This window comes from Lethenteron reissneri, chromosome 26 (genome assembly GCF_015708825.2).
Source record: "Lethenteron reissneri isolate LAM-NWPU_2019-01 chromosome 26, ASM1570882v1, whole genome shotgun sequence".
Taxonomy (NCBI): domain Eukaryota; kingdom Metazoa; phylum Chordata; class Hyperoartia; order Petromyzontiformes; family Petromyzontidae; genus Lethenteron; species Lethenteron reissneri.
Genome location: NC_083804.1, coordinates 17,932,315 through 18,056,580, shown reverse-complemented (window position 1 = coordinate 18,056,580; position 124,266 = coordinate 17,932,315). Strand labels below are relative to the sequence as shown.

Below are 124,266 nucleotides of genomic sequence, written 5' to 3'. Positions count from 1 at the left end.
GTAGCGGAGTCCCTGCACTGTAAATACAAGCAACCAAAACAACTCAAGACACATTCTTCCATAAAACTGTCCTTAACGGAAACAAAGGGGAAAATGTGTAAGGGGTATAACATAAATGTGAAAAATTTATAAGCAAGTAATTGCCCTTCATCTTTGCTATGAAGAAGGCCCAATTGCCTGAAACCTCACCTCTCTCTATACTGTATACTATATAGTATTTCCGCTTCGGGCCACAGTGTTATTGACGACTTTTATTTGTGCTTGTGAACCACTGCCAACTCTGTGTCACGTGCTTTTGTAATAAATAAAGCGACATATGCCTTTGCCACAGTGAACATACTCTGTGTTAGTTATTACAACCCATGGGAATGGTGATTCTTCATGTTCATGCTGGTAGTCCTGATATTTATATTAATCCTACAAAAGCCACATTGCTTATATGTTGACCACAGCTATCTAGCACATCATGCACAATAATGTGATAATGATGATGATTTACTTACTGTGCTTAGTCAAGCCACTGCTGGATGATGGCCTTCTCACGGGATGGAAGTCATGGGAGGCTGCTTGGCCGTTCTTCGGCACACTGGCTCGTGCAGGCTTGGAGAAGATGAGCCCAGGAATGGTTCAGATGTCACGCACTATTAACGTGAGCTGTGGTCAGGAATCGAACTCTAGGTTGGCCGTGTTCATGGCGCAGTGCGCTAAACCACTACATCGCCGTCATTGTAATTGGATGTGCACTGCGCTGACTGCCGACCTTAGACGCCTTATATAACAGCATTCAATCAATTTTCCATTTGCATTTAACTGTTGTGCTAACTTGCCTGCTCTACCAACGGTGTTAGTTGTGCCACTAAGAGTACCAGTGAAGCAAACACCATAACTCATGGCCATACAGATGGGTGCTGCACGGAGTTTGCTTGAGATGTGTGTGTGAATGGAATGTGACTCTGCATGTCATGTGATGGCTTAGTCCCTCTGGTGGCAATACACGTGACTGAGTGCATGCATACATGCACACGAAGAATAGAGGAGGTGCCATTAATCCCATATACACTGTGATGGGTAGAGCGGTACATGGTGTATGGCCCTGAACACCTGAGTTCGATACCAGACCAGGTGACTCGTGATATATTATTGGCTGAGACTTTGCCCAGACTTCAGCTTGGCAGTATGGGTCCTTCATCTGATCACGGTGTCACTCAATGAGAGTCAGCAGAAAGAAACAAGAGCTCACGCTCATGCCTTGAGTGAAGTCACATCAGTTCCACGAGAAAAACGGCTCCATTGAGAGACAAGCAGCTGCATCTATGATGGTCTCGCAACGAAACAACCCATCTTTCCCATTCGCACGAGCTGATCTCATCACTCGTGACTCAGTCATTGCAGCACATGGGTTTCTTCCCGGAAGTGTTTCAAGCCAAGCTCGAGCTCCTCTTTGATGTTGGGGGCCCCAGTAAAGATGTTTTACGGGGAGTTCCGTCACAGTGATGTACTGCTAAGGAGAGTGAACTTGAACATGGGACCTTTTTTTCCAGCAAAAAAGTATGAAAACATAAGAATAGGTTTTACCCTTTCTAGCAATACACAAGTGTTAAGATAGAAACCTTCCTTGATAAATGTTTTTATTTGCTGTTTCAACATATTAACACATGTTTTATTGACAGAAATGGTAAAAAGTATTCTTATTTTTTAAATCCTTTATATTAAGTTCGCGTGCTTGCTTGCTTGCTTGCGTGCTTGCTTGCTTGCGTGCTTGCGTGCTTGCTTGCTTGCTTAGGACCGTGCAAATCTTTCGGTCGTTTTTTAACCCACTTCCCGTAATCCAATCGAGCTGACATTTTCCACACAGAATCGTTGTGCCAGACAATTATTGTTCGTGAAAAAAAATTCCCAAAATTTTACACTTTTTAGGCAAAAGAAAATTATTTTACATATATTCAAATAGAACGCATTCATGGCTTTGGCTGAACGTCAGAGTGTAAGAGCCCAGAGCGTAACCCCTCCACAGGCCGTGGCGGAGTAGCGCAGTTGGTAGCGCCCTTGCTTCCCATGCCAAAGGTCGCGGGATAGATCCCCGCGTCCTCCACAGGCGAAAATATTTTTAAATACTTTATATTAAGTTCGCTTGCTTGCTTAGGACCGTGCAAATCTTTCGCTCGTTCTTTAACCCACTTCCCGTGATCCAATCGAGCTGACATTTTCCACACATACTCGTTGTGTGTGACAATTAATTTTCGTGAAAAAAAAAATCCCAAATCTTACACTGTTTAGGGAAAACAAATTAAATATTTAATTACCAATTGCTTAATGGTGGCAGACAATCATCGGACCCATAGGTGGCAGCCATCTCAAGCCAGAGGACGAGAGGACTTTAGCCACCACGCATATAGAGGATTTATAGTGAAAAACTTTGTTTTTACGGGTTTACTTGTTCAGAGTGAACTTGGGTTAGGCCAAAGGAACGTTTGATGTTGCACGGCCCAGCCCAACACCCCTCGAGCGTCCGCCCTGGCTTAAGTCTGTGTTATTGATCATTACAGTTAAGAAGGGTCATTACCCGAAATGTCATTCTATAGTTTTTTTTCCTTTTAAGGCAATGTTATTACGAATTTTTAAAAAATGATTCCCATTAGAGTATTATTTTTTATGGCGCGTATATTTTTTCGTCACACCAAGCCACATCACTTGTGTGGCAGCTGGGTTGCCAGTAATATAAACAGTATCACAGTACTTCATATTACGATACGAATTTATATTTACGATAACAATTACACAGTAAAAAAAATTCTGCAAATTACCTTCAAAACTAATTTGCAGTATATGACATTACCGTATGTGAAAGTGTCTTTAGTATTATTAATGGCAGCGTTGTAAATAAGGTACCATATAAAAACAACTATATCACTTAGTACATACTTCTAATAATTTCTGGGAAAATATACATTTGGTGGCAGTCAATTACCAAATGGTCAAAATACACATTTGACTTGATCAAATTGCAATAAAAAATACAAAACTAGCAAATTATCATACATTGGTTTTATTAGCACTGAACTGTAAAAGTGCATTGCACAAATACACAGAAGGACATTTTAAACTATAAAAAAAAGTATTAAACAGTAGAGAAACAAAATGAAAATAAACTTTTTTTTTAAACTTCTGGTTTTCAGTGTTAACTGTGGGGGTGGGGGAGGCTACAGGCAACCCTGGTAGCACGCGCCACCGGTGTTTAGTCGCAGGCAACGTTATTCAGCACTTCGCTGAACTGCCTCCACCTGTTTCGGAGTTGAATGCAACTGTAAAAGTCTAAATAAGACGGTAATTAGTTCAATTAAGTAATCAGGAGATCAGTTGAAACGAAAATCCAACACACACGGTAGTCCTCAAGACCATGCAGAGTGAAACTCCTGGTCTATAAATAATAATACAATCTATTAAAATTAACTTTAATCATTAATGTTTGGCATATCCTCCATTTTCATATTTTTCACGGTCGAAGTATAAAAAAAAATTTGAATTTCACGATTTGAAATATAAAAAATCTTAAAATTCACTGTTTTGTCATAAAACATGCATATATACGAGTGAACCTAGTTTTCAATGTATACCTACATATACGAACACATACAAATATATCCCGTATATCCTTTAACAGCTCTTGGGACAAGTGCTGTCAGCGCGGCACACGAGAAGGGGGCACAGCACTCGAACGCCTTTGTTTCCCCAGTGGCAATGTTTACACGCCGCACCAAGTACTAATTTAAGGCTGAGTCAACCTAGGGGAGACCCAGGACCGGCTTGCCGGGTTCGTAGCGCAGCGCGCTAACCGCGACACCACCGCTCTCCACCACACATACAAAGACCCCCCGTATAGACTTAAGAGACTGTTGGGGCAAGTGTCGTTAGTGAGCACCTAGGAAGGCACGGTACGGCACACGAGGGCGTGGATGACCAGCATCACTCCCCACACATGAAGATGCACACACACACACGCGCGCGAGCGAATTCAAGCACACGCACACACCCACTTACGCTCATGCCCCCTTTTTCACACTTGCCTACTTATCCTCGGTCCCCCACTTCAGCACAAACACACCCTTACACGCACTTCCACTTTCATAAACGTCCACACTTATCGCCCCCCCCCCCTCCACCGCCGCCCCCCACTTAACACACTCTCTCACAACACACACACGAAGACGCGTAATCCATCTCACGCCATCCTACTTGCGCGCACGCACGCGCACGCGGTCAGCGTTGATTGGGGACGGTGGGTGAGGAGGGGTGGGAGAGTCCCGTCACCGTTGAGTTGACCCGGCGGCGAGCACTGAGACCCGTGCCCACCACCACGGCGCGCTCACTCGGCGCGGAGCAGCACGCTCGCCACACACGCGCCAGCTGAGCGGTCGGGGTGGTGATGGGCCGCGTGTGATGGATGGGTCGGGTGCGTGGCAGTGCCGGTGAGTGTCGGTGAGTGGCAGTGCCAGTGAGTGGCAGTGAGTGGCAGTGCCGGTGAGTGTCGGTGAGTGGTAGTGCCGGTGAGTGGCGGTGAGTGACAGTGGCAGTGAGTGGCAGTGGAAGTGAGTGGCGGTGAGTGGCAGTGCCGGTGAGTGGCAGTGAGTGGCAGTGAGTGCCGGTGAGTGGCAGTGGAAGTGAGTGGCAGTGGAAGTGAGTGGCGGTGAGTGGCAGTGGCAGTGAGTGGCAGTGCCGGTGAGTGGCAGTGAGTGGCATTAAGTGGCAGTGCCAGTGGGGTGCGATTTGCCGAGTGCATGGCGAGGAGTGCGTGAGGAGGTCGCGAGGTAGCGGTGGCCGCAGCGGTGAGCGCTGCGCTGCGACCCCGGTCAACAGCAGTGTCGGTTATCTGAACCGGTCCCGGACCTCCCCGAGTTCGATTCTGGTGCGATATGTAAACGTCGCCGCTGGGTCGACAAAAAAGTGGCCGGGCGTGGTGCTGGTCACCCACCCCCTCGTGTGCCGTGCAGGCCGTCACAGGTGCTCGTGGACGACGCTTAGCCCAGAAGTCTGTTAGGGCTCCACGGGGGACCTTGTGTGAGTGCGGTGTGAGTACTGCTGTGTGAGGAGTGCTGTGTGAGGAGGAGTGCTGTGTGCGTGCTGTGTGCACGCATCGCGTCGCGCCGGGATGCGCGGCAAGAGTTGGGTTCTCCCGCAAGTCCGGGAGCTGCACACGAATGACAACAACAAGGTGAGGTGGACAATATCACGTCGCACGCCTCACATCATACCCCTCACCCCACACACATCACTCCCCGCGTGAACCTGCACTTCTCTCGATCTACTCATCGGCGTGGATCTATGACCTCGGTGATGAAGCGACTGGGCTCTCTGTGAGTTTTGGCTTTGCCATCACCTCGGTTTCCTGTCCTCCAGATGATATTTACAACACTTTTGTCCATCGGAGTCTCCGTGAACCTCTGTTCATTTTTAAATCCTTTATATTAAGTTCGCTTGCTTGCTTAGGACCGTGCAAAATTTTCGGTCGTTTTTTAACCCACTTCCCGTGATCCAATCGAGCTGACATTTTGCACACAGACTCGTTGTGCGTGACAATGCATTTTCGTGAAAAAAATTTTTTCAAAAATTTTACACTGTTTGGGGATTAAAAAAAAAAAAAAATGTAATTACCAATTGTTTAATGCTGCCAGACAATCATCTGACCCATAGGTGGCAGCCATCTCAAGCCAGAGGACGAGAGGACTCTAACCGCCCCGATGCCACGCATATAAAGGATTTATAGTGAAAAACTTTGTTTTTACGGGTTAATTTTTTTCCTTCAACTTATACCAGACATCGACAGTTTCTCCAGGGTTTCCCCATGACTTCCCAGATATGTGTCCAACACAACCTCGTTTCCATCTCTCGTATTACGGTGTACGATGTGGCCGTAATGGCACCAATATTGTGCCGTTACTTTCGTGGGGTTTTTTCGCTGTCCACTGGATACTACGTGACGGTCTTCTCCAGAGCCAGAGCTCACAGGCTGTTTGTCTTCCATTGACAACCCGAGTTTAAAATCTCACATCGCAGACTGCAAACAAATACCACGCACATTGCACGCACTGTATGTTGAACTAATTTCGCACCGTACGTAGCCAACCGCGCTAATCGGAGGTGCGGGGGAAGGACAACAAACTAAACACAAAAAGCAGTTCTAAAGAAACGAGCTTTGAATCTTGATTTAAAGGTGCATAGCTCCAGTGACGCCCTAATATCGAAAGGAAGAGCGTTCCAGACGGCCGCAGAAGCGCATCTGAAATTGCGCGATGCGATGACCGGCTTAGTTCAACGGTTAGCCAGGAGCCGCTGCGAGGATGACCGGAGTTCGCATGATGGTTTATGCTCCTTGACGATATCAGCAAGGGTCAGCACGCCTCTGATGACAGCACAGCTACACTAACCAACACGTGTCTTTTGCCAATATCTTATTCTATTATTGCGTATGATGGCAGCAATATGTTCAGGATACAAATGCCAAAGTCGACGTTTGCAAGGCTTCAGGAGAAGGTTGGTGTAGTTTTGCTGTTCCCCCGTCTGTTGAAGGAGCGTAGATGACACTGTTTTACTATTTGGTCCGTAGCCCTTTTAACTGTTGTTCAATTTTGGTAAAGCGTTAATAACTCTTGCAGATTACAACTTTGATCGTGCTGTTTTTGTCCCGGACGCTTAACGTTTTAGGGCCCTTTAAGCATGTGCTCAGCTATTGTGTTAAAAAAAGTCACAAAGTAATCATGAGCGTCGTTGTGGAAATGTATAAATTAAAAAAACACACAAGCAATGTCTCCTTGAGAAATCCGTCTCTCCACATAAAAGTAAATCTTACACAACCCAACGGCCCTATGACCTGGGCGTACATACTTTTATCAGCATTGATTCACTATAAATAAAAAAGCCTCAAAGCACACATCATACACCTCCAAATCCTGACCCACACTCTGCACAAAACAAAGATAAACAACCCACGTATGAATGTTGAACTTTTTTCGCACCGTACGTAGTCAACCGTGCTAATCGGAGGTATAGCCTTTACAGACTGTTGCGGAAAGTGCTGTTAGCGAGCTCCTATAAAGGTCGGTTCGGCACACGACGGGATGGGTGGCCAGTACCACGCCCGGCCGCCTTTGTTTCCCCAGTGTCGATGTTTACACACCGCACCACGTACTAATTTGAGTCTGAGTCGACCTAGGGGAGGCGCAGGGCCAGTTTAGATAGTCGCTGGTGTTGGCCATGAGCGGGAATCGAACTAGAGTCGCTGGATTAATAGACTGTTGGGGAAAGTGTTGCTAGCGAGCACCTCCACACACACACCTTACGTGTTCCGCACGTCACGCATCGCTCACCGCACTCTACCCCACGCCGCCACGTCTCGCGTCACCCCAGTGTGGTGGCTCAGGTATTAACGCACTGCACTGTGTATCCAGCCACAATGAAAATCAACACTTTCGTCAATAACACTGCTTTATGAAGCGGAAAAAATATAGACGAAAAGAGCGAGGTTTTGGGCAAATGGCCCTTCTTCATAGCACATGGCCACATCAGTTCGATTCGAGGGAATGGTAAACATCAGTGTCGGAGTGACCATAAAAATATAAAACAATAAAAAAAATATTATATTGTTTCCCTTCTACGTGACTTTACCGAAAGAACCAAGAATATTAATCCCTGCTGTCACGAAAGATTTAAATAAATAAAAAGATGATGTGGTTCTGTAATTTGTCTTTATGCCACTTTTACTGGTTTAATTATATGCATACCTTTGTAATCCACGTAAAAGCTTACAACATAAAACAAATTACTTTTACGTGAGTGTAAAAAAAAAAATCACAATTGGAGGTAATTGCACCCTACCAAGAGCATGTTCACCTGAGTAATTATTGATATACCGTATAAACCGTTATAGAGATGAAGTCTTGTTATATATGAAACCGACTGAAATACAGTATCAACATCAAGTCATATGATCACAAATAAGTAGGGCCCATCGGAAAGCCTTATTAAATTCGTCTTAGTTCTGGATTTTAAAACCAGGGATAAACGCAGACATTCTTGGGTGAACCGGTGGGAGAACATTCCGGGGTTAGGGGCATTTACGAGTGAACGAGCCTGCTCACAGTTGCGTTGATTGAACTCACAGACGCTTCATAGCAGATGCAGATGATGAGAATGCACACATGGCAAATTAAATAATACTAATGTCGTTTTATATCGGGTCATTCATGCGAATAGCATCACATAAAACTGTACATTCATTATATATGAGGATCAAATCACATATACAGCCACTGCCAAACAAATGAAAGCCCTGCTACCAAGCAAAATAAAAAATGAATAAACAAAAAAAGAAATGGCACCAAAAAAAAGAGCAAAAGCAACCAAAAATGTATCACAACAAATAAATGAGTCCATGAGGTCACATCTCAGACCACAATCCCCACTTCCCAACCAAGCCAGGAGGCCTTCACAGGAGGGGTAGTGGAGTGCCAAAAAGTTCTGATTAATTTAGACCAATCGGTCAAATGTCCAAAATGTGATCACCTAGTTTTCAGCATAAACATGTCTTTAGTTCAGATTGTAATAATATGATGAAGTTGATTTGTGAGATGTGGAGTGGGAGGGTATCCCAGACTTTAGGGGTTGCGCATGAGAAAGCTCATCCACCAATGGTTTTACGTTTTATTTGTGTGGTGGAGAGGATTCCTAGCGAGAGAAGATGAACGGAGATCCTGGAGAGGGGATTAAACTGAAATCGGAGGGGAAAGATAGTCATGGGCCAGCACGTGAAGAATGTTGCAATCTTGAAGGTGATTCTGGACTGGAGGGTTCGTAACATGGGTATAATATGTTGACGCTTACGAGTATGATGAATGAATACTCTTACAGCTGTGTTTAGAACATACTGCACACGTTGGAAGAGAGACAAAGGAAGGCCAAATAACAGAGAATGGCAGCAGTCTCGTCTGGAAGTGACAAATGCACGTATTGTTGTTTCTGCAGCCATGTCGGAGAGAAAGTTGCGGATACGAGAAATGTTGCGAACATGAAAGTAAGCGGTCTTGCACGTATAGGAAATGTGAGAAGAAAAGGAGAGGTTAGAGTCAAGAATGAAACCCCAGATTTCGTGTCTGTTGACGAATATAGAGATCAGAGTCAAGCAGATAGACAGTAGATTGTTGTAACGTAATATATTTTCCCAACTTAGTGAATTTCAGTTTAAGCGTTATTTAGTTCAAGAAAATTTGCTGGGAGCCAGTCAGAAACTGCAATAAGACAGGAAGACAAAGTAGACAGTGGATTTAAATACAGTACCAACGCAAATATCAACGCCAACCCCACGATTAATATGCTTACCACCACTTATACCACCACCACAAATACTTACCACGACCACCACCACTAATACTATAGAGATGGTGTGATACCTGAACCTACCCTGGACCTCCCCTAAGTCAACTCAGCCACGAATACATACCAACTGTGGCGTTTTAAGGCCAGCACTGTGGAGAGAAAGGAGGGCGGCAAGCAGTGGCGGCTCCTGCAAAATCTCTCAGGGGGGGCAAATGTCTGGATGATTGATAAGGATAAGGTCCATCCATGCAATGGATAAATTAACATCTTAAGCATGTAAAGGCAACTTCACTTCTTTAATATTAATGAAAAATAAAGTGACTCTTACAATACATCTTGTTTGTTTCTATACTCACTATTAATACAATCCACTCAAGTTTCTTATATTAAAGATTCCACTAGGTGGCGACAAATTTTATTGTTGGATGAAACGTGCTTACGTATGATGACGTAAGCACGTTAATGCGAGCCCTCCCGGAAGCCATAGAGAATGCATTGCAGCGCCCGCCGTTCGAAAAAAAACATCTTTGAATGTAAGTCTATGGGGCCACTCGGGGCGATTCTCAGCCAGAGTGAAATCGCCCAAAAAGAGGCGGTACTCCACAGAACGTAGCATGACGCTGATTGGACTATATCCAGAGGCATAGTAACGGCTAGCGTGACTCTGTGGTTGAATGACTTTGGTGGTGCGTCGCCCAATCGCCCTAATGAAGAAACCACCCCTGGCGGCAAGCCCTGGTTCTGGCCTAACCATCCCCTCATACTCTGGTGCCGGCCTTAACAGATTCTCACCAACAGCAGTTATCCCAGTGGCCTGTCACAAGCTTCGCGGGGAGACCTTTGTCTTTGGTAGCACAGTAATTCGTGGTGTGATCCTGCGTGCATGTGGTGTGGCGAGAAGACAGATTTCTGCAATCCTGCATTCGAACCCAGTCCGACTGAGGGAGATAACGAGACACCCGATGCCACTCCAGGTAAGACAACTCACTCGAGCACTGATGAGGACCAATCACACAGAGCGATCCCTTTATTAACATACCAAGCATTCAATCGTGTTTTTCACAACTCTGCATCTCAAACAATATATACCGTGCCTGCACTGGGTTACGATTGGCTGAATGGGACATTTGACCAAATAGGACATTTAACTGAATATGACAACCGTTGCTTACTCGCTCCTTTATCTGCAAGAGCTATATTGCTCTTTTTTTCAGAAGCGACCTGGTCATGACAACTGATAGCTCAACGAATTGGGCTTAACGTGTAGAAATGTATATCAGCCAAATACCCTAAACAAATGTTGATTCTAAATGTGGAGGGGGAAACAGGAGGACCCAGAGAAAACCCACGCGACCACGGGGAGAACATGCAATCTGTACATATACAACAGGCGTCAGAGTCAGGATCGAAACCAAGATCTCCATAACAAGCGAGGGAGTTAACATCTCACCACCACGGCGGCCCAAGAAGACCTTTGCTTGCAGTAGCAGAAAGTAACTGAGCGCACGAAATTTAGAGACGCAGTGTTGCCAAGTTGAACACATGCCCCTCTAAAACCCAATCCAGCGCGGCTAATAAGCTCGCAGTGATGGATTTAAAATAAATTAACCCGTAAAAACAAAGTTTTTCACTATAAATCCTTTATATGCGTGGCATCGGGGTGGCTAGAGTCCTCTCGTCCTCTGGCTTGAGATGGCTGCCACCTATGGGTCAGATGATTGTCTGGCAGCATTAAACAATTGGTAATTAAATATGTATTTATTTTTTCCTAAACAGTGTACAATTTTGGAAAAAATGTTTCACGAAAATGCATTGTCACGCACAACGAGTCTGTGTGCAAAATGTCAGCTCGATTGGATTACGGGAAGTGGGTTAAAAAACGACCGAAAGATTTGCACGATCCTAAGCAAGCAAGCGAACTTAATATAAAGGATTTAAAACAAGGTTTGTGGGCTATTTGTAAGTGGCAGGACCTCGCGGCGCGACCGCGGGCCTGCACACTCTCGACTCCGAGAGGCATCGAGAGCCCGCAGAGCTGTGAGGCGCATTGACTCAGAAACACGAAGTACTGTAATAGAATTGCTGAACACGTTAAACTGTTCACATGAGACTATCCGAATTCTGGTGAATATTCTCTGAAAATATTCATTAGCGCTCAGTGATGCGGAACTGTTTGGAAGAAACATTACATTTTTATTATCGTTTCAAACTAAGGTGTCTTCTGCTGTGCTGATTCTTTCCTTTATCTTACATCCTTTGCCAATTTTTGATAGCGAACACAATGAACAGGAACGTTGTTAAAGGCTTAGATAGAGCGCGTGCTGATTTTGTGACGTGACTCTCAGGTATTGTAGGATGTAACCAACAAAGAACATGACACCTAACACAAATGTGCGGTTTGTACTCAAGCATCAATGCAATGCTGAAGTGCGGGACAGGGTGGTGTATGTGGGATGTAGTCTATATGTGCAGTACCTATTGCGCTGTGTAAATGTCAGCACTGGTGAGACAAAGGCGGCCGGGAGTGGTATAGGGCACCCACCCCCTCCATAGGTGCTCGCTAACAGTACATCACTTTTCGATTTAAAGCTTTCGTGACTGCAGGGATTCATCTTCTTGGTTATTTCGGTAAAGTAACGTTGAAGGGAAATAATAAAATAATAAAAATAAAACATAATAAAATAATTCTCACGACGTTTCGGCCACAACGCAAGCAGCCGTCCTCAGGTGAAGACCAGTACTTGCCAAAACTGTTAAAGGCTATACGGGGGATCTTTGTCTGTGTGTGCGTGCGTGCAGGCGTGCGGCAGAGTGTATGGAGCGGCGTGTGCAGCGTGCGCAGGCTGCTGCAGGGAGTGGCGTTTGTGCTGGGAGCCGCTGCTCTTGCATCAGCAGCAGCGATCACCACCCACACCCTGCGTGAGTCCACCCCTCCTCCATAGCATCCTCAACACAACCACGCCACCACTCACAGCACACCCCAACACCACCCACACCCTGCGTGAGTCCACCCCTCCTCCATAGCATCCTCAACACAACCACGCCACCACTCACAGCACACCCCAACACCACCCACACCCTGCGTGAGTCCACCTCTCCATAGCATCCTCAACACAACCACGCCACCACTCACAGCACACACCAACACCACCCACCCCCACCGTGAGTCCACCTCTCCATAGCATCCTCAACACAACCACGCCACCACTCACAGCACACCACAACACCACCCACACCCACCGTGAGTCAACCCCTTCATAATATTTCCCATCACAAAGAACCCTCCCCGCGTAGCCTTTCACAGACTGTTGGGGAAAGTGCCATTTGGTGAGCACATATTCAGGTCGGCACAGCGCACGAGGGCGTGGTGTTCTCAATTCTAGTGAGTTGGAGGTCTCAACCTGGTTACCAGTGATTGCGTAAAAACCCGTCATATTGCATTTGGTTTTGTACCTAATCAGGCTAAATTCCAGCTCTGATAATTAAACAAAACATCAATTTGGCTATCATGTGACGAACGTTAATTGTTAGCAGACCGAGTGGGAAAGTGCGGCCCTCTATTGTGTGGAACAGAGGTCACTTGTATGGATTTCCGAAGTAGTTCTTTGATATCTGCTTCTGGGGACCGTTCTCTGACACGAGGGGTGGCACTACTCTGCCAGCATCCCGAACGGGTTCTCCGTCACATGACGTGACGTCAACAGCCAAATCGGAATCAAGTTTGGAGAAAAAATAAATTTTAAAAGCGAGACTACAATGTGCATTGGCAAGGACCTGCACGTGCGTGCACCGGCATGGCATGTGCAGTGGTAGCCAGTGCATCGACATCAGCTAGGGGGGGGGGGGGGGTGTGGTGCTGGTGATGCACTTGGCTGCCTGTCGTCAAGCACTGTGTAGGTAACTAGGGTTGGTGAAACACACAAAATCTTGCAAAACTCCCTTCCCGTGGGCGTCAATGTGCCATACTCTGGCTCGCCAAGAGAAGGCAGCAATGAAAGTGGGCTAATAGCCATCTGTTTCCATCCGTGCGGGGATAGCGTATTGCTTACTCACGCGCGTGTGTTTTCTCTGGACGCTGTTGTTTCCTCCCACGTGTTTCTACTCTCGTCATTATTCGGCAGAAAACATCACAAAATCAAAACCCAATGCTGGACCCTCCTGAAAAGGAGTCCTCCCACTCAGTGTGGCCTTTCCTGGACAAATAAGTCACGAAGTAAAACGTGAATAAGTGAATGTGTGTCCAATGCTCACGTGTGAATGTGTGTGCGGCGTGAAACACAGTGTCCCAGTCGTCTCGGCCGTGGAACAACGCCACGAATGCGCCAAGCCCAGGTACTGCCGATCTCTTTCCGCTGCTTCAACAAAACCCTCAACAGCTTTGTGTGTACTAATAGGGGGTTTCCCCTCTTTTCTGGCAACACAACTGACACCTTTTGCAAGGAATCATGCTTACATTAACCACAATACTTACAGCCAAATGCAAACAAAAAACTATACTCTGATCATTTATGCATTGTCTTTGAAACTGATTGGTCCACACCAGAGACAGCTTTCTTTAGAGCCTAGTCTCATATGGTGTTCGACCAGATGACGCATTTTGGCTGTCTCTGGTGTGGACCAATCAGTTTCAAAGACAATGCATACATTATCAGAGTATTGTTTTTTGTTTGCATTTGACTGCAAGTATTGTGGTTGTTGTAAGCATGATTCCTTGCAAAAGGTGTCAGTTTTGTTGCCAGAAAAAAAGGGGGAAAACCCTATTAGTATATTTTGGTACTGGCAAAGGAGGTCCCATGATGTGATGTAGCTTTGTGTGTCTGCTGCTTCCCCCTGGCTCCTCAACGCCGCACCACCTCCTCTATGGACCTCTCTTCACCCCCCCCCCCCCCCCCGCCAGGCAACCTTACATCTTCATGCTGTCACATTGAACAGGAACCTTCGCTCACTAGTTTCCACTCCTCACTCAAAATTCACTTATTTTCCCTAGCTCACCCCACGACCCCTTTAACCCCCCCCCCCCACCTCATAACTACCACCATTCCTTTTCCCTCTTCATATTTTCATTCCCCATTCATTCAATCCATTCGTCACCATCGACTGTCATCAATTTCGCTTTCACCGAATTCACGCATCACAGATGTGCCCGTTGCTTCCTCTCATCTGTTTTATCCACCGCGTCTCCACCCTTACATTCATATGTACCAGTTTTTTATTCATCTGTAAAGCGCCTTCGGTTAAGGCGCTATATAAATGACGTTCATATAAGATGAGAATATACTTGCTCCTACGTTAGCAGTGGTGCACAAGGGAACGTAACAAAAAAAGACTCAACAAATTCGTCAATAACACTGTGACCTAAAAATGAAAAGTATGTGATAGATGACGTTTTGAGCAATGGTCCATCTTTATAGCACACAAATACTTATTGATCACCTCTTCCCCCGGCGTGTCCACTGTCATTTGTGAGCCGATCTCCCCCCGATCTCCATGCCTTCATATCCTTCCCCTTTCCACCTGTCACTCGTCTCTGCTCATTGTGTAAGTCTCTACTCGTAGTCTCCTCTTTAAACCTCCTCCTCTTCCTTTGCGCTGCCTCCTACCTCAACAATATCGTGCCCATGCCTCAAACTCCTCCTTCATTGGCTACCACATTCTGATAAGCTCCCCCCCTCCCCCCTCAACTCGCATTTAAGGGATTACATCTTGAATCCTTGCCTTACTTGATGCAGCAAATCTGGCTGTGACGGTCCCACCTGATGACGGAGACTTGTGTTGCCTCCGAAACGTCGTGATTTTTTTGTTTTTTATTGTTTTATTTTTATTAATTTTTATTTTATTTTTTACCTACGTGACTTTACCGAAAGAACTAAGAGTATAAAAAAACTCCTCCTGCTCCGTGTGATTCTCTCTCTCTCCTCCTCCTCCTGCTCTTCCCTCTCCTTGGTCTCTACTCGTCTGGTTTCACTGCTCCCACTCATGGCCCCCCCCCCCACCTTGCTCTGTCTCTCATGCTTGTTCCACCTGCTCTTTCTCACTCCGATTCCTCGCTGTACGTTCATCTCCCACCATCTACTTCTGCACCTCTTCACTTTCCCGCAATGCGTGAAGACAGAGGAGACTTTGCTCACTCGCGTAGCCGGACCGTTAAATTGTGCCCATGCAACAAAAAAATACAGGATAAGAAAACAGCCATTTGCTGGGAATTGAACTCAGAGAGTCGGGTTCATATTGTGGTGCGTGAATCGCTGCACCTTTCCTAGCACAGGACCGACCTGCCTGGAGAAGAAAAGTACAGGACGGTGCAGTCCTCTGTGAGAGCAGGAGACGCTCCTGTGCTATCTTGAAGAGGCAGCAGCGCAAATCTACCAAGGAAAGACATGTGGCTGCACCTCAGGGCTCTACATCCTCCCTGACCTGTCCAGTGTGCCACAGAGAACTCCGGGCTCGGATTGGCCTCTTCAGCCATCATCAAAACCCAACAAAATGACAAACGTGCCATGGTCATCATCAACTTTGATGGACGAACAAGAGAAAAAAAAAACTCTCCTCAAGAGTTTATTGCCGACCTTAATTGGATCGCAGCAACACGTGAATTATATTTGTCAATGACGAGAAACCCCATCATGGTGACCGAAGACAAGAGGGCCGCAATGTCATTCTTCAGAAACAGCTGATGTGTGTTTTTTGTAATGCGCAGAGGCCGAGTGCTCTCTGTACACGTGCTTTGTGCGTTGAGTGAAGCACAAAGCGATGCACGCAGTCGAGCGACGCGTGCGTGCGCCAAGGCTGTAGCCATGGAGTCAACATTGGGGGGGACCAAATCTTCCAGGGAGTCTGGGAGCCCCCCTCCCAACCCCCCCAGAAAAAAATATAAATTAGGAAACGAATTTCTGCTATTTCCTGCCTAAAATATTTATTAAAAAATCACTAACACATTGGATTGACTTTTGATTATTTTTGTTACAATAATGTCTAATAGTGTATTGTATTCCATTGCTCTGCTTTTTCTTTTTTTTACCTTTTCTTGTGTCATTGTATGTAATGGCAGAGATTAGGGATTCATAAAGTACAACCGTAACCACAATCATATATCTTCTTGGTTCTTTCGGTAAAGTCACGTAGAAGGGAAGTGACTTTACTGAAAGAACCAAGAAGATGAATCCCTACAGTCACGAAAGCTTTAAATCGAAAAACACAATCATATAACCAGAAATCTATTTTATAGCAATATATTGAGGGGGGGACATTTTGAGCATATTTGAATATTGGGGGGGGGGGGGGGGGATGTGTGGCGGGGGGGGTGTGTGGCGGGGGGGATGTGTCCCCTCTCCCCCCAATATATATTATAATTACGGCCTTGGCGTGTGCTCACTCGCTTTCTGCGACGTGCGTGGTGCGTGTGCTCAGACTCGCAGGTGATAGGCGGCACCACCACCGCGTCAACGTCTCTCCCGGGCCTCACGCTCGGCCCTCCCCATCCAGGTGCGTCCGTGCCACTGATGTTAGCCGTGGTTTGTGGCCACACAACGGGCGGTGTGAGCCACCACTCTTGGCGATGCAGCCGTCGCTGAGCTCTCACCTGTAGGACATATGGAGAGTGATACCCCGGCGTTACGTCGGGGGATGCGTTCTTAAAAGGTGCGGCGACGAAATATTTCAAGGACGTGAATCAAAGCGATTTAGGGGCTCGTGGGTGGAGGCGAAGGCTGCGAGGCGTCGGATTCGAGGAAGGACGGATGCTATCAGCGACGTCAGTGCGGGTCGAGGCGACACAAATAAGGATGCGTATTAATAAAGTGACGACGTATTTGCGAAACAACGTTAAATGGGAGTACATACATCGCAGCAGCAGCAGCAGCATCACAAGATAATTAAGTTTCACCCAAAAAAAAATAGGGTACTTTTCGTCCACTCCTCTTTACTGTCAAACTTTCTCAAACTAATAATTCAGGTTAAATTTGAAACGCCCTCGTTTGATTAGTCCGACAGAGTTTTGTGTCCAGGGGTAAGGACCCGTGAGGCCTGAAGTTTGCCCAGCTGTGAAACAGATTTGGTAAATCCCTCGGCAAGTGCCGAGGTTTGCCTGCACAAGTGGCTTCCACCATCTGCATTTTCAAAAGCCTCCCCCCCCCCCGTTCTCGCCGACAACATCGAGAGCTCTTTCTGCTTTCCCGCTCGGCCGTAAGAGACCGGCTCGCGAGGCTGAGGGCCCGGTGCGCACTGGAGTGCCGTGAGTGTCGTGGAAACAGTCCTCAACAGTGGGCCCTGTGTACGCGCGCGCACTCACGTGCGTGTGTGTGTGTGCAAAGGTGCTCGCTAAAAATGTAACTCCACTCCCCCCAGCAGTCTATCCGAGCTAAATGGTTGACATTCGACTCTCACAACGCAAGCAGCCGTCCTCGGGTGAAGAACAGGTCTGTCCGGAAAGACAGCGTCTGTTGTCTTGTTGACGCTGTCTTTCCGACAGACATGTTTTTCACCTGAGGACGGCTGCTTGCGTTGTGGCCGAAACGTCGTGAGAATTGTATTTTATTATGTTTTATTATTTTATTACTTCCCTTCTACGTGACTTTACCGAAAGAACCAAGAAGATGAATCCCTGCAGTCACGAAAGCTTTAAATCTAAATTCGACTCTTCGTGTGCGAACCCATGGAGTGGCGGTGCGGTGGTTCGCAAACTAAACAAAGAACCTTGCAACCCTGACTCTTTAAATAACTCAAAATAAGCATTGAGCGTCGTTGTGGTGAATATTAATCAAATAACCAGGCAACACTTCTCCTTAGTATGTCCGTCTCTCCACGTAAATAAAATAAAAGTATTCCACAACCCATCAGCCACACAGCCTTTCAGCGTCATTGATGCAGGACAAGCAACACTGAACCCGTTTCAACACACCGTGTCTCATCAGCAGTCAGACACGCTTGAATCAATAACGGTGAACTGCTGATCTTACAGGCAAAATGGTTCGTAGTTTGACTCTTTAAATAGCGTGTGTGATTTGAGGCCGTTGTTGGACATGTGACTTTGAAGTGAAAAACAATTCGTGCAAAATCTTTCTCCATATTTTGTTAAATTAAAGATTACAACCCGAGCTATGGCTAACATCAGTGATGAACGATATCTGAACCAGTCCTGCCACCTCCCCCTCTCCACCAACCTGCAATGCCAAGCGTGATAAAGTATGATCCATCTCCATGACTGACACTGCACGCACATGTAGGTTTTTATCTAGCAGTAGATTTACAAACAGCTATCCATTCTTAATTACTGTATTAATATCAACACCTGAACCAGACTGTGTAGAGCATGGTCACCCTAAGCCAAGTTGTTCGGCAGCAAGAGTAAGATACTCTCTGCAGACAAATATTGAGTGCAAGCTTATAGGTGGCCAAAACCAGGCCCTACACCCAAAATAATTATTTGAATGGCCCGGCACGACCCGGGTCTGATTTTTAATTTGCCGTGGAAATGTAGCATTAGGGCCACGTGTGACTCATACGTGGCTTTTATCCCAGCAGGATTTTATTGAAGCAAGGTGTAAGGCTTTTGTGCTGAGCCCAAGCACCTATCACCTATACCCCAGCAGAGTAGTCGTTTGGTGTGCAGGAAGTGAGACTGCACCAGGGCCTACGATGCCAGAGTGGCCCTAAGCTCCAGGTGATGGAGAGAGGGAATGTTGACAAAGATCCACCGTGTAGCCTTAACAGACTGTTGAGGTAAGTGCTGTTAGCGAGCACCTATGAAGGCCGGCACGGCACACGAGAGGGTGGGTGGACAGTACCACGCCCGGCCGCCTTTGTCTCCCCAGTGGCGATGTTTTTACACACCGCACCAGGTACTTATTTAAGGCTGAGTCGACCTAGGGGAGGGCCCATGACCGGTTCAGATAATCGTCACTGATGTTGGCCAGGAGCGGGAATCGAACCCCGGGTCGCCAGGTTCGTAGCGCGGCGCGCGGACCACTGCGCTACCGCTCCCCATAAATGTGCCAACGTTGGTCCAACAGTTGGCCCCACGTTGGCATGCTGACTGGGCAGGGCCCATGCCAACCACTATTACAAACCCTGCCCACTACAGACGAGATGGGTTATCCTCGCAGTGCGCACACTTGAGTGGCATTTAAACATCGAGAAATTCCTGAGAGCTGAGCTCAAATAGGAGGCGCGGGGCGTGTTGCGGCGGCGACGGCTGCGTGCGTAACCGCGAGTGTGCGCCGCCCGAGTGCTCTGCGCGTGAGGAGGGAGCTGGGGTTGATGTTGAGGGTGCGATTATTGCCGCGAGTGTCGTCGAGTGCGGAGGGAATGTGGGCCGTGCGATACGCTCTCCAACACACCGGTGTGCTGTACTAGTAACGGATTGCCATCTGTTTACGTGACGAAACTTACTAATTGGCTGCGTCAGGTGGTGGTGGATTTAACGACACATTTATATATTTACGCGATCTAACCCCCCAAAAAAACCGTATTATGGATGATATTGGTCATATTGGTCGTGTTAAATGTCTGCTGTGCTGTGTTCTGTGCGGTGTGCCGTCATGCGGCGAGCCGTGCATGGCACGCTGCCGTGCGGTGTGCTGCTTGCGTGGTGCGGTGCGTCGCGTTGCTACGGTGCGGTGTGCGCACAGCGCTTTGCGGAGGCGAGCTGCGGGGCCTGTTCGGATCGTTCCACACCCCGGGCTACGCGGAGGGGGCGCGCTACCCGCGCGCGGTGCGCTGCGAGTGGCGCGTGCAGGTGCCGGCACACCTGCACGTGGCGCTGCGCTTCTGGGGACGCTTTGCCGTGGAGGGGGCCCCGCCGTGTCTACACGACGCGCTCACGCTCACCGACGCCGCCACACAGACGCCCATCACACGGTGCCCGCGCACGCCACTCACAACGCACGGTGCCCACGCAATGCCCACGCATGCCACAAGGTACTCTCACATATTGTTAGGTTTTTCGGTAAAGTCACGTAGGTAAAAACATTAAAATTAATAAAAGTAAAATAAAAAAAATAAAAAAAATCACGACGTTTCGGAGGCAACACAAGCTTCCGTCTTCAGGTGGAACCGTCACAGCCACGACAGCTGTATCAAGTAAATGAGAGATTGCAGGAGCTACCACTCCGTTTATATAATGGTTGGAGAGGGGGGGGGGGGGTAAGGGCCAAGTGCAGCACACTTTTTATTAATATGGTAAGGTGAGGCTTAAGAGGGTGAGCCTTTGTTATGGAGAGGTACGGTTTGTGACTCAAACTGTGACAAGGAGACAACCACTAAACATGGTAAACCTGTAATACTCTCACATACCCATAACGTGGTACTTGCAGATACCCATTGCATGGCACTCACGCACACACCGCGTGATACATTTTGCACTTTATGTATCCATTGCTGGATGAAGGCCTCCACATACCTTGTCAGTCGCCAGGGTGGGGTGTTGTGTTACCACGCTTCAGGTATGTTCAAGTGAGGGACCCAAGACCGTTTTATAAATCACTCGCTCCTGGCGCTTGCTGTGGCCAGGAATCACACTCGGGTCGTCTAACTGGGAAGTGTGGTGCAGTACCAGCCGCTGTGCCACCTTTCCCTCCAGCCGTGGTTTGGCTGCTGCGGAGTTCTTCCACAGGTGCAGTTTAACGTGACAGTGGCAGGGCCTTGGCTGAGCCTTTTAACTTTGTCGTTGAGCCGTCGTGCCAACTCAAGTGCAGCGCGTCGTGGAGTCAGCTCGTGTGCTCGTGTGTTGGGTGCTGATTTCTTCGTCGCAAGACGGCGTGAGATCGTGACCCCCTGGGTCTCTTCCCCTCACCCCCCCCCCCCCCCCCAATATTATAATATGCTGAAAATGTCCCTCCCAATATATCGCTATGAAATAGATTTCTGTTTATATTATTGTGGTTATGGTTGTACTTTATTAATCCCCAATCTCTGCCATTACATACAATGAAACAAGACAATGTTAAAAAGAAAAAAACAGGGCAATGTAATACAATACACTATTAGACATTATTGTAAAAAAAAACAAAATCCATCCTATGTGTTAATGCATTTTTTTTTTATATTTTAGGCAGGAAACTTGTTTTCAAATTAACATTTTTTTCTGGGGGGGGGGGGGACCCCCAAACCCTCTGGAAGATTTGGTCCCCCCCAATGTTGACTCCATGGCCACGGCCTTGGTGCAGCGTGTGGTTTCGTGCGCCATAGGCTCGTCGAGTCGCGCACGGCGTCTGACGCGTCGTTTGTCCATGTGCGCCGCGCGTGCAGGCTGTGTGGGGGGCGGGCCCCCCCAACGCTGCACACGCACACGCACTCGCTCCTCGCAGTGTTCACCTCCGACTCCAGTGTGGAGGAGGCAGGGTTCAACGTGACGTACCACGCACACCACCCGGACACGCGTACGTCCCATGCACCACCATCACACTCATACCCAGAACACGATTGGGTTCTACTTGGACATCTTATTTTATACTTTTGTTTTATAATGCACAGTGTTGCCTTGATTGGACCGCGCAGTCTCTCTGAGTGTTTCTCAACTCCACCTCTCGTGACCCCCATCTCACCCCGCCACAGTACAGCTTTGCCTGATTACCAACCAGCAGGTGCATGCAGTGTACTCAGCGATTTTCATTTGCATAAACAATAAAAGATGGTTGTTTACGAAAGACAGCCGGCCGGGGTGTCACAGGGACTGGCGTTGAGACAGCCTGGTAGATATCATTAACTTGAGGCCAAGGCGTGCTCCGATTGTGTGCTTCCAAGGCACTGTTTCAAGGTGTGCAAAGTACGGGAAGATTAGGGAACTGTCATGAACAAAAGTCTGTTGGACCCGCAGATTTTTTTTTTATCGGTGCAAGCCGTCTTTCGGTGTGCCATCCCACCGGAGAAAGTCAGCAGTGGTTGTCATATAAATAAAGTGGCACCCACTATAAGAATGGGAAATTTCCCCCACTGGCCCAGGGCTCACAACAGATATGAGCACCGTCATAAATGTAGGAAGACATTTTGACTTGGATGATGTCTTCAAAAATGATTGATTAGTTCACTGCTGGATGAAGTTCTCCCCAAACTGCCACCATAACAATCCACCTAGCAGCTGTACACGAGCTGATGTCATCGTTCTATCTCTTTGGTGGACATCTTCTGAAATATACTGGTATATTTAAAATATATTTCTGTGCTTTTTGTTTTCATAAACACCGACGATTGCCCTTTGTTTTATTCTGTCATATAAATATTTCCAGCATCATCAGGGATCCGAGAATGACAGGAACCCCATGAACTCGGAACGTTGGGCCAACATTGGCACAACATTGGTCCCACGGTTCAATCCACATGGCAACGCTGGGGCAGTTGTTGCATGTTTACTGGGTAGGTGTTCGCTTATAGCACTTGCACCAACAGTTTGTTAAAGGCTATACGGGGGTTCTTTGTATTTGTGCTGCTGCTAGTGGAGTGCGCGCAGGATGAATGGGCGTGCGACGTGGGACGTTGTCTCCTGCCGCAGTTCGTGTGCGACGGCGTCACAGACTGCGTGGACAGGAGCGACGAGGAGAGCTGCAACGGCACCTTCCAGCTCGGTGACGGCAGCCACAACAACCACAACGATCCACGGCGAACACAACGATCTGTAGCAACCACAACAATCCACATCAACCACGGCAACCGCAGATGTTCTAATGTGGTATTGGCGTGCGGTTTGTGTATCGTGCACGCGGTGTGTGTGGTGCGTACCGTGTGTGCAGGTTGTGGAGGGGTGCTCACAGACTCTGAAGGCACCATCACGTCGCCTCTCTACCCAGAACCATACCCCCCGTTACAGGTGCCGGGTGTGAGTGGCGTGCGCACGGGGTACGGTGTGCGAGGTGGGAAGAGAGGGGGAGCTCTCTCTGGAATTCCGCACTCTGTCTCATTTGTGTTGGTTGTCCAGTCTCTTTCATTTCATTACGGTGGGCGGCAGGGTGGCGCAGTGGTAACGTACGTGCCTCACGGCAATAATCACCTGGGTTCGATTTCCAACTCGGTGCTCCTTCCTGTGTGGTGTTTGTATGTCCCCTGCCTGTTCTGCGTGGTTATCCTCTGGGTTCTCCAGTTCCCTCCCACAATAGCCATGAAAAAACGTACAATGTAACTCGTATTGGCCAAACATCCAAATGCTGAAAAAATGCCTGCGTATTACTCAATTGGAATTATACAGAGCAAACATCGGCGCCTACCGGCAGACCAATGCCGATTTGCAGGCCAGGTTCTATTCTTGCGTATGGTGGCAATATGTTCAGGAGCTCAATGACAATGTCGGGGTCTGCCAGTCACGAGAGGGCTTCATGAAAGAGTTTGTGTAGTTTTGCTATTCCTCCATTGAAAGAGCGCATACTACAGAGGTTTAATATATGGTCCATAGTTTGGGTGGCATGGCCACAGTCGCACTACTGTGGCTTGTCTTTAAATGTCTTGCCACCATGTGCCCACCGGGAGAACTGCCACTAGGATTAGGGGATGCCCTTTCAAACGTGATTATGTAGAGCACTACGAGAAGCCGTGTCAGAGGGCGCCATGTTAAACACACATCACGATCGTGATGATTATAATTGTTAATCGATGGATGGCCACGCCCGCGGGGCACGTGGCGCAGGTGTGCGTGTGGCGTGTCGTGGTGCCCGAGGGGCTGGTGGTGGAGCTGCACGTGGAGGAGTTCCACCTGGAGCCCCACCCCCTGTGCCTGTACGATCACCTCGACGTGCTCGACTCACCACCGGCACGCACGCTCATTGGCCGGTAGGTGTGCGTGTGTGTGTGCATGCACATGATCATGGGGCACATGATCATGGGACACATTCGAAGCGAAGTTGTCAGAGGAGAAGGTGGCGTCGATAGCGTAATGGATTAGAGGAAACAGGCTATTTGTTTTTTTTATGTTTTTATATATTTCCTTGTAAGGCCACATTGTTATTGACGAATGTGTTGAGTTGTTGTTTATAATTGTGCACAACTGCCGACACTCACAAAAATAATTTGTTCGAAGTTGGTCAAGTGTAACGGATGAGCGAGGAGTACCCTGTGAAGAACGGGCAGAGAACTGAAGTTGCTGGTGGAAGAGCAGGGGGGAAGCCGAAACAGAGATGAACGATACCACCAGAAGAGAGAGATAAATGTGGAGTAAATGTGGCAGTTGTTAAATTAAAGAGAATAGAAGAGGACGAGAAAAATTGTTCATGGGCCAGAGCAGAAATCGGTATCACCAAAGGTGGCACAACTTTATCAAGTACCCATTTATTTGGTTTATAAGAGTGAATTATTTAATAACTCACTCATTTCAAGTGACTATCACATAATTCACTGTTATCAGGACATCACAGAAATACCCATATTGATATTTACAATAACGATTGAGCATGGGTACACGTTGACCTTTCAAACTTTTAACCGTGTATTGCCCCCTGATATCCACCATAACACCTGTGGGGCGTGGTGATGACCTAGTCAACCACTATCCAAACTCAATCCTGCTTAGTGTCCAAAATCTGATGAGATCTGGAGAATTCTGGGTGATGTGGTAATAGGTCATTTTTTGTACATACCACTGTATTCGTGAGTTTGTCTGTGTGCGCGTCTGTCCACGTGTTTGTGCGAATGTGCATGCAGGTTTTGTGGGTCCCATGTCCCACCTCCTCTGATCTCCTCTGGTAACGAGCTGCTGGTCAGTTTCGTGTCCGATGAAGAGACGACGGCACCTGGATTCAGGGCAACCTACATCGCCGTCAACCAATCAGAGCGTGCGACACTCACACGAATGCAAGCGCACGAATGCAAGCGCACGAATTCAAGCACACGAATGCAAGCACACGAATGCAAGCGCACGAATGCAAGCGCACGAATGCAAGCGCGCGAATGCAAGCGCGCGAATGCAAGCGCGCGAATGCAAGCGCGCGAATGCAAGCGCGCGAATGCAAGCGCGCGAATGCAAGCGCACGAATGCAAGCGCACGAATGCAAGCGCACGAATGCAAGCGCACGAATGCAAGCGCACGAATGCAAGCGCAGCGAATGCAAGCGCGCGAATGCAAGCGCGCGAATGCAAGCGCGCGAATGCAAGCGCGCGAATGCAAGCGCGCGAATGCAAGCGCACGAATGCAAGCGCACGAATGCAAGCGCACGAATGCAAGCGCACGAATGCAAGCGCACGAATGCAAGCGCACGAATGCAAGCGCGCGAATGCAAGCGCGCGAATGCAAGCGCGCGAATGCAAGCGCGCGAATGCAAGCGCGCGAATGCAAGCGCGCGAATGCAAGCGCGCGAATGCAAGCGCACGAATGCAAGCGCACGAATGCAAGCACACGAATGCAAGCGCACGAAGCGCACGAATGCAAGCGCACGAATGCAAGCGCACGAATGCAAGCGCACGAATGCAAGCACGCTTACACAGCGGGGTTCATGCGGTGGTGCAGTCGCGCAGCAGTTTGCACACTGTTCAATTCCTGACCACAGCTAACACCAGTGGTGATATCTGAACTGGTTACGTGCCACTCCTAGTTTAATCCAGCCTTATATGAGAACCTGGTTTGGTATGCAAACATCAGCACACAGGGGATCTCTGTGTTTGTCTTTGTGTGTGTGTGTGCAGGTGGGTGTGCGGAGGGTGAATTCAAGTGCTTTGCCCCAGTGGCATGCATTCCCATGGAGTGGGTGTGCGACGGTTGGTTTGACTGCGTGGACGGAAGTGATGAGAGAAACTGCACTGGATTGGACATCACACAAACCAACAACAGTGGTAAGACTCGCCACCAGCACAGACACACTAGCATGGTGAGCACCAGCACACGCTAACATTGACAATACCGTCACACACTACCATGGATGGACAGCACCAGCACAATACCATGGACAGCACGTAACCGTAATTTCATCACCGAATCACACAGAATACACCCAATCTCGGCAGCGAAGCAGCATTGAGCCTGGGTAGTGATTGGATGGACATCTGTTGACATATCACTGGACATCTGTGAAAACGAGATTCATTGGTCATCGGATTCCTCCAGTCTGAATAAAGATTCTGATTCTGATGGGCGACCACCATGCATGAAGCAAGTGTTGTAGGCTGCTGTGGGGCTATGTTGTAGGAAGCAAAGAGGAGTGCTCTCTGCCACGTCTCTGCTCCATGCCTTCGCCAATCCACACTGACCAGCGTGGTGAAGTATGGTCAAATAACCCAGGTGACTTGGGGAGGCTTTCATTCAGCAGTGGACCGATTGCGGCTAATGACGGTGGTGATGGCGGTGGTAGTGTTCCATTTGGCATTGCGGAGTGTATGGTGGTGTGCACCGTGCAACGCAGTGAGTGTGCATGCTGAGCCACTGGGTGGGGTGGCGTGCAGGCTGTAACGGCGTGCTTTGCTGTGGTGGCCACAGATGTGGAGTGTGAAGGTGTGCGAGTGGAGATGTGTAGCGGACTCAGCTACAACCTCACGTCGTTTCCCAACGTCCTGCTCTCGCTGCCCGACCAAGACACAGCGGATGCTCTGCTGCAGCATTACAAGGTGCGCTGTGCTGAATGCCACAACAAGCACTGCGTTCAGTTGTGTTTGTTTTGTTTAACCAAGTGAGAACTCAAGAGACAAGGATACGTCTCATTTTGCACGAGTGACCTGGGGTAACCGAAATGTATGTATGCATGTAGAACTTTTTTCTCACCGTACGTAGCCGACCGTGCTAACCAGCGGTGCGGGGGAAGAACAACTAAACACAAAAAGCAGTTCTAAAGAAATGAATGTTTAATCTACATGATTTAAAAGTGCATAGCTCCAGTGGCTTCCTAATATCGGAAGGAAGAGCATTCCAGACAGCTGCAAAATAAAAATGACATGAGAAATCAATTACTGCACAAACACACGTCAATATTAAATTGAGTTACATTTGCTGTAACGTCTGTTGGCTCAGTTAAATTACCGTACTTGTAAAATATTCATAGCAAAAATAAATTCGAGAAAAGTGTCACAGAATTAATGTAATAGTTGTGCTATTTCATGATCATGGCTGCTGCTGCTGATGAATGATGATGAATGGCACTGGGAAACCCAGCTATGTCCCTTAAACTGGGGCTGCGACTGGGCTACCACACATCTGAGCCATGTTAAATAATTGGCTTATTAAAGTTGAGATTCAAGTTAGTTCAAGTGTGGTGGCTTATCTCCAAGACCAGTTTACAATGCCCGGTTGTCTGGTAGTTCAGTCCGAGGGTGTGTGTTGCCTCAGGCTCAGTGATCTTCTGTTGCCAATAATGCGTCTCCAAAACACGGGCAGCACATTTCTCACAAAGTCATAACGCACCACTCCCAAGCCAAACACCTCGCGTGTGCGTTGTGTGACCTTGACTTCAATTGGGCCGATGACCAAATCACCTTCGGGAGAGTTGACCTTGGATAGTGCCTGGCTTGGCAACAACCATCCATAGCACAGGTTGTTGATGGCTGCTACAGGGCATCGCTGTGAGCAGCAGAGGGGAGTGCATCAAGATCCATCGTTGTACTGTACTATGCCCCCACATCTATGTTCCCTACCTTCACCAACCCGCACTGACCAGCATGGTGAAGTATGTTCACATAGCCCCCCCACGACTCGCACAGTGTGGGGAGATCCATATCCGGGACAGGCAATCAGGGCTGTGCGTTTTCAGTTTCATTTATTTGGTATAGCCCTGTGAGCCATTCGGCTCTTGAATCGGGTGCAACCGCAACAAACAAAAACACAAAAACATGAACATCTTAAAGTGACTATGTGACTGCATCGTGCACGACGTGGAGTCTCCTTGCGTTGCGTGCCGGCTGCAGGTGCTGACGGAGCTGGCGTGTTACCCTCACCTGCGCTTCTTGGTGTGCGCCGTGCTGGTGCCGGGCTGCGTTCCGGGAGAGGGCGTGCGGCCCCCGTGCCGCGAGGTGTGCGCCGAGGCGTTAGACGCCTGTGCCGATGCGATGCGAACTCTCAGCTTACCCTGGCCAATCAGTTGCGAGCTCTATCCCGAGGCCGCCCAGGGTGGCTGCACCCTGCCCTGACATTTGACCGCGCGACCTCTCAACCAGAACTCGAGAAATACGATGGTGAACCTAACTCAGATTCCAGAGGAGCACACGACCAATATACAACCATGCCTAGAGTAATCTGAATCCATGTCCCCAAGCGCAAATTACGAAGGGCTCGATATGTATGTTGCCAAGAATGTGCTTTTTTTTTTAAAGCTATCGAATTTCTGGGAGGGTCAACCGGAACACATGGTGAGTTGGCCATCACTCGTGTCAACCCTGCCCACGATTGCACACTCAACCCCTAAACCCCATTCACAGAGCAGTGAGTGGCTTCTTGCTCCTGATATTGGCCCCGCCCACTGCCAATTGGCCTCACCCACCCTGTGCCCGCACAAGGAGTCGAACACGAATGCATGAAAGACATTGTAAGTGGGATAAAAATGCTGATCTTCACAACATTTTCAGAACACTGGGACAGCCATCCTGAACACTGGGACTGAACAGGACATTTGATAGCTTTGTCAGAATTTTGGCTGAAATGTGTCGACGTCTTTATCACCAGCAATGGGGAAACTATTGAATATTATTCATTTTTGGTGGTGTTTTAAAATAATAATAATAATAGTGAAGCTAGCTTGCACTCGACTGCGGACTTGTGTCATGAGGGTTGATCCATGCTGTCTTTGTGTTGTAAGTGATGCTGCAGAGCATTCGTGTTCTCAGAACCAACCCAGTTGTAATCAGATCTGTGCCAAATATGTGAAAAATATAGGTAAGATAATTCATTGCAGGTTAGCAATGTTTTGATAAAATCTTTCAGAACATCATATTTTCCACGCTCTTTTCAGAATAGTACCGTGGGGCTGGTGTTTATTTTTGTTTTTATCAAAGCAATTAGTGCACAGTTAATAATAAAACCAATTATTTGGCAATGCTGCTGCGTTGGCAGTGGTGGACCAGCACAATGAAGAACAAAACTCCACACATTCGTCATAAACACCGTGACCTTAAAATAAAAAAAATATATAAAAGAGGTGACGTTTTGGGCAATGGCCCTTCTGGCAAGCAGAAGCAGAATCATAATATTTAGACTGGAGGAGGAATCTGACGAGCTATGAAGCTCTTTTTCACAAATGTCCAGTAGGGGCGAGTCAGAAAGTTACAACAAACAAACAATACAAAAATGATAGCAGTGCACAATACAAAACAAGTAAACCCGTAAAAACAAAATTTTTCACTATAAATCCTTTATATGCGTGGCATCGGGGCGGCTAGAGTCCTCTCGTCCTCTGGCTTGAGATGGCTGCCACCTATGGGTCAGATGATTGTCTGGCAGCATTAAAAATAGGTAATTAAATATTAATTTAGTTTTCCCTAAACAGTGTAAAATGTAGGAATTTTCAGGAAAATGCATTGTCACGCACAACGAGTCTGTGTGCAAAATGTCAGCTCGATTGGATCACGGGAAGTGGGTTAAAACACGACCGAAAGATTTGCACGGTCCTAAGCAAGCAAGCGAACTTAATATAATGGATTAAAAAAGGTAAGCAAGTCATTGAATATAAATACATAGATACAAAAATAAAATTACTGTATAGTAGTCGGATTTTTTCAACACAATGCAAGAGTGGACAAAGCATTAAATCCCATTTCTGGGGCCAACACAGGGGCTGCTTCATTTTTACGTGCTGTGAAGACGGGCTATTGCCCGAAACGTCGCCGATTATATATATTTAAGACCACAGCGTTGTTGACGATTCTATTGAGATAATACGAAACATGGGCATAAATGCATTTCATCGTATGCTGTCCACTTTGATAAGGGCTATATTTGTAAGCGCTTTGGTTAACGTGTTGATGTCACTAACACACACTGGTATCGGTTGTCTGAACTACAATCTCATATCTGCCTTAATTTGAGAGGAGCATTGTGTCAAAAAGTAGTGAAATATTATTGCTGAGGTTTGTTTTTTAATCAGATGTAACTGGTTTGATTGCTGATGTGCTGGCAGACATTACTTTCACATAGCGAATGGTATTTTTTAGAGTGTGAATTTGCATTTATATTTTTTATATCACCTTTTCAAGTTTACTGTGCGTACAGTGCTATCGTAATTTCACCGCTGTTTTCCACTAGTCATGAGTTTTCTATATGATGCACACTGCTTCAACTATAGCGATGAGTTGTGGATTTAAAATTTCTGGAATTTCTGGAATTATTAAGGACGATTTAGGATATATTTTTTCCAGATTTTCGGAACACTTACATTTCATTCATATGTAACGTGTCTTTGTGTTAACAGGGTACGCTTTGATGTCACACCGCATCTTAGCACATTGCTGGCTGTGATGTCACAAGCTGTGCTGTCATAGAGCACAGAGCATGCTGCGATGTCATAAAGCACAAAGGACGATGTGATGTCTCAGCGTGACGCACTCTGCGATGTAACAGACAACTCATGCTGTGATGTTACAGACAACATCCTGTGATGCCACAGAGGACAGATCATAATGTGGTGTCACAGAGCAGATTGCAAGCTGACGATATCACGGTGCATATAACGTTTTGTGATGTCACAGAGCAATCTGAGAAGCACAAAAGCACTGAGCACGGTGTATAGTCACAGTACATCAATAATTCTGTGATGTCAGGTTTTCCATTAACTATGTTATTCAAATCAATTTGCCGTTTATTCGAATAAAAGCGACGTAGAAAATCAGCTCAGATGAAAATGCGCTCTGCTCTGTACACCCTTTGTAACGAACGTGTCCTGCTCGTGCACATGATCAACACGTTTCAGTCATTCAATAAATCGTTTTGACCACTTATGCATTTCCGACGCAGTCTTATGCTTTTTAAAATTCAGAATAAGCTATATATGAGCATACACTTTGGGTCTTTCGGTAAAGTCACGTATAGATAGAAAAATAATAATAAAAAATCACGACGTTTCGATCGCAACACAAGCAGTCGTCTTCAGGTGAAAAAACAGCAGGCGGACTGCTGAGGCAGGAAGAAACGAAAGCGAGAGAGCTGCTGCTGCAGCCAGAGGTTTTATAGGTTTGAGATGGGTACAACCCAAGGGTAAGTGGACGGGACTCGAGATGGAATTTGCAAGTAAACGTAATATCGCGAAGCTAGGTATATCTCGGCTATTGTGTTGCTAGAGATTATCATGTCAATCTGTTAATTTAACCCCACGGTTACTGTGCTTAAGAAGCCATTGTATGTCTCAAGATTAGAGATTAGCATGTCAACGTGAGACGGCTCCCGCAGCAGCGGCTGTGTTAATGAGACATTCAGCCTATTAAACAACGAGCGCACACCAGCGTGTCGAGGAAAAGGGAGCAGCAGCTATGTTAGTGAGACATTTAGCCTGTTAATGTAAAGACATTTAACAAGGTAATGTAACTCAGAGAGTCGGAAATAACTGCTAACATAGGCAGATAAAATGGAAGCCTTTACCTGGTTAATAACGTCCTTCCGATGATTGATAGCCAGTGGGTTTGCAGAGTACCTTCGTCTTGGAGAAATACATTTCATGTGTGCTCACAGCGTTAAAACAATGATCAGCCACGGCAGTGATGTTGGTCCTACCGTGTTTCAGATCCGCCTTGTGTTCGCGAACACGGTCCGAGACATGTCGCTTAGTTTCCCCAATGTAACTACTGCCGCAGGTACAGCAAAGTTTGTAGACATCGGGGTATTGCATGTCAGGGATCACATCCTTCACAGATGGGATCAGATCACAAATTTTATGTACTGTGTTGAATCGGACCTGGATCTTGTGTTTGCTCATGACTTTGGGAATCTTTTTGGTGACCCCTGAAACGTCGTGATTTTTATTAATATTTTACAATTTGTATATCTACGTGACTTTACCGAAAGATCCAAATAGTATTAATTCCTGCAGTCACGAGAGCTTTAAGTCAAGATTTATATATTACCAATTTGTGAAATTACAGGCAGAGTGTAATTTCTCATGGAATATTTCGCGGGCGCCCCCCAACTCCCAACCTCCTCGGACCCCACCCTCACCGAGACACATTTTCTGTAACTCAGCCCCGGACAGCTGGAATCAATTACGATTCAATTAAGCACTGAATATCGGTGCAATTAGGATGCTATTAAAAAAAGGATGATTTTGCATTGCTCCTGCGTTGGCAGTGGTGCACAAGCATAATTAAGAAAAAACTCAACATATTCGTCTATAAAGCTTTACAATGGAAAATATAAATAGGTGACGTTTCAAGCAGTGCCCCTTCTTGTATGTGCTAGGAAAGGCAATAGCCCAAAACGTCACCTACTATATGGACATATCGGCGGGACACTGTGCAGCATAAAACAGCAGTCCTCATAAAAAAAGTCTGACAATGTCACTGTTGCCCTTGAGTGAGCAGCAGCAGAGACTCTCCATCAGAAAAGTTGCCTTCGATTCAGCAGCTGCTTTCCCTTTCGAACGTGTGACACCACTTAATCTTTTGATGCCACCGTCCGCCAAGAAATGATTTCGGAAATGCATCGAGGAACCGTTCGACCAATTCTATTGCCCGAGTTAAATCTGTCTTTGGAACACGGAGTCAATCGTCATCAGCCTAGGTGCTATACGGAAAACGACTTTGAAGCTTTGTGTTCAACAGCTCATAAACGTTCCTCTTCCTAGTGCCTCGGCATGACGAACTGTTTTTGTCGCAACCCGCAATATTTTTGACCGGGTTTGCGAATCGCTGGAAAATAAATAATGATTGCGAAAAATGTGCCTTTTTTATACAGCGCACCGGTGTACGTTCAAATATTGTTTTCATTTTAAGGCCACGTTGTTATTGACGAATGTGTTGATTTATTTTTATTTTTAAAAACACATAACTGCATCATGGGACCTCCTTTGCCAGTAGCAAAATATAAGATTAGGTTTTTCCCCTTTTTTCTGGCAACAAAACTGAAACCTTTTTTTTACAAGGAATCATGTCTGCATTAATCACAATACTTGTGGTCAGAATGCAAACAACACTCTGATAATGTATGCATTGTCTTTGAAACTGATTGGTCCACACCAGAGACAGCGTTCTTTTGAGCCTCGTCTTTAACGGTGTTATACCAGAGGATGCCAAAAGGCGTACATCCCAAAGACAATGCACTATCATTTTGGTACTGGCAAAGTAGATCCCATGATGTAGATGCTCACCTCGAGCTCTCATTACTCTGATAGTGCAGTCTTTGTGCTGAACGCCTTTTGGCGTCCTCTGGTCTAAAGCTTACTCTGGTGTGGACCAATCAGTTTCAAAGACAATGCATATATTATCAGTGCTTTTTGTTTGCATTTTGACCACAAGTATTGTGGTTAATGCAGACATGATTCCTTGTAAAAGGTTTCAGTTTGGTGTTATAACATCTTAACACCTGTTTTGTTGCCAGATAAAAGGGGGAAAAACCTATTATCATATTTTAGTACTGGCAAAGGAGGTCCCATGATGTAGATAAAACCTATTCTTATTTGTCATCAATTATGTCGAACTTCTTTCGCACCGTACGTAGCCAAACCGTGCTTATGTTTAGTTACCTACATTATATTATAGTTTTGTTCTTTCAACCAATCACCATAAGCCTAGATTTGAAGCTTTCATGACTGCAAGGATTCATATTCTTAGGTTTTTTTCGGTAAAGTCACGTAGGTAAAAAAATTAAAATTAATAAAAGTAAAATAAAATAAAAATCACGACGTTTCGGAGGCAACACAAGCTTCCGTCTTCAGGTGGAATCGTCACAGCCACGACAGCTGTATCAAGTAAATGAGAGATTACAAGAGCTACCACTCCGTATATATAATGGTTTCAACCATTATATATACGGAGTGGTGGTAGCCTGTTTGACCAAACCAGCAGTGGATAGACCACGGCTCGTGGTTGCTGACTGTGCAGCCACGCCCAGCGGTGACGTCACCGCTCCCCTCCCCCTTTACCCCCCCCCCCCACTTTAACCCCTCCCCCATTTACCCCTCTCCTCCCCCTTTAACCCCTCCCCCATTAACCCCTCCCACTTTAACCCCTCCCCTTTCCCTTTCTTTTTAACCCCTCCCCTCCCCCCCTCCCCCATTAACCCCTCCCCTTCTCCTTCAACCCCTCCCCTCCCCCTTCAACCCCTCCCCTCCCCCATTAACCCCTCCCCTCCCCCATTAACCCCTCCCCTCCCCCTTCACCCCTCCCTCCTCCTCCAACCCCTCCCCTCCCCCTCCAATCCCTCCCCTCGCCCTTCAACCCCTCCCCTCCCCCTTCACCCTCCCCTCCCCCTCCAACCCCTCCCCTCCCCCTTCAACCCCTCCCCTCCCCATTAACCCCTCCCCTCCCCCATTAACCCCTCCCCTCCTCCTCCAACCCCTCCCCTCCCCCTTCAACCCCCCCCTCCTCCTCCAACCCCTCCCCTCCCCCTCCAACCCCTCCCCTCCTCCTCCAACCCTCCCCTCCCCCTTCAACCCCTCCCCTCCCCCTTCACCCCTCCCCTCGCCCTTCAACCCCTCCCCTCCCCCTTCAACCCCTCCCCTCCCCCTTCAACCCCTCCCCTCGCCCTTCAACCACTCCCCTCCTCCTCCAACCCCTCCCCTCCCCCTTCAACCCCTCCCCCTTCAACCCCTCCCCTCGCCCTTCAACCCCGCCCCTCCCCCATTAACCCCTCCCCTCCTCCTCCAACCCCTCCCCTCCCCCTTCAACCCCGCCCCTCCCCCATTAACCCCTCCCCTCCTCCCCCCCCCTCCCCTCCCCCTTCAACCCCTCCCCTCCCCCTTCAAACCCCTCCCCTCCTCCTCCACCCCCTCCCCTCCCCCTTCACCCCTCCCCTCCCCCTTCAACCACTCCCCTCCTCCTCCAACCCCTCCCCTCCCCCTTCAACCCCTCCCCTCCCCCTTCAACCCCTCCCCTCGCCCTTCAACCCCGCCCCTCCCCCATTAACCCCTCCCCTCCTCCTCCAACCCCTCCCCTCCCCCTTCAACCCCCCCCTCCCCCTTCAACCCCTCCCCTCCCCCTTCAACCCTCCCCTCGCCTTCAACCCCGCCCCTCCCCATTAACCCCTCCCCTCCTCCTCCAACCCCTCCCCTCCCCCTTCAACCCCTCCCCTCCCCCATTAACCCCTCCCCTCCCCCTTCAACCCCTCCCCTCGCCACCGTCTCCACCAATAGGACCGCGCCTTGCTCTGGCCCGCGAGCGCGGGCGCCCGGCGCGCGCGTCACGTGGCGCGTCGCGCGGCCAATCGGAGGCGGCGTCTCCGCGGCGCAGGCGACCCGCAGGAGGAGGCGAAATCCGGGCGGGATCCGAGTGCGGATCGCGGCTCTTGAGGTGCTCGCGGCGCCGGGGCCGAGACCCCGGGGCGACCCGGCTCGCGGGGCCCGCGGGGTCCGCGGGAACGGGGCGGAGGGGGCCGGGCGGGTCGCGGGGCCGCGGGGAGCCCGGACGAGGCCGCTCCCGTGCGGCGCGGGTGGGGTCCGCCCGCCATCGCTTGGCCCGGCCCGGGGCGCGTGGGGTGGGGGGTAGTGCTTTGTAGGCGGACTCACCGGCTCCAGATGTTAGCGCATTGAGTACGCGCCGCCAAGCATCAGTGAAGTGCCGTGCATAAGCTCGTGCATTGATCTTCACGCGTAGTGCATGCCGAACTCGGCGTACGTGCATCCCAAGAGCATGCGATCTCCGCTTAAGCGCGCGTTGTGCATGCCGAACTCCGCTTAAGTGCATATATATGCAATCCTCATGTTACGCACACACGTGTGTGTGTGTGTTCGAGCATCGGTAAAGCACGTACCTGGATCGGGGCTCCGCATTAGTGCATATATGTGATGGCTGTGAGCTCCGGTTAAGCGCGCAGTGAGTTGTGGAGCCTCGTTTAAGTGACAATGTGGGCACTGGAATTCGTTGCTTTTTGAGATATTCGTAAATGCAGTGAAGCCCCCAATATGGGACTGCTAAATAATGCGTAAGTTTCGTTAAATAATTTGCAGAAATTTGCTAAAATTTTGGGGAGTTTTCAGTCGCACGCACGAATTTTAAAATCCACGAAAACTGTTGATTTGAATGAATGCATTCACCTTATATTTGCACGGATGCATTTGTATTCACGGGGTCACGATCACAGGGGGTCAACAAACTTGAGTCAGAATAAATACCACACGAGAGAAGCAGTGACATGCTGCTATTGTTTTCGCCTCTTCTCTATAATAATAAAGACTGATTTATACTTTCAAAATTTTGAAAATGTGACAGGTCCAGCCAGCATTCTGCTTCCTATGTTTTTGACCATCAAGTAACAAGTCTCAATGACACAATTCTGAAGCTTGCATATTATCGTAAATGGTGGTGCGCAGTTATGCCATCAATTGTCATTCCCTTGTTTAATGAGCTTATAATAGTACAGTATAGCAGGTTTACTTAGGCTCTTTGCTTTGTTAATATTGTTTATTGTGTCATGAAAAGTCTGAGGTTCCTGAGCCAATGCCTTTGTAGGCGTATGGGTATGATCGATGTCATGGGTTGGGGTTTGAACTCCCAAGTTAATTGAGCTTGATCTTGAATTCATCGACCATTTGAATATTTTGTGTACAATAAAGGACTATGTAATGCTTTTTAATTTGTTGCTACCCAAACCATGGCCACACCAAGTCAATCACAGCCACAGACACTGGTTTATTACATTATAATCATATTTACAAAATTTCCACAGTCGTTATGAAGTGTCACATCTTCACAACTATGCTATAATGGTACTCCAAAAAAAATATTTCGTGAGGGGCGATGTTTCAGGCAATGACCCTTCCATCTATGTTCTACAAATAACACCTATTATATATTTTTTTACTTTAAGGCTGTGTTATTGATAAATATGTTGACTTTAAAAAAATTATATAATGGTAAAATTGCATTTTTGATTACGACAACCACACCGACCTTGCAAAAAACATACCATAATTTATCCGTTTGATGTGTTTGTGCCCTCAGGCAGCCAGGCATCATGGCCGAGCCTGGTCCTGAGGATTTGGAGCTCATATGTACGTGATGACAACTTCTTCAACACTGCCATCACTAAAGTCTCTGGCTACAAGCAGAGTCAAAAACTACGTTCACACACTTCACATAAAAATAACCCGTTAATTCACTGGACTTGTACCAAAAGTCGCTTAAGGGTATACTGGAATATGTCTTTGTGTTTACCTGCCTGCAGGGTGTGATGAGTGCGGTGAATATCATGACACAGAGTGTCCTGAGAGGGGGCCGCTGCAGGTCATCACCACAGCCACCACGCGCGCACGGTACGCACATGTCCCGCAGGTTTTTATTAAACAATTTCATTCTTAAACAAATATATAGGTCGACGTCTCTTTTACATATGTTGTGTGCGTTATTTTCTTGGTATGGTCGTGAAAGATGTGACAGGGATAGGAGGAGGATGGTGGGTGGCAAAAGTGGCGGCCAGCAGTGACGTGTGGTGATAGAATGATTATTGTGTGCGCGTTTTGGGGGTATGGAGTAGGCTAGGATGGAAAAGTGTTCTCGTGCATGAGCTCTGTCCGTCTGTCTAGCTTTGTGACATGGGGTCACAGTTCTCCAATAAAAATTACGTTTTAGGATAAAGTTGCGTTATAATTAATGACTTACTGAAGAGAAAAATCTGACAGATTGATCAAAAGGTTACCCAAACAATGGTAAGCATCTCTGTCCTGGTAATGAATTATGGCGCACACATTCCGGTGACAAAGTGCTGTGGATGGAAACTATGTTGAGATGTAGATAAGTTGCCACGATCCTGGAATTATCTCTTTTCTGTGTGCAAAGTCCAGGAAAGATTCGAACCACCCTCGTTTAAGCAACGTTGATTCTTTCTGTCAGCTTGACTTGAGTAGAATCCACGGACTCGTGAGATTGATTTTTACACGAATATGAATGATCTTTGATCAAGATAAAAAAAGATAAAGATTGATATCTTCTCAACTCGTCCTGCACCAACCCTCACCGACCAGTGTGGTGAGGCAATAATCGAACGATCTCCAAGAAGAATGTAATGTGGGGACACCTTCGTTAAACAGCAGATTAACAAAAGCCTGAAAATTATATTTATTTTACTAACCCTGTGGACAATTTCTCTCTAATCGCCATCTACAGATTCACATTACCATAACATCACCAGATATCTCTTAAACGTCTTGCGTCAACACGTTCATGTGTGCAATCATCACAACATTTCACGTGTCATCCTGGACAACCTTTAACTTATGCTCAGTGCTACCCCCTTAAGTGTCTGACCAGAGCATGCTAGCCCATAGACAAGAGTGTTTGTATTCCATAGTGCATTAATAATGGATGTGAGCCCATGTTCTACATAATGCATTATAGGGATCTGCATTGTCTTGTATTGGCTGGTCTTCAAGATCTGCTTCCTGTACTCTGAGTGAACTTATACAAGACCCTATTCAAGAAGACACTTGCGTATTTTGTAACGTTCGAAGTAAAACAACAGAGGCTACCAACAGCTGTTGTCTCAATTACATAAAGGAACACTGTGCAATGCGATGGCTGTTATTGTAGCCGTTATTGTAGCCATCATGGCAGTTGAGTGTCGTGGTCCAACTTTCCCAGATCTCGTGGCTCGTGAAAAAAATGTTTTGCTTTTCAAATGCCATACCAAAGAATTGGTGATTTTCTCGTAGATAAACTCACGCCCATTGTAGGAACATGACATTTCCAGCACTGGCTTAGAGCCGAGCATTGCCCAAGTCTCATTTAAGTGGACATTTACACGAATGAGGTTTGGTATTTAATGCAACGTGCTGCGTACAGAGCAATATCCTATGGGAGTGCATAGAGTGATTATATGTGTAGCACGTTTCAAGTGTATTTCATTTAACCATGTGAAAACTCAAGAGACCAGCATAACCTCATTTACAAGAGCGACCTGAGGCATTAGTCTGCAAGTAGGGGGCAATGATTGCTATGCATAATCCCAATTTAGTAATTTGTGGATACTTTTTGAACTTGCCAAATTTGGACCCTGATGCCGGCACCCAATTGCCTACTCTTGACAATGACGTCGGGGAATCGTTTTACGTCCACTGTGAAGCCAGACGGTGCGTAGTATTATTCTGGCTACTACACTCACTGGCATAAGTCATGACGTGCACTGCGTTGAAACCGTGAACCTCTGCAACAAGTCGCGAATGCGCTATGGCTGGGCCAAGTTACCAGCCATCATGTGAGTTCATGTGACGCGGTGTATTTTGTGCGGTGTGCAGTGCGACCCTGCCACCGTCCCTGGAGATGCGTGGGTGCACGCGTGGCGGCGAGGGCGTGTTCTGTCGCATTGCGCTGCTCAAGCGCACGCAGTTTGGACCCCTGGAGGCGCCACGCACACCCCACACACCTCCGCCCCGTGCTGATGGGGTGCATACCATGCCACTCAAGGTAAGCACACCTCGTTTGGCACACCATGCAACACGCGCGATCCAGAAAATGCATTGCACAAGGAATGCAAATAATTATTGATAAAAATGTTCTTGCACTCACAATTCATACGTCATATAGTTTGCGTGAGAATCTGTTGCTGTATGTTTCATCCATATACATCGCAATGGAATTTGGAAGCTTCGCAAGATTGAGTAAGGATAGTGCTTGGAAGTGGCGACAACCGTGCTTGCAACAATAAATAAAAATAAGCAGACAATGCACTTCCTTACCATAATTTACCTCTTGGCATAAAAAAACTATATTTTATAAAAAAAAATATTTGTAATATGGCCTTCTGAGAGTGCAATTTACAATCATGCTTATTTGGGCACCCACCATGCATGAAATAGGTGTTGCAGGCTGCTGCAGGGCAATGGTTGTGAGCAGAGGGCAGTACAGAAAAATGTATTGTTGTACTGTACTCCACTCCGATATCTATGCTCCCCACCTTCCCCAACCGACATTGGCCAGTTTTGTGAAGTCTGGTAACATAACCCCTGTGACCGACATGGCATGGGGATGCCCTCATCCGGCAGTGGGTGGACAAACGGGGCTTGTTGTACATGCACGCAACACATTCCCACTCAGAATCAGAATCTTTATTTAGACCGGAGGAATCTGATGAGCTATGATGCTCTTTTTCACACATGTCTAGTATGGGCGGGGTAGCAAGTTACAACAGCAAACAATACAAAACACGATAGGAGTGCAAAATTTTGAAAAAGGTAAACAAATCACGAAATAACCAATTAATTATATAAATCTGGTTTATCAAGCTTGGGCAAGACAGCAAAAACAACAACCAAACAGTCACAGACCACACCAATATAACATACAATCCCTCAATAAAGTGGAACATTAACATTGAACTATCGATACACTCACTCCACCGCTGAGAGTAATTTTCATCAGATGACAAACTTAAAAATTTAAATTCTTACAACTGGAATTTTGCCAAATTAAGTGCAGAATCAAATTTATTGTAGAAGGCATTGTGTGCAGTCATTCATGGCCGAGTTGAGGCCATCATCAACTCACTCTGCTTGAGAACCCGGTTTTACCACAGGTGGCGGCTTCCTGAATTTGAACCAAGGATCTCGGTGGAGCCAGCTCAGCGAGCGTTCTGACTCCTTGACCCACCCGGCCAGCTGATGGAAGGTGAGCACGTCTAAGCGTCTCTGTCACGCTTGTTGTGTGCAGGTGTTCTCCAAGGAAGGAGTGGTGAACCTGGACATGCAGGATGAGTTGCTGTGTAACTGGATGATCCTGGTGAGGCCGGCGACCCAGCACCACCATCAGAACCTCACCGCCTACCAGTACAACCACGACATTTACTTCACCACGTCACAGGTACGATGTCGGTCGCCTTCAGTATAACATGTAGGACATATTTACATAGAGCTTCCGTGTGTATATGTATTGATTTATATCGTTGTACGTTGGAAATATGCATGTGTAAGTTCACGTAATGTATAACATGTTAAGTCTGTCAACCCATCATAAGGTGGCCGATTGTGTTATACTGTATTCTTTGGATTATAAGACGATCTGGAAAATAAGACGCACCCCAAACGTGTGCCTGGCGTCTATAGAGTTATACAAATCTGGTCACACACACACCCACACAACTACCACACCGTAAAACAGTTGCTTTAAAATACAAGGGGAAAAAGGGAATCTTATAATATGGAGAAAACAGTTACATTTTATGCAGATGTTACTGCTGTCACGGAAATGCCTGAGCTGTGAAAAATAAATAATGACCATAATTATGTTATTGTCCAATTGAGAAACGAAAATAGGTTGCCTTTGCTCCTGTGTTTGTTCAGTTTGTCTCTGCGGTTCACTATTTGTGGCGTGTGCACGTCTGACATATGTATTATTATGCTTTCTTGCATGCGTAATTTATGGAATTATATTTGTGACGCTTTATATAACCTGTTTGCGACCTCTACAAAATCGTAAACATTCTTTTTATGTTTTAGAGGGCAACACACCTGGCACAGGTGCCTTGGTAGCATTACCAGCATGGGCAGAGAATGACACTCGTGTGTTTTTGTGGTTATTGCAATTTGTAAAAATTTCTAATCTTGTTGGCTTTGGCTGACACCAGTGGCACTTGTGTTTTTGTGGTTATTGTCACTTGTAAGCATATTTAATATTTTTGGCTCTGGCTGATGTGATGTGCCAGGACATCCCGGCTGGCACGGAGTTGAGGGTGTGGTACGCCGCATTCTATGCCAAGAAGATGAGCATGCACACCCTTCGTCCCCGCGGTGCGCACAACCCACACACACGCGTGACACCTACACACACGTGTGACACCAACGCACCCTGGGACTGCATTTCCAGCAGGTGGCCGAGTGGCTCAGAGCCCCTGGCATCTATGTCAGAACACCTCAGCCAACACTTCGGCAATCCTGGGTTCCAATCCGGGATCCGGCCATCTGAGAATGAGGTTATAATTGCGTCAGTTTTGACGGTCTCAGGCTTGTCGCGCGTGTACGTGCACAACCCTTTTGTCAATCCGCTGTCAGATGGGGGCCCCACCCCAAGCTGTGCGGGTCGCAGGGGCTGTTTGTTTGACTGTCCTCTACGCTGGTCAGTGCGCGTTGGTGAAGGCGGGCAGCGCAAATGTTGAAGTACTGGACAGTACATCATTGTATTTTGCTGCGCTGTCTTCTGCTGAACGTGTCAGCAATGGCTGCACAATAAGTGCACTACATTTATTTGTTTCTTCAATTTGGTATACTTTAGCTCTGAGTACAAGCAAGGCCCATGGGTCCTAGTTCGACGCAAAACTATATTAAACATAACACAAAGTAATCATCATTAAGCGTCAATGTGGATAATTTTATGTACAATGCAGGCGACCATAAATATATGGCATTTCAAGTAAATCTGACTCCTTGCAAGATTTTGAATGTTGAAACCAGTCAATAGTTCGTATCAAACCAATGCTGTTGATAAGTTACATTCCCAGAAAGCTGCTGGTGGGTTGTGTATAAAGTACTTTATTTTTTTTACGTGAAAAAATTTGTTTTGTTTCATATCCAATAGTCTTAAGATTTAATTAGTGTAATCATTGATGAATAATTGCATAAGCACATGTGCATTTCTTTGGGAAGGAAAAAAGTTATACATTTTTCCCCATCTCACTTTTAGGTTATTGTTGTCTGGGATTTTTAACAATAGACAAGTCTAAGAGCAATATTATCTTACATCTGAATGCAGTGGCTATGAACGTTGTGTATTGACGGTTTTTTTGCTAAATAAGCATAGGCTAATATGTGGCCTAACCCGAAAACAAATATGGATCGTTGAATTGGCTGTGGCACCCTACTTTTGAGCATAAGAGTGGGCTGTTTGTGTATCCACTGTGGAATAGACTCGGCTGTATTCGAGTCTCATGCTTGCTTAGCCGATTGTTACTTTTGAGTCATACTGCCATTTCAATATGCTTGTTTATTACAATTAAATTACACCAAAACAACTCGGTGACCAAATGAGGGAGTCATTAACAACAATGACCCTGCTTTATAATTGAGAGATGACTTGGAGGGGAAAAAAACCTGATATCCTCCACCGTTTAATTGTCCTGGATGGAAGGCCTTTGTTAAGAGTAGGCAGATTAAGTGGATGAACAAAGTACATGGTTAAATTCATTCTGTAGCCATCCGTGGGGAGATGCTATTTTAACTAGCAAACATGCTTTGTAGGGTTCCAAGGGAGCTATCATGGGTTATATATTTTCCAAGACACCCCTTAAGGATGCATCGCCTGCCTCTCTCCCACCCGCCCCACAGGGCAGCTCTGTGTCCTGTCTGCAGAGGCTCCTCCCGGAGGTCCCAGTGAAGTCTTCACTCAAACGAGTAAATCACTCACGCACGCACGCACGCATGCAGAGACTGCCGTGACAACGGAGTCAATGCACAGGCCTCTTCTTAGTCCACTGCTGGATGAGGGTTCTGCCACGCCATGGGGATCTTGGAGGTTTTACAAGCATACATCACCATTTTGGTCAGTGTGAGTTGAAGGCATTTTATTGGTTGAGTTTAACAAACAATTGATCATTTTGACATTTGTAGGCTTTCATTTTCTTTGCAGAAACGGCAACCCTTGTGTAGTTTTATGATCCAACTAATATGGCTTTGCAGTAATGAAATGTGGTCGATTCAACCACAATGCATTGCACGAAGTTAATATATTTGCACTATATACCTGCACAAGTGTCTGTGTTGTGTAGTCATGTGGGTTTTGCTTGCTGTGTATGTGGGTCTGCATGCTAACTGTAGATGCTGTGCGTGTCGTGGTGATGGTGGTGATGTTGATTGATTGTGGTGATAGTGTTGGTGGGTGCGAGTCGGAAATGTGTATTCGTAAATAGACACGCATTTTGTATCCACTTAGAAATACAAATACATGAATTTGAATGGAACGAGGTTGACTATAAGACTGAATACCATACAGTACACCTGTATAATGTAGTATTATATCTAATAAGGTACAGTACTATACACTGGACCAATATTAGATTGTCCTTTTTTCTACTCGAAGACTAACTCTCCACCAGCTAACTTCATCACTCAACTCCTACATTCTCACTGGCAAGGGCTACTTTTCAGTGCTGTGCTTTGTTTGATGTGTTGAGTGGTATGTCTCGTCTGTACTGTGTCAACCACAGGTGTAGAGGAGGGAGAGGACAAGAAGGTGTGGAGGTGCCAGGTGTGCCCAGCACTTTTTGAGCACGCGCAGCAACTAACAGGTACCCATGCACACTGGGGCACACCTTGTAAACTATTACTATTTGTATTTTACCAGGTAAAGACCACTGAGCTATATAGCTCTTTTTCAGAAGCGACCTGGCCACAAATGATAGTTGAACGGAAGTGGCTTATCACGTGGAAATATATAATAGCCAAATACTCTAAACACACATGATTCGAAATGTGGAGGGAAACACCGAAGGACCTGGAGAAAAATGTACGCGACCACAGGGAGAACAAAGTCAAAATATACTACAGGCATCAGGGTCGGGATCGAACCCAACGACCTGTATACCGGGCGAAGGAGTTAACATCTCGCCACTGGCGCCCGCTGTTGCAAAACCTGCGCCCCACGGCCTGGGTGAGGCCCACAACTTAATTTCATACAGCCCATAACTACACATTATATGGCCCCACAACTTAATGTCGTACAGCCTGCAGACGCATTAAGCAAATCGTTTCGAAAGGCCATAAAATGTTATTTGTAAGCTGGAAAGCTGACGTTTCTTAGATTATTTACATAATTTCATGCTTGCTTATGCTGGTGTATGTTTGTAAATATACGTGTACCTGTGCTTACACACACACATTTACAGATCACCTGGTGGTTCATCTGAACGAAGCCCCTGCCCCAGCAAATGCAGGGTCATCGTCGCACCCTCATTTACAGACCCCAGACCCTACACCGCACATGGCACCGCTTACAACATCAACACCACACCCAGTACCACACAGCGCACCGCACCCAGCACATCACACCACACCGCTCCCCGAATCACAACCTCTACCGCAAACTACAACGCACACCACCCACCAACCTCCGTCCCACGTCCTGTCGCCGATTATGCCGCAAATGCTGTCGTACGTGCCGCCTGCGGTCGCTGGCCCTGCCGGGTTTGGTGCCGAATCCACTTCCGCCGCTGCTGCTGCCGCCAGCGCCAGTGCCACGTCCGAGCTCGATTCCATCGCCAGCACCGCCTTCAGCGGTGCCACCGGTCCTGGGTCGGGTTCCAGTTCGGCTTCTGGGACGACGACGCGTGTTTCGCGACATAGGAAGGCGGCCAGGCCTTACGGGGAGGAAGCTTATATGGGGCTGAGGGGTGAGCATCAGCGACACTCTCGTCACCACGGACACACGCCACAGCACATGTCGCCAGCATGCACTACCTCCGCCAAACGCCGTCGACATGCGTCATGACCACATGTTTGTATTTACAACCATGCATACTCGTGCCGTGCTTATGATCAAATCACGCATGAAACACGTGTGCGTGCTGGTGTGTGGGGTGTGGAAGTGTAGTGGTTAGCATGCTGCGCTACGAATCCTGCAACCCGAGTTCGGTTCCCGCTCACGACCAATACCAGTGACAATTATTTTAACCAGTCCTGGGCCTCCCCTAAGTCGACTAAGCCTCAAATGGGTACCTGGTGCGGTGTGTAAATATAGCCACTTGGGAAGCAACGGCGACCAGGCGTGGTGGTGGCCACCCACCCCCTCGTGTCTCGTGCCGGCCTCTCTAACAGCCCTTTCCCCAACAGTCTGTCAAGGCTACACTCGCTCGCTCGCTCGCATGCACCATCTGCGTCGTGTGATGTCACCTATTGTGTTAGTGTCATGTACATGTGCGATGTCACCGATATGTGTTTCAGGTTATGGCGAATTGTCAGCGTCGGAAAAGGCAGATGGAGAGGGAGCAACACACACCACTCTTCGGTACGTATGCACTGCAATTGCACAGCCCTGCCCTACATGCCAGGCTACGACCATCTTCCACCGTACTTTGATCCAGGTTGCTCTTGCAAAAGAGGCAATGCTGTTTCACGTGTCTCAATGGATTTATGCCATCTCCTGCTTGTTGACAGGATACTAACTGACCTGGCATATGCCAGCTCTTATCAAATCTCTAAGTAGGGTTGAGCAAGAACTGGATAGTGCTTGGATGGGAAACCACCTTAAACTAATTAGGTGTTGTCAGCAGAGGGCAGTGCAGCAAAAGCAGTTGTACAATAACCCTGCTGTCACATTTGTTTCCCTGCCCTTGACTAACTCGCACTTATTGGTGTGTAGACATATGGTCATTCGCAGGCGTGATCTGGGAAAGCCCTCATTCAGCAGCATGTTAACGAAAGGGCTGTCCGTGTAGACGTACCCTATAAACTTTGAGGTGCCACATATGGACGGCTGGTGGGAGTTATTCTACCAAGAGATGACTGGTAGGGTGAAACACGAGTGGAATACAGCAATCACAACATGGCCCCCGACGCTGAATGGCACACGGGAACCCAGCTGCACAGGTCCAACTCTTCCGTGTTCCTCCACCACTACATATTCCCCATTTTTTTTCTTTGTCACCATCTACGCCCATGTCTTTTAATTCTCAGTGAAGGCAGATTTTCTCCAGACACGGTACTCCGTCAGCAGAGAAATTTTTAAGACGAATGCTCACATCCTTTATGTTTCTCCAAGTTATCCTAATCAAGTCTCCCGGCCCTCTCCCTCATTCGGGCCTTTGTCATTCTTTCATATGTAAACCTAAACGGTCACTCGAGTTCCTTGATTGGTGATTTATTCACTGATGATAAAGGTGAACACTTCATATTGAAACCACATTCTAGAAGCTGTGGAAACATTTCTACACTGGTTCGTGGTGTCCTTATGCTCCTTTATGCTTTCTTGTGATTTCCACACTCTGGCACATGCCTCGCCTGTAAGACACAAGCTAAAGGATTCCCATAATTTACAGTCGTAAATATTCATATGCGGAAACATTGCTTGGTATTCCTTACCCCGTGCATAGGGACTTGCTCAGCTTCGTCTTTTTTAGCATTGTTATCACAATCCATGGGCAGATAGCTCGTAGGTGGCCACTGCACATTTCGTCATTTGTTTACACTTTACTCTGGCTCGTGCCAAATTGCTCAAGTAGTGCGCATCTCTCTGGCACCAATCAATCTCTGATGTCTTCAAGCCATTCTCTGTTAGCTCTTCCTCTCTCTCCGTTTCCTCCCATCTTTCCAAACAACACACTTTAAGTTCTCCTGTTGTTGTCCACCCGAGATATTTATCAAAATAGTGCCAGTTTCATTTTCATCACTGCCTGCACCACGTTTTCTATATGCAACCTTTTTCTTCTACGTTGGTTACTCTTTGGGTCCAGTTTAAATGCAGTAACCTTTTTTCGCGTTATGCAGAAGCTAAAAGGCATGCCGAGTGATGTCCACTTCTCCGCCGTTGACTTCCCACTCAATTTTACCTATTTCATCGACAGCAGAGGGATGATGGACTTTATTGATCCCAGACCAGGATTTGAACTCGCAGCCTTAAGCTTGTGAGTCAAAAATCATCCTAATTTGCAGCCTTTGTCAATCCACTGCTGGATGAAGCCCAATGTTGTGTCGATCATGGGGGTTATTTGACCGTACTTGACCATGCTGGTCAGTTCGTGTTTGGTAAAGCAGTAACCCAGGACTGGTTCAGATGTCACTCACTTCTAAGTATTACGCTGTGGCCAGGAGTCCTGCACTTAATTATAAACGGTGTCCATTGTTTGTATACACAGGCGCAGATTCAGCAGGAAGGGGTATCGACCTCAAAGGGTCCTGCAGTGCGAGTTCTGTCAAAAAACCTTCAGCAACTGCAGCAACTTCAACCGACATGTGCGCTCACATGGTATGCATTGCCACAGACACAAATCTACAGACGGGTACCAACTGGGATGCACGTGTAGGGTCACGTGTACATAAAATTCAACAAACGTGCGTGCAACCGCATGGACACAACAAACACATGAACACGGGCATAATGGCAATGCACCTAATATGAGGATACGCTCATAGCATTTTGTTAAAATTTCGCACCTCCAATTAGCACGGTTGGCTATGTGCGGTGCAAAAGAAGTTCTACATACATACGCAAATGGTATCAGGTGTTTACTTGTGATGATTCTCGATTGAGATAGATGTACACCGACTGATTGTTGTGCTTTGTTCTTAAGAGTCATCACTGCGTTACTATGGGAGTGGTTGTTATAATATTGTTCTCATTGGCCAGGGGATAAGATGTTTCGCTGTGAGGAGTGCGGAAAGGACTTCACTCGGAAGGAGAGCCTCAAACAGCATGTGTCCTACAAACACAGCCGCCCCACGGTATGGGTGCATGTGTGTGCGTGTGTGCATGTGTGCGTGTGTGCGTGTATTCTTTGTTTTCTTTATTGGTAGGAAAGCTTTTGTGCATTTTCTTTGTTTTCTTCATAAGTGGGAAGGTTGTTGCTAATGTGGAGGAGCGTCTGTATCCAGGCAGTTTGTTCATGCACACAGTGTGCATACAGCAGTGCTATCTGGTTTTTACTTGTAGGAGAGACATCCCTTCTCACAGGTTCTCACCTGGTTTTTGAACGAGGAATATTGAATGTTTATCCAGGTAGTGTGTTCTATCATTAACGAGTAGCGGCTGCATGTTCTGCTGTGTAATGCTGCGTCACCACTTCTGCATGTTCAGCGACTCATACCTTCCAGTTTCCTGCAGTGTTGACATTGTCTGTGTTGTAGCTCTAAACTTTCCATGACTAAACATTGTCTCATCTAAATTCCTTCATCTTCGGGTAACAAAATCCTTCACGTACCACACACTTCCCTTGTGTGGCTAAACGCCTAACTTCCTTCTGTCCAGATGCATGTAAAGCATTCACAAAGCCGTAGTTTTCGCTTCGCAGAACTTTTCAGGATGATCAATAGTACCTCTGTGAAACAGTTTTAATGGTGCATTGACTAATAATTCCATGTGTGCGTGTCGAGCAGGTGGACATTGAATTCCCACATCAGTGCATCGGTTGCCACAAGGCCTTCAAGACCGAGGGGGCATTGCAATTTCACAATTGTCAAACTGGTGGGTACTCCCATCATGGCACACCGGAAAACCATGCAGCAAGACACACTAATGTACACATCTGTGCATCCATCCACCCACATTCACTTACCACACACCGCACTTTGAAACACCACATCACAACCCTGGGTGATGACATTACATCCACCAGAGTTCTTCAACTTGTGGCCTGTGACTCTTGGAGTGGCTCACCAAGAGATGTAGCTTACCGAGACATGAAGAGATGCAGATTACTGGGACGAGATCATCAAAATATAGATGCGAGAGTGCTATAGACAACAGTTAAAGATTACTGGTAAGAGTGTGAGATAAACAAGAAAGATATGAGAGAATGGAGACGAGAGGCATAGATTATTGCATGTACGGACATTGTGATGTCATGACACCGTGTGAAATTACACCCTCAATTAGCACAGTTGGCTACGTACGGCGCAAAAGAAGTTCAACATACATACAACACATGATGTATGATGTCATTATGTGGACTGCCGGAAAAAAACATGGTCCAAGGTCCCCAGTTGACACCGTGGTGTGCGCACGTGCTGTTGCTGTGTGCTACAGATGAGCGCACCTTCCAGTGCGGGGTGTGCATGAAGTTCTTCTCCACCGGATCCAATCTCTCCAAGCACCGCAAGAAGCACGGGGAGCGACGCTTTGCGTGTGAGGTCTGCCACAAGGGCTTCTACAGACGCGACGTCATGTTGGAGCATTTGCGCCGGCATTTGGAACGTGCGTTCCACACCACACCTCGCGGCACGGCACACGCTTCACCTCGGCACATCACGCGTACACAGCGTTAAGCATGAGCATCTGTGCTGGCACCCGGGTCGTGTGTACCCTGTGTCATGTTTTAGTCACAGCTTGCAAAGGGCATTATGCACATTATATAATCACAGGTCCCAGTCTCATCTCAACGAACTAGACACTCCATTTTTTGTGCACTTTGCTGTAGTAGCCACACCCATTGCAAGAGGTATACTGGATGTGGTTTTTTCTTCCAGGTCACTGACATACCCGGCTTAAATTAAGCCCATGCGTGTATCTTGTGTAAATTCTGGTGTTTGTTTTGGTGTAGGTGCTAAGCGCTGGAGCAAGGAGGATGGAGATGCGGAGACAGAGGGGCGAAACAAGTATCGCAAGGAGCCCTCGCCCTGTCCTGTGTGCAATAAGGTGACATTATGAACGTGGGCAAGGTCATCCAAACCACTGTTCAAATCATTTAGTGGTTTCATGATGAGGCGTAGGCCCAAAAACAGTGAATATGCGGTTAAATAATTTTGTCAAATGAAAAAAAAACTAGTTTTTGTGAATATTATTGTAACATATTTCTTATTCAAAACCACAATTTTATATTTTCATGCTGGGCGACATCATGCATTGAAAGCCCATACTTCTCTTGAAGTAAATGAACACAATTTGAAACTAGGGGATAGTCCTATTTTCTTTATTTCATAGCTGAGTGCAAAGTCATTATTGCAGCTTCATTAAGGTCAGAATGAATCTGTAGGTATTGAAAAAAATCAATACCTCTTGATTTATTACCGTGTAAAAAATATATGTATGCACGTTGAACAATCGTTAACATTGATCTGCGAAAAAACCCAACTCCAGCCAACAGAAAACTGCGAGAGTTTGGTTGTCATCCGCCAATCTCCACCCGTTAATTTGTTCGGTCTGTTGTCTCAATGCTATGCTGTAGATAACCGAGAGATTGAATTGATGGTGTCCATCGTACAGGTGTTCTCCTGTCGCAGTAACATGAACAAACACCTGCTGACTCACGGAGACAAGAAGTACGCGTGCGAGATCTGTGGCCGCAGGTTCTACCGCGTGGACGTCCTTCGAGACCACATCCACGTGCACTTCAAGGCAAGCACACCGCCCCACGTGCAGTGAACGTATCGCACTCTCTATTCTTATACCAAGCACACTGCACATTACAGCACACGCTATTACACTGTACAACGCGTGCTGTACCCTTGGTATCGTTCGTTCGTTTCTCAATCCACTTGTCTTGGTGAGGGTCGCGGCGACAGCATGTTGAGTAGGGCGATCGAGACCTCCCTTTCCCTGGCGACGGATACTAGCTCTTTCTCGGGAATTCCCAGGCGTTCTCAGGCCAGCCGAGCGACATAGTCCTGCCAGCGTGTCCTGGGCCGGCCCCAGGGTTTTCGCCCAGTTTTGTGCAACTACGTATGTATGTTGAACTTCATTTGCACCGTACGTAGCCAGCCGTGCTAATCGGAGGTGCGGGAAATAATAATAATAACTATATACACGTGCAGCCCTTTAAGTATATCCACAGCTTGATGAAGACTCCCCACACAACGTGCAGGTTCTGTGGTTTTTTGACCGTATGTCGCCACGCTGGTCTGGGAGCAGAAATAATGTCGCATAGTACAGTGCAACGATGGGTGTTGCTTCATTTACCTCTGCAGGCAATTAATTAATTATTTCCCTGTGTAACAAAAAACTCTTTTTGTTCCTGGGTAGTAAGTGTTATTTCCTAATTGCTTATGCCTCAGAAGTACAGAAAGTCGCTATTATTCCCCACAAACTTCGCTTTTGTGACCAGGACACAAAAGCAAAGTTAATAGTCCACTCCATTAATAACGCTGTGTAACAAATTTATTTACTTTTTGTTCCTGGGTAGTAAGTGTTATTTCCTATTGCTTATGCATCAAAACTACAGAAAATGGCTATTATTCTCCACAAACTTTGCTTTTGTGATATTTAGAAATTTACCTATTTTCCATCAGGAAACGTGTGCATTTGTGTCTTTCATTCGCATAAAGTCCTGGTCACAAAAGCAAAGTTTGTGTGGAATAATAGTAATTTTCTATACTTTTTAGGCATAAGCAGTTAAAAAATAACACTTGCCACCCAGGAACAAAAATTGTGTTATGTAATATAATGCATGCCTGCCAGTCGCCCATCCAAGCACTATCCAATCTTAATGCAGCTTGGCTTTCGAGATATGATGCTGTCAGGTGCATCCTGGGTGATTTGGTCATAGTTCTCGTTGAACATATCATTAACATACACTACACCAAGTGCAGTACGCATCGCAACACACCACCACCATGCATACCACACCACACGGGCATCCTTTGTTTCACGCAACTATGCGCTGAACAATAATCCACGCTACCCACCATTTCCTGCATACCGCACAGTCACCGTAACACGGCACGACGAATCAAGTGCCTACTCGAAAAAGCGTGGGGGCGTTGATCATCTCCTGTTTTCATTCCTGAGCCAAATTACGCTTCTGTGACATGGGCGAACTTATTCACACAATAACCACTGCCGGTTGTTGTCCTTCCCCCGCACCTCCGATTAGCACGGTTGGCTACGTACGGTGCGAAAGAAGTTCAACATACTGTACATACATACGACCAAGTAGTGCTCATTATGTCGACCGCAGAAAAATTTGAATCTTTCCCACACTCATAACACCGTGCCACCTGGCTAGGTCGCCCACTTACATTGTATAGAAGTGTTAATAGTATTTGCATTAACAACCTAGCTATATTGTGTCCATGTCTATGTGCAATTAATTGTGTGGTTAGGTGCGTGTGGGGGAGGAGAGTTGGGAGCGGTGGTGCAGTGGTTAGCATGCAACGCTACGAACCCGGCGACCGGAGTTCGATTCCCGCTCACAACTAATATCTTATCTTCACGTAATTTATATAGCGCCTTGATGAAAGCGCTTTCTAGAGAAGTAAAAATGGTACATATGAATGTAATGGTGGAGATGAGAATAAAATAGATGAGAAGAAGTAATGGATGAATCTCTGATGTGTGAATTAGGTAAAAACTAAATTGATTAAACTAAATTATGATGAATAAATTGGATGGATGGGAAATGAGTGGTAGCCATGTAATGAGATTTTGAAGAGGGAGCAGGAACGGTAGTGGTGGTTAGAAGCGGGAGTTTGGGGTCGTGGGTTGAGTTAACGGAAAACAACGAGTTTTGGGGGAAGAGTGGAAACTAGTAAGCGAGAATGACTGCTTAATGTGGAGGGGAAGTTTGTTCTAGTGAAGGGGGGCAAGATTCCTGCTCACGACCAATATCAGTGGTGAATATCTGAACTGGTCCTAGGCTTCCACGAGGTTAAGTGCAGTATGTAAAGTTCAGCAAGTGTTCACTAACAGCACTGGCCCCAACAGTCTGTATGGCTAAACTCTATGTGCTTGGTGGGAGGAGAGAAGGGTTGTTTTGTGTAAGCTGTGTGCGAGTGGGTATGCATGCATGCGGCTGCAGGACATTGCTCTGATGGCCGACGGGGAACGTGACACCTTCATTAGTCAGCTGGGCATCCAAGCTGACGAGGACGGACCACCCGGAGATTCCCATGAAGACGCACCCCACAAATACAACTGCAAGCGCTGTCAGGTGCTGGCAGGCGGGTGGGGAGATGGAATGCAAAGGGTCTATGATAGACACGTAATCATTCACCCAGTGCCACCCCTCCATATGATTTGATGAATTGTTACAATTCAGGGTCACAGTTGTAGGAATTAATTGATGCATGTCTTGTTTGTCCTGTTATTTTGTTTCGTGTCTTGTTCTCTTTTGTTTGGTCTGGTTTATTTCCGTTAACCTAAAGCCCCATTTGCATATAATCAGCATAAATCCTGAACTTTAAATTCAACGCTTGTATCATGAGCTTATGAATCAGTTAATAATCACAGGCCGAGTGCTTGTTATACTATACAGGTGATTCCTATCAAGGATTAAGCAGGTGTACAGTTATCTTATCGTCCTGCTGTTGCTGTCTAAATCATTGGTCTAAAACAAGGCAGTGTGCAATTATACAGGCAGCAAGGTGATGTCATTTGACAATGCAAGATATAATGGGAGGACTGATCCGATGGTAGAAATTGTGCCTATTATTATACACCATCACGCAAACTCCAGTCATCTTCGCTGCGGTTTTTGGCTAGCCATCTAACAAAGATGGTCACTGCATCGCACGCTTTCATATGCACTTCTGCGGCCATCTGGAACGCTTTTCCGATATTAGCCACTAGAGCTGTGCACTTTGAAATCATCTAGATTTGGAACTCATTTCTTTTGAACTGCTTTTTGTGTTTAATTTGTTGGCCTTTCCCCAGACCTCCGATTAGCACATTTGTCTACGTATGCTGTGAAAAAAGTTCACCATCATACATACATTTACAAATCTGCTTTTGTATGTATTACGGTTTTTGGCTTCCAGAATGCAAGCACTATTCTGTCTTGGAGAAATAGGTAACTTGGTGTGGTGCTGGCCACACTACTCCCTCGTGTCCTCCGCTGGCCTTAATGAATGCTTGCTAACAGCACTTTGTCCCCGCAGTCTGGTAGAGGCGATACGAGGGAGAACTTTGCGTTTGTTTTGCGTGCACACACAGCTGACGTTTGCACGTGGCGGGGAGTACCTGAGCCACATCATGGAGATCCACAAAGAGCGTGGCTTCTGCTGTGACATCTGCGGCCGCCGTTTTGCGCTCAAAGCCACGTACCACGCCCACATGGTGATCCATCGCGACCGACTGCCCGAGTCCGACCCCACTGTGCACAAGTACGGCACACTGTCGCACCACGTCGCACCGCTGTTGTACCAAACACTGCCACCGGCACTGTACCGCGCCACGCTGTGTCGCCATTTACCAAACACCACGACCGGCATGATGCTGCATCACACCACTCCGTGTCAAAATTTACCAAACACCACACCATGCACCATCACAATTTTTCATGCACACCCAGCGTGGCACCACGCACCGTAAATGCGTCATGTGAATAGATGGACGCCTGCCATAGAAATGTGGAATTTACACCACTTAGAGCTACCTCACATCCTGGTGTGGCCGAGACAGTCTTGGTCTTGAAAATGCTGTTCTGGTCTCCCAAAGAATTTATGAAACCTCAGAATTTTGTTCCCAATTTAAGATTTTATGGCCTCATGCTTGACCAATGAGCGGGCCTACCTCCATAGTGGGTGTCGTATTTGTTTTATTAGTACAATTTAGTACAATTTAGCTCCCTATTGCTCAACCATGTTATGTATGCCGATGATCTCGTAATTGCTGCTCACTCAGAGGAGGAGTTGGAGGCGCTGCTGCTGAACCTGGAGCTTGCCACTAATAGGTGGGGCCTTACCATCAGCCCCACCAAAACTAAGCACCTGCCTGGGTATTCTGTACCATCGGACACTCTGCCCCCACAACTCCCAATTGGTTATAGGGCAGTTGTGGAGAGAGTGGAGAGTTTCCCATACCTGGGCAGTGTGCTCATGATCGGCTCTGGTTTAACAGTAGAGGTCTCACTCCGAATCAGTCAAGCGGCATTATCTTTACATTGGTTGCGTAATGCTGTATGGAAGCTACCTGGTCTTGCGCTCCACATGAAGCTTCAAGTCTTCTCAGCCACAGTCATTCCCTCCCTTCTCTATGCTTGCGAAACGTGGACCTCCCGAAATGGAACATCTTCGCTGGTTAGAAACATTTAGGCTGGGCTACCTAGAATCTATCCTGGGTTTAACCATCGGTGAGCTCCTTCGGCAGGCAAGGCTGCGTTGGCTGGGTCATGTAGCCCGCATGCCCAGCCACCGCATGCCTAAACAGCTTTTGTTCGGCCGGATCGAGGAGGCTAAATGGGCGCGGCATGGGCTATAGAAACGATGGAGTGATGTGGTAAGGAGGATGTGGAGCTGAGTGGAATTGCCGATGACTGGTACCAGCGGTGTCAAGATCGTCCTCTGTGGAGGAGGCTCGTGAAGGACACTACTGAGCAGTTGGATGCAGTCGCCCTCCAACAACAACAGAGGGGGGAGGAGCGACGCTCACAACAACGAGCGGAGCGCCGGGTGACTAAAGCACAGCAAGTTGGCACAGTAGGGGGCACAGGTGGTGCATCAGCCAATCGTCTCGGTCAGTCGTAGTATGGCATCTGGGTCTGCCCCGTGACCTCCTGCCAGCAGGCGTTCGACACTTCACGTGGCCTCAACGTGCACATAGCCTGGCACAAGCGTCGTGGTGACGTTACTGACACTTCGTGGCGAATGGCGGTTGTTGTTCTTGTATTTGTTTTAAAAGAGAGAGACGAAAGTTTATTGTTTTATGGTTATTGTTGTCTTCTTTGTGGTTCCAGATACATACACCCATGTGAATTGTGTGGAAGGATCTTTAACAGCTCCGGGAACCTGGAACGACATCGTGTCATACACACAGGTACTGTACATGGGTGCACAAAGTGGCATTCACATTGGAATTGACATGGGGGTGGCTAAAATACACAATTATCCATGCATTACCTACTAATGTACAATGTCGGTTGGCATGGTGGGTGTGTGTGTTACCCTCGATCGACTCATACTTAAATAAGTACCTGGCGTGGTGTGTAAACATGAGCACCAAGGTGACAAGGGTGGTCGGGCGTGGTGTTGGCCACCCACTCCCTCGTTTGCCGTGTTGACCTTCATAAGGTGCCCGCGATTAGCATCTGCTCAAAAAGTCTGTTGTGGCTATAGGGGGGATCTGTTTGTCTGCAGGAGAAAAGACACACGGATGCGATGTGTGCGGGAAGTGCTTCGCAAGAAAGGACATGCTGAAGGAGCACATGCGTGTGCACGACAACATCCGGGAGTACCTCTGTGCAGAATGCGGAAAGGGTACTCACGAGAGCACCTAGAGCACGCACAAAGCACTCGCACCACACAGGAGAACTCTAACCCACAGTGATGTGGGGAACAGACGTCGCAGTTCCTATCATCATCCACGGGTCTACTAAAATGAGTACCTGATGCGGAGCGTTAACGTGAGAACTTCGGTGACAAAAGTAACCGGGCGTGGGTTAGCCGCACCATCCCCTCGTGCATTGTGCAAGCCTTCATAGGTGCTCACTAACAGATGCTCCCCCGACATTCTAAATTGGCTATATAGGGGATCTTTGTTCTGTCACTTTGTGTACATGGTGTGTATGTTATTTTCAGGCATGAAGACAAAACACGCTCTGCGCCACCACATGAAGCTGCATAAGGGGATCCGTGAGTTTGCCTGCGAAATCTGTGGCCGGGCCTTCAGTCAAAAGGTCAACATGCTCAAGCATATGCGACGCCACTCCGGTACGAATTCCTTCAATCACAGCACCATACGCAGTCCACCCCGTCCCACGTTATAACAACAGTAATATGCTACCCTTTTGTTAATCCACTGCTGGTGGATGAAGGCCGACCAACGGCATGTTATGAGTTACTTAGCCAGAGCTCGCCACACTGGTGGGTGCAGTATGGTGAAGTTGGGAAGGTGTAAGGAGCAGTTGAGATCTGGCTCGTCACTGATATCGGTCGTGGCTGGGTTTTGACCTCGGTTCATCAGGTTCATAGTGCACTCTTTCAACACGACACAATACGCAAACCACTGCATCACCGCTCCCACAATAATAGCACTCCATATCACACCACATCTCGCCACGGCATTCCACACACCACCTAACACTTGTTTAACTCAACACATCACAATTATGGTCTAGTGGTCGTGCAATAATTAGCAAATTGCACTATAAATCTGGCAACCAAAGTTCCATTTCCAGTGGCAAGTAATAAAAAAATTAGTCCCCCCTTCAACAACCGGTCCTGACCAGTGTGGTGATGTATGGTCAAACAGTCTCTATAACCAATATGGTGTGGGGAGACCTTAAGCGAGCAGTGGATGGACAAAGGGTCGTGCTTTATACATCGCACATATATTGCACACCACACTGCATCACCCCACATTGCATCTGTCCATTTCAACCATGCCACATTATGCCGCAATACACCAAAGCACACACCCACTCCACAACACGATATCTTAAAACCAACCACCACTCTGGAACACAGGCCTACACACAACACCACTTTCGCTCAACTGCAACACACCGCTTTATACAATCCACACGCAAGCTCCATGCTAGAACACCACGCTCAATCCCTCATCAGTGCTTTGCGGGTTTTATTTTACCGGACTACACTGCAATTATTAACAAAAACTCAACACACTCATCGACAACACTGCCTTGAAAAATAAATCTATAATCGGCGACATTAATGTGCTATGAACATGGCCCATTGTCCGAAACGTCACCGATTGTATCTTTGTATTTGAAGACAGTTTTATTGACGAGCGTGTTGTGTTTTTTCCTCATTGCGTTTGCACCACGGCCAATGCAGCAGCAGCATCACCACATAATTTGTTCAATTGTTGCGGGTGGCGTGCTACGTCGTGTGCACCCCGGTGCGGTGGAATTGCTCCGTACCGTGTGTGAGGTGCAGGTACCAAGGACTACATGTGCGAGCTGTGTGGGAAAACCTTCTGTGAGAGGAACAGCCTGGAGGTGCACAAGTTGGTACACACGGGTAAGACACATGCCACCCCTGCGTGATGCGCACTTCAAACATCGAGAAGTAAAAACACCCATTCTGGATTGTAGGGGGAATATTGCCTCGTGTCTAACCCAGGGGCTGCCCTGGCATGGCTATGCCCACTTGTTTAGTCTGTGAAGGATGTCGTTCCTGACTTACAATATCCTGGAGTCTACAAATTGAGTTGCAGTTGTGGTGATTGCCACATTGGAGAAACGAAACGTCATATTTCTGATTGTGTCCGCGAGCACAAGTCAGATCTGAAACACGGCAGAACTGATTCTTCGGCCGTTGCCGATCATTGTTACAACTCTGTGGGCTCACATGAAATTGTCTTTTCCGAGACCAAGGTGCTCTGCAAACCTCCTGGCTACCATCAAAGGTTTGTACACGAAGCCATACAAATATACAAACACAGACATAATTTCAACCGTGATGATGGTTACAAACTGAGTAATCATTGGAAAGATGTGATTAACCATGCAAAAAGATTTAACTACACTTATTTGGACCATCTTATTTGACAGACAACTATTACAGGTTATTGATAGACAGCCAGTCTTGTTTTACCAGGTTTAGTTTTTTCTTTTTTCACATTTTTATGTAGGCTAGGCGTAGTCACAAACCGTACCTCTCCATAACAAAGGCTCAGTCTTTTGATAAGCAGTCTATTCTTAGTCTTAAGCCTCACCTTACCATATTAATAAAAAAAAGTGTGCCGTACTTGGCCCTTCCCCTCTTCAACCATTATATATACGGAGTGGTAGCTCTTGTAATCTCTCATTTACTTGATACAGCTGTCGTGGCTGTGACGGTTCCACCTGAAGACGGAAGCTTGTGTTGCCTCCGAAACGTCGTGTTTTTTTATTTTATTTTACTTTTATTAATTTTTATTTTTTACCTACGTGACTTGACCGAAAAAACCTAAGAATATAAAAAAATATCAGTTCACCTTGCAAATGAATGGACTCACCTGCTCCACATTAATTCATTATTTGTGTCAGTTGCGCTCTGACTTGAATTATGAATCACAGACATGTCAACTCACCTTGTGCATCCAGAGCAATCGCTCCAGGTATGCATCTGAAGTGGACGTATTTTCTCTAGGGGGCTCTCACAGAGTTCCAAAGAAATGTGCGGCTGATTTGTGTCCTCGTGTTTTTCCCCGTGTGCACCAGTTGGGAAGCAGTTTGAGTGCACGTTGTGTCAGCGAAAGTTTGTCACGGAGTACATGCTGCACAAGCATGAGCAGCTCACCCACCAGCGCGTGGAGGCACGCGCTTGCGACGCCTGTGGGGCAAAGGTGTCCACGCGCGCCTCCCTCACGCGCCACCTCAAGCGCAAGCACCCTGAGGTGTGGCTTGCCCTGCATGCACACATCTACACGCGCACACACCCGCACACACCCACGCACGCGCGCATGCATATGCCCACACACGTCCACACACGCACGCGCGCATGCATATGCCCACACACGTCCACACACGCCCACACACGCACACGCCCACACACGCACAACGCCCACACACGCACACACCCACACGCACACAACAACAACCGCCATTCGCCACTAAGTGGCGGTGACGTCACCACGACGCTTGTGCCAGGCCATGTGCACCTTGAGGCCACGTGAAGTGTCGAACGCCCGCTGGCAGGAGGTCACGGGGCAGATCCAGGTGCCACGGGTCGACTGACTGAGATGACACACACACAGTCACATGCGCTCATGCACACACTCATTCACTCACGCACTCACGCACACGCTCGCACAAACCAGGCACAGGCAAGCACACCCCGTCTGCCATGCACACTTTCAACACAATGCTTGCGCCCCACAGGTAAGAAGCACCTGGGTTTGATTCCTGACTCGGGCGCGCTTCTCTATGGTTTTTGTATGTTCTCCCCCTGTTCTACATAGGTTTCCTTTGCGTTCTCTAGTTTTCTCCCATAGCAAAAAAATATATACAATGTATTTGGTATTGGCCAAATGTCCTAATGCTGAAAAATGGCCTGCAAATTTCTGAATTGGGATTACAAATATGAACATTGCCCCCCCTACTGCGAAAACTTGACAGGACCCTTCTGAAGAAGAGTCTTGGAACTCGGTGAGGCTTTTCCTCGGTAAGCAAGCATAATAACAATAATATGACGACCTCTTGCCCTAGCGCTTGTGGGATTCCCACGCCTGTTTTAAGATCGCCACCCAACATAAGCAGCACCACCCCACACTTGTTTGGGCAGCGTGACACCGTGCGCACACATTCTATTTTACATCTCCACGTGCAATCCACGTACAAGCGCCATAGTCATTGTGTGTACAGCTAAGCTTCAGAGCTTCACCACTTATAGCCTGCGCACAGCATTATACCCACCACTCCCACGACAAACTCCTTTGCAAGCATTGTGCAATGACTATTTTGGCTATGAACATTTGGCATCTCTGGCTATATAAAGAAGGGCGATTGCCCGAAACTTCACCGATTAAATATGTATTTCCTTTTAAGACAGTGTAAGTAAATAAAAAATTAAAAAAATTACAACTTATTTTGGCATTGCCTGTAATTCTCATTGTATTTATGTTAATATGGTGCATCTTTCTTCTATCTCGAGGCACAATTCACTCTGACAATTCACACCGGTTAAACCTGCAAAATACGGGCGCGAGAACAATTTTTGTCATGGCTGTTTAATGCTGCTTTATCATTTACCACCGTAAACGGGATAGTCTTGATTGGTGTGTTGTGTATGATGTGTAATTGCGGTGTGTGCGTCTGTCTTTGTTCTTGTATGTCGTGGTGGTTTGTAGTTGGTGCACATTCACTTCGCTCAGGGCCAGGACCTGGAGAACACACCCACCATCACCATCGTGCCGGTAACCACACCAGCAACACTGATTCTACCACAACACGTCACCTTGAACACCCACCACTCCAGCCACACCACTCTTAGCAGCATTACACCTGCCACATTGTAACAGGATCTGCGCCAGTCCAACCTCCCTACAGGAAATAATAGAGTGCATGAAAAAATAAATCCAACCTGGTTTTTACATTGCCACAGTACGGATTTATTTCAAGAAGTTGGGTGGATATGATACGGTTGTTATATTTCACAATGGATTTGAAATACGGTAAGTCCTCGCTTGAACGCGTGTTCACACAACACGTTTTCGTTAAAATGCGCTTCTTCCATGAAGCAACACTTTTCGCACAACGTGGAAAGCGCTCATTATGCAGCGGAACGCGTCTGTTTTAACACAGAACGTGTCTGTTATCACATGGTTTCTGAGCAGTCGATGACGAACTACTTTCTTGAGTTGCGCTGCTGAGCGGTATGATATAGTACGCGGAATGAAACTGTAGCGCGGTGCCATATCCTATGTTATTTGTCCCAACATCTTACTGTGTGTGCGTTTATATTTTATCTCGCCAAACTTTATCATTACATTATTTATGGGGAAATAGTTTTCGCTTAATGCGGCACTGTTGAGGAATGCATTTTTACGAGCACTTACTGTAAGGTAAAAGTGGCTCTTAATATAGTAAATTTTTAATGGGTAGTGTGTTTACATGCTCTGTATATGAGAGTTATATGTAACGTAACATTTGGAAGTTATGAATTCCACTATCCCGAAGTTAATAAATAAAAAAGCCTGCGAGATTAACTTCACAAAGCCTCAAATTTATGCAAATATTACTTGATGGGATAGCTTGTTGGTCTGAACATCCATTTCAGTGACAATACAACTACCATTCACAACTTTTACAATATATTTCAGAGTTCTGTAATGTTGCTCAAGACAATTAATTAATTTTGCTGGTTTTCTAATGGGGTGAATTCTTTCCCAAAGAGCAACAACATTTTTATATGAAACATTTCCACTAATATATCATCTTCAGGATAATTATTGTGACAGACGAACAGGGCCAATGCATTCATGCTTTCAACCTTAGTTGGAAAGTGTAAAGAATGTCTTTGTGCCGTGTGTCCACACTTGTGTACCAGATTGCGATAGTGTAGTGGTTAGTGCGTGGTGCTACGAACCTGGCGACCACAGTTCGATTTCCGCTCATGGCCAACACTAGTGACGATTATCTGAACTGGTCCAGGGCCTCCCGTAGGTCGACTCAGCCTCAAATGAGTACCTGGTGCGGTGTGTAAACATTGTCACTGGGGAGACAAAGGGTGCCAGGTGTGGTGCTCGCCTTCTACTCCCTTGTGTGTCTTGTCGGCCTTCATAGGTTGCTCGCTAACAGCACTTACTCCTACAGTCTGTTAAGGTTATACAGGTGATCTTTGTGTTTGTTCCAGACACAGCTGACTACACTACAAGAGGAAGATGACCCAGCAGCCTCGTCCCCTGGCACCAAGCTTGAGATGCACACCACTGAAACCACTCACCAGGTCAGGGCATCACCGCATGCAAGAGTGTGTGTATGTGTGTACGTGTGTACGTGTGTGTGGGTTTGTCTTTCGGGGAGTCGTGCACTGTGATATGAACCTGGTCACCCGGGTTCGATGCCCAACCACGGATAATATTGGTCGAAGAAGAGTTTTGTTCGGAGATGAATCCTCTCATTAAAGATTATTGATGTACATGAATTTTCAAAATTCCAAATCTAGTCACTGTTCATTGTGTACAAACCTTCATAACAATATGCTCCTCTGGAGGTTTTTTATATTGGGAGGGATAGATACAACAGGATTAGATTATTTTGTGGCTTTTCAGCAGCAGACTTTGTCATGCTCCTCATCATCTCGAACACCTGGTAGAGATTCCAGCTTTCCGGGGAGAAATCGCTTGTTTAGATTTGTGATGGTAAGCTGTGCTCTGGGTGGTGTTCCAGATGGTTCGATGCATTTTTACCATTGTTTTCCCTCTTTTAGGTGGTGGTTACAGTGACCGAATCCATCCCGGAAGGGAGCGTGACCTGCGAAGATGGAAGCATGACCTGTGACAACGGGGGTGTGGGCGCTGACGAGGGGGATGTGGCTTGCAGGGAAGTGGGTGTGGCGTGCGGAGAGGCTGGCGTGGCTTCCACTATGGTAGGGGTGTCACTGGAGAGCGCCATCCTGGCCACGCTGGACATGGTGCAGCGTGCGGGCGGCTCCATTCACATCACCCCCGCACACAGCATCACAAGCTCGCTGGGGCAGACCATGGCATCGCTGGAGCAGCCCGTCACCTACACGAGCTCGTCGGGCATCGTGTCGTTACCGGGGCAGCATGTCACCTACACTATTAGCCCGTCGTCTGGGGCTGTAACCTTCACGAGCGCGGCCGGCGAGCTACCGTCTCCGGGCCATTCGACCGTGCTGGCGCCGTCGCCGACGCTGTCGTGCGGGGGGGGGCATTGCGAGAAAATACGCTCGCAGGGGAACTCCGGCACGGACATGGATGACGAGGACGCGAGTGTGCTTGCCTGCGCTCGCCACGACGCCGACGTGCTCGTACTAAAACACGGCGGCGCCGGCGTGCTCTCGCACAACCGGACCAAGGTTGTGCTCGTGCACAGGGACACGGACGTGCATGTGCTCGGACAAGCGGGTGCAGATGTGCACGTGCACGCGCATGGCAGCGCTGATACGCGCTCGCTTTCGCACGGGCACGAGGACCCGCAGGAGCTTGCCAGCACGCCATGGGTAACGCATGGTGGGGAAGATGATGACGATGATGTTGTTGAAGATATTGATGATGTTGATCAGCATGGTCAACATGAACATATGGAGTAGGATGTGTTATGTGTGATGTGTGTGTTTCTGTTGTGATTATTGCTGAGTGAGTGATGGTGAGGTGGTGTATTTTGTGTGTGAGCTGGAAGGATCTGTGGGCCTTGGAAGCGAGGCGGTTGAGCTTTTCCATCAGAGCAACATATGACGTCCTTCCAACACCAGTTAATCTTCAACAATGGTATGGTGAAGCTCCGGACTGTGCCCTCTGTTCCATGCCAGCCAACCTCAGGCACATTCTCACAGGGTGTAAAGCAAGCCTCACCCAAGGACGCTACACTTGGCGTCACAACCAAGTCCTTAAAAACCTTGCGTCCGCCCTGGAGGACAAGCGAGCTGCCACCAACTCCGTACCACCCCCAGCAGCATCACACCCCTTACGGACGACCTTTGTCCGCGAAGGGGCTAAACCACCGAAGAGCGGCTCTACACCAATAGAGCGAGACCAGCTGCGCTTGGCCCGCGAGCTGACATTGGCCGGCAACTTGTGTTTCCTCCGGAGATCGCAACCACCACCCTAAGACCTGACATGGTGCTCTGGTCCCGTTCGCTCAAGAAGGTCTTCATCATTGAGCTCACAGTACCCTGGGAGGACTCAGTAGATGAGGCTTATGAGCGAAAACATCTGCGCTATGCCGATCTAGCTGCCGAAGCACGGCATCATGGCTGGAACACATAAGTCCGACCAGTGGAGGTGGGCTGCAGAGGTTTTGTGGCAACATCTACAACCAGACTGCTTAGAGACCTGGGAATTAAGGGCCAGAGCCAGCGTTCGGCAATCAGAGCTGTATCGGAGGCGGCAGAAGGCAGCAGTCAGTGGCTCTGGACGAAGAGGAAAGACCCCAGCTGGGCCCCAAAATGAGAGGGCCAGGAGGTATGCAGTCAACATTGCTTGACTCAGAGAGGAGGACGCCCCTGCCATGCATAGTCCCATGGGATGTTGGCTATCAACAACAAGGCAACTCCTATGACTAATTGGGAATGGGAGGCAAGCGTAGGATTGATCACCCTGTCGCTGGCCGCCTTTGGGGAGGGTGTATAGTATGAAAGGCCGAAACACCCGAGGAACCAAAGGTTCACTACTGACGATGCGCTCCCCAAATTTCACCAGGCTCACTGTTCATGAACTCTTGGAAGTGCTTGCACAAAGGATAGTAACATCTCATCCTGTGTTCTTTGGAATCACATTTAGTGTAATATGGGTGGTGTGGTGCATCTGTCAGTCTAACTCAACCCATAACACTTGGGTCTCACCGATGATCTGCCAGCCTCAAAGTGCATCTAAGCTTGCACTAGTGCAGTGGTGACGTTACCTGGCTGCAAATGTCGGCTGTTGTAGAGAGGTTGTATGTATGTTGAACTTATTTCGCACCGTACGTAGCCAGGGGAAGATCTCGACCTGTATGTGGATATAGTATGCCTTGGGCCTTAATGCCAGCTACCCTCTTATCATATCCATAAAAAATATACCTAAGCTGGAGAGTATTTGATCATGTTAAGGGATTTTGTATCAGATAAAATTACGTTAATTTAAAAGTGAGGTTTTTTGCAGAACTGTGTCCTGAATCTGGCCCGTGGTTCTTATGAAACATGTGGTCTGTATGAAGTTCGTAAATCATTTAAATAAAAAGTCGTTTGTATAGCCAAAATTCTGTGTATTTTTGAGCAGCTTCAAATTATATTGTATTAGGATTTGAGGTTTTAGGTCGTAATATGTACCTTTGTAATGTGCCTGTGACATTTTAGCTGCTGCATGTCACTTTATTGAAGTGTCTCTGGGCATGGCAGCTGTCTTCATATTTGCTGAAGTATTGATTATAATTGTGGCATAATAGCACATAGAGCATCGTCTAAATAAATGTATCATAGCACAATAGCAGCCCATTGGAATGTCGCATGTGCATCACAGTGTGAGTGGTAGGTTGTCAGAGGGAATGGAATATGTTGAAATAGTGGATCACAAACAGTCGTTTACTGCAGAATGGAATAAAAGGGTGCAAATAGGATACTGGAAGCTCACTATTTACGAAATTCAAGGAGAGGTTCATTATTTTATTTTTTATAATGTATTTTTGTGAACACTTTATAACGCTATAAATGTCACTACATATTATTTGGGTCTTTCGGTAAAGTCACGTAGATAGGTTCAAAGAAAATAAAAAATAAAACTACGTTTCAATCACAACACAAGCGTCCTAATGACGATCGCTTGTGTTGTGATTGAAACGTCGTAGTTCTTTGTTATTTTTTGTTATTTTCTTTGAACCTATCTACGTGACTTTACCGAAAGACCCAAAGAATATGAATTCCTGCAGTCACGAAAGCTTTAAGTCCAGATTTATGTCACTACATTTAATTAAATTTCGATTTAAAGTTTTCGTGACTGCAGGGATTCATCTTCTTGGTTCTTTCGGTAAAGTCACGTAGAAGGAAAGTAATAAAATAATAAAAATAAAACATAATAATATAATTCTCACGATGTTTCGGCCACAATGCTGTCTCCCCGACAGACCTGGTCTTCACCTGAGGACGGCTGCTTGCGTTGTGGCCGAAACGTCGTGAGAATTATTTTATTTTGTTTTATTTTTATTATTTTATTACTTTCCTTCTACGTGACTTTACCGAAAGAAGATACATTTAATTACATTTCTTTCAAATGTTAGATATCCACCAGCACATTGTTCCCAATGATTTGAAGCTGAAAATGGCCAAAGGAGCCTCGACGTTGCTAGATTTCGCAATATATAAATTAAAAAGATGTCAAAAATGGCACTAGATATTTTACCATATTTTACGCGAAGCCACCCTAATTACATACCAAGAACCGCTTCAAAATGTGCATAAATATTCTCGTCCCAGTCTCATCCTTGTTTTGATTCAAAAGCGTCTGTGTAGTCTTAATTGTGCCTGCTCCTTCTTGACGTTTTAATTAAAAGGCTTTTTTTAAGCCTATTTAAAAATATATATATATATAAACAGGCCCAGACGTATGGCACCTATAGGGGTGTTTTTGTTTTCGTTCTTTCGTAGGGGGGGGGGGGGTGTCCAAAGGGTGGAGGGAAGTGGTGGGAGGGTGAGGGCCAGAGTGGATGGAATTTGTGGCCTTTTGCGAAGGGGCGGCCTCGTCTGGATTCGAATTGGGGAGGAGGGGTTTGAGAGGGGAGTGATTGAAGGAGATGTGCGAGGAGTTTGAGGGTGGAGTCATTGAAGGAGGGAGGGGGAGGTGTTTGAGAGGGGAGTGGACAAAAGATAATGGAACATCTTCACCGGTTAGAAACATTTAGGCTGGCCTGCCTACGATCCATCCTGGGTTTAACCAGGCTGGATTGTGTGAGCTCACAAATCCTTGAAAGATCTGGACAAAGTCCCATTGGTGAGCTCCGGCAGGCAAGGCTGCGTTTGCTGGGCCATGTAGCCCGCATGCCCAGCCACCACATGCTTAAACAGCTTTTGTTCGGCCGGATAGAGGGGGCTAAACGGGCGCGGCACAGGTTAGAAAAGAGATGGAGTGATGTGGTACACGAGGACCCGGAGCTGAGGGGAATTGCCGATGACTGGTACCAGCGGTGTCAAGATCGGCCTCTGTGGAGGAGGCTCGTGAATGACGTTACTGGGCAGTTGGAGGCAGTCGCCCTCCAGCAACAGAGGAGCGACGCTCACAACAACGAGCGGAGCGCCGGGTGGCTAAAGAACAGCCAGTTGGCACAGTAGGGAGCACAGGTGGTGCATCAGCCAGTCATCTCAGTCAGTCGACCCGTGGCACCTGGGTCTGCCCCCTGACCTGCCAGCGGGCGCTCGACACTTCACGTGGCCTCAACGTGCACATAGCCTGGCACAAGTGCCGTGGTGACGTCACCGCCACTTAGTGGCGAATGGCGGTTGTTGAAGGAGAGGGGAGGGGGTTGACAGGGGGGTGATTGGGAGCTGGGGGAGTGATTGAAGGAGAGGAGGGGTTTGAGAGGGGAGGGGTTGGTTGCTGCTTGTGCTTGATGTCAAGATTGCCAATGTGAGCCTCCTTTGTCCTCAAGTTATTTTTAACTGAAGCAAAAACAAGTCCGTAGACAGCAGCTCATTTACACCTGCCCAATGTTCCAAGTGACTTTACATTCACATTAAGTAACCCGTCTCTTTGTGTGCACCGAGTTTAATAGACTGAATGGTACTAAAAAGGAATTGCGGGCCGATTGTGTTAAAATAAACAAAAAAACGTAAAACATTGATGGCGCCCCTTGCAGAGAGGGTTGGGACCCGCGCTTAAACAAACTCGTTACAAGGTCCGCCTCCCTCCATCAGGCCACATTCTAGATGAGGCTAATCCCTTAAGCCCTCCGTTCACCAGTGGCATACGTCGTGTATTGAGAAGAATGATTGTTTTACTTATCTCAAGATAACGTACTGACAAGCGTATCCTTACATTTGATCAGAAATGTAAATTATCACTTGGCTTTTTGGACACCATTCGTTAATGTCCCACGCCATTTGATTACTGCCTCGGCGAGGCATGAGCTTACCAGATACTGTCACGAAACAGCAGCAGCATGATATGCCTCATAACCTATCTGCTCCATATCTCATCTTCCCCCGACAGCGAAGACATTGCTGGCATGTTACTCAAGAGTGGCCCAGTAAACGTGTGGTACGTTCGGCCAACGTTGATCCAATAGTTTCAATCACGTGGCCCAATGTTCAATGTTTAATTGGAAGGCAGCCTTGCCACAGTTTGTTTTTGTTGATTTTGGTCTTTCAATAAAAGCGGGTGGGTTGTCAAGTCTGGCGTGAACTGCCCAGCAATAAAAACAACTCAACAATGAAGTAACTGCAACATTTTTTTTCGATTTAAAGCTTTCGTGACTGCAGGGATTCATCTTCTTGGTTTTTTTCGGTAAAGTCACGTAGAAGGGAAGTAATAAAATAATAAAAATAAATATTTAATTATGTTTTATTTTTTATTATTTTATTACTTCCCTTCTACGTGACTTTACCGAAAAAACCAAGAAGATAACTGCAACATGATAAGAACATTTCATTCATTTTTGGGCAGTGTTATTGACAAATGTGTTGAGCTTTTGTACCGCTGCTAAAGGAGTATCACAGTAAAAAAAAACCACCCCGAGATATATTCACTGAGGTGACGTAAGAGTAGCATTTTCCATTGGTCATACACACGCACAGGTCTGGCGCGCGTGTGGACGTACAGGATTGTACGTAGAAACATCGCAAAATATCACGTGTTATTTCAACTCGTCAAGTGCATAGTAGATGAAATAGCACCGGCATTTCAGGCTGCCGTGCATTGCATTGTATCAAGAAAATAAAGAGTGGCCTCTCATAAGGCAATGGCAAAGATGCTGATCATCCACGTGATGTTTGCCATGTGTTTTTCGATTTTGTTTACCTTTGTTAACAATATAAGAACCTACCCGTATAAAGATGGGTGGAATGCGACGTTGAATGAGTACATCTTTGGTTTAAAGAAGTGTCCCCATAAGGGCATACCGGATGAAGTTTACGTTTTTCACATCCCCTTGCTGCCAGGCTACAATCGCGTGCACTGCATGCATCCGTGACATGCGTGAATTTACCTGCTTCGATCTTGATCAATGTTGCCCATAGAAAATGCTTCTTTGCTCTGTGTGTCACAGACATCCATCTTCATATGCACGGTTTGACAGCTTGCATCAATCTCTGTAGGGTAAGTTTACTCCATAATGTGACGAAGTGATTCCCTGACGTGTTTAGCCACTTGCCTTCTCTCATAAGAATGGACAAGCATAAGAACAACAATCTACAATTTCCTTGAGACTTTTGCTGAGCAGATGTTGAGCCATAAGCACTTAACACAGCATGGCAATTCCCGAACTGCGTCATGCGTGTAATGCAAGCCATGCACCGCCCGCAACTTCCTTTCATACGGCCCGCGAACACGTGACGCCTACCGTATTGAAATTAGACGTATATGTCATTTAAAGCGTCTTAACCACATTAGTATAATACTAGAGGGCAATATGTTAAACCTGGCCGCACCGTATGAACCATTGTAGGGCACTCTGTCACTGCGAGGGCCTCTTGCAGTGGCAAGCAGTGACTTGCGGTGGTGTGATTATGTCAGAGTGCGGGGTCTGTCTGTAGCTTGTGATATAAAGGGGCCCTAAATAAAAAAAAAAACATCAATATTAAAACACTAATTTTTAAATTGCAAAGTAAAGTAATTATCTTTTTTCATTTGCTATACAGCCAGATAATATGACAAATCTCTAACCTTAAACACACAGTCGTTCACAAAAGTTGAAGGCAGTATATTCCTATAGTAATAGAGCAAGTGGGAACCTCCTTTTCCAGTACCTATTAGAGCAAGTGCAGAATAACTGAACCGGAATTGATAGCTTGAAAGCATTTGGCGCGGGGCCCTTGAAAGTGCTGGGCCCGTAGCTACTACATATGTAGCTACTTTTGCTACGAGGATAATCCGGCACTGTTTGGCCCCGGGTAAGTGGAAAGAGTCCCACCCGTGGTGTGATGTCATTTGAATCTTTCTGCGAAGCAAGGGGATTTGTGAAGTGCACGAACTTTATCATCGCTGTAACCAACGAAATACAAATCCTCACAGTAAGTCGTGATTTATTTTATTTAATACATAGGTGACTTTACCGAAGGAACCAAAGAGTAAGTACATTTATAATTGTGCAACTCATAACCTAGATCATAACGATTGTGCAGAATACATAGATTAACAGAAACAAATCACTGGTAAACAACAAGGAATGTCAGATAGATTTTTTGGGTTCTGATATACGGTGTCATTTTAAAAAATAATTCATCTGTAAACCATTTATTTTCCTTTTGAACGATTTTGTAAAAAGAGAACCTTCCACTTGTATAATGGTGTTTCTTGAACAAGGAATGCACGAGAGGGAGTGATATTTGTCATGCATATTGTTCAGAATGTCGACGACTATTGAGTCGTGACACAGCCAATACGGTGGCATGTAGCACAGTATCGACAAGGGTCGATGATTGCAACTCACTACTCTACGGGACGTCTGGGGAAAACATTACCAAGCTGCAGCGTGTACAAAATTATCTGACACGTGTCGGGACGAGTGTTTCAAGATCCGATCATGTCCGTTCAGTGCTCGTCGACACTGCATTGACTTCCGGTTGCCGAACAAATCCATTATAAGATCGCACTCATTACACACAAAGTGCTTGCAACAAATGAATCACAGCACCTTGCTGATTGTGTCAAGGAGCATAAACCACACGCAAACTCCAGTCATTAGAGTGGATATTTGTAAGTCGGACGTTTGTATATCGGGGACTGCCTGTATTTAGTTCAACACATTGTTTTGCCTTCATAAGAGCATGAGCATGCCATGATATCATATTATGGCCTCCAGGGAACGATAGCTGTTAAAGGAAAAATAACAATAGCGAAGCTATCCCGAAAGTTCTTCAGCGGCAATGCTAGGCGTTGGTGTTAACAATTAGATTACTTTGGTAATGAATAACGGAGCGTTTTTATAGCCAATTGGCAACACATTGCCATGTGAGTCATGTCCCTCACGGGGAATGTTTGGCCATACTTCACACTGGCCAGTGTGGGTTGGTGGTTATCTACTTATTACATCCCTGAGCCAGTGGGGGGAAATTCGACATTCCTATGGCCAGAGAAAGTCTACCCAGACGACAACCACTCTTGACTTCCCCACAAAGTGGCACTCATGGTATCGACCCTGCGGGGTGACGGGTTAAATCGACAACCAACTCGGATTAGAACTCGCTCTACCACGAAGCCACATTAAGGTAATACATGTTCACTAGATTTATTATGAGTAGGTATTAATTACCTGCATGTAAATAATGCAAAAATATAGTACAGTAATTGTAAAGTAATGAATACAATATAACAAGATGCTGATATTGGTAGGGGTACATGGACAGTTGACAAGGCTCGTAAGTGGGTACATGACATGTAATGTTTGCGTAGACCACTGCTGTTCGTGTTTATATGTGTACCACTGGTTTGCATAAACCACTGCTACATGCAAATCGTGCGTTTAGTTTATTGTCGAATGTTTCATAGAGCTTAGCTATGGAAACAAAATCCCCATTCTTAGTCAGGACTTGAACTTTGATGCATAACGTAACTGCGTCGTCTGACTGCAATGACTAATTTGATTATTACAGAGACATACCAATGTGAGGCTTTTCTGGGTAAACAAGCACTACATCAATAAAAATGGGTTGTTTAGCCCACAAGACCTTCTTAGGATGTACAATTAGTTGGGGTCGTCATTTCCTGTTGAGCAACGTACCGGGCCCGAGATTCCACAACGTTGTGTCCATTCAAAGATTACGATTATTCACGGAATGTATTAACATGATATGAAATATCATCAGCAAGGGCATCGTTAGTCCTGTGATGCCCACAATCCGTGCCATCCCCGCACATGAACGAATTCATAATCGCTCCGTGTCCACGTTGGTTGTTCTCATCTCGTGTTCACACCTTTGGCTGCCATTCCGTCACCAGCCTGACGAGCATCGGCCATAAACCCTTAGCTGTGCCCTGGCCAAACTACGATACAAACTTGAGTAAAATATCATTAACTAGCCTTTTGCCCGTCCAAGGACGGGTGTATTGCAGTAAATCTGAAACTTGCAAGCGAAAATCAGACCGCGACGTGATATTCATTGCATCCATTCGTGTGCAGTTTGTAAGGGCGCGGTGACACAGACTTATCTCATTTAGAGGCCGTCCATAAATGACGTCACACTATTTTGGACGATTTTTGACCTCCCCCCCCCCCATCGTCACACGGCGTCACAAAAAGTCAGACCCCCCCCCCCGAAATATGACGTCACAAAGCTCTGCCCCCCCTCCAAAATAAAACATGCTGCAAATCGCTTTAAACTATTGTCATTGTAGTGCGTATTTAATGTGGCGCTGCACTCTGATGTTGTAGGAGAAAACATTTATTAAAAAGTCTATTTAATTAAGTAGAACGTGTTGTCTATATTTATTTAAAGTTGCACATTTTGATGTGACGTCACATTTCTCACCCCCCCCCCCTCGTCACACATCATCACAAATATCTGACCCCCCCCTCCCCCATGTGGAGTGACGTCACCCGCTAATTATTATGAATGGAGGGGGTGTCCATTTGGAGGACGTCACCTGCTCATGATTATTAATGAGGGGAGCTGTTCGATGTGGAGTGACGTCACCTGCTCATGATTATTCATGAGGGAGGCTGGTCGATGTGGAATGACGTCACGAGCGTTAAGGACACATTCCTGGGTGATGATAGTCGGTATTTTATGGGACCATTCTTTCGCCAGTATCAAAATGGTGAAATAAGAAGAAGATGCTTTACCCATTCTGGTGATAAACACAGAAGGTGTTTAGATGTTCAAACACCAAATACAGTAATAAGCATTCGTTGTTTGCATATATTGCCAAAAGCATGTGGTTAATGCAGACTTGATGCCTTGTTTGAACATCTTATAACACCGGTGTTATTATCAGAAAGGGTAACGCCTATACTTATTTCACAATTAATACGAAATTGTACTTAATGTATAAAATCGTACAAAGTAAATGTTCGTTACTATTCGTTGTTTTTAAGTATTAAAAACACTATTACTGTCATATTCTTGGGTCTTTCGGTAAAGTCACGTGGAAAGGTTCAAAGAAAATAACAACAAATACCTATTACTGTCATGTCAAACATGTTGTGTCTGAAGCACTTCATAAAAGAACCTCGCATCTTGAACTGACGCACGCGGTCGCGAGAATGGCGCATGACCTCATCTCGCTAGCACCTGGGCTCAACGGTGGCGTCTATAAACATGTTGTGTGTTGGTGGGTGGGGGAGGTAGTAGGTGAGTGGTGGTGGTGGTGGGGGGGCTGGGTGACGCTCCGTGACCCGTGTTTGTTTTTTATTCACATTCAGCAACCCCCCCCCACCACCCTCGACGTCCTGGGTGACGTCACCCTCTGTGACGTCACGCAGACGCAGGTCGTCCTCACCTGCGCGGCACGGCAAGACCCGCTCGCCACTCGGGACTCTGACTCGGCAGCAAGCGGCGGCCGAGTTGCTCCGTCTCTTCACGACTGCGGCCGAACGCACGGACGCCACAACCTCCTTCTTACACACCTCGTCGCAGCGGCGATGCCTTCGGAAAAGGTATGGGGGGGGGGGTAAACAGGAGGAGGTGGAAGGAGGGAGTTAGCAAAACGTGTGGCTGCTGGGAACAATGGGGCGGCGCTGGGTTTTTTCGTCTTCTTCCTCCTTCTTTCTACGTTGCACATGGAGTGTGCTCGGTCCGATTGGCCTTCTCGCTCGAGACGTCGCCGTTGAGCTCCTCGAGTTCAACGAGACGTCGGGAAGGAATGTTAGAACACCGCACGGGCCGAGAGTGGAGGGGGGGGAGAGGTCTTCGCTTGTTCTGCAATGGTCCCAGCACGAGTGTTTGTGCCCGGGCCACGCCGGGCCGATGGTCGATCCCGAGTCGGGAGGAGGAGGAGGAATTGGGGGACGGTGGCCTCGACTCGGCACCCTTCCGGCGGGATGGATGCAATGACTACCCCGGGGTGATTTCCACTTTGTGGGAATCAAGACAGCGGCGGTCTGTTGTCTTTCGGGCCAACTCGGTGCGATGAATGTGGAATTCTATCTCGCCCACTGCGCTCAGGACTGTAAACACGATCTGGGTATTTGTCTATTTACATCATTACGTTCTTGCGTTTTCTGTTATGTACGGGTACGTAAGATGTATGTAGTAAACTCCAGTGAGACCTGTGATAAGAACATCCGCAATGCGGCCAATCTCATCATAAATGGGAAGCTAAACAACATTTCAGCCGGGATATCATTGTGTGGATGGGTAAACCATATAGCATTACACACATGTCTGTTGTTTCCGGCCTTCATCCCACACTGACCAGCGCAGTGTGATGTATGGTCTAATAAGCCCTCGCCCAGCAGCGTTTACATGTGGTCGGGTCGGCAAAGAGCTGGGCCGTCCCCGCTGAGATCATGGGTTCGAGTCCAGGCAGTCCCCTATACGGTTTAAACCGGATTTCTCAATTGGAGCCAGCTGATGTCATGCCGGCGACGTCACCGTTGACTGCATACACAAAAACACCCCGTCACCATACATTTGGTTCTCCACTTAATTTGGCTAAATTGCAGCTTTCCGAAATTGAGCACATGCTGCCCCTTGACTGTGTGTAGCCAGATGTCACTTGAAGGAGGGGGTCTCAGATGTGGTCCTGTGGTATCCGCGAGAGATGCGAATGGATTCTTCATCTCACGACGGAACGCCGATATCACAATTTGGCTAAAACAGGCGGTGGCCGGGCACGCAGAGTTTATAATTTGCATGGTGGCATTCTTACACGCTATTGTACTCGTCGGATGGGTTTCTATCTATGCACAGCCCTCTTTTTGCAATCCAATGCTGGATGATGGCCTCCGCAAGCCCGTGCTAGTCAATACCGTTGTTTGATCATACTTCACCACGCTGGTCAGTGCGTATTGCTTTAGGTGAAGATTGGCCAGCTTATCAGGATTACCCCTCCCCCCATCATCCCGCCGTGTGTCCGTAAAGGCGTCGTGTAAAATACACGTCGTGGTGGTTATGTTACTCTGTAGCCTGTAGAACAAATTCCAAATAGTTGCCGTTACGTGGCGTTTCATTGTTACCTCGGCCGAGGAAGAAAACACATGCTTAGTCTGAGCTCTAAGATCATAGCGAGCCCGTAATGAATGCAGCCCCAGAGCCAGTGAAGGAAATTCCACGTTTCTGTAGTGAGAGCAGGCACCAGCCACTGCTAGACTTCGAGACTTTGAGATGTTGACTACCTCGGCTGTTATACAGGAAGCCGTGGGTTCAATCCCGACCCTGACGACTGTAATTTTGGAATTTCCGTGTTCTCCCTGTGGTTGCGTGGATTTTTCTCCATGACCTTCAGTGTTTCCCTCCATTTAGAATCAACATACGTTCGGAGTATATGGCTGCTATACAGAATAAAAATAATATTTAAACTGGAAGAATCTGATGAGCTAATTATGCTCTTTTTCGCAGATGTCCAGTACGTGATCAGCCACTTCGTTGAGCCATGATTGTTGTGGCCAGGTTGCTTATCAAAAAGAGCTATATAAGTCCGTGGCATTTACCTGATAAAATAACAATAGTGTAACAGCAGGTCTAGAAGGAACGACCCGAACCCTCGTAGTGAAAAACGAGAAGTGATGCTGTCATAGGTTCAGTCATCTGCAATTGATAGGACGGATATGATGGCGATGTAATTAAACTGGCTGGGGAATTCCCACTGGGTTTTTTTTTCAGGATCATCCCACGTTGAGATGGTTTTGACCAAATTACTTTTGAAGGACAATTTATCCACGTGGGATGAACCTGGCATTTCACAGAGAAAACCCCTGGCGTGCGAGAGGAGAACGCTCGGAGGTCTGCACAGATGGGTTCCCGAACACACTTTCCGTGTGCTCACCTCTTGGCCACATATGCTAGCGTGAGCCATCAACCCTTGCCTCCACAAAACGTTGGCTCTCAGGGCGTGGCGCTCTAAATGTTTGTAGCTCACATTTGAACACAACACTGTCACGTGTCGTGCGATAGTTCCTAACATTTATGATACGATCTATTTACAGCCTTTTGTCAATCCACTGCTAGATGTAGCCCTCCTCTACACTGTCGATGTCATAGGGGGGCGGGGGGCGGTGGTAGGTTAAATCATATTTCGCCACGCTTATTAGTCTCGCGTCCGAAACGACGTACGATTTCGTGCTGTGTATTGTAGAGCGAAGCTGTGTCCAGGTATTTCTACGCGCGACGTGAACGTGTGCGTTAACAGTGATTTCCGTGCGTTGTTTTAGCAGGTCACCATGTATTTAGTGTGAAATAGTGTATTTCATTACAATACTGTAAAAACCCTCTGGTGTATTCAGGTGGGGATCCATTTTGTTGCAACATTGTTGGTCGTGGCTTGTGCACCTCTCATGCCCCCCTGGCTCGGCATGGCTCTGCCTCCCCTATCAAGTTTCTAGTTGAATATATTTAACCAGATGAAGAAATCGCGAAACCAGGGGGACGCAGTCTAATTTACATGAGTGGCTTGTGGGGGGGGGGGGTCACCTAAACGACAAGTGGAATACAACTTCAAGTACTGTGTGTACAGCAGTGAAGCAAACGGATATCGGGAGCAATAATTAATACAACAGCCATAAATTGTGGACAAATAGAGTATAAATAACCGCGTTTCGCAAGAAATTAAACGAACTGCACAAACATAAAAACATTGGTGAGGTGAGCATCGAGTGGTTTTACAGTCCTGCACAGGGTGTAGAGAGGACGTTTTATGGTTTTGGTAGGCGAGGCTGGTGGTAGGCGCGAGGTTGATGTCAGATGGTGGACTTGCGATGGTCAGCACTCTGCTCTCGTCTCTCACGTGATCTTATTCCACCCGTCTTGTCGGCAAACTCGTGTCTCTCCTCTCTTCTCCACATTTTGTTAATTGGCTTTGTTTACTGAATCGCCACACACAACATCCTGCTAAAACTCGAACTCGTTACACATCCTCCGTCATTCCCAAATGACTGCACAGGTGGCAGGCTTTATTATTAACATTTGTGGCCGACCGCATCGCTGATGGTGATATTTGTCCACAGTACGTGCCAGACCCTTTCATCGGCAACTTTTAACGACTTGGTAGAAGTCGCAATGCAAATTCAGTTGGTCAATGCAGCGTCCGCGTCTTAACCACGGTGTTTATTTGCTCGCTCTGACAACAAGGGGTGGGCGATTTTGTTGTTGAGGGCAAAGCTGCAAAGTTTCACCCCCCCCCCTTCCTCCCATCCCGCCAAAATGTAATATTTAACTACAGGTGTAATCTGTAACCAATTTATCTTTATTGTGACTGGATAATTAAACTTTGGGATGCAAGATGCGGAATGGCGTTTTATGAAGCCGAGTAAAATAACACGAATGTTGTTGCAATGCAATAGGGAGTAAGGGATTATTTAGTTACCATGAAAAAAAAAGTCGATAAATTTTTTCAATATTATGCATTAATTACAGATAATTATTTGGGTCTTTTAGGTAAGTCACATAGATGGGTTCAAAGAAAATAACAAAAAACTACGACGTTTCGATCGCAACACCAGGAAAAGGGGGTTAGCTTCTAAAGGCAAACTGCTTATAAGGTATGAAATGGGTGTAGCCCAAATGTTAGTAGCTAATGTCTCGGACCGTGTTTGTGAACATAAGTCAGATCTGAAACACGGTAGGACCAATACCTCGGCCGTGGCTGATCATTGTATTAATGCGGTGGGCTCACACGAAATTGATTTCTCTAAGACAAAGGTACTTTGCAAACCCACTGGCTATCAACAAAGATTCGTTCATGAAGCCATTCGTATATACAGACACAATTTCAACCAAGAAGATGGGTACAAACTGAGCAATCATTGGAAGGACGTTATCAACCAGTTTAAGTCATAACTGGTTGTGATGTTCACATCCTACTACCTTCCGATGTTAGTTGTTCATTAACAGGTTTGCACTAACAGCCACTTCGCGTTGACCTAGAGGTTGCTGCTCTACGATCTTTCATTAACATGCTAATCTCTCACATTAACATGGCCACCTCTGCTCGTGTGCCATGGAGGCCGCTCACCGATCTTACATTAACATGCTAATTTTCACCTGGCAGCCCTTTGGTGGAAAACCAACCAACGTCGTGGTTGCTGCCCACCACTTAATTAACATTGGCTGCTGACATTTGGGCTACGCCCATTTCAAACCTTTATAAACAGTTGGCCTTTAGAAGCTAACCCACTCTTCCTGATGACGACCATTTGTTTTACAATCGAAACGTCGTAGTTTTTTGTTATTTTCTTTGAACCTATCTACGTGACTTTACCGAAAGACCCAAAGAATATGAATGGCTGCAGTCACGAACGCTTTAAGTCAATATTTAATTACGGATAATAATGATTTTATATAAAAATTGCCATTTAGATTTCAAAAATTCTGTTATCAGCCTGTACATTCCCACTTCTGGACAAAGGCCAGCCCTGGCGTGTGTTCTTCCATCCTTTCCCTGGTGGTTCTTGTCCAGGAGTGGCCTCCGAATTCACTGATAATCTCTTACAGCTGGCTTCCGCAGCTGCTTTTGCCTTTTCACTGTGTCCATTTTAGTTACAACTCTTTAACTCTGCCAGTCTGTAACGTAGTAAAATCTATGCACCGTCTGGTGAGCCTGAAATGGTTGGTACGTTGCCCCCACTTGTCGAGGGCGGCCCACATAGACGCAATCTCGTGACAAGAGATTGAAAATTAGATTCCTTAGAACTGCTTTTTGCGTTTAGTTTGTTGTCCTTCCCCCGCACCTACGATTAGCACGGTTGGCTACGTACGTTGCAAAAGAAGTTCATACATACAGCAGATTACGGCTAATCATCTCAAATAACATGTTGTGCACGGCCCAAAGTCCAACGAGGCTTTTTGGGAAATATTTCACAAAAAAGTTGGCAGGGGCAACCTGATTACTAAGCCACTGATTGCGTGGAGCAACAGGCTTGCATGCAATACCCCATCTATCGCAGGGACCGGTTTAACTGCATGAGCAAACTACAAGTTCTTACACGCTATGACATACAAGTCGCATTATATTTGTATCGTTGCCCACGTTGCAGGAAGGCCACATGTGTGAGCGCCTATCACAGAGTGGCTTTTTGAAAACTGAATGTAGGGTCCGGACCCTGCTTTTGGAAACAGAATGATCTGTTTCCAACACCACGCCTCTCGCAAGCCGATAGCCGCGTTTCATTCCCGCTGCTAGTCACATTATTGGTCCACAAACACACCTGTCAGCTGGTCACCATATTGGTCCACAAACACACCTGTCAGCTGGTCACCCTATTGGTCCACAAACACACCTGCCAATAACACTTTTGCAACACGTGGTCTTTAGCAATAGTCACTCTTGCGTATGTTAAACATCCTAATGGCTCCCTGACTGGCACTTGACATTGATTTCATCATTGAATACGGTTTTGATGGTACGGTCACAAGTTCTTAGGTGAGTCATTATCCTCACATAATAAATGTTGCTGACTGCGTTAACAGGAAGCCTGAATGAATCAATCGTAGCCTGTTCAATAATGTCTTGGGACTGTACACCTCGATGATTCGCAGCTGTTGAGCCGAAAGTGTAAATTCCACATTCTCGCGGAAGCGCTCAAGTTGAATCCACAGTGGCGAGACGTTAACTGCCTCACCTGGTATGCAGATCGTGTTGGATCTCGACCCTTGACGCCTGCTGTACATTTGGAGTTTGCATGTTCTCCCCGTGGCCGCATGGATGTTTCTTCGGGTCCTCCGATTGTTCCCTTCACATTTAGAATCAACATGCGTTTAGAGTATTTGGCTGTTCTTAATTTCTACGTGTTAAGCCACTTCGTTGAGCTCTCATTTGTGACCAGGTCTCTTCTGAAAAAAACAATCTATATAGCTCAGTGGGCCTTACCTGATAAAATAAATAATAGTTTTAGTGGGATGTGACACCCGCGAGCTTAATGCTCAAACCCACAACGTCGTGCAGCCAGATACAATCTCAATGCGGTTGGTTATTTAGTGCTGAGCATTTACATTCCCTTGGCCCTATAACATTTGAGAGAAATACCAAGGTGCACAAATGGCCGTGACATGCACGTTGAATATCATAACAAAACGGCAGTATATACAACAGCAGATCGTATTGTGGCAACGTCACAGCAGAAGTTTGAGAATTTTGCTACAAAATGAATCGTTTAAAACAAATATGTAGCCCATCAGTAAATAGCTAATGCCTCCCCTTACAGAAGTGATAAAGAGATCATAGAGCCTTCAATGGGCTCACACCAATTTAAATAATGAAAACAAGATCTAATTCTCTGCGTCAGCGGTCCCATGCCTCTGTCCATTCAGAACCACGTGGGAAAACATGATCTACGGTCGCTCACTTAAAAGTTCAAGTCTGTATACAGTGCCCCTCTGTTTGAAGTGCCATTTTTTTTATTTGTGCGACTACGTTGTAGTTTGTTACGGCTGGACATACAAATGTCCCCCATATAGCCTCAACAGTGTCGCGGGCGGGTGGGTGGCCGGGTGTGTGTGTGCACTGACGAGCATGGTTAAGTATGGTCAAGCAAACTAGATGACCTACACGGTGTGGGGAGGTCTGCATACAGCAGTACGTTGACATTGTGCTGGGCAAGTCGGGTTCGTGGTGCGTGGCGGCGGGGGGGGCGCCGGATCCGTTTTGAGATCATTCGCCGCTGGTGTCGGCAGTGGCTGGGAATCGAACTTAGGTTGCTTGGGGCTTGTCGCCGCAGTACGCGAACCACTGCCCCCACCGCTCCCCCTATGATGTTTTGCATGAGTTACATCCACTATTTGCAACATATAAACTATTCGGTGTTGTGTGGATGGTGGAGAGGCGGCGGGAGTGCAGTGCTCCGAACCCTGCGACACGAGTTCGATTCCGGCAAACAGCAGTGACGAGTATCTGAACCAGTCCTGGGCCTTCCCTGAGTTGGCTCGGCCTAAATTGAGTACTTGGTGTGATGTCTGAACAGCGCCACTAGGGAGACAAAAGCGGTCGGGCGTGGTGTTGGCCACCCACCCTCTCGTGTGCCTTGCCGGCCTTCATAGGTGCTCGCTAACAGATCTTACCCCAACAGTCTGTTAAAGGCTAAACTGGGGGGGGGGGGGGTCTTTGTCTTTGGTTTTGCGAACGGCACCCAAAGTGGATAAGTCACTCCTGCGGGTGTGTGGGGTTTGCTGAACTACGGTGTCCTGCTGTTGGGGAAGTCTGGCATTGACAGATCCCCTTGCTCAGGGTGCAAATTTCCTTGGGGTTCTGCGGTGGAGGGGAGAAGCCCCACCATGGCTTGGCTATGTTTGGTTGGTGGACAACTGGATACACCGATAAGATTGCAGTCGCAGACAAAGAGGCGTTTAAATTTTAAACATTTTGGGATTTACATACGGCAGCCACCAAATGAAGTAGCTAAATGCGTTTTTTTTTAACACAAGCATGGGACAATGGCAATCGGATCGCACGTGTAAACAAATCGTTTAATATAATCACCAGTGACTAACATGGCTTTGGATACCGTATTCCAAGTTGTTTTTGCCTGTGTACTGATTAATCGGACCGCACGTGTATATATTTGCATGTCTAACCGCAAGGCTGTTTTGTATACTGGAGGTTGCGGTCAGGTGCTTGAGCTGGCGAGCTCTTTGTGTGGCGTGTTTTGCCCGTGTGCTCGTGGAGCGGTGGTGCTACGGACCCACAGCGAGTCGAGTCAGATTCCCGCTCACGAACCAGTCCTTTCCCGAGTTGACTGCCTCAAATGAGCACGTGTGGTGCCGCTATTCGGGAGACTAAATCAGCCAGGCGTGGTGTTGCCCCTCTCCTCCCCGCCCCTGTTCCATTCTAGCCTCTAGGTGCTCATTAACGGTACAGTACTTTCACCAATTGTCTGTTAAACGCTATACGGGGGTCTTCGCCTTTTGGTATGCGTGGCTCACATGGTCTCGCCATCTCCGGCCAGCTACGAGCCAGCTGCTCGTCCTTGTGCGAGTGTCAACGCGCACTCGTGCGGAGACGGAGGCTCTACACAAGAACAGTGGTGCCACGTTGCTGTGTACGAGTCATTCTAAAAACCTCAAATCGTCTTAAGCGTATAGGATAATGGCACCCATTATACTGCACCGTCCATGATTTCCGTCACAAGGCAACAGTGATATTGACGGATTTTTGTGTGTATTGTTTGTGCTTGTGCACCACCGCCAACTCGGCGGCATCAACAACTACAGTGTGTGCGTGTGCGTGCGCATTAGTCGTGTGCACGTTATGTTACCTGCAGGGGTAGGAATGGGATGAAATCAAAGAGAGGCAATTTTTTTTAGATCTATACCAGGGGTCGAGTGATCTCACAAAAGAAGTTTTATTTTATAGGGCATATATATAGAGAGAGAAAAGCCATGTTTCAGATGTGATTGTTTTGTTATGGCCTTTTAATAAATAACAAAAAAGTAGATATTGAGTATATATATCCTGTGTAGTGATGATGGGTCTTCTGTTGGCTGGCTGATGCAGAGGCGTGGCTAGGACAGTTCAGTCAGAACACATCATCACGAATGGAAACCTTATAATTTCGCAGAAAGTTAGCAGCAACAAAAAAAGATAAATCCTTAATTCCTTCCAGAAAACACTGTCACAGGATTCAAATTTTCACTCCCATCACAGCGTTCCGGGGCGTTCCAGCCCCATTTCCACCACTGGTTACCTGCCAATGGTTGCAGGAGAAGCGACGTTCCAATCATGACCCCCGAGCGGTCACGCGGCGTTCGCCGCCAGTTGCAGAAGTTCACGGTTTCGAAATCCAGCAGCCCCCCTGGTTATTCCTGCAGCGTAACAACCACGACCAGTTTACAATGCGCCGGCCGCTTCGCTCACAGTTAAATCGTATGCCATTTCGTGCCCGGTATCGTGGTCCAAATGTTCCAAAATTCCAAAGTTATTTGCAAATTACTCAATTGGGACGATACACGGCAGCAATCTTCACCCCCCCCCCCACTGGTGGGCTAGTGCTCTAGGTGGCCCTTGCAAATGAGACTCTCCTGGTCTCTCGAGTTCCTGCCTGGCTAAACAAAATAAACCTACAAGAGATTCTGCTTTACTCGATTCAAATCTATGGAATTGGTCTCTTTTTTTTTTTACACACAATTGTTGATGGCTGGACGTGCAGGCTTTATGACCTCGACAACGGATCCACACCTGCACAGAGAGCCCACCGATCACTCAAATATCTATCATACAGTCGTACCTGGATCAACCCGGTATAGGTTGTAGGCAGAGGAGCTTGAATGTTTCAGACCCCACGCAGGTGTTCCGACAGGGGGCTCCTTGTTTTGCAAGCAGAGAGAACCGAGGGCATAATTGTGACTCCCACACTGCGTTGCACAACCGATGAGAAGTTAATGCCTCTCGACCGATTCGGAAACCTCTGTCTCCAGCCAGAAATAGTCATGAGCATGCACAAACACGTACCATAGCACAGCTACCATAATGGCCGTATAGCAGCCATGTTGTGTAAGGAAAGGCTAGGTTTTTTTACACGAAGCTATGAATGTATATATGTTGAACTTAGTTCGCACTGTACGTAGACAGATGTTCTAATCGGATGTGCGGGGGAATGACCTTTGTCAATCTATTCCTGGGGCGAGGCTTTCCCCATGCGGTGTCGGTATGTATGGAGGTCATTACTTCACCATACTAGCCAGGTTACTGAAGTGGTGGAGGCAGGAAGTGGTGCAGATGTAATTTGTAACTCGCGGTAGCCCGTGTGCCAGCATCGAACTCCGGTTGCCGGGTCCAAAACGCAGTGGACGAACCACTGCAGCACCGCTTCCACTCCCTGTGTACGAAATATTTACTCGGAGAGAAACGCCTGAGAACCCATTTGGCTACGCATGAAGCTCAACTCCCAGCCTCTCCTCCACCCCCTTTTTCAGAATCATATTATTTATACTGGACGAATTCGATCAGCTATAAAGCTCATTTTCACATATGTTCAGTCAGGTCGGGTCAAACATTACAACTAAAAACACATAGGAGTGGAAAGTATAGAAAAGGCAAGCAAATCAAGAAAAAAATGCATTCAAAACGAAATGTATTTTAATCTTGCCAAGTAAAGCCCACTGAGCTATTTACTTGTTGTTCGGAAGGGACCTGGCCATGAGTGATGGCGCAATAAAGTGGCATATCATGTGGAAGGGTTACTTTTTAGAGAAATATCCATAACCCGAATTTCCCGTATGTCAGAAACTGAACAATTTTCCCCCAAAATCCAAGATAAAATCCCATATCCGGAAATAGTTGCACCTCCCCTACCGTCTTATCGCAGTGCTGTATCGCGCTGTAGTCCGTTTCATATCGCTCCCTGTATCGTGTCGCTGTGTACGTACACTCTGCACGTCCTATGGTTCTTTCATTTAATCGAATATCTACCCTAACACTACCCATTATTAAACTACTGTAACATATACCATACTAACACGTAGGCTTTCGCGACCAATATCATCCATAAAATAGTTTTTTTTCGGGTTGGATCGCGTAAATATGTGTCGTTAAACCTGCCGCCACCCGACAGCTAATTAGTAAGGTTTAGCACGTAAACAGAACATGCCAATGTTGTGTGTCCAATTGTTTATGAATACCCCGAAGCATCGAAAACAAGCGAGTAGGTAATGCTGTAGAAGGACAAGAGACGATGTGTCAGGGAGAGTAGACTCAGGGTAACGATGTCACAGCGTGACACTCAGAGTGCTCTTCTACTGCAGGACACCGACACCGCCACCGCCGCCTTGGGGAATACGCGGCCCTGCCTGACGCCTCGCTCGGCGGGGTTCATCCGCAACCTCGCCACCCTGCACCAATTGCGCTTGCGTAACTAGTGCTAACATTTACGCATCCAGTACTGTATAGAATTTTTTTAAAACATGATTTATGGAAGCATTTCCATAAAGTTGGTTCTTCAGTAAACCCGGGGACTGCCTGTAATCTTCATCTAAATGCATGTTTCTAAATGTGGAGAGAAAAACCGTGAAGCACCGTGTGACCCCCTTACCCCCCCGTTAAGCACCGTGACCCCCTCCTTTGGCGCCTTGCGCCACTCGGCGTGAGGAGGGAATGGCCGATGAGAGAGCAGTTTCTGTGCCTCTCGAAAACGGCCCGGCGAAGAGCGGATGAAACGCACGCGACTGCGCCCCCACCAAGTGCAGTGTTACGCATTAACGGGGTTTCGTGTCCAAGGTGATTTTGTTGAACTCGGCGAGAACTCAAGTTAACTCAAGTTAACCGGATCGGCCCCGTTTGCGAGAGTGACCAGCGTCACCAAATTGACACGTGCAAAGCAAACAAAGACACCATGTGCAGCTATGAAGCGAATAGGAATGAGAACACAAACCACGAGAATTCTAATATATTGCACAATCGTAAATCAGTGTTAAATAATATTGCTGACCCTTTGGTCTGTTTGCGCATAGTCACTTTAAGATGTTTTCTTAGTTCATGGCTCACAGGGCTTTTCCAAATAAATGAAACTGAAACTGAAAACTGAAATCAGGATGCAAGAAACGCGGATACACCAGGGTTACTCAAACTCCAGTCCTCGCCACCCACCAATCTACTCGTCCACTCGCTCGACGTAGAACGTGCCTGACCATTGCTGAACACGTCGGCCAAGACACGCTGAGTCGCGAAGGCTGTCTGCGGCATGGGGGGTGCAATGTAAATACGGCACAAGTGAAAAGCAGCGACAACAAAAAATAGCGCAAGAAATCATTCATCGAGGGGTTCGGGTTGATCATCTCTTTCGTTCAGATTTGTGTTTCACTGTTAGCAAGAGCACGTGTTACTGTTGGCACCGTACTTAGAATTGTTCATACAGTGTTGTTTCATCGTGCCATTTTAGTTTTACCCGTGCCATTTTCTACCTCCGATCGTTACACACGTGGAACAACGTGGGCACACACGCGCATCCGCGCACTGAGATCGCGATCTCAATTTGAATCGGCTCTGAACGCAGGCAGCGTGAGTTGGCTTGCGCGTCACGAAGGGAGTTGTTTAACCATCATCGGGCACGTGTAGCGGGGAACGAGTTGATGAGTAAATCGGTAAACGCGGAAAGACATCGCCAGGACTGGATTTCGGGAAGCCTTGGAGCGCAGCCTCTCAGCTCTGTTATCGCACATAACCAATGTGACCAGCATCCCACCATTCAGCAGGATTCCACCATCTGCCTTTCGGCCTTCACCTTGGTGAATTTTGCTGTCACAAAAGCTTCAAATCAAGATTGAATTTTTGCTAAGTTTAATGTTTTATGTTTTGAAATGTTAGGAATGTTTTTTTTAAGTAAGTGTTTTTATTTTAAATGACAAACGTGTGCGTCTTTTGGTTTTATGTTGATCTTATTGTATTCGATTTCAGCTTAAGTTTACATATCTACTTACTGTGGTGCCTACACTGAGAGTGTTTAAATGTTCAAGGATTTTTGTTCTTTATTGAGTAATCCGATAGAAATAAATATTTGGAAGTTTTGTTTAGGCTTTTTTGTCTTTTTTTTCGGTTTTGTCGCAGTGGTTCCCCTTTTGTGGGTAACTTTAAAACCAACAATCGGAGATGAACATTCCATTGAGACTCAACTTTATCTCTCAATAGACACACTGGGTACAAGTGCCAGAGGAAAAAAATACATGAAGATGATTAATTTCAGACAGAAGGCCGTGTGGGTGCTGGATTGTGTAATAAATCTTTTAATAATATTTTTACGTTGGGAAGGATATTTGAATGAAAACTATTGTCTCGTTAATTACAGTTATTTTGATGGCATCAGTGAAGACGAGAGGTCTTTAGGAACTACTGATATTTTTTTAAATCCTTTATATAAAGTTCACTTGCTTGCTTGCGTGCTTACGACCGTGCAAATTTTTGGGTCGTTTTTTAACCCACTTCTCGTGATCCAATCGAGCTGACATTTTGCACACAGACTCATTGTGCGTGACAATTTATTTTCGTGAAAATTTTTTCCAAAATTTTACACTTTTAGGAAAAATTTTACATTTAATTACCAATTGCTTAATGGTGGCAGGCAATCATCTGACCCATAGCTGGCAGCCATCTCAAGCCAGAGGACGAGAGGACTCTAGCCGCCACGCATATAAAGGATTTATAGTGAAAAACTTTGTTTTTACGGGTTAATTTTTTTCAGACTGTACACAATGGGCTGAGTGCACTTTGTACACGTCTCCCTGTGTCGTGTGAAACGTGTAGGGCCTTTTTCGGCCTGCACTATTGTTCTCCTGTGATGGTGGGGGTTTTTATTGTCATTTACAGATTTGATGAACGTTATCAGAAACAGAGAAAAACGAAATACTATCCACTGCCAATTAACAATACTTTACAACGTAAACGTAATGCCCATGAAAATAATCCCTAAATGTCTTATGCGCATTGAAGTGCAACGAAATATTGAATAGCGTCAGAACAGCAGCAATAGTTGTCGATAGTCGTCACCTTATCAGTTTACAGAGCAATTACTCTCACACTGTTGCTGTTGTGATTGTATCCCCCCCAAACCCCCCACCGTGTTATGCAATGTGTAACAATGCTGCATTTGCTTAATCTGTACGCTTGTTCTCAGAGTGGATTAATTATTAGTCCAAAGTCCACAATCGTGGCTGATCATTAACATTCATTAACGGTTCGTACCAACCGCCTCTCATTTCTTAGGTCACCATGGCATTCACGGCCAACTGCTTCTGCTGAACGTTGTGAAAATTGCTTTCTGTAATAGGTTTGTTTTTGATCAAATTTTTGAAACCTTACGAGGGAACGGTGGCACAGCGGTTCGTGGTCTTCTTGGTGAACATTGTGAACTGATTTCGATTGAAAGCTTTCGTGACTGCAGGGATTCATATTCTTGGTTCTTTCGGTAAAGTCACATAGAAGGGAAATAATAAAATAATGCAAATAAACCAATACAATTCTCACGACGTTTCCATTGCAACACGAGCAATCGTCATCAGGTGTGAAACCCACATGATTGCTCGTGTTGCAATCGGAACGTCGTGAGAATTTACTAGTTAAATTTTTATTATTTTATTATTTCCCTTCTACGTGACTTTACCGAAAGAACCAAGAACATTGTGAACCGAGTTGTATTCTCGGCCACAACTGGTGTCGATGGCGAGTGATCTGTGAACCTGTCCGGGGGCCAATCCCCTTCATACACCCGCACTGATCAGTATGGTGATGTATAGTCAAACAATGACTATGTGGGGTGGATTGTCAAAGCGCTGTAAAATTAAAATAACCTTTCAATAATGACAGAAGTTGCACCCTTGGCTTAATAACAATCTATCTTGTGTGGCCAGTTTCCTTCTCCGAGCATAATTTCAGTGCTATAATATAAACTTAATTCTCCACGCAAATGAGATCTATATGGATGTAGGCAACATGTTTTTGATGATCGTCTGTCCACTTCTGGATGAAAGTGTCCCCTGCCATCAGCATTCCTCATGCTCGTGTGATACCGCAAGTCCATCTGAGGTCCATGAACTAAGCTTATCGCCTCCCCCTCTGGATTGTTCTTTCCTTTGGCTGGCATTCTGCCACTAGTCTCGTCCTTAAGCTATCTTCCCTGCCAGCAATGAAAATAGATTTTTTTCTTGCCCAAGCCGAATTTTTTTCCCGGTCAACGTCCCCCTGATCCATGCGTTGCTGAATGTACTGGAATGTCTCTGAACGCATCGTTCCGTGTTAACGTAACGACCGAGCAGAAATCCCGTGATGCCGTGAGCAGCCATCACCTGCGGCCATTGCCCCCCCCCCCCCCCACCTTTCTCCTGTTCGTTTGCACTTTTTTGTTGTGTTCCGAAATATTTTAGGTGAGGGGGAAACGAACTTAGTTGTGAAGGGTGCAAAGCTCTGCTGCCAGACATCTCAATAAAATGTTTGGAAGATGTTTCCACAATGGTCCCTCATTTAGAATGTATTTTCGGCATGTTCATTTAAAACGATAAATATTCTGGAGGATGTTCACGCCCATTGGTGACATATCTTCTCCTTACGGAAGAACGCATTTACCCATGGGGATTTATCTCCTTCAAGAATAATATATTTTAAAAAAGGGTTGTTTTGACAATAGTTTTTTGCATTTGACACCCAATATATTGATCTGTCGCCTGCCTTCCGTACCTAACAGACAGTGGGCCGTTACAGAATGCCCTATTGAGTTCTAAATTAAGTTTTAACGCATTATGTGTTTGTGTTCTCGCTGCCAGCCGTACCATATCAATGTCGGGTACCTGCCGGACAACGACCCGACTCACGGCAGCGACGACCCCAGGCACGGTCGCGGTGACCGCCGGGAGCCGCGGCGGGGCGAACACCGAGATCCACCGCGGGACGACTACCGGGACCCGCCTCGCGGAAACAACCGAGACACCCGTCGGGACAACTACCGGGACCCCCCGCGCAGAAACAATCGGGAGGATCGACGGGACGACTACCGGGACCCCCCGCGCAGAAACGACCGACAGGACGACTACCAGGACCCCCCGCGCAGAAACAATCGGGACGATCGTCGGGACGACTACAGAGAGCCGCCACGCGGCGACACTCGGGGAGGCCGACGGGACGACTACAGAGAGCCGCCACGGGGCGACTATCGAGACCCTTCCCGAGCGGACAACTGGGATGCGCGACGGGGCGACGTCGGTGATCCGCCGCCTCAATACGAAGCGGCCCCACAGAGCAACGTGCGAGCAGTGCCCCACGCGAGTGCCGCCAACGGGAGTGCCCCCCGCACGAGTGCCCCCCGCACGGGTGCCCCCCACACGAGTGCCCCCCACACGAGTGCCCCCCACGTGAACGTCGCGGTCCCGGCGCCGTACGTCAACCAGCCGCCGCCGCTGAACGCTGCCAAGAAGGAGCAGAGTGAGTTGTGCTCCATCGCGATGGGGACGAGGGCTCCACAGTGAGACGTCGTCCCAGCCAGGGGGCGTGCGTGACTACTTGGAGTACTTTTACCACTCAGGAATGAAAGCTGTCTGATTGGATTTGGGTTACCGGTTTTAACCGGTTAAGATAAATTAACATCCCAATCTGTGCTGTCGGCTGCTGTTTTGTTAGCTGTATGTTACGATGAAGTAAAAGAATGAACGTTGATACGGCACTATTTAATGCTAACTGAATCATCTGGGTATTATCCACAGCACGAAAGACTGTATTAACTGGGTATGCATTAAATGCTTTGGAGGGATTGATAACACTTTTATCCAGATGACACTGTGGAGATTGAGCGATGAAATGTGCTCATGAGAAAAGCTAAATGGCTGTTTTCATCATGAGTCCATCAGGCATTGCAGAAACTTAGTGTGGCCTTTATCCAGCCGTGGATAGATCAGATCATGGCTGTTGATGACCATGAATGGGGTGTTGTGAATATGAATAGACAGCGCTGTGTATGCGTTTCTCCGCGCATAGTTAATTAAAAGTGCAATTCTAAACAATTTCTGACGGTATACTTTGGGGGAAACCCCCATCAAACAGCCATATACATTTAACATTTTACCGCATCCTGTTTTAAAATATAAAATGTTATAACCCATGGGGAATTCGCAAAGTGAACTCTGCTGTGTTTGCAGTAGTAAAGCATTTTTCACTGCTGCTACAGTCTGAGACAACATGACTAAATTATTCAGGTCGAACAACTTTACTTATGTAACTTACGGATTTTAATTGTCACCGTTAGGAAACAGCGAAACCGTAGCTATTTAAAGCTTAATCCCTGGGGAGTAGGGGGGGTTGGATGTTGCTATTAATAGAAGCGGCTCCAGCAAAGCGTTTTTGAGCAGTTGGGAAATACAGTACAGTACAACTCTTTATTGTCTCTTTGATAGAGGGCCGGGGTTGGGACCATGTAATTCACAGAAGCAGAATTGTGGATAATGGGGTGGATTGAACCCCCGAGTGGGAACTCTGACGGTTGAGCACTGTCCTCCATCGTCGCCCAGATAATCGGTTACGACGATGCGACCATAGCGAGCGTGATCCGTTAGTCCGCGCATCCGCATTGGCACGTGACTCCCAGTGTGGCGTGATTGAAACACCACCGCGTGCAGCATCACAATAGTTTGATTCCCGGGGGAACATTTGTAGCTCGTTTGCGTTTTTTACACTTTTAGTTTTTTTTTGGTTCACAGAGTTAGTGCGTTCGCCACTTGTCGCAGAGGTTTTGCGGTTTGAATTAAAGCGGCCGCCCTGATTAATCCTGCGGCTGTATTATCTGTAGAAAATAGTATGTGCCGTCTGCTTCATTGGATGTTAAAGATCCTGTGAAGTGATTCGCAAGAGTAGGCCGTTGCGTGCCAATGTCGTGGTGTAAATTCTCAAAGTTAAAAAAATTATGCACAAATCAACATCGCTCCCAACTTCAAACATTTAAAAAGTCCCGAGATTTGGTGAGGCTTTCCAGGATGGAACAACAAGCACGTCGTGTTGTTCTCGGCGTTGCCTGTGTAAACGTTGGAACGTGTGTGCACGTGTGGACGCATGTAGGCAGTTGCTGCCTGACTCGACGGACGCTGATCATTATCGCCATCGTCGCCACGGTGTTGATCATCGCAGGAGTTGCCGCGGCCGTGGCACTCATACGTACGTATGCGCTCGCAAACCATGGGTTCACGCGCACGCCAGGTTAACGCGCGTAGCGCACGTGAAATGGGGCTATAACACAACTGAGAAGAAGCGTAGGGATGCGTAGTACCGGCTCGCTGCACTGCACGTTAATCACAAGCCGTACGACTCCTGGCCGGGAGAATAGGCGGGAGAGGGGAGGCTCGTGGGGACGAGTCTCGTGACATGGGTCGGCTAAAGGAGTAAAAATGGTCAACGTGCTTTCGAGATCATAAATCAGAGGTAAGAGTTAAGTTGCGTTATTTATTAATTTCAATATCCCTGATTCATATTGTTATTGCTACTTAAACCTGACACTTTATTGTCCTTCCCTGCACCTCCTATTTACACGGCTCGCTACGTATGGTGTGAGAGAAGTTCAACATACACAGTTATTTAAATTGTTCAGCCAATATGGGCCTTTAAGGTGTATCTGAACTCTACTTCAATAGTTGGTGCGAGTAAATCTGACACCACACACACAAACACAACTCTCGCCCACGGAGACGAAGGCACTCGTGAGCTTGTACAGACAGGGATGAGGCCGTAGGCACTCGAACCGTCGTGTGAATCCAACTGTGTGGAGTGATGAGTGGTTGTCCGCTCCGATGTGTGGCTCTTCTCCAGACACTACGCTTCTTCCCAAACGTACATTGATGGCATCGACCCAATAACCCACAAATGCAGGACGCTCCTGAAAAAGCTTTTGAGACTCCAGAGTCGAAGGCGTTGATATGATGATTATTTGCTGTTGTGTGTGTGTGCATGAACTCTCTGCATACGATCAGGCAGTGTGGTTCTGCGCGTTGATATGATGATTATTTGCTGTTGTGTGTGTGTGTGCATGAACTCTCTGCATACGATCAGGCAGTGTGGTTCTGCTAGCTCTTTGGGGGTTCTAAGCAAAACATTATTTTTGGGCATCGCATGACTCCAAATGTTGTCTTCTGGATAAGCGGCGTAACAAGGTAATGCGCCAATTACAATGATAATTATTTTAGAACTGCTATTAAACATTGTAATTGGTGCACCCTTGTTATTTTATGAACCTGAGCTACTGGGCTGGCGGGGGGGGGGTGTCCCAAGCTCTGGCTTGCTCTTGTTTTAGCTGAGCCTCTCCACTGTACAGGTCTCACTTCCTTGCAAGAATAAGAGAAAACAATAAATGATCTCTTGCCCGAGGTTAAACTACGGTTCCTGACACGATCCCAAGACAACTGCACGGGCATGCCAGGCGAGTCTTGTGGCGAGACCACCTTCGGCCAAAGCCGCCATGTCCTCTGCTTGTTTTTTTTTATTATTATTACCCTACCCTAGAATGCAGGAACAAGATCTGCACGTGCAGAGTAACTAAATTTGCTTGGCGATTTCAAGCGCAGTTTGTGTTTACACGCGGACCCAGGGGGTTCTCCTCTTCGCCGCGTCATGCTTGCAGGGAGAACTTGTTTTTTTGCGTAAGAATGTGGCATTGGACAAAGTTGCATGGGCATGGTGCTCAGGGGCGACCCTTCCCATATCGGCGAACGAGGCGCTTGCTGAGGTCGCCAAGATTCAGTGGGGCGCCAAATTCGAGGGGGAAAAAATACTAATTAAAAACATAAAATAACGAAGATGTAATTTTTTTCTATTCCCGTACAGAGGGAATATGAATTATAATTACCGGTAATTTCTCAACATTTCTGAGAATTTATTAATGCACAAATAAATACCGTAATTCGAACTGAAATATATTGTCTAGCTAATCGTTTACAAATCTCTTCTGAAAATGTAGTGTCTCTTTTATCTGTTCTCAGAAACATTGGTTGTACGGACGGATGGACAAACCGAATAATTATGCCTCGGTTTTAAAAAACAAAAAATGATAAAAAAAAAAACATTAAATGTAAAATAGGGGCAAAATGTTTCCCAGTTTACCAAAAAACTTCAGCCTAGATCTGCCCTTGGGTTTTGGGGGCATGTATTGCATGGTTCGCCCCGAGGGCCCCATTTGCCGGCAGCTAGTCAAGGGCCACCCCTGATGGTGCTCACCCTGAAACACATTGTGGCACCCACTTTGCGTGGCTTTTCACCTGTAATAAGCATGCTCAAGCAGAGAGTTCGTTAGTTTCAGACACGTCTTGAGTTGCAGCTGTATTTCGATGCTACATCAACTTGTGTTGTAGTATGACCAGGTAAAAGGCATAGTTATGCAGTGTACAGGCAGTGCAACTGCACCTGGGCCAACGGACCGCAGCAGCCGAGGCGCCGGGCATCGAAGGAGCAGGGAGATTTTTAAAGGGGGCCCTCATTTCATTGCTAGCACCGGAGCCCATGTTGGCTAGGCTACGTCACAATCACCGGGCTAAACAACGTGTGTGTTTCCATGTGTGCAGTGCTGAAGGATCCGTGTCAGTCCGACTCTGTTCGTTGTAATGGAGTCAGAGACTGCGTCAACGGCACAGACGAGCACGGGTGCGGTAAGGAACAAACGGCGCACGGCGCTACACCGAGCGCACACACTGGTGCGGTGTGGAAACACCAGCAATGGGATACAAAAGCGGTCCGGCGTGGTTCTGGCCACGCAACCCACTCGTGAGCTTTGCCAGCCTTCGTAGGTGCCCGCTACCAGCACTTGCCCCAACAACCTGCACAGGCTACATAGGGATCTTTGTCTTTGTGTGGAGAGCAGCACGCAGCAGTGGAGATCAAGCGTACCTGCAGGTGTGGAACACGGCAGCCGGCGTGTTTGCCATGGTGTGTGTCGAGAACTTCACAAATGTCTACGCCGAGCAGGCCTGCGCGCTCATGGGATACGACAGGTGACGCTCAACGCAGGATCTCGCGCACACCCACGCTGCCCTTCAACCCACAGCGCGAGCGGGTACCGCACCACACTTGAACGCAGCGCTATCTTGCAGCACCGCAGCAGGAGCTCACGGGGCTGGTACGGGGAAAGAACACCGCGATAGTGTTGCGGAGCCACATTCGATGGCTTTGGAATCATTATTCGCTGTTATTTGGAGACTTTCTGCCATTCTCGTGAAGCGTGCCATGTTGTGTGATGGTTTTTAATTGTTTTTGTGCGTGTGGTTGTAGCAGCGGTTCTGTCACGTGGAGTTCGATCGCACCTTCGGCGGGGGCTGTCGTCGCCGTGAGCACCGACGCTGCTGACACTGCCAACCTACAGCTCGCCTACGCCCCAAGGTCAGCTCTACGGCGCGACTTGCACACACCCCGCTTCTTCTTGGTTCTTTCGGTAAAGTCACGTATAAGGGAAATAATAAAATAATAAAAATAAAACTATAATAAAATAAGTCTCACGACGTTTCGGCCACAACGCAAGCAGCCGTCCTCAGGTGAAGAACAGGTCTGTCGGGAAGACAGTGTCTGCGATAATGTTCAGACGCTGTCTTCCCGACAGACCTGTTCTTCACCTGAGGGACGGCTGCTTGCGTTGTGGCCGAAACGTCGTGAGAATTAGTTAATTATTGTTTTATTTTTATTATTTTATTATTTCCCTTCTACGTGACTTTACCGAAAGAACCAAGAAGATGAATCCCTGCAGTCACGAAAGCTTTAAATCGAAATTTACCCCGCTTCTTCTTCTATGCCTCGTTGCTCGTGACCGTGGGGGCGCTCCTGGCCGAGCCGCCCCAGCGTGGCGTTGCTTCGTGAAAGTTTCTTCCATTGTCGTCTTCTTCACTGATCTGTCTTCACTGCTTCCTGCTCTGGTCTCTAAACTCGCCGTCCCAGCTGATACGCGGTCGACCACGGTCTCTTGAGCCATCTATCTACTCGTCATTCCAACACTGTGCATGCTTTTAGCCTTCGTGGGCTTCTGTATATGTCCATAATGTTGGAGCTTCAGTCTTTGTTGGATTTATAAGATTCTTGTTTAAAGTTCTGGAAGTACCCGATACCACCACGTGATAGGTGTTCTTCAAGTGATTGATGTAACAAAAAGGCCCTTGAGGTGGCCAGGTTCATAGAACAGTTCATAAACCACTGCATTACTGCTCCACCCATTCTATTTAAGGGTTATAGTGAATTAAATGTTTCTTGATAATGTGACGTGGCCATAATTACACCGTGATTAATGTATCCCCTCGCTCTTTCCACAGCAATTGCCCGGGTAATGTCGTCAGCATTTCGTGCCTAGGTGAGTTCACGTTGCATGTTAAATGCAGCGTTTGCATGGTCTTTGGTTGCGTGGAAGTGGAGAAGCATGGGGTGTATATGTTTTGTGTGTGTATATATATAGAGGTTTTTTTTTCTATCATTAAATTGACTTGCCGAAGACTGGTACCAGCAGTGTCAAATTTGGGCTCTTTGGAGTAGCGACACCACTACAGGAGCAACTATATCAAATAATACGGACGAAACGTCAAATATCTTAGAAGCACACATGACGGTAAAATGAAAAAAAAGAGTTAAAATCTGATAAAATCACAACGCACTATCTGGCTGGACATATTCCACCCTTGCTTATAAGCCTGTGTTTGTGGTGAACTTTGTCGTGTGTTTGCATGTGGCGTTTGCGTTGCCGTGTGTCACTGCTCGTGCACCGTGGGGTCGTGGCTTTCACACAGCGTGCCCGCACGCGGCATGAATGCGCGGTGTGTCTGCACGCCCGCGCCGTGCGCCTTGGAGGCCGCGTACGGTGCATTCCGCTGTCCACACGCAATGCTCCCCATCGCTCAGGCCACCTGTGGCGGGGTTCTTCTGTTTGACGGACCCGTAAAGGCCTCTTGGCAGTGGCGTGCCGGGGGATATGGCCGGCTGAGACTTAAAGCGACAGATTAGTGAGATGCAAGAGCGATAAACAAATTTCAAGACAACTTTAGACAAAAGTTGGGGACGACAGTGAGGTGAAAGCAAGACCGACGAGAGAGAACAAGTATAACCCGTAAAAACTAAGTTTTTCACTATAAATCCTTTATATGCGTGGCGGCTAGAGTCCTCTCGTCCTCTGGCTTGAGATGGCTGCCACCTATGGGTCAGATGATTGTCTGCAGTATTAAACAATTGGTAATTAAATATTTAATTTGTTTTCCCTAAACAGTGTAAAATTTTGGAAAAAAAATTTCACAAACATTAATTGTCTCGCACAACGAGTCTGTGTGCAAAATGTCAGCTCGATTGGATCACAGGAAGTGGGTTAAAAAACGACCGAAAGGTTTGCACGGTCGTAAGCAAGCAAGCACGCAAGCAAGCAAGCGAACTTAATATAAAGGATTTAAAAAGAGAGACTGTGTCTAGTCTGCTCTGGTGCGTTGCTGCATGCTCTCGTGTGGTGTGTGCGCGCGCCTGTGCTCAGCGTGTGGGTCCAGCACCAAGAGCACCTCGCGCATCGTCGGGGGGCAAGCTGCACAGTTGGGCTCGTGGCCGTGGCAAGTCTCGCTGCAATTCAACGGCCATCACACGTGTGGCGGGACGCTTCTGACCCCCACGTGGGTGCTCTCTGCCGCCCACTGCTTTCAGGGGTGAGTGTTCGTCCGGCACTGTGCTACACCGCGATGTGACCTTGCGATAAGTCACATGATATACGACCCACATTAATAACATTTGTCCGTTTTGCAAGATATCGCCCACGGGGCGATTGTCTGGCGATTGTCTCGTCACTCGTTTGAATTATCGAAAGTGTGTGTTTAATCCTCCTGACGAAAGGTTCATGAAACGGTAAAGACAATCTTTAAAGTTATAAATAAATACGTATTACCCGTGAAATTTGTGCCTTACAAAACTTGTTTGGAGTAATTCAATGTGATGGTAATTATGACATAATTTTTGTATTGGGTTTGATAAAAAAAATCCTGGTGTTGCTAGCAGCGCGTGCATTGTAAGTGCTGAAGATTGTGACGTTATGAAGGTTGAGAGACTTACAGCCGCAGGCTTATGCTGAGCTAGCTGCAGTGTAGAAGCTGATGAGCAATAATTATTTGCACTGGAAGTACACCACTGAACCAAATAAACACGCTTAAGTCAACCCAAGTTCCAACTTGCAGCATGCACCACGACACGAACTTGTCTTGTTTTTTTGCTTGTCATTTCCCCCAGTTGTATCCACCCCCCCCCCTCCCTCTTGTGTCGAGGGGGAACTCCGAGAAGTAAATGTCATGCCCCGTGTCCGGGACACTCTTGAAGGCCGCCGTAGGCTCGGGTAGCTGGTGCGATAGCAACGAAGCAATCGTTTGCTCGTCCAGTACGCAGGGCACTAAGGCAGTCCCGTTTAATCTAATTTATTTATTATATTACGCGCCATTATTACATGTGTTTAATATGTAACATAAATGACTGCACTGGCAATGGTGTACAAGCACAGGCCAAAAAAAACATCACCGCCTGTAGTTTTTAGCAAAGCTTTGCAGTGTTTTGCTGCCAGGAATGTGGATGCTCTGGTGAGTTGTATGGAATACAGGCGAGGGTTTGTTCATACGGCCCTAATTGTGTTAAAAGACGGGAGGGATGTGAGATGCCATATTGGAGGAGGGGGATCGGGTATGGTCGGTTCTGGCTCAAGATGTTATCGGCCTCTCTGAGGTAAAGCGCGTGCCAAGTCTTCGGAGTGTGAAGGATTGAGGCATTCATGAGCTGGACAGTGCGGTGTGTTCAGAGAAGGCTGGGAGTGGCAGGCTGACGCTGCTAAACTTGAGACTGCACCACTGGCCCGTCTACCTGCATTCCTGCAGATGCACTGTGTGCGGACGATAATCATGGTTACCGCACTAGGGAGGTGTGCATGTTTGACCAGCGTCCGTAGCCATACATGTGTGTATGTTGAACTTTTTTCACACTGTACGTATCCAACCATGCTAAGTGGAGGTGGAGAAGGACAACACATTAAGCACAATAAGAAATTCTAAATAAAAGTGTGTACGTGACAAAAAATATAACAATGACATTGCAAGTTTAACAGTAACATACAGAACCTCTAAAATGGCGAATTAACCCCATTACATTACTTCTCCATCATGTGCCATACGACAGCCTAATAAGAGCAGCAATGTACATGTGCGCACGCATTACGTACACGCGCGCGCACGCATTACGTACACGCGCGCACGCATTACGTACACGCGCGCACGCATTACGTACACACACACGCGCATTACGTACACACGCGCGCACGCATTACGTACACACGCGCGCGCATTACATACACCCGCGCGCACGCATTACGTACACACACACACACGCGCACGCGACACAAACATTGCCGTCCGTTCACATTGCACGCACACGTCCCGCGCGGTCGGCACGACGCGCTCGCGACCAGACGAGGTCGTTCCCTCCACTGGGGGGGTGGGCGGTGCACGGGCGACAAAGTTTGGTGCCATGCTCGTTGGGCCGGGAGAACCCACTCCGATTAATTACCTCGGACCCGACATGTGGAACGTAACGTGAAATATGCATTGCGCATCAAAAGAACGCAAGAAAGGTCGCATCTTTCTCGTTCGGTTGTTGACGGCACGTTGATTTTGGTGTCGCGTCGAAGCATTTCGTGAAGTCCCAGTGAAATTCCCTGCTCCAGGTTGGGGATCCATATCCGAGAGGAGGGTGACCTCACCTCGAACTTCGCAGGCAGTTCATCAGCATGAATTCAAGCTAACCACACTGCTGATTGAACACTGTCAAAACGGCTCAAGAGTTTGCTGGTCTTGAAGAAATTGTGCTGAAGTTATGCACCCCCAGAAGGTTGTGGGGCCGATCTTGAGAGGGTGAACCCTTTCTGTGTAGTAATCAGCACGGTTGGTAGAAAGTACGTGAAAGTAACGAACAAAGGGACTTTTGTTTGAAGCAAATCTTTGTTTGCGGATAAAAAAGAAATTTGCAGCCATTTGTGAATTTACTCATGTATGCAACTCTCAACATGTTTTAATCATTGTGTCGTTTGACCATACTTCACCATGCTGAACTGGACGGTGCACATTGGTGATGGGTGGAGGCCCAGCGCTGGTTAAGACATCACTCGCCACTGATATTTGTCGTGGCTCGGAATTGAACTGAGGTTGCTGAGTTTCTTGCGAAGTTCCATGAACACTGCTCCTCCACCTCAGGAGTTCATGGAACGTTAATACAGCCTCCGAAACGTCGTGATTTTTATTTTATTTTACTTTTTAATGTTTTTTACCTACGTGACTTTACCGAAAAAAACCTAAGAATATTTTTAATACAGCCTCCAAAGAGACCTGGGGTCACAATCCAGCATAGATACAAATGAATTCCATCATGTGCTGGGCATCCATATTCTTACAAATAATAATTGTATAATTACATGCGGGGTCTCCTCTTCTTCCCCTATGGATAGGGGGGGGGGGGGGAAGCCCCTACAATTTTATCGATGTGAAAAAAATTCTCAGCTGGGCACTCATAAAAATAATTATTTTCATGCATCCATTGCTCTGTTCATGCAAGCGCTAGTTGGAAGCTTGATGTTTGTGTGTCTGGTGCGGTGCGCTGCAGGGATATGGCGACCAGCGACAGCTGGCAGGCGAACTTGGGCATCATCATTCAGCCCGGCTCAAACACTCACAGCATCTCCAAAATCATCACCAATGCGCAATACGTGGACAACACCCACAACGACTACGACATCGCCCTCGTGAAGCTCCGCAGCCCATTGGGCATGAGCAGCAGTGCGTGTCCCTCCACACTGCGGCACAAACTCGCCAAATCCGCGCACACGCACAAACTCCACGCGATCGGCTGAACACGTGTGCAAAGACAAGAGACAGACCCGCACCTCTCCCCACAGTTGTACGGACTGTTGGGGGACAGGTGCTATTAACGGGCACCAATTAAATTTGGCACAGAGTATGAGGTGGTGGTGGTTTGGCCACCGCCATGTTCAGCTGCGGTTGTCTCCCCGTTACTGTTGTTCGCGCATTGCACCACGTACTAATTTAAGGCCAAGTCGACCTAGGAGGAGGGGGGGCCTTTGGACCGTTTCAGATAATCATCACTGACCTTTAGCCGTGGTTTGGAATCATACTCGGGTCACCGGGTTGTGCAGCACGTTGCACTTGTTATTAAGCAGCCACTCTGCACTGCGTGTGTGTGCGCACGTGCCCGGGTATGCGCACTCGGCGCCCGTTGTGTTTGCACGATCACCTTGCCGAGTTGGTTGGTTGTGGTCACTGAATTGTATTCGCGTATTTAAGTGCACTGGACTAATGTTCTCGTTTTTTGGTTGCTGTGTCGTAGCGATCGGTCCAGCTTGTTTGCCAAACTACCAAACGGACTTCGCAGTGGGAATGAACTGCTGGATCACAGGGTGGGGTGCCACAAAGGTCTCAGGTAACGTGGTTTCTTACCCTCGCGATGCCACCGTCACTTCCTTGTGCACTCGCGGGCATCGTGGTTAGTGCACTGTGCCAACAGGGACTCACGGGGGCCCACACGGGGTCCTCTGGACCCGGATAGCTGGGGCCCATGGGCCCCACGAAGCCAAGCAAGGCTGTGAAAGTCTTTTATGTTGAGGCCAGAGTCAAGGCCAGTCGAGGAATGATCCTCCAGGCTGAACATGGCTCATGATGATGACTTGTTTGTGTTACGGTGCGAGGGCATGTGCTGACCTGCATTTGCTTGGATATGTGTACTTTTGTGTGAAATGCAGGTACCGCATCGCCGACTCTTCAGGAAGTAATGGTGCCGATACTGAGCACCGAAACATGCAACGCCGTAAACTCTTACAATGGGCAGATCACGTCACGCATGGTGTGCGCCGGCTACATGGCAGGAGGCCAGGATGCATGCCAGGTAACGCACGAGCCACCAGAACGTTGTCCACCCCCATGGGTCGTCTACACATTCCACATGCACGCACATAAGCGGCCTACGGTACACGCACACGAGGAGAGTTGTACAAAAATGCGTCACGGCGGATTATCAGTATCATCCGCCATGGTAAAATTCACTGCTAGATGGACGCATTCCCACGCCAGCAACGTCTCTTGCAGTCCTGCGATGTAGTAATCCAAGCAGTACGCGCACATGAGCTGGATGTCCGCTCGGGCGTGAAATCCATTCCTCAGCGCTGCTTCTTGACCAATCGACCATAATCTCTTCTCACCGCTTGTCATGAACAGGCCCAATTATTACACCTTTTAACCTGTGCATTGTCTATAATTCAAATGTTACTCGTGTCTCTCGATGCATTTCCAAGTATGTGGTAGATTGTAGGCAATAAAGGTAACGAGACAAAAGTCTGCTTTACCACTGAAAACGAAACGTTGAATTCAGCCTAGGGGCGTTCCTGACTAATGTTTTGCAGAAGCATGTGTACCGGTTTAGACATTCTGAGCCCGCCTGCTGGGTTTGTGTGCCGAAATTATTAGGTTGGGATCCACGTAATCTATGGGGCCCGTTTAGCGTAAATGAGAACAGCAGTGGCAGAATCATCGGTAACATTTATGAGAGTTCAGAATCGGTGGTGGAGAGTCGTATACTCTGATGTTTGTCATCATCATCAGCTATGATCTATCAACAATGAAATTACAGTAACACCCCGATTTACGTCCTCCTGCTTAACGTACTCAACTTAGTGAAACCAAATCCCATTTTATGTACTGTGGTACCTCGCCATAGCGCATTCGAGATTTACCAAATTAACCATTAAGCCCCACGTTTTTTACGTTCCCAGCAAACATTCAGGTGCCAGATGTCCAGAAACTCCCAAGCAAGCGTTGGCGTCCCTGACTGACTCTCGGTTATTTTACGTGTACTCTTTTAATATTTTTTCCCCCACATAGCGTATTTAATTACATTATTTCTTATGGGGAAAAATGCTTCGATTTAGCGACTTTTGATTTACGTTCTGGTTTTCTGGAATGCATCCTGGGCCTAAACCGGGGTATGTCTGTTCCTCTAGCACGAGCCGATTTCATTGCTCGATGTCAATGGTTGACATTCCACTCCGTCGACTCGGATGTTCTTGATCTCATTCGTGGTTTTTTCGAGTGTGGTCACTTGTACATAGACAAAGAAATTAAGCAGACTTGGGGCAAATGCTGTTATTGAGAACCTGTGAAGGCCGGCACGACACACGAGGGGCTGGGTTGCCAGCACCATGCCTGGCTGCCATTTAGCTTCCTCGTGGCGATGTTTACACACCGCACCAGGTACTCATTTGATGCGGAGTCGACCTGGGGTAGACCCCCAGGACCTGTTTAAAAAATTGTCACTGGTGTTGGCCGTGAGAAGGATTCAAACTCAGGTTGTCAGGTTCGTAATGCAGCGCGCTAGCCACTGCACTATCGCTCCCCACATAGAAAGTTAAAACTGGTCCAGAGTTTGCTGGCTTAAAACAAATGCAAAGAGCAGTGGTCCAAAAGGCCTTTAGACCTTCTTCTTCTTTAGTGCTGCCTAACGGCGTGTGCGACTTCACGATGATATTGGTCCCGGTCTAGCACGGCGTGTAGAGTTTGTGCTGTTAATTGTAGCCATGTTTTGATGTTACTGAGCCATGTCGTTTTTGGCCGTCCTGGTCGTTTTTTCCCTTCGATTTTTCCTTCCAGGATTTGCTTTAATAGCTGGTATTTGTGGTCGTTTCGGGCAATGTGGCCTAGGTAGTAACACTTCCTGCTAATGATGGTCTTCAGCAGTTGCCTGTCAGTGCCCATATCTTGCAGAACTTGTGTATTGGTGGTTTTGGCTGTCCATGGGATTTTCAGCATTCTTCGATACAGCCACATCTCGAAAGCTTCGAGCCTTTTTGTTGCTGTTGTTGTCAGTGTCCACGTCTCTACTCCGTACAGCAAAATTGACCAGATGTAGCCTTTCAGTGTGCGCAGTTTCAGTGATGTACTCAAGTTGCGGTCTGCAAGGAGTGTTTTCCATTTAATAAATGCTTGCCTCGCTTGTTCAATTCTGCTCTTGATTTCGACTTTAGACCTATAAACCCAAATTATATTTTGATGTTGTAATATATTTTAATTAACTGCACCGGTGTAATACCATGTGTTATGTATACTGTGTGTGCTGCAGGGAGACAGTGGAGGCCCTCTGGTATGCAAAACCGGTACCAGCTGGTTTGTTGCCGGGGCCACCAGCTTTGGGGAGGGATGCGCACTGACCAATTTCCCTGGAGTGTATTCCCGCGTCACGGCGTACCTCGACTGGATACACGGAACAATGCAGGCAAGGCACACGGTTCACCCAGCACATCGCTGCACCATGATGCACGCATCCCACTCGTGCTCAATGACTCTGCACCCCACACCGCATGGCACGCAATGCCACCATTCGTGAAGACGCCATGGAGAGCTGTCAAACGTCACAACGCGGCACAACACAACCTGCCTACTACATGACACGCATGTCATGCCACGTGTTAGGTGTTTGGCTACTGTGTACATGACGTGTGCAAATGTGTACATTTTTTTAACATACATGCTTTGCATGTGTACTGCATCGAGTTTATAGTTTATATTAAAACCCTACAGTGGGATAGATGTAAAAAAAATACTCGACACATTAGTCAATAACACTATGGCCTTAAAAGGCACAATAGGTAATTGGTGACATTTCTGGAAATGTTACCAAATAATTTGGATCGAGAGACACATTTATATACCATAGCAGTTCACCAGTGGCTTGGTCTGGGGCTGTAATCATTCCCTTTGTATGGTCGATGCCTCATTGCACGTGTGTGTGTGTGTGTACAGTGTACGTTGTGCTAGTATTTGAATACACGTATAACAATTGTTCCTGTTATACTTTCAGGATGGTAACTGATTCTACAAACGGCAAGAGGAGGAGGGGACTTCACATCCCGTCGCCTCGTCAGGCCTCGCCCGTTCAGTGCTGGGATCACTTTGCCTGGCCACGTTATTCTTCACCTGCTTGAATCCTGCTTTGGTCCTGCCTGCCACGTTTTTCCTCGCCTTATCTCGCCTTGCCTTGCCTTGCCTTATCTCTCTCATGCCTTGCCGTACTGGGACTTGCCTCTGACCCAGTGGCATTGCACGATTGGCATGAGCCCTTTGCAAAAATTAAATGGGGCTCCCTGCTCAATTGGCGCCCCTCCTTTGTCGCTCGGCATCTGGGCCTCTCCAGTCCCACGGAACCCCGGTTCAGTTGCAAAGCCGTTTGCATGCTACTCGATAGCTATGCCACTGCTCTGACACAGCATGTGCTTATAGACGTGCGTTCGTGTGTGTGCGCGCATACGGACCCGTCTCCATTATTCCTACTCGTGCTATACAGTTATCAAGTGTGCGTTTTTTGCGCCAGATGTTTGTTTTGGGACGAAACTTAACTCCGTTGCAGGAGCTATAAACGTTAGGTGCACACCTGCATATGCAGCACCGTCGCAACAAGCCTGGTCAGCGCCAGTCGCATCGATGTGTCTGTGCACCTGAGCCGGACGCAGGACGGCCGTGCCCTTCACCACAAAATGAAGAAGCTGGAGCTACCCCAATATTTTAGTAGCTTGCAATTCAGAAAGTCGCAATACGAGCGATGTTCAAAAACGTGTTTTATTTAAATAAAAAACACACTTAATGATTTACACTTTTTATTTTTTTATTTTACAAGAGTAATACTTCATTGTATTTTGAGTGCTGCAGTCAACAGAACGGTTGTTTCCTCGGCGTGGAGTCAAATGTTGAGACCCCGTCTCTTCTGACCCATCTGGTTTTGCTCAGGACATGGTCATGCCGTTTAAAATGGTTTGGGCCATAGACTAAAAAGTTGTCGCAAAGTTTTAATCTGCCTGTGATCCTGACCTGAACTGCATAAACACACGTTCTTATAAGATTGTTTTTTTACGTTATACGATTCTGCTGAAACGCATCCACGTGTGTGTAAGGGTTTTATATTCCGTCGCTGCTGTTACACGGCGCACTGACCATGGATAGTTTTTGTAGCTTCAAGGTGCAACTGCTTGACATGTGGGTGTCGCTGTGCAGGCCGTGACAATACAAACAGGACTAAAAATCGTCTTTAACATCGCATAACTTCTAGCAAGCTGCAGGCAACACAAATGTCAAAAATAATCCATGACATAATTGTGCTTATTGGAGCAGAAGTCAAACTAATGGAATAATTTCATCATTTTGTATGATTGTCAATCTTGAAAAAAACGTATATATTTAGTCTACATTCATTAAAATTTTTATGATTTTAATTGACTAATGAGTCACGCTTTTTTGTGAGTGGCGTACTTGGTTTTAGTGACTACAAATCGCCAATCTGTAAAGCCCGTGGGTTTAGGACCAATGTTTTATCGGCATCGTTTCCTGATTCACAAAGAATTAGGCCAGACGACCACCGAGTTTCCCGATCAAGAAAAAACTAATCCGGGAGTGATCGCAAATAATGCTTGTTTTTAATATCTTAAACATGACACTGGCTGCATAACTCAAACATGTTGCGCTGCTTTGGCACCGTATGTTGGTTGACGTTTTAAATAACGGATTAAAATACAAACGGATGAATCTAAAGTCATGTGAAGTCACTTATTAGACTGACGCGCAATGTATTTCAAACGTCGACAGTAGTACTGCGCTGTAGTTGAACAGCATGGCCCTTTTGTCAATCCGCTGCTGGACGAGGGGCCCCTCCCTCAAGCCGTGCGGGTAGTGGGGAGTTATTTAACCATACTTCAACCATGGTGGTCGATCGCCCATTCGATGCGTCTATGGAACTTCACCAATTTCAGGCCGCGCCAGTCAATTGTTCGTGAAAACCGGTGCAATTAGCCAAATGTATCACATGCTTAGCCCATGTTTTTGCCAAAATATCGGTAGATATTCTTTCTCAGACTTAATGATAATTGAACTTGAACTAGCAATCCTCTGCTCCGTGATGACAAGTTATCCTTTCCCCGCACCTCCGAATTGGCACGGTTGGCCACGTACGATGCGAAAGAAGTCCCAACAAACATACTTACTTGCATACAAGAGCATTATGAAAACACCAATGCTCAACCCATGTTGTTCTTCGTGTTCAGCTTGTTCTGGCTGTGCAGCTGATGAAGGCTGCCTCATTCACGGTCTCGAGCAGTCGCAGAATGTCGTGTATGGTGCAGCATATCGTACGCAAACAACTAAGGGAATACTTAGTATGATGATGGGTGCTTTGTTATTTACTGCCTGATATGATTACACTCATGGTTTAGTTTAAAATTATAAATTGTGCAGAGCTTTAGGCTGCTGCCGATTACTCTTACAGTTTAATTAGGATGAAGGAAATTTTAATATAAGTATGCGTTTATTATTTTCTCTTGCCAAGTGTGAAAAAATTAACTCGATGAATTTGGCTGGTGGGCCGATTTTTACTTAGAACATTTTATACAATGTCATTTGCATTGCTGATTATTGATGCTTTTCTACATAAGGGATGTGTGAAAGTTACACCCTGGTGTTGTCGCTCAAGTTGGGTGCGAGTGACCATTCCGTTCGGTGTGTTTTTTTATTTGAAGCTTCCTCAAGGGTGGCACGTGGCCCATGGAATGAAACGAAGTGGACATTTTAACATTTAGAGTGGAAACTCGTCACCGCCGTTGCCATCATGGCAGCGGCGGGAGGTGACGTCACGTCAACAGCGAATGACTACCGCTCGTGCAATTATAAAACGGATTGTATCTTTCTGTTATGGTTGACGCCCGTAATGTTTATTATATTTTACTCTGCCGTGTGAGAACTACGCGTGTTAACGAGCTGTCGTCTCCACGAACGCGAAATCGTTATGACGCGCGTGGAACCTCGTGGTGCCGGCGTCGTGCACGTGAGAATCGATCCACGTCGCCTTGATGCCGCACGTAATGCTGGCTTTTGTGACAAATGTGCTTCTGAAAATCCTGCAAGCTTCTGCGGATTGCACGCGGCCCCGCACACGACATCGATACAAGCCTTGAATCGTGACTGCAAATAGTGGCAATCGAATTGTGTGGACGGGCAGCATCATCATAATCCCCAATGCTGATAACGATGCAAACGCCAACACGTGGGATTCTGTGTGTTCCCATTGGTGACAACTGAAGTTTTTTCTAAGGGAGTTGCCACTCTCCCCAGGTTGGTAACCAAGTCTGACACGACTTCCCACATACATGTGTAGTGACGACAGGGACGGTTGAACTTGAGGCAACACCCGTGTATTAACTCTTACGTAGGTCCAGCATATAACTGAAGTAAGCAGTAAGCACCCCCAGGCGAGCTCCCCCCACCCGTCCTCTCAAGGAGACGACATGATCTGGCCCTGGCTAGGCACAGATCCCGACTACCAGCCACACGAAGTCGGCCCTCACAAGGACATCGACCTTTCTCGGCTCTGGAGTCGCACTGCTGGCTTGCTCTGGCCGCCGGCCCTTCGAAGGACAGCGACCAGAGGAGATCCAGGGACTAGCTAGCTGGCCTTCGATCTTCACCGCTTCTTCAGCTTGACCCGTTTCCAACGTCTGCCTTGAGCTCTCTGGCTCCTCCGCCTTTTATATCCACTTGTCGTTGAGGGGCGGGGCTGTGTGGGATCACAGCATCCCCCCACAGCCCCCCGGTAACACCGAGATATCAACTACCTCGTATACAGAAGGTCGTGGGTAATATTCCCACCCTGACGCCTGTATATTTGGAGTGTGCATGTTCTCCCCGTGGTCGTGTGGAGTTTCCTCCGTGTTCACCGGATTTCTCCCTCCACATATAAAAACATGCTTGAGTATTTGGCTGCTTTACAATTCCCACATTAGAAGCCACTATGTTGAGCTATGATTTGTGGGCAGGTCGCTTCTGAAAGAAGAGCTTTAATAGCTGAGTGGGCCTTGCCTGATAAGACAAACAACACTATTTTTTTCATATTCACTTGGGTTGGGCTTTCGCTGTCCATTCCAATCCCTGCTGCTTCAGCTTTGAGTTGTGTAGGTCATGGGTTAGGTTGTCGGGGCTTCATTCAGGGGTTACTCTCGGGGTAAGAGGTTTAAGGGTTAGGGACGGGGCCGCCTCAGCCCGCTTTGCTCGCTGCATATCGACGGGGACAAGTAGTCTCAGCCATTTTGTTTTATGTCGTCCATGTTGAACTTCTTCAGCACCGCACGTGCCCATCGGAGGTGTTCCATCAGTATTGGGTAGTCGGAGGTGCAGGGGTTGGGGGGGAAACAAACTAAATACAAAAGGCAGTTTTCAATAAGCGAGTTTACTCATCTAGGTCAGGGGTCGTCGACCTGCGCGGCTCCGAAATCGGCATGCGGCTGTTTGCCGACCGCTTTGTGACGTCATGCACGTTTGTATCCACAAGCTGCTCTTGAAATATTGAGATTTTTTTTTACCGAATAAAAAAAAATGTGCAATTGTTATTTTGGTTGCGCCCCCCCCACCCCGACCCCTTGTCGAGATTTAAAAGTTCACAGCTCCAAGTGGATTCCTGATATCGGTAGGAAAAGAATTCCAGGCCGGTCGCTCATCGGCTTCGCGGTTCGGCTAAATGCGAGCTCGATAAGCAACGATGTCAATGAAATCGATGGACGCCAATAGAAAGTTGTACGAATCAAGTTGGGTGTGACGACCCCAGCGCGTGTATGCCAGTATAATGGCAAAGATCCCCCGTATAGCCTGAATAGACGGTTGGGGCAAGTGCTGTTTAGTGAGCACCTTTTGAAGGCCAGCACAGCACACGAGGGCGGTGGTTGGACAACACCACGCCAGGCCGCCTTTGTCTCCCCAGTGGCCATGTTTACACACCGCACCAGGTACCCATTTGAGGCCGAGTCGACCCAGGGGAAGTCCATGTCCGGTTCAGATAATCGTCACTGGTGTTGGCCATGAGCGGGAATAGAACTCGGGTCGCCAGGTTCATAGCGCAGCGCGCTAACCGCTACACCACCACTCCTCCCCACAGCATGATAAGCTCACACACGCACACGCACGTGCGTCTTGACGTTTGCACGAGCCCCCCACTCCGCAGCGTTGTATTTCAACCCCGATCCTGTGGCAGTCGGGATTCGTTCACGCGCATGTAAATGCCCTCTGTGCTTTTAAATGCTCAGTTGAAAAACGATTATTGCTCATTATTATTAAAGGAACGATTTAAACCCGGCCGTGAAGCCTGTCGTAATTAAGAGTGCTCAGAGTGGATAGCGATTGCAAAGTGCCTCGTGAGGCCTGGGGCTGGCGGGGTCCAGCTCCCGACCAGGTCGAAGTGAAGATTGGCGGCCTCCTCTTCAGCCACCGGTGTCTGTTGCCTGCAGCTCGGCACACAACCACGTGGCTGTTGCCTGCAGCTCGGCACACAACCACGTGTCTGTTGCCTGCAGCTCGGCACACAACCACGTGTCTGTTGCCTGCAGCTCGGAACACAACCACGTGGCTGTTGCCTGCAGCTCGGCACACAACCACGTGGCTGTTGCCTGCAGCTCGGAACACAACCACGTGTCTGTTGCCTGCAGCTCAGCTCACAACCACGTGGCTGTTGCCTGCAGCTCGGCTCACAACGAGAAAGTGGCGACGTCGCATTTTATCTAAGAGCAACACGACACGGCAGATACATGTTCGCAGAACTGCTGCTGCTGCTTAAAGTCTCTTCAACCGGCGTCTTGCCCACATTACCACCGTACCTGGTGCATGCTGATGTTACTCCACACGCACGCCTCTTGTTAACCCATTGAGCGATGACGTCCTTGCTGTGTGGGTCATGGAGGGTGATTCGCTGAGTTGGGGTTTGTGAAGGCGCTGAGTCATCGGCGTTAGTAGAGGACAGACCGGAGGGCATCATCACCCTCGGCATGTACCTGACACTGGACAAACGCGTGACTGTGGTGGCAGAGCACACACGAGACGAAGACCATATTGTTTTAGGCGAAAATATCACCCAAGCGGAGTGAATTGATCACACCATCATATCGCCGGCACCCTTCTTCTTCTTGTTCGTCCATCAAAGTTGATGATGACCATGGCACGTTTGTCATTTTGTTGGGTTTTGATGAGTGCGCAGATGGCTGAAGAGTCCAATCCGAGCCCGGAATTCCCTGTGGCACACTGGACACGTCAGGGAGGATGTAGAGCTCTGAGGTGCAGCCACACGTCCTTCCTTGGTAGATTTGCGCTGCTGCCTCTTCAAGATGGCACAGGAGCGTCTCCTACTCTCACAGAGCACTGCACCGTCCTGTACTTTTCTTCTCCAGGCAGGTCGGTCCTGTGCTAGGGCACCCACCACCTGTAACATTACCCAGCACTCCACACCACGTCAAGAGCCGCCACCAATCGCTGGCATTCCTCTCCGTGGGACCTTCTAAGGGCAGCACAGCCGTGCTTACGTATTGCCAAACGCTAAATAAAGCGTAGACGTCTCTAGAATGATCCGGCCTGTTTGGGAAGCTGCCCTTGTTGTAGACGCCGCGTCGGCAGGGTCGTCACTTGAGTCTTGACGACTCTGCGGGCTATAAATTGACACGTCGCGTGGCTGTGCACGACTCCACATTCAAGAGCAGGGATCGCTCGTGTGGTCTGTGCTCACAAACCTCGTTTCCCCTTGCACGATAACAACAACAACAAGATGTTGGTCGAGAGCAAGGCGTTGGAGAATTTCCCACTGCTCATGTACATCCTCGCCGCCAAGTCTCTGCTGCTGTGTCTCGGCTTCGTGTGGGCCAAAAGCTACCAGCGCAAGCGGGTCGAGAGGCAGCTGAGGGCGAAGGAGCAGAAGAGAGAATAGGGGAAGGAAGGAAGAAAGGACGCGATCAGGCGAGGTAAGCTTGGATTGGGCATTTCGTGCAGACGCGCAGGATGGTTGCCACCTGTCCGGCTTTGACCCGAATTGTCTCGGGAGTTGGCGTCTGTGGCCGCGTGGCAAGAATTAATTTGTACCGACATCTGGTGGCGGTTGTGGTTGTTGAACTTTATTTCAGTTTGAGACGTGTGTTGGGGGGCTTTGTGAATAAGGTGGCGACCCGAACGTGCATGCCCTCGCATTGTTAACTTGTTGCCGTGTGAGTGTTTCCTAAACACTTTACGCGGTTTAGGTTAACATTCCCAGCGCATTCGACATTTTTTGAAGTTGAGTGAAAATTTACTTATAATGATAGGGAATACCTGTGGTGGTGGCCATGAGCGTCGCCGCGCGTAATCCAACACTGCGGGAGGCTCGGGTTGGTGAATCACGCAGATGTCGTGAAACTCACTTCCCGTGGGCATCGAAGAGGCGTCACGTCCCTGGCTCGCCAGGAGAGGGCGCCACAGCAACTGTGGACAAATCTCCATTTGTTCCATCTGTAGTTTGGATCGAGTGTTGCCTCCCCGCATGCGTATATTGTCCGGGTGCTCCGGCTTACTCCCCCCGTGTGGCTGAAAACGTCTTGATATTTAGAAGGCGGCAGAGATGGTGTGGGGGGATTTGGTGCCGGCTAACTGCATGGTTACTGCTGCTACTGCTGCCATCCTGTTCGTTCGCCACGCTCTGTGGTTCCTCCTCGCGCCTGAGTCGAGCTCAGTGAGGGGCAGCGAATACTGCGCAGCGACGACAAGTTGATGCGATTACGGTGAACATCTCAATTAAATACAGCACTCCATATCCCGCAGCGGGTTGACAATGCTGTGCGCGTTAATATTCGTGAAATTGTTACTGTATTTACATCATGGGCATCGGTGAAAAAAGAGCGTCATAGAACATTGGATTCCTCCAATCTAAATTAAGATTCTGATAATGTCCGTGTCATTTTTAGACATTCGTTAATCCACTGCTGGATAAAGGCATCCCTACGCCGTGCGTATGTTGGCGAGTTATTTGGTCATGCTTCACGAATCACGATGCTGACCAGGGCGCGTTGATGAAGGAGAGAACACGGTAACAGGTGGCAACGTGGGTTTGTCCGTGATTTTCTGTGCAATGTACCTTCTCATCCAGCAGAGGGCACTCTTGTCGTTATTGAAACATTAATTTGGTGATACTGCAATACATGGAAAAAAATCAACACATTCGTCAATAACACTGCATAAGAACATTCAATAGGCGATGTTTCTGGTAGTTGCTCTTCATTCTTTAGAACAGCTTTTTGTGTTTAGTTTGCTGTCTTTCCGCGCAACTCCGATGACCTCGGTTGACGACGTACCGTGCGAAATAAGTTCGACATGCATATGAAGGCCAGAAAGAGGTTATTATCACCCTGGCCGATGTGCCATCAAGAGCCATGGCCAGAAACACCGCCGAGAGGATTTTTCCCATCGCCTGCGACGCAGGATGACCGTAGGTTCGATCCCGGACCCTGTCGACGCCTGTTGTAAATGTGGAGTTGTCGTGTTTCCCTCTCGCCGCTGTGTGGATTTGTTTTCCATGGTTCCCTCCGGGTTTTGCCCTCCACATTTAGAAACAACACGCGTCTCGATGATTTGGCGGCTTCTGTAAATTCCCACGAGTGATGATTATATAAGCCACTGCAATGAGCTATCATCTGTGGCCAGGTCGCCTCGGAAGAAGAGATGATACTAGCTCAGTGGGCTCTACCTGATAAACTAAATATCGTTGTTCCGTTTATAATTGTAGAGTAGTTAGTCCGTTGTGTTATTGACGCCACTGTTTGTATTTTATTGTTTGTCCTTTATGAGCCCGGCACTCCACGTACACCACTCCATAAATATTCTACCTTACTGCCGAGCAGTGGCGATGGTGACTTGCAAGAAGTACAGTGGTGCATTGCAATTTAAAGTTTAATATCGAAGATCTACCGTTTATCGAGGCCAGGCTATCGCCTATATTCACTGAACGAACAGGCCACGTCGTCAGCAGGAGGCAGTGCAACTAAATCTCTGCTCAAACGTAGATGGCTGCCCGCCTTCACGCAACCACACTGAACCACCGGTGCTTGAAGTATGATTTAACAACAAGAAAACCCCCAAACCATTATCCGCTTGGTCTGGTGAGACCCTCATCTCGCGTTCTATTAACTAAAGAGCACTGGCCATGTGTACGTTTGCCGGGTGGTGGTGGTGGCGGCGATGCACGTGTCCTGCGATCCAGTGATGTGGAGGCAGCGAGTGTTGGTGGATCACGCAAACGTGAAACTCCCTTCCCGTGGATGTCGAAGTGCCATACCCAGGCTTGGCAGGAGATTTGCGCGACAGTAAAATGTGGTAGCAATCTCCATCTGTTCCAGCTGTATGGGATTGAGTATTGAGGCCGCTCGTCGCATGTGCGGGGATTCTCTGGGTGCTCCCGTCCCTTACCATACATATAAACAATCGCGATTGGATGAGAACATCTTAATATATAGAGGACCGCAGAGCTTTGGGTGGAATTTGATACCGGCTCGCCACCTGGTTGCTACCTTTCCCAATTGTGGTTCCTCGTGCCTATGAGTCCTCGCTCTCTCTCTCTCTTCTAGAGTGAGTGAATACTGCGCAGTGGCACATTACACGTTGAAGTTATTATTCCATAATAGGTCTCATACCACATGGAGCTTTTGGGTGGAGGGAAATGTGTGCTAGCCAGCTATATATCTTGGGGGGCCCACTGTCTTTAAATCATAGACCATGGAAATCCAGACTTGTTATAAGAGCGGTGGCACAGTCGTTCACGTGCTGTGCTAGAAACCCCACAACCAGAGTTTGATTCCTCGCCATGACTAACAGCAGTGGAGAGTGATAACTGAACCAGACCTGGCCACCCATTCACCAACCCCCATGACTGCCACTGTGTGGGGAGGCTTAAATCCGGCAGTGGATTAACAAAAGCCTGTAAATCAACTAATCTCAGAAAGGACAAACATTCGGAGTGAAAATTGTGAGCATACTACATTCTTATAAATTAGAGGTTGATAATAATGTAATTGTATTATGGTTCTCTCTTCAGCTGAAACACAAATACTGTAACTTTTCCCCTTTTTTGTGCTCAGGTGCTGTGGAAATAAATGCCTCAAAGCCAAGGGAACATTCGAATGTGCAGCAAGATGATGGCAACATCACCAAGGCGATCGGAAGCACGGCCAGGAAAAATGTGACATCAGCCACCCATTCATGAGCACACCAGAAAGGTGGTAACGCCACCAAAACCACGCCACCAAAACCACACCACCAAAACCACACCACCAAAACCACACCACCGAGGTGTCCAAATGAACGCTTGACCTGCAACTAATCAAAGAAGCCAAAGGTCAACAGTTGCTGCGACCTGGTGGAGGAGTGAACATTTTACTCAGAATTAAAGTGTGTGGCACATGTATGTGTCCATATATTTGTATATTTGGATTGCATCTCCAAACTTACATTTTCATTTACAGCAATGTTTCTCAAGTTTAAAAGGTCTATTGAATTTCATACATCACTCGTATGCTATAATCCAGGGCGTAACGTCTACTGCAGGAATCTTTGTGTGCGACTCTCACAATCATTCACACACACACGCGCACAGCACCGCTTGAGTACTGTCCACGGCCCTGTGCAAAGATTTATAACGGGGGGGGGGGGGGAGGAGGGGAGCAGGGGACCAAAGTCTCTGCCACTCACGGGCCACCCCAGTGAACTGTACAGTCGGGTGGACTGAATCCTCAATGTGTGTCAAGGTGGTCATCCGGGGATGTGCCCTGACTCCGGGTCCTGTGAGCGTCGTCTCGAATCTTCAAGCCAATAAACTCATGCAGCCTCCCGTGCGACACGGACTCGTCACAGCACAGCAGCACCCTCTGGTACATTAAGGATTGCCTCTGCATTCCTCGTCATCATGATCGATCCACTGCTGGGTGTAGGCCTCCACAAGCCGGTGCCATCTCTCATGGGTCTGCAGTGTAACATTCCATCTAGCACCAGCACGCGAGCTGATTTAATCCGCTACATCTCTGTGGTGGACGCCTTTCTGACCATATTCCTTCGTTTGGCTTTCCTCTTGTCCTCTCACTGATTCGTCGCCTGCTCATGTCACCAAATCCGAGTCTGGGCTCCCCGTCTATCGGTACAAGGACCACGTTACCTCCCCGTGTTCATCAACGCTGCTGCTGTTCCACATCAAAGCTTCATTAGTGGGAGGAGTGGGGTGCTCGTGGACACTGTGGCTCACTCAGTGGCGTAGCGTGGTTGGATGGGCCCTGCTGCAAATCATGAAATGGGCTCCCCTCCTCGTAGCCTGGCGCCAGGGTCCTTTCAGATCCTTGGGGCCTTGTGGGGCAATTGCACCCCCTGCAAACTCGACAGCTAAACCATTGGGGTCACCAAAATGGAAACTAGGCAAGTGGTGATTTGATACAATTGTCTCTTACACCCACGATGCAGACCTCGAATCATGAATGTAACAATTGATTATTATTATTTAAGATGCATTCAAATGAAAGCGTATGTCGGTGTCACATTTTGTTGACACAAAACCACAGAGTGGCGGTCACGGGAGGTAAGACACCGGAGATGACGTTCGGCGTGGATATGCAGCGGCTAATTCGGCTCACGTGCAAGACCGACTGTTGCATCGCGGGATGATAGGTAATCAGTCCCTCCAGAAAAACGCGGAGTTTTTTGGTGATTGTTGCGGGCAAAAATCGTTGATTATGCGGCACGTTTTCTTAAAAAATGCGATGGAATATGCGGGATATTTATGCAATTTTATGCGATTAAATTGCGGGAACTTGCAAAAATTGCGGGAACTTGCAAAAACTGCGGTTTGATGAAAAAGAGAAAAAAAAGTGATTCCCCCAACACCCTATTCACTAGGCTACTACTTTAATGTAAAGAGTCATTTCTTATTACTTCCTATGATAAGCAAGCATACTACATCACAGAAAGTGCTGGGAATATTTAAGTTCTCATCTTGTTTTATTTCAGACCTTAACAAACAGATGGCTCAAACTTACAAAACATTGAGTCGAACAAGTTCTGTAGCTTTACAAAATGAATATGCTACAACTTCTGTAAAAATGAATAAATAAAATATTAAAAAATAAAATGTGTGCTTCCTGTTTTACAGAGGTAGCTATACAAAACAGACATCTTCTGTTAAAATAAGTGTTTTCAGTGCACAGTAACGTAAGCAATACAGTAACAGTACAGTCTTACAGTAATGTAAATTTACATACTACTAACAAAAAAGTGCAATCTTACAACTGTAAAGTTGCATAAACTCTTCATCATGGTTTCATTGGCATCGCGGGGTTTGCAGCTTTTCAATGATGTCGCGTAATGAGTGACGTCACTTCATAACGTTCCCATGGCAACAGGGGAAATGGCTGCGCTTGTGTGAAGTAAACGCAACATTTTTCAACTTTCTGCTAAGATATATGTGACTTTTTGCAACGAAAATGCGGGGATTATGAAATCATGCAAGCCCGCATATTTTGCGCGCGGAAATCTGCAATTTATGCGGCGAAAGTGCGGCGTATTTGAAAAAACGCGCCCCCCGCATAAATATGCGGACTTTGGCTGATTTTGCGTGGAAACTTGCGATCGCATAATCGCGTTTTTCTGGAGGGACTGCGGTAATGGCGAAGGCTTGGGGAAGATCTTCATTCAGCAGTGGCTGGATGGGGACTGATGAGGACGACGATGATTACGTTTAGGCTCGTGGAGGGAATGAAACTGTCCAAACAACGCAATAAAAACAAACTTAAACGAGGAAATAAAAATGGTAGAACATTGTTGCATTCTTGAATTAAATCGCAACGAGGAATCGCGTCAACCCATCGTATTGTGGTGGTGGTGGTGGATGGGCTGTTGTGGTGAATAGTTTTGCGTATGACTAATTCATTGAAAATTGCATTAAAAAAAAACCTCTTATCAGATGTAGCATGCCCAGCACGGGGCTCATGTAGTGCACAAGGCACCGGAAACCAAGATAAACATCTCCCGAATCGGCGTAAGAGACTCTGTGAGAGAAGCGCTCTCAGCAAGCGCCTGTGACGGGGCCCGTGGCACGGTGTCCCGCACCACCAAGCTGAGGGGCCGTCCCTAAATGACGTCACGCACCTAGGTTGGAGGGGGGGGGGTCAGACAATTGTGACGATGTGTGACGAGGGGAGGGGGGGGGTTTGAGAAATGTGACGTCACGTACGTATAACAACACTTAATTCTATTTTTAGCACGCATTCATCCCTCTCTCTTTTTTTTAGAAACGGCCGCGTGCTATTTTTACACAGCCACATTCTAAACGCCGCGCCGCTGTCAAATACGAACGCTGTCCCTATACTGCATTTTGCAACATTTTGTCCGAAATGTTGACTCTGCTTATTCTGAGCTTTGTGACGTACCCATCATGCACCACAGTAAACCCGGGTCCTGTCCAGGGGCCATCCATAAATGACGTCACGCACCTGGGGGGGGGGGGGTCAGACATTTGTGACGATGTGTGACGAAGGGGGGGGGGGGGTGAGAAATGTGACGTCACATCAAAATGCGCAACTTTAAATACTGTATAGACAACACGTTCTATTTCATTAAATGGACTTTTAAATAAATGTTTTCTACTACAACATCAGTGCAGCGCCACATTAAATACGCACTACAATGACAATAGTTCAAAGCGATTTGAAGCATGTTTTATTGGGGGGGGGGGCAGAGCTTTGTGACGTCATATTTGAGGGGGGGTCTGACTCTTTGTGACGCCGTGTAACGAAGGGGGGGGGGGTCAAAAATCGTCCAAAATCGCGTGACGTCATTTACGGACGACCCCTGAGTCGATCTAGGGGGAGGCCAGAATCGATTCAGATACTCGCCACTGGTGTTTTAGCCGTCGGCTGGAATCAAACTCGGGTCGCCGGATTCGTAGCGCAGTGCGCTCTCGCTCCCCACACCCCACACACACTCACTCGCATCCATCCTCTCGTCATTGCTAGACCGTGGTCACCAGCACAACATGATTGTATCATACTCTTTGGTTCTTTCGGTAAAGTCACGTATAAAGATAAAATAATAAATTAAATAATAGCATACTACGACGTTTCGATTGCAACACAAGCAATCATCATCAGCAGGTATAAATGAAATAGCAACAAGAATCCAACCACAAAACTATAGACAGACATATAAGCAGACAGATATCACCAAGATACATAGAGAGAGAGAGTAACACATAGGCACAGAGAGGGGGGATCGTCTCTGTGGCGAGGCCTTAAATAGACAGAGAGGGGGGGGGGGCGGGGGTGGAGAGAGGGAGGGGGTAGAAAAAAAATTAACACGTCACTGAGTATAGCGACGCGTGGTCAAGTACGCAAGCTTGAACATTGTATCATCACCGCGCGTCTCTCTCTCAAGGCCTTACTTAACATAGCCAACCCATCGCCACCCGTCCTTGTCAAGGCTTTCGAATCAACAGCACACGCGCGCAGCACCAGCTCGCTCTGTTCAAGTTCATTTATTTGGTATAGCCCTGCGAGTCATTCGGCTCTTGAATCGGGTGCAACCGCAACAAACAAAAAACAAAAACATGAACAAAAAAACATCTTAGAGTGACTATGTGACTAAGTGCAAACAGAAAATCCAAGAAAAGACAGCAAAAATATTGCAGAAAAAACACCGTACACCAACGCTGTGTGCAAAAATCCCAGTGGGATGCAAATCAAACAACAACAACAACAAGACAACTTAGATTAAGGCAATCAGTCTAACTCTGTACTACAACAAACAAACATGGCTAAACCAATACACTTTTCGAAATTACCAACATAAAGGCGTGAAAGAAATGAAACAGTGAACATAGGCAACCCAATGGCAATGCAGCAGCTCCAATTAAGAGCCATGGAGCTAGCCATGATGACTTAGTGACGGCATGAAACCCTTCAGCGTGCGTGCAAGTTATTGTTTTGAGAAATGGTTCAATCCAACGCCCGATAGAAGACACAGCAATACACGCTCGTCGTTCTCCAACATAGCACGATTAAAATAAGAACCAAAACATTCGTCATTAACACTGTGGCCTTCAAAGGAAAACATTTATAACAGGTGACGTTTCGGCCAATAGCCCTTCTTCATGGCACATACCATGGCTAGCTTTGCTCTGTGCGTCTCTACCAACGCGGCGTCACCGAATCCTAACAATCTGTTTCATTTTCTCATTGGACACCGATAAACTCTCACCTGGAACGCGATCTGCAGGGCAGGGCAGATGCACCTCGCGGACGGACGAGGTGTTCACTCCCTCGCCTTGTGTGCACGAGGTCGCAGGTTCGATCCCCGACCCTGCCTTCTGTATATTTGAAGTCTGCACGTTCTCTCCCCGTATTCACGTGGATTTTTTTTCGGATCCTCCCATTTTTTTCCCTCCACATTTAGAATCGGAATGCGTTTAGAGTATATTTTGGCTGCTCTAAATTTCCACACGAGCTATGATTTGTGACCAGGTCGCTTCTTAATAGCCAAGTGGGCTTTACCTGGTAAAAATTAAAATAGTTTATAAAAAAAAGTGTTTGTTTTATAAGCAGACTTTCCTGTTACGTGCTTTTATTCTAACCCCATCTTGTTGGAGATGATTTCCACGTCTCCTTGCGATGTTGCGGGTGGCGAGGCGGTGCCAGGACACTGCCCACGCTCTGAGCAAAGTTGTCGTTGCTGGACCCGCGGATCTCCCGTGTCAGCTGTTTGCATAGACCACAATACCTGCAGTCATAATGCAAAAAAAAAGATGACGCCAAAAGGCATCTGGTCCAACCCATGTGAGACTAGGCTCTAAGGAAATCTGTCTCGGGTGTGGACCAATCAACTTCAAGGACAGTGCATACATTATCAGAGTTATGTTTTTTTTGTTTGCATTATGACTGCAGGTATTGTGGTCTATGCAAACATGACTCCTTGTTTAAAAGGTGTCAGTTTTGTTGCCAGATAGAAGGGTAAAGAAAACAATTATCATATTTTTTAGTGGCAAATGAGGTTCCAATGGTGAACTACAGCTGCTTTGCCGCGCTGCGCTATGAAGTTGGCTCCAGTGAGTTAGAAATCGCTGTCACGGCTAACGTCAGTGGCGAGCGAGATTGGGATCGATCGTTGCCAACCGCCCGAACATGCATCCACCAACGCTCACCAGAATGGTGAAGTATGGTCAAAAGCCCCCCCCTCCCGTGACCGACGTGGCATGCTGAGGGTTTTAATTCAGCAGTAGTTCTCCAAAGTCGTGGAACTTATTATGTTATAATTGCAACGTTACCTATAATGTCTATGTCGGTTTATAAGAAAATGTCCGCCCTGCACAACAACATGTGCAGGTGTTCACAGTGCACACAGCCTCCCGCAGGTGTTCACATCTAACCATTCAGGTGCACACTTGGTGAGTCTTATTGACACAATGACACAATCAACCAACCCCCCAACCCTTATGTACACTGGTAACGGTGGGGTGCGGTTGGCGTTGGCGGATAATGGTTTTCACTTTCGCGTGCAGATCCCTCCTGATGACTCAAAGACATCCACGATTCAGTGCAGGATTATCCTCGTAGCAAAAGTAGCTACATAATGCTACGGGCCCCGCACTTTGAAGGGCCCCGCGCTAAATGCTTTCAAGCTATCAATTCCGGTTCAGTGATTGTGCACTTGCTATTTTACTATAGTACTATACTGCCTTCAACTTTTATGAACGACTGGGTGTTTAAGGTTAGCGAGTTGTAGTATTATCTGGCTGTATAGCAAATAAAAAAAATACAATTACTTTACTATGCAAGTAACAAAACATGTGTTTTAATATTTACGTGTTTTTTTTTTATTTAGGGCCCCTTTATAACATGTGCTACAGGCCCCGCACTATCTTAATCTGGCATTGCCACGATGCACTTTGTATTTCTTCAGCCGCAAGGGAACGGGAAGAGAACGCGTATCCGTTTGGACCGCGTGGATGAACGGAAGTAATCTCATTCAGGTAAGGGTGTGAGTTTATTTTAGCGATTCAAACGCCTGTCGAACGAAGTGCTCTACAGCCGGAAGCTGAGGTTATTTTTAGGGTTTTTGTTGTTGTCCCCCATTACGCAAACTGAAAACGGCCGTTGCGTCACAAAATTGACTTTCGAAATCATTTCCGGAACGTCGCTTTGCCAAAACCAAGCAGGTTTGGCCGGGCATCAAATCGCAGCAGCCACCGCAGGCCGCGACTTTAGACGACGACAACAGGATGTCTCCATGCAGAAAACCCACACGGTTATAATATGGGGGGGAGATAAGAGAGAGCAGCCTCTTCGTACACGTCTCAAACTCCAATCTCACTCAACACACGTCGTGATCACGTGAACACACTCTACCGCTCTGTAAGACATGGGAGCCATCGTTTTCACAATATTCAATGAACCATTGATTTTAAAAAAACGATGGAATTAATTAATGCATCACGTTTTATTCGTGCCGCTGCTGCTCATAATTCAATATTTAAACTTTTTTTTAACAAACTATGTAGCTCTTTTTCAGAAGCGACCTCGCCACACATGATAGCTCAACGAAGTGGCTTCTCGTGTGGACCTTTATCGCAGCCAAATACTCCAACGGCGTGTTTCTCAATGTGGAGGGAAACCCCGGAGGACCCAGAGAACAATCCACTCGACCACGGTTAGAACACGCAAACTCCAAATATACAGGCGTCAGGGTCGGAATCGAACCCACGACCTCCTGCATACCAAGCAACGGAGATAACATCTCGCCAGATATGTCAGCCTTAGTTTGGCCATTGTTGTTCAGGCATTGCAGTTACGCAGGAAGCCTATCGGGGTACAGTAGTTGGGGTTGGTAGATGGACGCATTGCTCTGTGGGAGATGTCCTGCAGAGTAACTCAAACAGATTGAAATGGGTGGGGGGTACAGCGGCTAGCGCACAGAGCTCGTGGCGGAAGCACGCAACGATCAATTGATTTCGATTCGAGTCCGCGGCAAATATCAGTGGCGAATGGCAGATCTGAACGGTTCCTGGACTCCTCCACACATCTCCACTAACCAGCGTGGTGAAGTAGTGCTAAAAACACTGTCCGAGAGTCATAAGTGACTGAGCAGTGAATTGACTCGGGTTATGATTACGCTGGTGTCGTGCACTCAACTTTGTTAAACTCACATCCAGACAAGTGACCCCCCCCCCCGCCCCCCCTAAATGTTTTAATCGCAGGCACTGCCCTCCTCTAAATTGGAGTCCAGATTTCAAAGTAAGGTCATCTTTAGCACGAGTCGTGCAGCCTGCAAGTGCTGACACAATAGATCATGTATTAAAATAATGATCAAAACAATATTTCATCCTATTTACGAGCTGATGCCATCGTTCCTTCTCTTTGGTGGATATCCTCTTGGGTGTGTCGCTTCATACTTTGGCTGCCATTCCATTCGTCGTCTCGACCACCATCGCCTTTAGAGAAGTGCCCAAGCCAAATCCACTTAACCTTTCTCACCGGTGAATGTGATGTCTCGGGCATGCACGGGATTGTCCTATCCACGTGCACCGAGACTCCTCTACTTACGAGCACACGACTTACGAACTTTCAGAGATACGAACAAACCTGTCCGTACGTCC

The 124,266-nt window shown here is 47.1% G+C and overlaps 3 protein-coding genes across 5 annotated transcripts; all 3 read left to right on the top strand.

Moving 5' to 3' along the window:
- The first annotated feature begins 4,284 nt into the window (after positions 1 to 4,284).
- On the top strand, positions 4,285 to 31,186 carry LOC133347759 (membrane frizzled-related protein-like). Its single transcript, XM_061560333.1, has 14 exons — positions 4,285 to 5,209; positions 10,268 to 10,340; positions 12,166 to 12,285; positions 13,648 to 13,698; positions 16,774 to 16,848; positions 19,992 to 20,220; positions 21,610 to 21,740; positions 22,794 to 22,922; positions 23,088 to 23,164; positions 23,975 to 24,117; positions 24,985 to 25,115; positions 25,963 to 26,109; positions 26,750 to 26,877; positions 28,168 to 31,186. The coding sequence occupies exons 1-14, from the start codon at positions 5,147 to 5,149 to the stop codon at positions 28,387 to 28,389; spliced, it is 1,719 nt and encodes a 572-aa protein (XP_061416317.1). The 5' UTR covers positions 4,285 to 5,146; the 3' UTR covers positions 28,390 to 31,186.
- A 4,428-nt stretch (positions 31,187 to 35,614) lies between these two features.
- On the top strand, positions 35,615 to 66,836 carry PRDM15 (PR/SET domain 15). 3 transcript variants are annotated; one of them, XM_061560332.1, is made up of 26 exons: positions 35,615 to 35,685; positions 37,336 to 37,385; positions 37,559 to 37,646; positions 39,624 to 39,792; positions 41,035 to 41,184; positions 42,026 to 42,110; positions 43,641 to 43,706; positions 44,519 to 44,599; positions 45,197 to 45,700; positions 46,251 to 46,314; positions 48,161 to 48,270; positions 48,652 to 48,746; positions 49,398 to 49,485; positions 50,047 to 50,214; positions 50,561 to 50,655; positions 51,223 to 51,354; positions 53,753 to 53,884; positions 54,886 to 55,055; positions 56,627 to 56,706; positions 57,027 to 57,146; positions 57,468 to 57,599; positions 58,788 to 58,871; positions 60,056 to 60,231; positions 61,684 to 61,749; positions 63,189 to 63,281; positions 63,765 to 66,834. In XM_061560332.1, the coding sequence occupies exons 2-26, from the start codon at positions 37,349 to 37,351 to the stop codon at positions 64,608 to 64,610; spliced, it is 3,831 nt and encodes a 1,276-aa protein (XP_061416316.1). In that variant the 5' UTR covers positions 35,615 to 35,685; positions 37,336 to 37,348; the 3' UTR covers positions 64,611 to 66,834. The 3 variants fall into 3 exon arrangements, with proteins under 3 accessions (XP_061416316.1, XP_061416315.1, XP_061416314.1); XM_061560331.1 differs by lacking the exon at positions 35,615 to 35,685 and adding an exon at positions 36,172 to 36,316 and having other exon boundaries at positions 57,030 to 57,146; positions 63,765 to 66,836; XM_061560330.1 differs by lacking the exon at positions 35,615 to 35,685 and adding an exon at positions 36,173 to 36,316 and having other exon boundaries at positions 63,765 to 66,835.
- A 7,783-nt stretch (positions 66,837 to 74,619) lies between these two features.
- On the top strand, positions 74,620 to 107,039 carry LOC133347757 (transmembrane protease serine 3-like). The gene is made up of 13 exons (XM_061560329.1): positions 74,620 to 74,797; positions 90,534 to 91,188; positions 92,812 to 92,907; positions 95,301 to 95,384; positions 95,597 to 95,726; positions 96,004 to 96,111; positions 97,029 to 97,066; positions 98,225 to 98,390; positions 101,371 to 101,543; positions 102,112 to 102,204; positions 102,524 to 102,666; positions 104,893 to 105,045; positions 105,631 to 107,039. Exons 1-13 carry the CDS (start codon positions 74,783 to 74,785, stop codon positions 105,640 to 105,642), a joined length of 1,866 nt encoding a protein of 621 aa, XP_061416313.1. The 5' UTR covers positions 74,620 to 74,782; the 3' UTR covers positions 105,643 to 107,039.
- The last annotated feature ends 17,227 nt before the right edge of the window (positions 107,040 to 124,266 follow it).

Excerpts from the sequence above, each read along its gene's own strand:
- LOC133347759 (XM_061560333.1), top strand. The coding sequence starts at position 5,147 with ATGCGCGGCAAGAGTTGGGTTCTCCCGCAAGTCCGGGAGCTGCACACG. Across the intron at positions 24,118-24,984 it reads GCACGCACGCTCATTGGCCG|GTTTTGTGGGTCCCATGTCC; the intron begins GTAGGTGTGCGT and ends ATGTGCATGCAG. Across the intron at positions 25,116-25,962 it reads CGCCGTCAACCAATCAGAGC|GTGGGTGTGCGGAGGGTGAA; the intron begins GTGCGACACTCA and ends GTGTGTGTGCAG.
- PRDM15 (XM_061560330.1), top strand. The coding sequence starts at position 36,297 with ATGGGACTGCTAAATAATGC. Across the intron at positions 46,315-48,160 it reads GCAACACACACCACTCTTCG|GCGCAGATTCAGCAGGAAGG; the intron begins GTACGTATGCAC and ends TTGTATACACAG. Across the intron at positions 57,147-57,467 it reads CTGTGCAGAATGCGGAAAGG|GCATGAAGACAAAACACGCT; the intron begins GTACTCACGAGA and ends TGTTATTTTCAG.
- LOC133347757 (XM_061560329.1), top strand. Across the intron at positions 91,189-92,811 it reads CGCTGCCAAGAAGGAGCAGA|GCAGTTGCTGCCTGACTCGA; the intron begins GTGAGTTGTGCT and ends GGACGCATGTAG. Across the intron at positions 96,112-97,028 it reads CAGCTCGCCTACGCCCCAAG|CAATTGCCCGGGTAATGTCG; the intron begins GTCAGCTCTACG and ends CTCTTTCCACAG.